This window comes from Muntiacus reevesi, chromosome 12 (assembly GCF_963930625.1).
Source record: "Muntiacus reevesi chromosome 12, mMunRee1.1, whole genome shotgun sequence".
NCBI classification, from domain to species: Eukaryota; Metazoa; Chordata; class Mammalia; order Artiodactyla; family Cervidae; genus Muntiacus; species Muntiacus reevesi.
The window spans coordinates 68,817,057-68,942,374 of NC_089260.1; the positions used below are offsets into that span (position 1 = coordinate 68,817,057).

Genomic DNA, 125,318 nt, shown 5'->3' on the forward strand with positions numbered 1-125,318 from the left:
AATATTAATATTATTACTGGATATTAATAATATCCAATATTATTATTGGAAGGACTGATGCTGAAACTGAAACTCCAATACTTTTGTCACCTGATGCAAAGAGTTAACTCATTAGAAAAGACCGTGATGCAGGGAAAGACTAAAGGTAGGAGGAGAAGGGGATGACAGAGGATGAGATGGTTGGAGGACATCACCTATTCAATGGACATAAGTTTGAGCAAGCTCCAGGAGATGGTGAAGGACAAGGAAGCCTAGCATGCTACAGTCAATGGGGTCTCAGAGTCAGACACAACTGAGCAACTGAACAACAATATTATTTAATCATAATGTTATTAGTTTATTTGAAGCAAATTTGAATATTTTATGTATTTATTTGACAGCGCTGGGTCTTAGTTATGGCATAACTCTTAGGGGTGGAATGTAGGATCTATCTAGTTCCCTGATCTGGGCTGAACCCTGGCTCCCTGCACTGGCAGCATGGAGTCTTAGCCACTGGACCACCAGGGAAGTCCTTGAGGCAAATTTAATAAGCACCTTTCTCTCTTGTGTGCACAATCTTCCCACAGCCCCACTCAGTTGCTCCCTTAAAAGACCATAATGGCACAGTCTATCAATGAAGATTTCTCATAGGAACTTTATATACACTGCATATACCATCAACTGCAACATTTTAAAACATTTTTCTGAGAAAGATGAACACCTATATCAGTTTAGTTCAGTCATTCAGTCGTGTCTGACTCTTTGAGACCCCATAGACTGTAGCACGCCAGGCTTCCCTGTCTATCACCAACTCCCAGAGCCTACTCAAACTCATGTTCATCACATCAGTGGTGCCATCCAACCATCTCATCCTCTGTCATCCCCTTCTCCTTCCGTCTTCAATCTTTCCCAGCATCAGGGTCTTTTCCAATGAGCTGGTTCTTTGCACCAGGTAGCCAAAGGATTGGAGTTTCAGCTTCAGCCTCAGTCCTTCCAATGAATATTTAGGACTGATTTCCTTTAGGATGGACTGGTTGGATCTCCTTGCAGTCCAAGGGACTCTCAAGAGTCTTCTCCAACACCATAGTTCAAAAGCATCAATTCTTCAGTGCTCAGCTTTCTTTAGAGCCCAACTCTCACATCTATACATGACTCTTGGAAAAACCATAGCTTTGACTAGACAAACTTTTGTTGGCAAAGTAATGCCTCTACTTTTTATATGCTGTCTAGGTTAGTCATAGCTTTTCTTCCAGGAAGCAAGTGTCTTTTAATTTCATGGCTGCAATCACTGTCTGCAGTCATTTTGGAGCCCCCAAAAATAAAGTTTCTCACTGCTTCCATTGTTTCCCCAAGTATTTGCCATGAAGTGATGGGACCAGATGCCATGATCTTAGTTTTCTGAATGTTGAGTTTTAAGTCAACTTTTTCACTTTCCTCTTTCACTTTCATCAAGAAGCTCTTTAGTTCTTCTTCACTTTCTGCATAAGGGTGGTGTCATCTGCATATCTGAGGTTATTGATATTTCTCCTGGCAATCTTGATTCCAGCTTGTACTTCATCCAGCCAGGCATTTCTCATGATGTACTCTGCATATAAGTTAAATAGCAGGGTGACAGTATACAGCCTTGACATACTTCTTTCCCGATTTGGAAGCAGTCTGTTGTTCCATGTCCAGTTCTAACTGTTGCTTCTTAACCTGCATACAGATTTCTCAAGAGGGAGGTCAGGTGGTCTAGTATTCCCATCTCTTGAAGAATTTTCCACAGTGTGTTGTGATTCACACAGTCGAAGGATTTGGTATAGTCAATAAAGCAGAGGTAGATATTTTTCTGGATCCAGCAGATGTTGGCAATTTGATCTCTGGTTCCTCTGCCTTTTCTAAATCCAGCTTGAACACTGATACAGGTGGAACTTCTGTGAAAACAATAGTCAATAACATCAGAATTGTTTATCTCTTTCTTAAGTAAGAGGAGGGTTTCCCTGGTGGCTCAGATGGTAAAGAATCTAAGTAAGAGTAAACTACACCATGACTGTAATTCATCTTCCACCCCATGAAAAAAGAATCGATACAAGATCTTGGCTTCCCTTAAAGTTGTTGAAATAGATGGAAAACGTGACTCCTCCCCCAGAGGGCTTAACAATTTTTTCCATAAAACAAACTCTAACTCCACAGAATCTCCCCTTTACATCTCCTATTGGGGCTCTGATCTGTTCTTCAGCTGGCTCTGTACTGCCTGTAGTTAAGAGCTTGGGTTTGGTATACACAGACCTGAGTTCAAATTCCAGGGCCATTTAAGTGCCTGTATGAATTTTGAGACCTATTTAATCTCTCCAAGCTTCAGTTTCTTCTATTAAAATCAATGTGGGATATTCATGCTTATCTACTCAGGGGTTTTGTGAGCATTTTGTCTGAAAATACATGTAGGGTACATAGTACAATACTGGGTACATACTAAGATCATGAACCTGTGATCATACCTCCTGTGATTAATTTTATGGTTTTTTCAGTGGTCATGTACAGATGTGAGAGTTGGACAATAAAGAAGGCTGAGCGCCCAAGAACTGATGCTTTTGAACCGTAGTGCTGGAGAAGACTCTGGAGAGTCCCTTGGAGTGCAAGGAGATCAAATCAGTCAATCCTAAAAGAAATCAACCCTGAATATTCACTGGAAGGACTGATGCTAAAGCTGAAGCTTCAATACTTTGGCCACCTGATAAGAGCCGACCCATGAAAAAAGACCCTGATGCTGGGAAAGACTGAAGGCAGGAGGAGAAGGGGGTGAGAGAGGATGAGATGGTTGGATGGCATCACTGACTCAGTGGACATGAGTTTGAGTAAACTCCAGGAGGTAATGAAGGACAGGGAAGCCAGGTGCGCTACAGTCCACAGGGTAGCAAAGAGTTGGACATGACTTAGTGACTTCACAACAGCGAAGGATGTTAGCTATATGCTAACTCAATTCACTTCGGCTCAGATCAGTCGCTCAGTCGTGTCTGACTCTTTGAGATTCCATGAACCCCAGCACGCCAGACCTCCCTGTCCATCACCAACTCCCGGAGTTTACTCAGACTCATGTCCACTGAGTCGGTGATGCCATCCAACCATCTCATCCTCTGCCGTCCCCTTCTCCTCCCGCCTTCAATCTTTCCCAGCATCAGGATCTTTGTAAATGAGTCAGCTCTTCGCATCAGGTGGCCAAAGGATTGGAGTTTCAGTTTCAGCATCAGTCCCTCCAATGAATATTCAGGACTGATTTCCTTTAGGATGGACTGGTTGGATCTCCTTGCAGTCTAAGGGATGCTCAAGAGTCTTCTCCAACACCACAGTTCAAAAGCATCAATTCTTTGGCGCTCAGCTTGCTTTCTTTTATATGCTAACTAATGCTAGCTAAATGCTAGCTAGTAATAGGGGTTATGGGGCAGATAACTAACTGACCTCAAATTTGCTGGCTTAAAATAAGGAGTTATTTAGCTCATGTCTCTGTGTGTTGACAATTTGGGGTGGTCTCAGCTAGGCGGTTCTTATGCTGGTCTTGGCAAGACTCACTTCTGACTCTTTGTGGAGTTGGAGGGTCAGTTGGGGCAGGCTGACTTACAGTGGGCTCATCTGGAATTGATGGGATCACTGTGGCCTCTCTCCTCCAGTGGAGCCCAGGCTCCATCACATTTTCTAAGTCTCTGCTTGTACAGTGTTTGTCTCGGTCACATTGGCCAAAGCAAGCTGCAAAGCCAGTCCAGAGTCAGGACTGGGGAAACAGAGTCCCAAAGCCAACTGCAAGAGTGTGCACAGAGTCAGAGGAAGGAAGAAACTTAGGACTTTTCTCCAAGACACCACAAAGAGCCTCTTCTAATACTTTTATTTATCTGCGTTTGCTTCTTGTCTTTATGTCCTTCATGTTTATTATCCTTCCCACTTCTTCCTCTGTCTTCCTCTTTCTCGCTCTCTTCTTCAAATGTTTATTAAGCATCTAGTGTGTTTCATGTAGAGAGAATTCACCAATATATACTGTCTAATTCGAGTTGTCTTATAAGGGATCTCATTGCCTACAGTGCCTCTATGTTTAAAAGAAGCTTTTTTCCTCTGTCTCCTTTAGCAGTCCCACTCTAACCCCCTGTGTTAAACGCTAAAGCTAGCTAGCATTTTAGTAAATAACAATGAGAGATAATGCTTTTCTCTAATTGTTTAAAATGATAGTGTTTCTAAGGAAGGGTTACCAGCTGTTTTGTCTGTTCTAATCAAGAACTCAACCTTATTATCTCAGGATTTTGCTCCCTATCCATTTGCAATTCTCTTTATAAAGCACAGATGACGGTGACATTTGGCTCGTGGAGTGTGTGCCTCACACACCGTCCTAGTTGGCGCAGAGAGGGGTTGGGAATGACCTTCTGGATTAGAGGCTCATCCTTCATTTGTTCTCATGTGTTTCCAACCTCTTTGGCAACAACGGAAGTGAGAAAATTACTCTGGCATTCAGGGTGCTGTGTTCTTAAAGGCATGAGCTTAAATGGCAACAGAAATAGCCTGATGACATGTGTGGCATGCATGGGTAGAGCCTCACTGTACTTCAAGTCTTTGCTTTCTTTTTTTCTTTTTGATGTGGACCATTTTAAAGCCTTTATTGAATTTGTTATAATACTGCTTCTATTTTGTTTTGGTCTTTGACCTAGAGGCATGTGGGGTCTTAGCTCCCTGACCAGAGACAGCCTGCACTCCCTGCATTGGAAGGTAAAGTCTTAACCACTGGACCATCAGGGAAGTCCCTCACCTCTTTCCTAAGAGAATGGATCTCCACCTTGGTTGCACACAAAAACATCTGGGGAGCTTTCAAATTAGGCCCGCACCCAGGCTACGCTGCAGACAAAACTACATCAGAATCTGGGAAGTGGGATCTGGGCGTGGCTAGTTTTTAAAAGCTCCCCTGGTGATTCCAAAGTTGGGTCAAGGTTGAGAACTACTGCCTTGAGGGGACTCATAAAATGTTACAACACAGAAATCTCTCTTGATTTTGAAATTGAGGAAAATTACGTCCAAAGAGGTAAAAAATCCTCAAAAGGCCAGGTAAGAGAGAAGGCAGGATTCAAACCCAGGTTTTCCAAGTCCAAAGTCTGTGTTTTGATGCCTCATAAGAACGGCAAAACCTTGAGTCACTATTAGGCAACGGTAGAAATAGAATGGAATGAAACAAAACAAGAAGGGTATATTCCTGATATAAATATTTAGTGATAAAGAAAACTAAGCAATGAGAGCATCAAATTGCATCATTATGACCTTTTGGGAACAAACTTTTGGGAGAAATAAATAACTTAACATCTATTTCCTACAAACTGTAAATATGCTGGCAAATACCTTTGAATACACAAATGCATGCTAATTAAAAGTGAATCATCTCAGTGCCTGATTTAGAAATTGGAACAAATACTGGACTAAACCTAAAGCGGAGCTATTTTGAGCAATTCGGGCTATAAGCAAATATTCTGATAGGATGTCGACAATGGTATTTTTAATACCATTTGGACGGATATTATTCTTTCTGGAAGAGCGATCTACGCAGAGGCTCATCTTTGTGTTGGCCCCACACAGTGTGTAAGAATCAGAGCTGGGAGGTGTGGGGACACAGAGGTCGATATTTCCCAGTTCTTACCAGTCCAAATTCGGCTTTAAGAGAGAAGCACTGGCACAGAGGGGATACAAAGGGTATTCATGAGAGGTTCAGGACAGGCAAACACCCTTAGCTCAAGTACTAAAGAAGGTGGTGGCAGAATCAGTCCTCTAGAAATTGAGGATGAGGGGAGGGGTGATACACAGGCAGAAGCCGACCCAGAAGATTTGATAGGGAAAGAAGGTTTGTTCAGTAACACTGTTACTGGAAGCCCACCTGTACTAACTTGGAAAACACTTTGGCAAACACTTAGGCATAACACTTAGGTTATGTGATCAGATATCTGTGATATCATTATTCCTGACTTTCAGCTGTCCCTTCCTTAGGATCTTTGGCTGCTGACTTTATTTCTGGCACTGATACAAAACCAAAAGACCAAGAGGGAGTTTTTTAAAAAACCAAAAAAACCAAACTCATTATGGGTCAAATGATTCAGGGCCTCTGGGATTTGTATCTTTTTTTGCACAATGTAAGCAGAGATGTCTGTCATTCAGCAGCATATCCTCCTTTGCCTTCTGGGGCACTGTGCCCTCTGGATCTCCTCCATCTCTGTCATTCTGGCTCCACTTTCCCTCGGCAGGCTTTCTCTGACTCCTGCCTTCGGCTTCTGTCCCTGGGCCAAAGATTTCCAAATTTCTCTCAGATCCCTCTGCCTGCCTTCCACCTGGTATATCAGCTGCCTTCAGATCTATTCGCTCGGATGTTTCTCTTGGACATCATCTCAAGCTTAATACGTAAGAGAGAAACTCACATCCTCTCTTCACACCCCCTCCCTAAAGCAGCTTTCCTTCCCAAGTTGTCTCCTGCTCTTCCAGCCCCATCCGTTTCCTTACTCCAACCTTTGAGTTACATAACTAACAGATGCCTCCCTTTTGCTCTCAAGTCAGCAGCCAGCAAATGCCAGGGAGTCTGCTTCTGCAGTAAGATTCAGCCCTTTCCTTTTCCACAGTCACCAATACTTCCTTCTGTATAAAAATCGAGGTCTCCCCTCCATGGTTCCCCTGTCATGCTGTCTGGTCCATGGAAAGCTGTTCCTGATCATGTAATGCTATTGTCCTTATAAAGAACCTAGATTCTTAAAGGACAAGTTCCACATTTGCATGTAAAGTTGTTCATTAACTAGTTCTATTGTACTTGCTTTATTTTTATATCTGTTGAATAAATACACATTTTATTTACATAGTTATTAAATTAATATGCTTTAGATGCTTTTGAACTGGGGTGTTGAAGAAGACTCTTGAAAGTCCCTTGGACTGCAAGGAGATAATCCAGTCAATCCTAAAGGAAATCAATCATGAATATTCATTGGAAGATTGACAGTGAAGCTGAAGCTCCAACACTTTGGCCACCTGATGCGACAAGTGAACTTACTGGAAAGGACCCTGATGTTGCGAGAGATTGAAGGTGGGAGGAGAAGGGGATGACAGAGGACGAGATGGTTGGATGGCATCACCGACTCAATGGACATGGGTTTGAGCAAGCTCCAGGAGATGGTGATGGACAGGGAAGCCTGGGTGCTGCAGTCCATGGGGCTGCAAAGAGTTGGACAGGACTGAGCGACTGAACAGCAACAAGACCCCGCTACTGCGTGCCAGGCTGGAATACAGACATAGAAACAAGTATGGTTTTTGCCATTTTCTGAAATGTGTACAGTCCAGAGGTGGAATATAAGCATGTATAAAAGTTTAATTAGGATTCAGTGAATAAACTGCTACAGTAAAGGTGTCCTGAAAGTCTGGGCAAGGTATCCGGGAGCAGGAAAGATGTTACAGATGATAAAAATATGCAGCAAGACATTGAAAGAAAACCAAGTACTTGGTAATCTGGCCTTTACTGTTAGCAAGAAACAGTCTCCTACATATGGATTGTACACTCTCCTCTCATCCACTTCCCTGACTCACTTAAAATTGCCCTCTACCCTCCCCCAGTCTCTTTAAGAGCTGTCCAAGTCTTTGCTAATTCAATGTTTTTTTGCTAATTCTGCTTTTTCACAAGTCCACCTCAAGACAACTTCCCTCAATCCCTGCCCGCTCTTAGCTTCACCTTCTTTCTCCTTTCCGTACTGCACAACATCATTTCTTAACCAGAATGTTGGCACTACCCTCAAAGACAAAGAATTTCAAAGTTAAACATGTACTTGAATCACTCTCATGTGTGATTCATCGGGTTTAGGTAGGAAGGCAGGAATTCGATTTTTAACAGATTCCCAGGTGATTCAGGCAGAAGAAACAATCCTGAGTCACTTTGAGAAACACCGTTTCAGACCCCTGTGGGCCTCCTATTTCTTTCTCCACATAGGCTGTCCACAGCCTATGAGGACTAGCAAAGCCAAAGTGGGTTGCTGAAGGCTCTGGGCTCCAAGTACCAGCTTAGGCCGTTGACTATTAGATACATCAATTACCAGTGACATTCAGGGAGTCAGGAAAAATGACTCAGTCGAGTGGACAGAATCTCTGTCTCTGGAGAAAAGTAACTCCGGAGGCAAGAAATCTCTGTGAAAGTCATCCGAGGAGCAAGAGGAAATTCTATTTTCTGTCCTCTCAAAACAGACGCAGCCATCGCCCCAGAGGACCTCCGGGCGTCTCAAATAAATCATGCTTCCAGAGAATAAAGGACGCACTGCAAGTTCAAGGGCTTAGAAGAGAAAAGCCCTAAGGATACTAGATGCATTCATTCAAGGCCATCCTGCTTAGCCTCACAGCCTCATAAACAGGTGCAACTGTTAAGAAAAAAAAATGATGCTAATGCACCTCGAGTAAGGGTTCGTGAAAACGAATGTGACACAAACCACTCCTTTTAAACAATAAAACGAAGTCCGAGGATGCCCAACGCGCTGCACAGTCCCGCCGCGCATCCCCAAGTCCCCCCAAGCCGCCCCTCCCATCTCCGAGTGCCACCGCCCTACGGGGGGGCGGGGCCGGGACGGCGGCGACGTGCTGACGTGAGGGCGTGGGGACGCCCCGGCGTCGTCCGGCGCGGGGAAGCGCCGGCTGGGCCCGCTGCTGCCAGTTCAGTCTGCGTGGTAGCGGAGGTCCGCGTCGGCTTCTCGGCCTTTCGCCGTTCCCCTCGTCCCGGCCTCCGTGGCCCGGGCGGCTGGCCCGTCGTGATGCGGTCGGCGCGCCCGGCGCGGCCCCGCTGAGGCTCGGCGAAGCGGCGAGCGCGGCTCGGGGTCACCATGCCTACCCGTGAGTGGCCGCCCGAGGGCCGGGCCGCGCCGGGTCGGGCGGGGAGCGTTGGGCGCGCACTCCGAGTGTCGCTGGGCCGGGGAGTGCCCGCTACCGGCCGAGTTCGTTTCGTTTGGGCTTAGGGTTCCCCTGGAATGGGCGGGAGGAGGCGGCGGCGGCGCGGGAGGCCGTTGCACGGAGCAGGAGACCGAGGTCCGAGCGCGGAGGGCGCCCGGCTCGGAAGCGGCAGAGCTGCCAGAGCCAGCCTCACGGGACTTAAGCGCCCAGCTGTTCCTCCGGCAAAGCGCAGGGACTTCCTGCAAAGGCGGAGAAGAGCTCAGCCCCCATCGCCGTGGCCTCCTCACTTCCTCGAGGACGAGCGTCGCCGGTGGGGACGCCCCGACCTGGTCCGGAGCGCTTCCCCGCGACCCCCCAGCCCCGGCAAGCCTGGGCTTTTTATTCTGAGACACGTCCCGGTGGTTGAAGTAGGCGCGCTCCTTGGGGAACTTTGTCAGGCTCGGGTGCCCCGTGGTGTTGGACCATCGGGCTTAAGATCCACTGGGCAGCAGGTTGGAAAAGGAGGGTTTAAGGTCCCCTTCCCTAGACACGTTCAATAAGACTCCCGGAGCTGGGGCTCCGGAATCTCTGTGTCCTGCGTGTTAAACGGAGGGACACTGGAGTTTGAAAATCGCTGGACAGTTGGAGGCATTTTGGGCAAACAGGGTGTATATACTACAACACTGCCAAAAACCAATTTTTCAACGACCCCAGAGACTCACCAAGTAGTGATTCTTTAAGCCCAGCGGCCTGGCTTAGGTATGTGCCGACTAGGGTAGTTCCAGGTTTAGGACGCAGAGGAAAAGCATTGATGATGATTGATTTGGGAATTTTTTTCAGGTAGGGCTCTTGTGAGCACGGTGTTTCATAGTGTGGAATCCTGAAACACTTGCCAGCATGTTTCCAGTTAGCTCGTATTTCTTAGAATTCATAACGTTTCCTAATTGTCCTTATTTTTGTAGATACATGGAACACTGGATTTCCAGGTCAGCCTCAAATGCTTATTTTGTCCAGTGGTGGGTAAAGAGGTGTTATCTCCTGATACTAGAAAGGTTTATATTATTGCTGTTGCAGATGTTTAAACAGTCTTGATGTAAAGATGACTAACAACTTCTCCTGTATGTGTGGGTAAGGTGGGTCTTGCTCTCTTTAACATAGATTTCCTAACCTTGAACTTCTTGGGTTTTGTATCCAGTATGTATGTCAGCAGGCATCCCTGGTGGCTCAGTGATAAAGAATTTGCCTGCCAATGCAGGAGAGGTGGGTGCCATCCCTGGATGGGGAAGATCCCCTGAAAGAGGAAATGGCAACCCACTCTGGTATTCTTGCTAGGATAATCCTGTGGACAGAGGAGCCTGGTGGGCTGCTGTCCATGGAGTCGCACAGAGTTGGACACGACTGAAGCGACTTAGCATGCATGCATGCATTGGGAAAGGAAATGGCAATCCGCTCCAGTATTCTTGCTAGGATAATCCTGTGGACAGAGGAGCCTGGCAGGCTGCAGTCTATGGGGGGTTGAAAAGAGTTGGACACGGCTGAGCATGCACGTTCCTATGTCAGCAGTTTATATTTTAATTTTATTCGTCTAGACTGGAGGAATATCCTCATCACTGTTATTGTCAATTTATTGTTCCTTAAATTCATGTTCATGTTATTCAGTGAATTAGCACTATGCTAATATACACTCCAATATTCTTGCCTGGAAAATCCCGTGGACAGAGGAGCCTGGTGAGCTGTAGTCCATGGGGTGGAAAGAGTGGGACATGACTTAACAACTCAACCACCACTATGAATCTACTTTCTTAGAAAGTGGGGAGGGGACACCTTTCTTGAAAGTTAGGGGTTCAAGTGGAATTTTTTGGTAAAGTGACAATTACTTTTTTTTATTATGTTTTGGGGTTATTTTAGCCTCATAGAATGGACATAGGAAATGTTTGTTTGTTTCCTTAGTCGTGTGCTTTACAGTGCAGAATGACACAAGGATGAGCCACGGTGTGCTTTGCATAGTTAAGAATACAATATTCATGACCTGATTGGAAGGAAGTGAACTACTTGAGTTGCCTGTCATTGTTAATATTTATTATGGTACGGTTTCTGTGATTGCTTCAAAGTATGATACTGATTGGTGGTACCCAAGTGAAGTCATTTGTGTTTGTAATTGCTTTTTTCTCTCTCTCTGTGACCAGAACCACCAAAATCGCTGGGGTAGTGCAGTGGACATTAGTACCTCTCAGAAATTCTGCATGTAGAATAAGTAATTTCTGCAAAATCATTTTTTTGTTTAGGGATTTTTTTTTAGGGAGGAACACCTACCCACCCCAATAAACGAAAGTTTTTCTTTTTGGTGTCAGGCAAGTTAAGAGGCTCATCTATATGCTCAGCTAGTTAATTCTTAAGGGTTTAGTGGGCTTCGCTGATGGCTGAGAGGTTAAAGCGTCTGCCTCCAATGCGGGAGACCTGGGTTCGATCTCTGGGTCGGGAAGATCCCGTGGAGAAGGAAATGGCAACCCGCTCCAGTATTCTTGCCTGGAGAATCCCATGAACGGAGGAGCCTGGTAGGCTACAGTCCATGGGGTCGCAAAGAGTCGGACATGACTGAGCGACTTCACTCACTCTCACTCACTCAGTGAAATGGTAATGCTTTTCTCTAAAATGAAAAGTGTTGGAGATGATCACTAGGGTCTTTTCAGACTCTATAATTCTGTCATAGAATTTTTCTATTCCTGCTATTTTGTTGCTTACTTGGCATGTTGATTCTCTCAGTCATTGAAACCAGAATTGGTGAGTAGAATCTAGTGGAGCGTGGCACACCCATGAAGGCAGTGACAGCCTGTCTCATGAATGTAGCAGTCACGTCATTGAAGTTACTTAGATTCAAAAAGGTCTTTTTCAGAAAGCAGCTACCTGGAAGGATGTCTGACAGGAAGTGACTGCAGCACAGGAACAATTCTGTGGTCTTGTCACTCTGTAGTCAGGCAGTAGTTTGCAGCAGTCACTAAGCACAGATTTCAGGACTATCTCACTAAGCGATCTTTTCAAACCTACAACCCTGTAATTTGTCATGTCATTTTTCTAAAGGCCTTTATTTCATCCTCCTCTGATCCAAGGACCATTAAGAAACATTTTGATTGTGAGGATTCTCCAAATTCTGAATCAGAGTTTGAGTAGAAGACATGTTAAAGTTTCTTAATTCCAGTCGTTTTATTTATTTTATTTTGTGTATTAGGAGACTGAGACTCAGTGAGTTTCAGTAACTTGCCTAGAGTCAGAGGTAGAGTAAAACCAGGACTTGAACACAGATCTGGGGGTTGGGTTGAGGTTAGGGTTCCTATACATAATCACAATGAGCATAGATACTGTTTATTTTTCTGTAGCTAAGCTGATAATAGTTTATCTTTTCAAAAAATGTTCCCTAGAGTTACACTAAGGCAAAAATGGTCTTGGCCAAAATTTGCATCAGATATGTGAACTTACAAAAATATTTAACAGTTTTGTCTTTGCTTCTGTCTTGTCGCTGGAATCTGAGGGAAGAATACTGGGGATCCTAGTGGTATGCTAGGTAGATTCTTGGCTATTTAAGTATAAACATAAAGTTTTTAGTAAACTACTTATATGAAAGGGACCCCTCAGCTGACAGATAACTTGTCTTGAAACAGTTCAATAAAATGTCCAATTGAATGTACTCTTTTTTTATGTATGAAAGCCTATTGTATATTGGCTAAGGGAAACTGCAGTCTTAATCATTCTTTGCTGTTAACTGTACTTTAAGTGATTATTTGTGGTTAATGCGTTCTTTTCACATTTAGATTGGCTTTGATATTTGGCTGCATATGTTAGGCTGTGGTAATGTGATCCATCCATGTTTGGTTTTTTCCTATTGATGAGGTTAATTATATTTGAGTTTTCAATCCATTCTTATGAAATAGCTACAGAAAATAGATGAATTGTGACGTGAGGGATGAATGCCGTTTGAAGTGTTTTTGTTTAGAAACATAAGCAGACTTGACCTGCCCCTGGAGTGTGAGCATTCTGTCTGTTCCTTCTCTCTCCCTCCCTGCCCCTCACCCCCTCCTCTCTCTCCCACCCAGCACCTGTATATCCTGCCGGAGTTACAGCTGAAGCGTTCGTTCTCTCTCTCACAGCGACCTCTGGCCTGACACTGTGCGGCTTACTACCAGAAGTCATCTGTCCCCACTCCTGGGGACGTGGGGCTGCGTTGAAAATGACATAGGTGGTGGGAGATGAGACTGGACAGGGAGGAAGGAGCCAGAATTTGCAAGATTTAATATGCTGTGCATCTAACGTGACTAAAATTGTCTTCCAGCTGTCACACTCACAGGTGGTGGCTGTTTTGTAGGCATGTTAGCAGTTTCCAACTTACTGGCTACTTTTCAAAAACTTACAATTTGCTCTTAGTAATAGAAGTTATTTATGGAGTGTTGATTGTATACCAGACAATATACTTTGTGCTTTACAGGAATGATCTTATTTAACTGTCTCCCACATTGAGGAGGGCCCTATGTGACCAGTTACAGAAACTAAGAGATTGGTTTGGGGAAGTCAAGTAACAGCCTGATGGCAGTAAGTATGGAGCTGGGCTTGGAGCGAGCCGGATGCCTGTGACTTTGCGGCGCTCTGCTCCAGCGCAGCAGGAGTGGAACCTGCCGTCAGAGCCTGTCAGTTTCTTTTAACATGGTCTCCTCTGCTTAGCACTCTGCCTGATCACGTCACAGGTACCTGGTCAGGATTGACTAAAAGAAGGAATTTGAACTGGAGTCAGAGAAATACTTCTTTAGATAAGATAACTTGAAATAACTTTTTTCCCCATAAAAACTGTTCTGAAAGGTTTTATAGCTTATGATTAGATTCTTAGCAGACCTGTGTGAAATATTTGCCAGGTCTGAGACAAAGAGTACCAGTGGAGGCCTGGTTTCTCAGTTTCTGCTCTGTTGACGCCTTGGGCTGGATCATATTTTGTGGGGCAGTCTCGGTCTGTCCTTGCACTGTGGTTTGTGTAGCAGTGTCTCTGGCCTCTCCCCACTAGAAGCTAGTTGTAGTCCTGCTGTCCTGAAGTGTGACAGCAAGAAATGTCCTCACACACTGCCACGTGTCCCCAGTGTACGGGGCTCTGTCCCCGGTTTGAGAACCTCCGGTCTGAATACTGAGCGTCACTGATGACGCCGTGCGCACAGCCTGGTCTGCTTTCCCACCCAGGGCCCTGCAGTCTGCTCCCCAGAGATGACCTCAGGCTGCAGGCCCAGGCGGCCTACAGGCCCAATCCAGGCAGCTGTGCCCTCTTGGGTTAGAGCAGGCTCTTTCCTGACCCTGAAGTGAGACTGGTGTGCCACACTTTCTGTGTGAGCAGATTCCCTCTGCCCCACCCCACCCTGCCCCATCCCTCACGGCTCATCTCAGGAGTTTGGTCCAGTTCTGAGCCCCTCCCAAAGCTAACCCACCAGAGTAGGGGGCAGGTGGGAGGAGGAAGCCCAGCTTCCTGGGGAGACTTGATCTGCCTAGACTCCCACTTGGGGTGATTTGGAAGGGACAACTTGACAGAAAAACAGCTGCTGCCATCTCTCGGATTTTTTAGGATGATTTTCAGTATAGTCTCTGTCCCCTCTGCTGCCCACATGTGCTTCTCTGAAAGAAAAGAATGCTCTGTCTTTTGGGAAGCAGAGGTCCTTGATCCCTGAGTCAAATGAAGGCACTAATTCTTAGGAGAAAGCACCTTTTACCTATTGTATAGCCCAACTTTGGTATGGAATGATCTGAATACTGGGTGGGTGTTGACAACGACATAAGTTCATGCTGTCTTTATGGGGGATGGAGAGATATAGGATAGAAGTATTATAAAAATCTGGCTAAAGATTTGAAGAAGGATTCAAAGTTAATATCAATTATAAGAGATCAGTATTTGCAGTATTTACACAAATCAGAGAGCAAAATATCACCAGCCCTCCATGGTTAAGGCACACACCTATGCTTGTCAGTGTCTGAGTAGAAATGATTGATCAAGGCTTGGGGAAAGACAATTCATTTTCACTAATAAAGAAATGCTGATTAAAAACTGAAATCATTTGGAGTTTATCGCATTACCAAAGATAAAAGTTTAATCACTCCTTTAGCAATAATAGGCAAAGGTGGTGGTGAGGTACAATAGAAAAGGCAGAACTTTAAATTTGTACAACTCTTGAAAAGTAATTTGTCAGTATTTTATCAAGTGCTCTGATAATGCATTTACTCATTGACCCAGTAATTTCACTGTTGGGAATCTATCCTTAAGAAATGATGAAAAACATAAACTGCACCAGGATTTCTGCACCGAGATGTCTTATGACAGTAATATTGGTAAAATAGTAAAAACCCAGAAACTTTAATATTCAATAATAGGGAAGTGGTACAAATTGAATATAGAACATCCTTGCAAAAAAATTACCATACAGCCATTAAAAATGATGCTTGTAGAAGCACTGGGTTTATAAATTGTTTTTATTTTGTGTAATTTATGTTTTGAGGTTTTCCACAGTCGGCATATAATCCACAACCAGAAAAAAGAATGCTTAAGATTTTTATAACTTTAGCATAATTTTTTCAAATTTTTCATAATTTTTTACAAAACCTAAATGAAACAAAATATTGCCATGAACTGGTTCTTCCTTTAGCCCATAAAAAAGAATTTGGGTAACTGATGAGATAGTGTCCATTGCGTGTGTATTTACAATTTATGGCTTAGAAAATAGCATGTTTACTGTCTGATTGCTCTTGCTGTCAGGTGATAGCAAATGCTTGTCATGCTGTTTTATTCTGAAAGGAAGAAAAATTAATTTCTGATCTATTAGGTGGTGTTTTCAGTTGTGAAAACCTGAAAGGTTGAGATGAACCACTTTGTATGACTTCAGTTTATCAGCAATTTGTAGGGTTTGTTTTTTTTTTTCCCCTCTGAATGATTGTGTGTTGTAGAATGAACACAGTCCTGGGGAAGTATCATCACAGAATGAATGTTGGCAATCCCTCCTATGATTAATATGTCAGACCTGTCAAAATTATTTCATCATTTCTATCTGCCAGGTTCGCTCCACTCTTGAAATGAGCCTGTTCTCACATATTCTTGAAATTCAGCAGGAGCTACTATCAGTACTAATACTCCTCTTTCTGTGTAGGCTGTCATATTCTCCCTTTTGCATATTATTAGACAGCATGATTCTAATTTCTATTAAAGAAGGAATCACTAATCAGGTTTTTTTCATTGTATCTCTGCATGAAGAGTTTGCTCTGTTCTAAAAATAAGCATTAAGTCTTTGCTCTGTAGTCTTCAGGAGGACTTTCATTCTCCCCAATGCTATTATTTTGGGTTTTTTTCTTAGTTGGTGAGTTATTCAGCTGTATCTTTTTGTTTTCATTACCTGAGCTCCAGGGTATTTTTGCTGCACTAGTTTGCTGGCTAATTCTAAGTGTTCTTCACACTCCTGCTATTTAATTGGCTTTTTGAACAGCTGTCTTGGCTATTCCGCTACAAAGTTTTCTGTGCTATGGTTGCACTGAACTTTAAATGGATCTCACTCCTGCCAGGCAGAGAAAATGAAATGTAAGCTGTTCGAGTTTGCCATAGTCAGTTCCTGGGGCTTTACAAACTTTGCAACAGGTGCCGGCGTGGAAGCCAGAAGGAGTGGTCTGTTTATGACATCTGACATACATTGATTTATGAACTTAGTTATAATAAGTATTTTTATTAACTCTTTGATCCCTTAAATGGGACAGGATAATTCCTCAGGGAGATTTAGACGCAGTTGAATTTATGTCATTGTGCTTTAGAGGTAGAAATGCCTTATGACCATGTGATTGGAATCAGAATCAGAATTGCTACTTGGATTGTCAGCCTTTATTGCACCTGATTCCAGAAGGGCATCTGCAGTGGGGGGTGCTCCAGGCACATGTGTAATAACTGAACTTTGGGGTCTGATTCCCTGTGGGTTTTTCCCATTGTCTTAGCTGGCTGCATTGCGTGAGCTTCAGGGGCCCACTTTTCAGTTCCAGCCCGGAACAGAAACAGACTTAAATGATCTGTTCCCTGCTACCTTTTCCCTTGGTTCCATCCTGCTGCTTTGTGTGGTCTTCCAAGGATGGGCGTGCCTTTGGCAAACTGCCACAGGTTTGTCTTAGAGCACCATCTCTTTGAAATGGAAGAGCTTGGGTCCAGGAGTCTGGGGGAAGAAACATGGACGTCTGCCCCAGGTGGGTTCTGTCTGTATTCCCTTTACTACAGCGCCATCCCCGGCACAGGATTCCCGTGTTAGCTCCTGAGCGTTACGTGTTGCTCTTGATCCGTATTGGAGGCTGGCGCAGGGGAAGTTTGAGCTACCATAAGAGCTCGTCTCCCTAGTGTCTTCCATGGAAGCATAAGAGGGCCTGTTGTGTGGAGCGGGTGTGGAGGGGACTCAGCAGGTGGCCTTGCTACCTGACCCCGCCTCAGCTGAACCAGCTCCATTTTTGTCTTGTTGGTGAAATTCTGCATTCTGTTTCAGGAGGTAAATAATACTGCTTACTTTTTTAAAAGTTTGGAATTTATGGTCTTAGGTATTAGAATATGTCCTCTGACAAGAGCGTGAGATATTTTAGAATCAAAAGCTTAGGAACCTAGAAGCAAAGACAGAGGCATTTAGTGATGATGTCTGACCCGCTTTTGCTCTCATGCACTCCAGGAGTGGAGCTGTCTCATCTCTCCTTGTAGTCACTTCAGTCATAGGCACTGTCAGTATACTCTTAGAGTCACAAATGTTCTCTTTCAACCTTTCTTATTTTCCTGTTGGATTTCTCTTAGGGGTTGATTCATTCAGCAGATTATTGTAGTGCCTACTTGTGCGAGGCTTGGGGAATATAGAGGTGAATAAAGCAGTCCTTAGCTGTAAAAAGTTGATCCAGTTTATAGAACCTTGTGTAAATGGCTCTGACACAAAGAAGGAAATGGCAAGCCCCCTGAGAACAGTGCTGTGGAGTTCAGAGAGCCCGCAAGAAGGTGAGTGGCAGATGGCGTCCTCGTCCTGAGTCGTTTCAGAGGAGTGTGGGTTTGGGGAAGACATTTGGGTTGAGTCACACAGTTGGAAACAACCAGCAGCCAGTTGGAGTAAGTCATTGGTGCTGGGGATGTGACAGCTTTGAGGCCGTCTGTATAATTGGTAATTTTGTCTTTTAAGTAACACCTGCTTATCAACACCTGATGTGTGTCAGTTACTGTGGGCACCAAGGACATAGCAGCACCTCTCTCTAGACACCAGGGCATCTTCCTGGACATCATCTCTGTCCTCGTGAAGCTCAATCTGGTGAGAAGACAAGTGCTGAGCAGACGGAGAGCTTTACAGGCACTGAATCCTGGTTTTCTTTGACACTGTTCTTGTAGTTTTTGGTATAGCCGGTGGTTCATGGTACACCTTCAGTATATATTCATAGAGTGACTCAAATTACTGAAAGAGAAGCAGAGGTTACTATGGGAACATGAGTGAGGCAGCAGGGAGAGCAGTTAGAGGTTATTGAAGTACAGCGGATGGAGTGGCGGGGTTTGAACTTCGGTCATAGGCTTACCCGGCAGTGCAGTGGTGAAGAAGCCGCCTGCCAATGCAGGAGACGCAGGAGACACGGGTTCTATCCCTGGGTCAGGAAGGTCCCCTGGAGGAGGAAATGGCCACCCACTCCAGTATTCTTGCCTGGAGAATCCCAGGGACAGAGGAGCCTGGCGGGCTATAGTCTGTGGTGTTGCAAAGAGTAGGACGCACCTGAGCACACACACAGTAGGATGAATTGCAGTATAAAATTTGAATATTGTTGAGAAAGTACAATTCATAGGATTAGTTGGGTGAGGGGTGGAGGGAGGAGTCAGGATTGATGCCCAGATTTCAGGCTTGGTCATTTGGGTGAAGTGCTCCGGTGTGATACGGGGACTTTTTGGAGGACGAGCAGTTTGGGAGGATCGAGATGGAAGGTGAGTCCTTTTTAGGGTATGATAGGTGTGGTGCCGTACAGGACTTTCAGGGTACATTTGTAGAAATAACTGTGGATGAAATTACTAAAGGATAGGTTGTAAAGAGTAAAAACAAAATGCCATTGAACAAATACTTGCATGCAAGAACTGGGTAAAACTCAGGACAGTCCATCTGGTTGTAGAAGCATTGGAAACATTTCAGTGTAGCAAGAAAAAGAAGCTAGACCGCCTCTTACTGTTTGATCTGTTGCTTTGACAATGATAATTTATGGAATGTTAGGGAAAAAATCTTACTTTAAAGCTTTGGGCCTTAAAGATGATCCTACGTCTTAACCGTGGTATGTACTACCTATTCTGTACTTATGCCATTCACTTGTCTTGTCACTGCTTCCTAGCTAGGGGAAGAAATTGTCAAATTATACTAGGCTGAGAGTATGTAAACTGTTCTGTAATTCCTAGGCAGACAAGCTAAATTGTGCAATTTAAGAGTAGAAATTAGGGAAGCCCCACATGTGTAACCTAAAAATTTCACCTCGATCTCTAATATCAGTAGCTTCTCATCCCATTCTGTTTTTTTCGAATCTCACTGTCATGTGAATTTATGCAAGAGCTGAATTTGCTTGCGGCAGATACAATGCTCGTCTAAACTTGCTGAGGAACTGCTTTATTTCAGAGAAGAAAAAGAAGTGAGGGGGCATTTGGAGACTGGAGCAGAGCGCCTCAGACAGCTCTTGAGTGTAGATCACCACCTTCTCCTCCACACAAATGGCGCTCTTCTTTGTTCGCTTCCCTACCCATTGCTCTCTGCACATTTACTCAGTGTCCTGGAGTCAACAGGCTCTGTTCTCTTTTCAGCAACAAAGAAATACTGCAGCTCTTTTTGTTGCCTACCCTGATAGGGAATACAGCAACTTACTGGTTAAGGGCTGAACAATTGTAAAAGCTTTGTATCCAGGGGTTTCAAGAACAGGAGGGAAGGGCGATTGTAATTAAATGTGCTTTGGCTGCTGCGCTTTTGCTAGAACAATAGTTGATTCCACCAGTTCTTTATGTTTTTCCTTCTAAAATTACATTGGATTCAACTTTGATAAAGAATCTGAGTATTTCCATCAAAGTGGGATGATTTTCTGTTGTTCTCTTTTAATTTTCAGGGGCTTCCCCGGTGGCTCAGCTGGTAAAGAATCTGCCTGCAATGTGGGAGACCTGGGTTTGATTCCTGGGTTGGGAAGATCCCCTGGAGAAGGGAAAGGCTACCCACTCCAGTATTCTGGCCTGGAGGATTCCATGGACTTAGTGGCTTTCACTTTTAGTTTTCAAGAGTGAATAGTTTCTGTTTGTAGTTGCAGTAATAAAATGAATACTCCAAGTGTGTACAGATTTCCAGATTTTCCCTTTGTGTCTAATGCCACAGAAAGTTGCTGTATTTTTTGTTCTTCCATGCACTCATTGTTACAAGTCTTACCTTTGAACATGAGGAAAACATGATAATAGATTGAAATCTTGGGTAGCATCAAATTTTGGTTTATGAGTCATTAAAAAATTATTAGAAAAGATTAGATGACCTTCTTAGAGTTTTGATTAACATAAAACATGTAACCGTTGCATGTATAATAAAGTATAAGAATACCTAAGTTAAAGAAGCTTAGGCTTTTGATGTTGTGTTACCAAAGTCTCGCCTGGAGTAGATGCAAAATGTTTAGAGTCTCTGTGGTTTCTTTGGCAGTTTTGAGGAGACTCTGCCAAGCGCTAAACCTTGAAGGTTTAACTTAATAGCTTAGTTTTTTGAAAATTAACTTTGTGCTTTGCTCAGCCCTGTCAGCAAATCCTGTTACGTTTTGCTGTCTTCAGACTTCAGATAGCGTGTTTGTTCTGTTCAGGTATATAACTAGAGTGCTCGCAGTTTTTTCCTTTACTGTTTACTCAAAAAAACTGATCATCTCAATTGGAATGAAAATCTTCAGCATATGGCATAGACACTGTGGGTGTTGTGAACTCTGTAAGAAGAACCAAGGCTGTTGGTATATTGAATGTATTTGTTCTAAAAATAATTTTGGAAGCTACAAACAGCACCTTGCCCTCCCGCTGCACGCAGCCAGATTTAACACTTCTGTTACTTTCTGACTAATGAGGAAGTAAAAATATGTTAATATTTAAGCAGTTGAGGAATTTTAATGCTGTTTTGGATTTTGCCTGAAATAACTCATATCCTACTTTTGAAATATTCAGAGGATTTTTAATTAAAAATAACTCAAATGAATGTGGTTCACTGAGAAAGATCCTAGTCATTGCCTATGGTGGATTCTTTGTATTTGTAATGGTGACAAGTGAATATCTTTCTGATTTAGGATTTGAGGGCTTATTTTCCTGGACTACAGTGCCTTAACTCAGTTAGGCGGAAATCGGGTTTGGTGGTTTGTGTATGTGTGTTTAGGAGCTTAGCTAAAAATCTGCAGAAAGCCCTACCTTTATCTTTCTTTTTTTTTTTTAATATCCAGGTTTTTGTTGTGGACAGTAGTATAGCAAATACTTATTAAGGTCACAGTAAGTATACTGATGGAAATAATTGACTTTTTAAAAAAGCTTTATTAAGTTATATAATTTGCATACCATTAAATTTACCTATATTAAGTATATGGTAAGACTTGATTTTTATGTGAAACAAAAGTGGTACAGATTACCCAAGCAGTGATTATAAATGTCAACTCCTGGATGCCCAACCTTTCTTTTCTCCCAGGTTTTGATTCAGTAGGACTCATAATTTGATAAATTGCACTGTGTTAGGAGACATGCTAAAATTAAAGATACTGAGTGGCAAGATTCTGAAATTCTAGTTCTTTTTAACCTCTTTATTATAGGTCAGAAATTAAAGCTTACACATATATTTTAAGTTTAAAAATCTGAACTCATCCAGTATCAGATTACCATAATCCCAAAATGAGTGCTTTAATCTGTTGAGGGGAGAATTAACTGGACTTTTACCTCTGTATACCCACATTGGAATAAGGCAAAGGAGTCCCACCTTATTTTTATAAAATAAAAATGGGCTGTAGCTTCAAAACTGGGACTTAGTTTACATATTAGATTTGCTGCTGGAATTTTGTGAAAGTTTATATGTATATGTTTTTGTTATTTTCTTTGGTAATTTTGGGAGTATTTTGTTGTCACAGTAAGTAAGAAAACTTGAAGACAATGATTGGCTGTGATTTTGTAAAGTGATGAGGTTCTGTCTCCCTTTTTCCAGTGGCTGAGCTCCATATAGCTCTTGTTCACTCTCTGGTATGCTGGGAACTCACCAGTAACTTCTCGTGGGGGCAATCTAATAGCCTAATAAAAGTTTCTCATGCTTCCTTTCATGATGTTCTTGTACCCTTAGGGACATTTTAGAGCTCAGAGTAACCTATAATAGAAAAAGAAGATAATTTCTGGAAGTGGGAAAAGTGAAAGTGAAAGTCGCTCAGTTATGTCTGACTCTTTGCAACCCCATGGACTAAACAGTTCATGGAATTCTCCAAGCCGTAATACTGGAGTGGGTAGCCGTTCCCTTCTCCAGGGGATCTTCCTGACCCAGGGATCAAACCCAGGTCTCCCACATTGCAGGCACATTCTGTCCCAGCTGAGCCACCAGGGAAGCCCATATGTGGGAATATGACATTTTGTAATACGACAGGTTCTCAGGCAGGATGTCTCTTCTCCATTCTCTACTACCTGACTTGATTTTTATACCCCTGGAGAGCTGTGGTAACAATAGTGTCATCTTTGGGTAGCTGCATAATATTTTGACTGTGTTTCTCTAGTCAATATTAAACAGTGCATATTATTTAAAAAATTAAAGAGAAAGCCATCTCAGGAAGACAGTACAGTTTAGAAACTGTTAACAGCACAGACTCTTTGAGGGGGTCCACCACTTCTAGTTGTGTGACCTCAGATAGATTGCTTTTATCTTTGTGATTTCCTATTTATAACCTATAAATGTTGATGTCTACCTCATACGGTTATAGGCATTAAGGAAGATAAAATTTGGAATGTAGTAGATGAATATTTGTTGAATGTGTTCTGAAGGAATCAGACTGACAGATAGGGAGTAAATAAAAACAGCATATTCCTGAGTTAGCTTGGGTTGAGTCTTCAGGTTTTCTACTGCGTTTTGCACTGTATCCCTGCAGCCAGAATTTGTGCCCTAGGGAACATGCATTTTGTGTTTGATGTTCTATTAGTTGACCAGGACTGCTGTAATAAAATACCACAAACCGAGTGACTTTGAACAGAGAATTTATTAGCGTACAGTTCTGGAGGTCAGCAGTCTGAAATCAAGGTTGGTTCCTTCTGAGGGCTGTGAGGGAAGGTGTGTTCCAGGTCTCTTTACCTGGCTTGTGTTAATAGATGGCCAATTTCACATACATGTGGAACTCCCCCTGCATGCACGTCTGTGTAAAATTTCCCCTTTTATGAGGATACCAGGTATGTTGGATTAGGGCCCCCACTAATGACTTCATCCTAACTGAATTACCTCTTCTTCTAAATAAGGCCCCATTCTGAGGCCCTGAGAGAACTTCAGCATATGAGTTTTGCAGGGGATACAGTGCAATTTGTAATAGCTATATAATACTTGAAGGTGAAGTGATTTCTTTTACTTATAGTATTTTCATGTTTTAAAGCATGCTTATTTATTAAACTTTGATGTAAACTGATGGCATAGTCACTTTTTATTCTACTGATGCCAAATATTCATTTACTTAAAGAGAAGTATATTCTAGTGCAAGAAGAAAATTGGTAGAAATGAATAAAAATTCTTTTCATGCTTCGGTTATTTGGTATGCTACCAAGTCTCTTGGAGAAGGAAGATGGCAACCCACTCCTATATTCTTGTGTCAGAAATCCCGTGGACAGAGGAACCTGGCAGGCTACAGTCCACAGGGTCGCAAGAGTTGAACACAGCTGAGTGCCTAAACCACCACTGCCACTGAATTCTCTGGAGCCTGGCTTCAAGTCATTTTAGCATTTGAGCTGATTTCAGGAATGGTACATACCTAATATTTAAGCAAATACAGAGTTTACCGATCTACACATTCTGTGAAATTTTATTTGTTTTAGTTTCTCTAAGCTGAGTAACAAGATACCATAACCTGAATGCCTTAAGGCAGCAAAGTATTGTCACAGTTCCCGGCAGCTAGAAGTCTGAAATCAAGGTGTGGGCCGGGCCACGCTCCCCACAAGGTTCTAGGGAAGGAGCCTTGCTTGCCTCTTCTGGCACTAGTAGTGCTGGCGAGCCTTAGAGTGCCTTGGTTTGTAGCAGCAGAACTTGTCTTTCTTATCTTCATGTGGCCTTCTTCCTTGTGTCTCCCATATCTTTCTCTTTTGAGGGACCAGTCTCTGGATTAAGGGTCCACCCTAATCCATCCTAAGGAGGATGAGCTCCTTTTAATTTGATGCCATGTGCAAAAACTGTTTCCAAGTAAGGCCACCATCACAGGTACTGAGGCTAGGACTTCAGCACATCTTTTTTGGGGACACAATTCAACCTGCAGCGTTTGTCCATTGCTTTCAAAAATTAGCTTCATTTAATTTCTCTAATCTTCCAAGTATTCCTGACTAGCAAATGGACAACTTTGTTATCTTAAATTAATATACTTGAGCCTCATTATTCTGAACGCTCCCACTGTCTTGTCAGGCCAGTGCCTTGGTTTTCCAGGCACAGAATTCTGCTCCACTTTCAACTCTGTCCTGTTTCTGTAGTTTGTTGCAAAGATGCCTTTCTTTCTTTCTTTTTAAGGTGCCTTTTGTCTCATACTTTCTTGACCGTCTCAGCGTTATGAGTTAGGTTTGAAATTGTTGAACCTACTATTTTAGAATTTACAGTGGATTTCAAGTCCAGGAGCCTTTTGTAGTTGGAACATCTATTATCTTACTACTAAATGCATCTGATCTGTACTACTTTTTGTGAAGATAGGATATTCTATGTAGATAGAATGGTATAAGCAAATGCATGGAAATGAAGTTTGGGCCTTGATTTTAAGAACTGTGAAGAGTCATAGTTTTTATTTGCGAAACAAGGCTGGAAAAGTAGAGATTGTATCCAGGTTTGCCTCCAAGACCAGCCTGTCAATGAAGTATAAGTAAATTGGGGAGATGTTTATTTTGGTAAAGTAACTGACTTCACTTTTTAAATCTTTAAATAAATGTGTGTGTGTAGCTAAAATAAACTATTAGATTTATCGTATATATTTTGTAAAATAAGTGATTTGGGTTTTTGTAGGTATGCTCTGAATGAACTATCTTATAATTGGTGTAATGTGGAAAAGTTTATTTCCATTATATTCTCAATATGTTTCTGACATACAATGAAATGTCTTGTAGTCATATTCTTGCTGTGTTAATTTTGATTTATATGAGCTGCACAGCCTTTCAAAGGCATCTGGAAATGTCAGGTTTTTTTTTTTTAAACTTTCACAAATTGGAAATGTCACATTCAGACAGCTTCTGAGGAGAAGTAAAAGGCTTTTACTGTGAGTCAAGGTTCGAACTTTAAACATTGATCTGGTTTTGGTTCATGGTGTTTTGTTTACCACAACTTCAGTAGACTTTCTTGTTACCTGCATGGCACATTAATTTAGAAGAGAAGTATCAAAGCATATGTGTCCTTGTTAAATAATAGTTTACATTGCTGGTCTTTTCTATACCTTCCATAATACCTTGTATAGTACTTTCCACATAATTAATATTCATAAATATTTGTTTTGCAGTTGAGTTGGAATGTCATGTGCTTTTAGAATTAGAAGGAATCTTTGGTTACTTAGCGAGGTCGCTCAGTCGTGTCCAACTCTTTGCACCCCATGGACTGTAGCCCGCCAGGCTCCTCCATCCATGGGATTTTCCAGGCAACAATGCTGGAGTGGGTTGCCATTTCCTTCTCCAGGGGATCTTCCTGACCCAGGGATCGAACCCGGATCTCCCACATTGCAGGCAGACTCTTTACCATCTGAGCCACCTAATCTAACCTCTAGTTTGAATCTGGACAGCAGCTGACAGATAATCCTATCTGAAAGCGCTCAGGGAGTTCTAAAATATTTTGACTACTTCTGTCCAACTTCTGTCCTCTGAGGGCATCACAGACCAGTCCTTTTTTACATGATGTCCTTTAAATATTTGGGTAATGCCTGATATTTTGACATTTACTACCAGATACATTCTGTGCTAAACATTTTTTTAAACTAAAAGAATGAAGATTGTTAAGCATTATGAGTTGCATTTAGTAGCCTTGAAACATACCATACTACAATCTGTCTACAGTTAAGTCAAATCCAACAGCACTTCTTTTTTTTGCAGAATCCATGAAATAGAACAAAATTCCTTTTGGTTAACAGTAAGATACTTGGCTTTTGTAGACTGATGATGTACTATACTCCACTTCTGACCACTGATATGTGATGAAGAGCATCCAGAGAATTATATAGAAATGATTTGCTTTCAAAGGATATTAAATATGAAAGCAGCAAATAAAAATGATACAAATTTATACAAATACAGTGTGACAACTAGAATGTTTGAATTGTATCTTTCTCTGGAAAATATACATCTTGTATTTCTGGCACTTAACATATAGTAGAGGCTTTATAAATCTCTTTTGATTGGTTGACTAGACATGAAACAGTTACAGTGTTTTTTGAATGTCTGTCTTGGAAGACTTCCTTTGATGTGAAACTTCTGTTAAATTGTATCTATTACTAGAATAAAACCAGTGCTCAATTGCTGATTGTTTTAGAAGAAATCTTGTTTTTATCCTATTTTCAACACCACATGCCAAACGAAGTTTGGGTTTTCTTCAGGAATAGTTTTTTTTCTTCCAATCTTCAGTAGAATTTTCATTTTGCAATTATTTCACTCTAATCAATTATTTTTATCCTTCATTATTTACTCAACATTGTAGAACATAGTGTAGTTATGTATTTCAGATAGAAGACTTGTATCTTACTAAAAACCAATTAAGATAGTAATGAGATGTATTACTAGGTCCTTTTAAGGGATATTTCATATTATCCATCATTTTATTTTTAATAAGAACCTTTAATCTTTGTAAACTATGTGATTAGTCTCTGTTTTTTCCCACATCAAATGTAGAGTCTGTAGAACAGTGTTTTTCATTCTGGATATTCTGAAACTGCCACTCCTTTGATTTATTTTTGGTTAAAATATTTAACACATTTTGAAATTTTAATTTATATTACTGTAAAATATGAAAATTTTCACTTTCATGTGTTTTTTTAAAAATACTCTTAATTTCTTTTTCTGCTCTTCCCTTATTCTTAGAGTATTTCTTTTCTTCCTGGTTTTTGGAGTTCTTATTTCTTTTATCTATATAAATTGGTACTTTTATAGAAGGCATACAATTTGGAAAACTCTCCTTTGTTTTCTCTATCACTATTCTTTTTATAGTTTTCTTCCTATCTCTTTAAATGTCTTCTCTTTGACTTCCTTCTCTGCTACTCATTCCTTAAATGCTTGCTTTCCCCAGAATTCTCTTAATTCCATCCTATGTTTCTTTGTTGATTTCAGCGAGTTAAACTAGTTGCTTTTCCATCATTTAAATGCTTTTGGCTCTTAAATTTTTCTCTCTGGTCTAAATCATTTGCCTGCTACAAGATGTCTCACTTTTAGGTTTGTAACCTCAAATTTAACATGTGCAGAATAAAATTTATTCTCTTTCTGATACCCTTCTCCCACCCCCAAATTTATCTTCCTCTGTTCCTTATTGGACAACCACCATCCAGTCACTTGTTCAGACTATCCTGTCTGTTACTTTTGACTCCTCTCTCTCTGTACCATCTATTTTGAGTTGGTTTACACGTCAGCTTCCTACAAGTTTGTCTGGCCATTTCTCTCATGCTGCAGAACTTTATGTTTTGTTTGGAAATTAAAACCACACTCTTGTTCTTGTCATGTGACTCTCCCCACCTGGAATGATCCTCCGTTTTTTGCTGAATTTTTGCTGCTTCCTTAAGACTTAGTTTAGTCATTACTTCTTGCAGGAAGGTTAGGGTTGCACTGCTGTTCTCCGATAGCAGTCTCTTCTGTCATGGCTGTTACCCCATCGAGTTACAGTTCTATTTGTATATGATTATCTTGTCCTGTCAGACTGTGAGCTACTGAAAGCCAGGGAGAGAGAATTTATCTTTGACCATTGCATAATTCTCTCTTCCCCAAAGCATGTTAGTTGTGCAGAGTAATTGCCAACATAATTAGTCAAGAACATGGTGTGGATTCAAGAGGAAAGTTACTTCTCACATGCTTTTTTTTTTTTAATTACACATGGAGAAAATGTGATTCCTTTTGTAACTCTTAACAGTACTACTGGCATTATCACAGAGGACATTTAGTCAGTATTCTGTCTGTTGGCAAAAGGAAAATCGCCTACTATGTCAGTTTCAGTTCTGCCTCATCGAGTCTCTTACCTCGGGAGACCAGGACACTGGAGTGCTGTGTGCTCCCGCCCGGGACCACCCGGGTGCGCTGAAGGAAGGTCTGTGGCTCGCCGAGTCCAGTCACGCAGTCTGGTGCTAGGAGCAGACGTGAACCCGGCTTGTGTCCTGATGGTGGTGGAGACAGAGGTGTCGGGACTTTGCTTTCCTGCCTGCAGCTCTAGTTTCTGTGTCACCCAGTGGATCCTTTCTTATTCGCTTTGCCAGCTAAGCCAACGTCAGATGAAATGAGTAGAGCATTATATTGCCTTATTTTAATTTTTGTGGAGTTTTCTTCCCCCTGTATGATGATTCCAAAAGGTTTTCAAATGCAGTCTTAACAGAATTACATTTTCTTAAAACCGTTATCTATTGTATATTTTATTTTTCAGGTTAACTCTGCTGAGTAATATTTTTTTTCAGTTAAGTATGGTAGAATACAGTAAAATCTAGGTATAAATCTATAAATTGACTATTTGTAAATAAACAGTACCTTTTTTTTTCCTTTAAAATTGTGATAGTGGGTAAAAATATGTTAAGTATAGACTGAGCGATCATGAGTTGACTCAGAAGAAAAGCTGTTGTTTTTTTTTTCTACAGACAGTATTTCAGAATAGTTTTGTGATAACAGACTTTTGTCTACGTTATGCCTTTTGCAGAGGCAAGAATTGCAATGCAGTGGAAAGACCATCTTTTAAAAAAGAATTGGAGCTTTAATTCCAGTTAATGCCTTTGTTGTCCTCTTTTCCATGAAGTTTATGTGCCTGGGAATAAAAAACAAGTAGTGAAATCGAGAATGAGAAGAAAGATGGTATAGAATTACTTACGGAAAGAGTCATGTAATAAAATACTCCGCTAATGGATTAGAAGCCTTTTAAAAGGAACACTTTCCTGAAGATAAGACTGTTTTGTCCCCATTTTTCTTTGACTCCTGTCCAATTATTCAGCAGACCTTTTCGATGCTTCCTTTGGGCCATCTCCTAGGTTCCTTCCTTTCTGAGCTCTGGGTCATTGGAACACGCATTTGGGGTTTTCCATGTGCCGTCCCCCATAGGGAAACTTGCACTGTTCCATCTGCCTGTGATTGTCCTCAGTGTCTCCAATTGCCTTATAGTTCTACTCGTTCTTCAGGGGGAGCCCTCAGCTCAGCTCCATGTCCTTCGTAAAACCTTTCACGTGAGCTGGGAGTGCTTTCTCTCTTCTCTCAACTTCTGTGGCCCTGTAGCCGTGTGGTCCATTTGACATTAGATTGCTCTTGTCCTCCAGTATTGTCCAAATCTTGTTGTCAATTTCAATGTTTCTTTATTTTCTAATTGGAGGAAAATCGCTTTATAATATTGTGCTGGTCTCTGCCGTACAGCGACGTGAATCAGTCATAATTATATACGGGACCCCTCCCTCTTGAGCCTCTCTAAATTTCAATTTTTAAACCTTTGTCTCTTCAAGTAGTTAGTTACCTTTTGGACTCTATAGTTCTTACCACAATACCTTGTACCCAAGTTGAAGTGCAGGAGTAACACCCATATTACAGGCTTTATAAATAGTGTATGCGTGTGTGAATGGTAAATGTAAATTTACATGCTAAGTGTTAGTTACTTGGGAGGGATGTGTGAGTATGACTGTAATATTACTAAGTCTTTTAATGGTATGAAGTAAGTGTCTTGTTCTGACATTAACTGAATGAGTAGTTTTTAATTTCAACCTTGAAGAGAATATATGTGATGCAGAGTCTTGCGTTTTGGATACTACAGAGCTAGAGGTCTTGAAGTAATGAATTTTTAAAATCTTCTAATAGAAAAACATGCTCTCTCTTTTCAACTTGATTACTGATAGCTTCTGCCAGGTCTAAAAAGAAAACATGAATTGTTTAAAGTGATTCAGTTGACATTGTCAGCTATTCATTGGAGAAATTATATGATTCTGGTGTTTATTTACTATTTTGCGATGGACAGTTTTCTTACATTTTGATTTGTGTAGTACATATCAACAGATACTAAATTTGTTTTATCAGTGAATCTTGGGTCCACATTCGTTAAGTGAAGGAGCGTTTTTTGTGAATGTCTGTTATATTCCAGACATGCAACAATGGACAAAATATATGGACTTTATATTGATGTGACTCATTCTGGTGGGAAAGACAAATGTGTATATAACTAAGTACAATAATTTGTTTTAGGTGCAGTGATAGAAATACCATAAGGACCAGAATCCAGTAATCATAGCTATTCCCATTTAAAAATTTAGTAAGACCTAAGTATACCAGCAAATTCCTAATGTATTACACATAAGAATTATAAGAATTATAAACCAAGGTAATATAACTGCTGTGTCGAAGGTATAGATACTGTGATTTTTTTCCTTTAATAAAGCGCAAGACAAACCTAATACAGTTGGTTTCCACCAGAAGATCTAAGCGTTCTTCAACTTTAGTGACAGTGATAGTATCTTACTATTTTTGTTTTAGAAGATAGCTTTATCCCAGGTATCCAGTGCTATGGTGATGTTTAATAATAAACACTAATTGTTTAATTATTAGTAATTTAGTAATGGAGACATTAATAATTCCAGTTAGATTTAAATTATCATTGGGTAATATGGTTAGTTGAAAGTATAGCTTATTTTAAAAGGAGTCTTAGTTATCCAAACCCCCAGACTTACAGAGCTGCATTAGGAAAGCGAATGTCATTACAAAACAGCAGTATTCAGTGCTGGACAACCACGTGGAATGTTGGCCCATGAAGCAGAATTCTCCCAGCACCCCAGAGTGCTCATGCACCTGGTCCATGCTTCTGTCAGCTCAGCTGTGAGGCTTTCTGTGCAGTTGCTGAAGGCCTGTTGGCTCAGAATGGGTTAGAAATTATTCGTAACACCTCACCATCAGAGGAGGAGGATTCTAGAGGCCAGTATATCTCACACCTGTCTGCGGGGAGAACTAGGAGACTGGTGAATTCACGTGTCTTGGGTGTCTCTAAAGAAGAAATGGTTAATTTAGGAGTATGCAAATTTTACTAAAACAAATGTGTGGGTTTAGTGTTTTTAAAGTGACATCTACATTCCAGGCATTTTTGTTGTTGTTGTTGTTAGTACTCCTAACCCTGAGAGATTGGTAGAAGGATTTTTCTGTTTCCTGACTAAGGCTCAGAGAGCATTATTGAACAGCTTGCCCCATGGGCCTGCCTGCACACCACTATAATACACAGCTTGGCACCCTTCTTGGTCATAATTTTTCCTTCCAGCTATGCCCCAATTCAATTTTTCCATAGTTCAGTTACCCACTTGAGATTTCCTATTTCTCCTACTGTATCGTAAGTCGAGTTCTGAAGTCCGTATGCTACAGGAGGAGAATAGTGAATTACCTTCTCCTTTGTGTGTTAGGATTAAATTTAAAGGAAGTGATTGCTCAGACTTGCCAGTTGCTTGAGCCTCTCTATGCTACGCTTAGCCCCCTTTTTCCTTTGGAAAAGAGAAAGTTGGGACCAGTTGAGAAGTGAGGAGTTTGTTGGAAGGGATCGGAAGCTAGGATGAGGAAGAATTAAAGGAAAAAACTAGAAAATAGGTTTATTTTCTTATTCGAACTGTATAAAAATCTATCTTTAGTAAACTAGCAGTGCAGTGTTTTAATCATATCTGTTTAAGCTGTTTGGCCTTGCTAGCAGAATTCGATACGGATATTATCAGGTTCTTGATAGCTTTATGTTTGATGTCAACAAGCAGATACGTTACAGTATACTAGTACCCTCCGCTAATTAATTACAAGTAAAGTGAACTAGGCACTTCCTGAACAGGAGGTAAAAGGATCTAAGAGCTGGAAGAGCGACTAGAAACTCGCCTCTTACAACATGAAGGACTATGTTCAGGTACCTGCAGCTGAACGCGAAAAGCCTTATGAACTGACGTCGACGGGGGAGTCCCCCACACTTCTGTGCCTGAGTAGGTCCAGTGCTTTCATTTTGCTTGTTCTTGTGGTGTTGGTAAGCACAGTATTCTCTTATTTAAAATAGCCGATGGAGTTCTCTCTTTTGTGGTTACAGTTACCACTCACTTTCACCTTCAGCGTTATTATCTTCTAGAAACCCGAGTATATTGAAACTTTTAAACCTCGTTTCAGCTGTCTCTCTTGATTGGTCGGTTTCCACGTGCAGTAAGAGGTCGGGAAGTTGTTTTGTTTGGACTTCCTGGAGAAACGCGCGGTGGCCGTGTATTCCCTCCATGGCAGGGCACTCCTCGTCTCAGACTCGTTCCTGCGGTCGTGTCCATTGGGCGAGGTTTGTGGAGAGCTCAGATGTTTAGACGGGTTCAGAAAGCATCCAGGCCTTGCGTTCTGCTGTTGTTGTTTAGCCGCTCAGTCGTGTCTGACTCTTTGTGACCCCAGGGGCTGCAGGTTAGCGTGGCAGTCACCCTTTAAAGTCATCACGTCTGTTGGAGTCTCTGCTCCTCTGTGTGGACCAGCTGTGCCATACGGGATGTGGGGCAAACGAGCCTCCCGCAGCTCCTTGGCCAAACAGAGCCGCTCCTGGCCCTCTCGGAGTTGCTGTGGGAGCGCGTGGATAATGCGGCCAAGTGCCTGGTGTAGTGCTGCGCACAGCATGTCAGAAAAAAGCAGTCATCCCCTTGGACTCGGGTCTTGTTAGTGAAAGCTTGTTGTGAACCACGTAGAGAATTTGTTGGATGTTTAGATGATTAATTCTCAGCAAAGGTTTTCACACTGTCGAGAATACTGTCTCAAGGGCCCTCACGCATCTCAGTTACTCTGATTATAGTTCTTATCTTATTTGTTTTTGTTTAGTCACTCAGTCTTGTCCGACTCTTTTGCAACCCCGTGGGCTATAATTTGCCAAGTTCCTCTGTCCGTCACTTACATATAGCATTAGTAATAATAACTACCAATCTATTGGATGCTTACCAAATGTTACACCCTTAATAAGAACTTTACGTATAATTTTATTTCATTTTCCCAATAAATATGAAGAAGGTGTTACTACACTGATGAGGAAACAGGTAAGATAAGAGAAAATAATGTGCCTGCCTCACTGGACAGTAAAAGATCACCTCAGATCTGTCTGACTCCAGAGCCTCTGCCCTTAACCCCCTATTGGGCATTTTGTTGTTTTTCTCATCTGTCTCTTCCAGTAGACCCTGTGCTTCTTCAAAGTGAGAATTGGGTATGTGTATTCCAAAGTCTACATTTTTTGGAAGCTTTTTTAAAACTAAAAGCAGTGTATAATATCAGAAAGTGTCAATGTAAATGAGACTTAATACCTTAATAAGAATTCTTAGCCTTTTGAACATTACATAATTTATCCTTCTAACAGGAAGGATATCCTTCTAACCCTAACAGGAAACTTGAAGCTTGGGGAGTTTTTCAGTTGCATTGCTAGTCTCTTTGCCGTAATAGCAATTTGAATTTTCTATATTTGGCCTTGCATTAGTGTAGCAAAGTATTCCTCCTAATCTTCTTATCAGGTTATAAGCTTCTTTCATCATTGCAATATCCAGCTCAGTGCCCTGTGTAAGTTAATCACTTGATACATATTTGATTTTAATTTATTTCTGTGTATTAATATTCATCTGAAGTATTTTTATATTAGGTATAATTGACACAGGAATGTGACTTTCGCTTACTTTGCTTTTACCCTTGCTCTTCTTTCTAATAATCAGGCCTGTGTTTTGCTTTTGGACTTTAAAAATAGTTCAGGTATTTTGGAGTTAGTCTGAAAAAAAAATCCCCTAATGGACTCTGGAATTTTTTTCTCCTTTTAAAGTAGAAAACATCCTGAACAGTAGGCAGCATTTTATATTACATGTGGTGCCTAAATATATGCTGTTGAATTATTCACTATTTTTATGATAGTTTATAAACTCAAGGGCAGAGATCTTGACTCTTATACTTTCCTGTGTCTGTGGCATCTGATGTGGTGTTCGGAAAGTAGTATGTGCAAATAAACATCTGCGTGTTGATTGATTTGACCACTGATATCAGTGGGTCCGTGGAAAGAGCATGAGGTTTCAGAGTCAGGCGTTGGATTCTCACCTAGCTATTGCTGCTGAGTAAATTACTTGGTTGGTTCTTCTACAGTTTCTTGTAAAGTGGTAGTGATAACAATATCTCACTGATTTGCTGGAAATTTTAAATAATGTATATCCATTACTTTATAATCACCAAAATTGCTGTACATGTCTTAATTCTGTCTTGTTTTTATCAGCATAATGACTCCATTCTACTGCAAATCTGGACTCAGTCTTACATGTTTTGGCATGTTGGGCACTCACTTGACATGATACTGCTGCCTGCATGAATTATGTATGCTTCATGAGCAAAGTGAGACCCGGAGTCTGTTGAATAACATTCCTCGATGAGATGGTAGATGTCTGCTTAGATCTGAGCTCCGTTGGCCTCTAGCTGGTGTTCTCTCATGCCATCATTTGGTTTCTAAACACATATGCATGAACGCTTAGCCACAGACACACATACCCCAGTTTCATAAATCGTGGGAATGCTTGTATAGTGGCTTATTTTCAACCAACATTCCCACTAAGTTATTAGTTTGTAGGACAAGAAAACGGATCCCTCCTCCTCCTCACAGAGTTCTTTCCAGTGAGATGATGTGCTTTCCCTCAAGGGCATGCGACCCCTGAAGTGAAAGAATTGGAGTGAACCTAGGTCTTCTCATCCAAATGGATGACTTTTTCCTAGATGCCGGTAACAGAAAATGTACAGAGCAGTCTTTGAGCAGTTTTTGAAATTCCTGGACTTAACCTTGAGGTTGATTGTCTCTGTATTGTGGCTTCTTTATATAATTGATCATGTAGATAGAGGTGTTAACTGTTTTCACCAGCTACACTTCCTAGTGTAGCGAACTACCATTTTGAGACCATTGTAGCTGGAACTGAGTGGATTGGGCCAGACAGAAGTGGGGTTTGGGGGGGAGGTAAGTAGGGGATGATGCAGAGATTAGTAGAAGATGAGGTCAGAAAGGGAATGAGGTGGTACCAATTACATATATACTTTATAGGGTAAATTTGGTAGTCATGCGTGCATGTACACACACACACACACCCGCCCACACACACCTCCCCATGCTACAGAACAGTTTGGTTCGAAACTCTGGAATAATTCATTAGCATGTTCATTTTGGCCTGGTGTCTTTGGGGAGGGGAGGAGAAATTTGACTTTTTCATTTGTTACTTAATAACTGAATTTGCATACCCATTTCTGTTTCTGGCTGTTTGAACTTTTCCCCTTTATTTTCAATAACCCGTAAATACTCAGAACTTGAACTTTTAGATCAGTTTACAATATGATTAATTGCCGTACTTTGTGATTTTGTTCTTTTTTGAACAGGAGTGTGTTGCTGCTGTTCTGCTCTGCGTCCTCGATACAAACGCCTGGTGGACAACATATTCCCTGAAGATCCAAAAGTAATTTGATCTACATCTACTGATCCTTCTCTTTGCTGACCCATCCTTCCCCCCTGCTGATCTCCCTAAGGTTTCCCTAATTTCATTTCTCTACTTTTACTCCCAAATCTCATCATGTACACTACTATTTTTATACTTCTCTTTTTCTTAACCTTTAAATGATCCATGCTTGCTTGCCTGGTTTTCAGATTCTTTTCTTAGATTAGGCATGTATTCAGAATGATGGACAGGTGATGTTCTTAAGTGTGTACAGTTCCTAGATTTATGAACTAGTCTCAGATTATTTACAAAATGCCAAGAACACAGCTGTGAATACAGACACGGTCTTCTGCTCCCACCAAGCTCATAGACAAGTAAATTGGCAACTGCAATATTAGTGAAAGAATGCTGTGATAGAGAAGTGAAGTACAGCGTACTGCTGGAGTAGGTGGAAATGATTCCCGATTTGGACTTGGAAGAAGGAATACCTGAAGGAATGAAATCCAGGCTAAGAGCCAGAGAATAAATAGGGTTGGCCACACAGTTTTCAGAAGATAATTGAGAAGTAAAGGGAGAATATTCCAGGCAGCGTTTGTTCTCTTTTTATTTAAGTGCTTTTTAATTTTTTATAAAAATTACTTTTTTATGGAAGACTGCTGGCTTCAAAGCAGCTGTGTTTGATTGATTTTGTTTAACACTGTCTTTCTAAGACTCCTTTAATCTAGGGTTAAATAGATAGGAACAAAAAAATGTTACATGGGTTTGAGTTCCAGAGGTTGCTTTATTTTAAAAGGTAGCCAACTGTAGAAACTTTCTGGTTATCTTAACATTAATTTATGAGCTATATCTTGTTTTTAATTAAATCTGATTTAAGGAACTGTATAAAGGCTAATCTATTTAACTGAGGCTAATCAGTTAAATATATTGGCTACCAGATATCCTGGATAATTTATAATATATAAGTAACTCTGAGATACGGTACCTGGCTTAAGCTTTCCATCCATTGATATCAAGTGAAAGCATACTAAATATTAAATTACAGTGCATAAATCAGAAAGTAAAATGTTAGGTAAAACAGGGGTAAAGTTTCTGCCTTTAAATCAGGAAGGTATCACTCACTCTGAGTTGGCAATCTTTGCGAAGATTCACAGAAGAAATGAACTTGGAAGGATATATACCATCTGGAGAAGCAGAGATTAGTTTCTTTGTACCTAAGAGAAAAGACATGATAAAGTAAGAGGTAACATTTGGGACAAGGGCCTTCAAGTGGAGGTTCTTGTAACCTAATCGTAGTATAATGAGTGGTAATAGTGCACAATTCCTGAATTCCTGATTGGAAATTTCAAAAGTATCATTTAATAGACTGTATATTCAGATCATTTCTTTAAGGAATCTGAAACACGCAGCTAATGAAGATAAGGTGGAGGCAAGATTATGGAGGAATGTGTAACAGATAAGAAATCTTACTTATCTTACTGGCAGTGAGGGAGCTTTGAACACTTTTGATATGGGAGTGGTGGCAGGTCAATTGGAGAATGGTTACAGAAAGAATCTTTATTTGTGCCAAACATTTAGAAAAAAATCTACTTGAAGAGAAATCTGTAAAATAAGATGTAAGAAAAAGAAAAGATTTACATGAACCTTGCATACATATGGCAACCATAAACCCAGCTGACAACATTTCTTATCTTTAATTTGTTAAACAAAAATACCTCCTATGTCCAAAATGCACCCAAGCCGTAGGTGCCCAGAGTGCAGGTGTCTGCTTGCCATAGTCCCTGCCTTCAAAGGGTGCTGTAATGAGGAGAGCAAATAACTGAACCTTTTCTGATAAGTACTACAGTATACTGTATAATTCAACTGTGTTTTTGTTTTTTTTATTTTACTATATAAAGGAAGGTGTTAGAATAATCCGTTGCTTGTGAAGGTGTATGCTTTCCTAAATGGGGCAGTGCTTTAACTCCCTGAAAGCTCTATGTATCCAGAATGGTGATTAGCACTCAAGAGACTCTCAGGCAGGCTCAGGGTAAATATGGATTAATTTCCAATCCATAAAGGGGGGATGAGGAGCAAGCAGCACTTAGAAATACAGACACTAAGCATAGAAATACAGGCATAAGTAGAACCTATTTCTCTCGATGTTGTTTTTATTTTTAGGATGGTCTTGTTAAAGCCGACATGGAGAAATTGACATTTTATGCTGTATCTGCTCCAGAGAAACTGGATCGAATTGGTTCTTACCTGGCAGAAAGGTTGACCAGGGATGTTGTCAGACATCGTACTGGGTAAGGAAACTAATGTAGTATCTCTGGAAAATTCTTCCTAGGCTAAATCATCCTATAAATTATTTTGCCATCTAGGCAGGCAAAGATAATGGATGGAGAATAAAGTGTTGTAATGTATGAGGATGTGTATTATACCAAATAGATGCTGCGAATTTTATCACTTTCCTCGTTTAAGAATAAACTCATGTTAGTTAACAGAGTTGTTTGTTTAAGCATCCACTGATTTTTAAACTTCCCTAATGAGAATAGTAGAAATTGATTCCCTTAAAGGTTTGTCAGTGCAGTACTGTAATTTAAAAATCAGTTTCAAAATTGAAAACTTATCAAAAATTGTGTTAGCAAACTAATTTTTAGCACAGCTCCTGTTTTGCCTGTCAGAGGAATAATAAAAGAGTTACGTTTAGGCTTAGATATTATAATAGGTTCAGAATATGTAAATTCTGAACAAGCGTGCTGATGTGAACTGTGCTAGCTATACATCGACCTGTAAATAAAGGACTACCATCTTAATCCATTCTCTGTGCTTGAACAGTAATTACTCTGCAATTTGGTATATAAATACTTTTCCATATTATCATTTTGTGATCCTAGTTTCTTAGTGTATTCCATTTTCCACATGATATGCTGGCTTTCTCTACTTTTACACTGTTACCATTTAGAGCATTTGCTACAATTGTGAGTCTTGATACAAATAGTTCTTATGGTCATTCATTCAAGCAAAGTTATCTAAATTCTGAATTTTAACTTTTAGTACAAACTTTAAAATCTGACGAATTGGAAGGTAAAATTTATATCTTTCCTTATAATATTGCTGATACTGTTTTATATACTCATATTTACAAATACAAATAGATTGTGTTAGAAATTTAAGCTCATTTCTTATAATAACTGTTTTGGGTCAGATGCAGAGAAATATGGTTAAAAAGCTGGAAAATGGAGAATATTTGTGTTTATAAAAACATTCACAGGAAGTTAGCGTGGAAGCAGCTTTGGGAGAGGTTTTGCTGAGGAGAAGGGTGGAGGAGTACAGTCTGGTCTCTGTGTCCTCCCACCTGAAGGTCATTTTAGGACCCCAACATCCTTAGTGTTGTGAGAAGATTAGGCTTTCACTCAGATGCTGCTAAATTAGCCTTTCTGTGTTCTATGCATTTAAAGAAATTTACTCTAATTATTCCTGTGAGTGCGCTAAGGAGAATCTGGAGAGCTAGAGATGCTTTGATATTATTTTTCTCTTACGTTTAGGTATGTTTTAATTGCTATGGAGGCATTGGACCAACTTCTTATGGCCTGCCATTCTCAAAGCATCAAGCCATTTGTAGAAAGCTTTCTTCATATGGTAGCAAAACTGCTGGAATCAGGGGAACCAAAGCTTCAAGTTCTCGGAACAAATTCTGTAAGTAAACAATTCTAATTTTAAGAGTAATTAGCGTAACTTGGATTAAGTCTTCTTCGAGTGTCCTTATCTGGTAAAGGCAGATGCTCTGGTCAGGGTATTTAGGCAACCAGTAGAGTTGTAGATTAGAACATTTTGTCTCAAAAGTTTTATTGTTGTTCTGTGTGAAATCCGGGACGTTAACGAATCGTAAGAAGTGGTAGAAACTCAGTTGGCCATAAGTGGAAGGCATCCGTGTCCCCTCACAACCCCCTCCTGCCCCTGCCACTGGCCGTCTAACACCGCTTCTAAACTGTTTCTGCCAACGACATTCATTTTCTTTTATCGGGAACTGTAGTTGATGAAACGTGTGTAGTTGGGGAAGGCATATCTAATGAAGAAAATAAAATACAATGACAACCTTTCTCCTCATCTTTAGTTTCATTGTATTGCCTTCAGCCTCAGTCTCTCAGTTCCAGCTTCGTCTCTGAGGAAGCTTTCAGGCAGTCAACCAGTCTGCACGTTCCCATCCAGATTCTTATCAACAAAAGTCATCTGTTATCTGCTGTTGCTTGCAGACAAGCTGTTTGGTGGTTAGGAACCGTGGTTGCTGACTGACAACACGGCCTCTAGGGCTTGACCGCCTTGCTCTGAATCAGGCCCACAGCACTTCCTGGCTGTGTGTCTTGGGCAGGTTACTTAGCCGCTGCTTGCCTCAGTTTCTCACCTGTGAAGCGAGGATGACACTAGTGCCAGTCTTACAGGGTTGTGTGCCGTGAGTTAATGTAAAGTTCTTACAGCAGTGTATGGCCCTGTTATTATTGTTGGTAGTAATATAGTATTTTCCTTTTTTTAACCAAGATTATGTAAGTAAAATCCTCATTTGAAAACCCTTAATGTGATTTTGTCCGTTAGTTTCAGAGGGAAAATACTGGATATTTCCAAATACAGTTAGGTGGTGTGACATGCTTCATTTCAATCAGTGTAGGCTTCTCCTACTTCCTTTGCAGTTAGGTGAGGAAAGCCTAGGAGAATTTTTTTTTTTTTTGGTTTATTGAAGTTTAATTGGTTTACAACATTGTGTTAATTTCTGCTGCACAGCAGACTGACTCAGTTATATATACATGTATACTTTTTTCATTTTCTCCTCCATTACAGTTGGTCACAGGATACTGAATGTAGTTCCCCGTACTGCCGTACAGTAGGACCTGCTCATTCATCCATCCTGTATATTTAGGGGAAATGTGTTAATGGCTGTGGGGCAAAGGAGTTTTAGTGTAAATTTCCAGAAGTTTCTTTACTGGAAGTCAGCCATGCCATTAGAATTCCTTTAATGACTTATTTGAGAAAAAGACAAACATCTCCAGGTACCTACTTTTGATTTGAGTGAATTGTATTCAGTGAAATGCTATACTATCTTGACCAACATTATTTATGTAGTATTTCCTGGAAGTCTGATTTCAACTTCTTTGGGGTGCTAAGTCATCAGACGTGACTGATTCAGCACTTTGTGTTTATCAGCCGTCTTTGTGCACTTTTTTGGTTGTGCTGGGTTTCTCTTGCTGCGTGGGGCTTCTCTGCTTGCTGAAGTGGGGACTTCTCTAGCTGCTCTGTGGGCTTCTCCTTGCTGTGGCTTCTCACCGTGGGGCACAGACGCTGGAGTGCGCAGGCTCAGTAGTTGGGTGCACGGACTTAGTTGCCCTGCTGCAAGTGGAATCTTCCCAGACCCGGGATGGAACCCAGGTGTGGTATTTGTGGCCTTTTTCTAGATCATCTGAGTCATATGAAATTATTTAAAACAGATAACTTGGCTCTGACTGAATTAATTTAAAATACTTTTAGTATCATACTTCTATTTTTTCAAGTTTATGCATACTTTAGTTTTGTTCCCAGGACATCTTTAGGTTATTTTAGAAGCAATAAGCCACCAAATAAATGAGAAAGCAAATAAGAAAAAAAGGATGCATATTAAGGGATCGAATGGTTGGGTTTGTGACTCATGTAGGATATTTAAATTTCCTAAACATATGCATCTCTCTCTCTCTCTCTCTTTTTTAATCTTTTAAAAAGAGTAGAATAAATCTTACTGTCTGAGTCTTTTTCTTCTCTACTGTGTTGGTGATGTTTTCTTCATCTTAGAGCCCTTTTTCTTGTCCCATTTTGTTTGTATAAATATTCATTCATGTGTTATACAACAGCTGTCAAGATTTCCTACCTATGATTTAAGAAATAGAACTCCCTGAAGGTTTGGGCCTGATTGCGATTATCACGAAAACATTGCCAGCATCCGGGAAATGCAGAAGAGCATCAGAGCAAGCACTCACTCACTCCAAAGAAACTATGTCAGAAAATTATAGTTAGCACTTACAATGCTATATTCTTGATTTTGTGAAGTTTGTTGTTAAAAAATTCCTTTTGTATATATGTGACATTTATGATATTTCATATTTCGTTTGCTTTTTTATTTGGATATTTCTTGTCAATGTAACAAATAATGAATGAAAATAAGTGTATTTTTTCTACACTTTGAAAAAGGTGATAATACATTTTATTGTTATTCTTTTTAGTTTGTCAAGTTTGCAAATATTGAAGAAGACACACCATCGTATCATAGACGTTACGATTTTTTTGTATCTCGCTTCAGTGCCATGTGTCACTCCTATCATAGTGATCCAGAAACACGAACAGAGTATGTATTGTTTTATAATTTATAGTCATGGAGTAATTTATTCAGTATTGTGTTTGTATCTTACATAATGATTACCAAAGAAGATGGGAAATGTATGCTTTATTCCTAAAATGCAGCTTTTCATTGCTGTTAGAAGAACTGACTGAAGGAGCAAAATTGAGAGTGGTTTCCTAACTGGATCAGAATAAAATGCAGTCTCCACTGTAGCCCAGAATGCCCCTTTAATGCTCCCCTCATCGATGTTAGATCCTGTCATCCTGTCATTTCTTCCCCCTTCCACGCTGATCCAGCGCGTAGGTCTCCTCGCTTGTGTGAGCACCTCAGGGGCACTTCTCCCCAGGGCCTTTGGACTGAGTGGCCTCCTGGCTTAGAACCTGCCTTATGGCATCTTCCCTCACTTTGTTCAGATTTCTGCTCAGGTGTCATTTTACCATGAGAATCCACCCTTGGCCACCTTTTATTTATTAAATGTCATCGCCTGCATTCCACCCCCAGTCAAGCTTTATTTTCTTCTCATATCTCATTCCCTGGTGGCTCAGATGGTAAAGAATCTGCCTGCAGTGCAGAAGACCTGGGTTCAATCCCTGGGCCAGGAAAATCCTCTGGAAAAGGAAATGGCTACCCACTCCAGTATTCTTTCCTGGATAATTCCATGGTCAGAGGAGCCTGGCAGACTATAGTCCATGGGGTCACAAAGCTGAGCGACTAGCACTTTCTCTTTCACTTTTCATGGAATATGTTCATGGCTTTGTTTTATTATTAGAAATCCCTTTTTTTTTTTAGCAATACACTGTCAAATAAAATTAGAGGTCATGGCCAGTAGGAAATGCAACTGATACTTTAAGATTTTCTTAAAATACTTGACTTGGCACATACTAACTTTGTAGTAAAGTTAGGTTTATCCCTTTGTGATTGCAGAAGAATCTCTCAAGACTTTTTTTTTTTTCTGCACAAAGGTTTCTTTTTATTCATAACATAGGTAAAGTTATTTAAGTCAATAAATTTTTAAGGATTTTCACACGTCTTGATTCTTTCCACTGCCAGTCCCCATAGTTCCTCCAAAGTTGTCATCTTCAAGGCAGCCCTTACAAAAAGTTCTGCTCAATCCACAGCTGTGATGCCACAGCTGTATTAGTTGGGCCTCTTTGATCTTCAGTGGAGTGCATTTCAAAGTTTGCCACCTGTAATCTTTAAGATCCAATTTCCTCAAGCAGTTCACTATAGGATCCTGTTTAAGGTCAGGAGATGGGATGTCTAGTTCTCTAAAAGCTTATCAAGTTCAAATCATATTAACTCCTAGGTTATCACACCCTAAAACTTGACAGAGATCATTGGGATATGCCAGTACCTTTGGAAAATCCAGACACTGTATTCCAAAGATAAAAGCCTTAAAAACGGAGCCCATCTTTGTTTGTTTTGTGTCAACATTAAAACTGAGTACTAGGATCAATACAGCTGGTAATTTAAAAGCTTATTTAACTTTATAGCCCTGGAAGCAATCTTTATGCTCATCAATACACACCCATTTTATGGATCATGTTCCTTCTTATCTGTATCAAAAATCATACTGAACAATGAGTTGTGGGTTGCAAAAGAGGACTTAACTTTTGCACTTGTCTGTAAGTCTTTGTCCACAAATTAAACAAAAACAAACACAAGTGCTATCAAGACTTTGTTTTAAGAGAACTGCATGAAACAGGTCCAGCTTTGTACGAGAGGCAGAATTTGTCTTGTCTCCATGTTCACTTCCTCACCTGTTCAGTGCCATATTACTGCCACATCCCATTCTCCACCCGCTACTCCTGTAGGCATGTGTTATTTCCCCGTGGGCTTGTAAGGCAACATCACCCACTTCCCCTCATCCTCCAGTCTCTAAACCTATTTTATAGCTTTTGGACACAGTCCTGGATAAGCTGAGTAAACTTCTAATGATGAATATTTCAGGTAGTAGCTAAGTGAAAGGGAAGTCGCTCAGTTGTGTCCGACTCTTTGCGACCCCATGGACTGTAGCCTACCAGGCTCCTCTGTCCATGAAATTTTCCAGGCAAGAATACTGGAGTGGGTTGCCATTTCCTTCTCCAGGGGATCTTCCCAACCCAGGGATCGAACCTGGGTCTCCTGCATTGTAGGCAGACGCTTTTACCATCTGAGCCACCAGGGAAATCTAGTAGCTAAAAAGGAGGGTAAGTAATAGTCACATTTGGTCAGAATGAAGGTGTTTCAGGGAAGGTGGGCTACCAGCTTAGCTCTGCTTGCGAGCTTGTTCCCCAGATTTTATATGCTGTTTTCTGGTTAGTTTTCTTCTTATCCTTGAACCAATAGATTAGATTTTATTTTTAAAGAAGAATGAGGAAAGAGCTGGAGGAACTTGAGGCCTATGAATTGAGAAGGGAGGAGAGGGCAGCTTTCTCTCAAAATGTTACCTGTCTACATACAGAAATGTGTATGTGTCAGGACACACAGACGTGTAGTGTGTACTTGGCTTGGATCATCTGCACTCCATTTTGTTAGTTCACATTTGTCATCCCTCTAAAGGAATCAGCCTAGTGTTCCATCTAGGTGGACTCAGAGGGGAGAGGTTCTAGAGAGAAGCCACGAAGGGACCGTCTGAGGACACATTAAGGGTGTTTAGGATGGTAAAATCCTGTTCTCACTCAGCTGCTGAGACTTCTGGGCAAGAACTGGGAGAGAATCTGATCCTCATTAGTTTGAATTATTATCATCCTTTCAGAAAATTAATACTTTTTTAAACTTTATTGAAGTATAGTTGATTTACAGTGTTGTATTAATTTCTGCAATATATCACAGTGATTTAGTTACACATATATAATTTTTCATATTCTTTTCTGTGATGGTTTATTACAGGTTATTGAGTATAGTTCCTTGTGCTATATAAAAGGACCTTGTTTATTCATTCTGTGTATAGTGGTTTGCATCTGCTAATCCCAGACTCACAGTCCATTCTACCCCCATCCCTCTTGGCAGTCACAAATTCTGTTCTTTATACCTGTGAGTTTGTTTCTGTTTCATAGATGAGTTCATTTATGTCATATTTTAGATTCCTCTTGTGAGTGATATATGGTATTTGTCTTTCTCTTTCTGACTTAGTATGATAATCTCTAGATCCAGCCATGTTGCTGCAAATACTGTTATTTCATTCTTCTTTATGGCTGAGTAACATTCCAGTGTTGGTGTGTGTGTGTGTTTTATATATGTGTATATGTATGTAATATATATCTATATATCTCACATATTCTTTTATCTGTTCATCTGTCAGTGAACACCTAAACGGCATTTAGATTGTTTCCATGTCTTGGCTATTGTACATACTGCTGCAGTGAACATCAGAGTGCATGTATCTTTTCAAATTCTATTTTTCTCTAGATATATGCTCAGAAGTAGGGTTGTTAGATCATATGGCAACCCTGTTTTTAGTTTTTTGAGGAGCCTCCATAGAGTTTTCCATAGCTGCCACACCAGTTTAAATTCCCACCAACAATATTAGAAGGCTTCTCTTTCCTTCACACCCTCTCCAACATTTGTTATTTGTGTACTTTTTAATGATGGCCATTCTGGCTGATATGAGGTGGTATCTTGCAGTTTTGATTTGCATTTCTCTAATAATTAGTGATGATGAGCATCTTGTCATGTGCCTGTTGACCATTTGTATGTCTTCTTTGGAGGAGAGTCTATTTTGGTCTGCTCATCTTTTGATTGAGTTATTTGTTTTTTCATTATTGAGTTGTATAAGCTGTTAGTATGTTTTGGGAATTAAGCCCTTGTCAGTTACATCATTTGCAAATATTTCCTCCCAGTCTGTAGGTTGTCTTTTTGTTTTATTTATGGTTTCTTTTGCTGTGCAAAAGCTTACAAGTTTGATTAGTTCCCATTTGTTTATCTTTGTTTTTATTTCTTTTGCCTTGGGAGACCTAAGAAAACTTTGGTACGCTTTATGTGAGAGAATATAGGAGAATCTGTTTCTTTTGATTAGGTTATTTTTATCAAAAACTGACACATAGACTAACCCTATATTTTACAGTCCTTTTTAACTTTAAATGCTGATTACAAAAAGATGATATTAAAAGTCAGTTTCTTTTGGAACTGCCATATCTGTCCATCTTATATTTTTGAGATTTTAATTTCTTAGACTTATTGTGTATTATTTTTGTTTTATTGACTTGAGATAATAGTATTTATTTAACATCCATTCCCTTAACTAAGCTAGCAAACTTATTTAAATAACTTTTTTCATGACTGAATATTTTTTTTTCTTTTTTTATAGAATCCGAATTGCTGGAATCAGAGGTATTCAAGGTGTGGTTCGTAAAACAGTAAATGATGAACTTCGGGCTACCATTTGGGAGCCTCAGCATATGGATAAAATTGTTCCATCCCTGCTGTTCAACATGCAAAAGATAGAAGAGGTTGACAGGTATTGAATAAAGATGGTAGGGTGGGGCTGTGTTATTTTGTATGGGTGTATGTGTGCTTGCTTGTTGGATAAGAATGTTTTATCTTTAGTATTGTGTATATAGTAGTCTCCTAAACTTGAGTGAGTTTAAATATATGTCCTTTCTGAAAAAATTATCATCTTCAGTAGGCTGAGTAGACCACAGATTCTTACACACTTAAGGCTTTATTTCTTTTAGAATAAATTATTACTTGCTGCTTATTATTAGACAATCTCGATTGCTATTTGAATTAGTCCTATTTAAACTGCAAGTGTAAGAAATAGAGATTATAAACCAAACTTCTATTATTTAGAGATCCAAGGTGCTTTTTCATAGGGAATTACTGCTACTAATAATAATAGCAGCTACTATTCACTCTGTATGCTTTTTCAACATAAATACTAGACTATCTAAGATATTTTGGCATGGAATATTGTTTTGGGGCATATGCTGACCCCTCCACTCCCTGCACACCAATATCCTGTTGGACTTAGAATTCTGTACTTCATTCTCCTTTTTCAAATGCCTCGAGCATGCTTTCCTGGCAGATTTCTGTTGCCTTACACAGAAGTACTATACAACCAAATTTTAGAAGCAGTGTTTTCCAGTTCGGCTTATTTCCTGATCTCCCTTTTCTTGTAGTTTAAAAAGGGAAGGTCTGAATCATATTTAAAAGATGTTTAACTCTCTAGTTCTAAAAGTTTAACTTTATTTTGTAGTTTTGATGATTATGTGTGCAATGCCAAAATAAACATGGTCTAGAAGTGAAAAGACGAAATTGGTAACTCTATAAGCACTTAATATGTTTATCGAAATTTATGGCAATTACAGAAAGTATTTACACTAGATTTCTTAGGTGTAACTGTCTGCAGCTTTAGAAACCTAAAGTGTGAAACTTGATATATTTTAACACCTTCTTTATTTTTCCTAGTCTTGGCATTGTAGCTGAGGTTAGTTTTTCTGAAGGTACCTAGCTGGTTGAGAACTGATTCCCCATGATTGTGGCTGTTGAAGTACAGGGTTAAATTTAATTGGTTGACAGATTTTAAGAAGTTGTATTTTCTCATGGTTTTATCCCAGTGCCACAGATATGCTTTTTTTGGTTATTATTGTACATGAAATAAAGTGTTAAAATATGAACAAGTAGTGTCCACTGAGGAGATTTACAGGTGTTGTAATTAGCTTTTATTTATACTGGGTCATAGTTTTCTGCTTGATTTTACTTTTGTTCTCTTACAGTTAATCTGGATGATCTTTGGGCACTTTTTTCTTACTGAGACTGTGCTCTAAATATACAGAAGTTATAGGAATTTTACAAAATAGCAACTGTTGAATATTTTATCTTTGGAAAATATATTCTGTTAGAAACAAATTAATACAGTTGATTTAGTTCTCCAGTCTTGAGAGATTATATGATCAGCTTCAGGGTGTTGAATTCATGAAGTAAAATTAAGCTCTAAAGTTATTTTGAGATAAAAAGAAAATGTCATGCTAGAAATTCCGAGAAGTCAGATCTCTTCTGTTTGTTAGAACTGGTGTCAGAAGTCTTGCATTTGTTTGGTTGTCTTCATTTCTCTTTCTTTTCCAGTCGCATAGGCCCTCCTCCTTCTCCTTCAGCAGCAGACAAAGAAGAGAATCCCGCTGTGCTGGCTGAAAACTGCTTCAGAGAACTGCTGGGCCGGGCGAGCTTTGGGAATATGAATAACGCTGTGAGGCCAGTTTTTGCGTAAGTCGGTGTGCTGTATGCATTCTGTTTGAGTTTGTTTGAAGTCCTCTTACCTGTATGAGAGGTATTCATGGAGCCAGTGGAGCGGGTGTGGGAAGAGTACGGGCTTGAGTCAGACAGTGTCCCTTTGAGCGCTGGTTCAACCACCTCACCGCTTTGCCCCCTTAAGTAGGAAATGCAGTCATGTTCTTGGTATCATGTGCGTTGTTCCACTAGAATTTCTGCTTACACCTTGGAATGCATATATCCATTAAAATATCAAAGCAGAATGTCCAAGTATGATGTATCTTGTTTTATTAACTTCTGGTCAGTTCCTCACATTTGGCTTCTCTTTCTTTGCTTTCTTTTTTGTGTGACTGGGCTGCCTTAGATTACATTCTCTTTTCTGAGTAAATTTTATTGTATACCAAGTGACTAATCACAGGAATATTAAATATCTTGTTGGTACTTATATGCTGCCCTCCAAGCAAAATACATTTGTAAGCTTTGAGTTTCTCCACATAGACGTGGAGGCTCTTGTCAAGCCTCTAACTCAGTTGTCAGATATAGACCTATATAATATTCTGTGTAATTTCTGGATATTTTTGCTAGTCTTTCTTTTTAATCATTTGCCTTGTTCTTTCCCCTTCCTGATTCCATCTTTATAGCATGTGTAAAGTAGCCTAAATGTAATATCCAGAAGTCTTTTTTTTCAGGGAAAATATTTTGGTGCAAAGTTGATCTTTAGTTACAAGAATCTATAAACCACAAATTAAAAATCAGAGAGTTTTTATATTTTCAAAGACATTCCCCCTTACTGCTACCACCACCAAAAAATGATGTTTATTATTTAAAGATTTTCTGGGCTTATGAAGATGCTGCTAAAAGCTAATCAAATTATGTCAGATATAACTAAGGGCAGATTTATTTTTTAATGTCTAGACCTGCTGATTTAATATCAGAATTCTAGTTTTTATCTTGTGCTTGTGCTTAGTCATTCAGTTGTGTCCAACTCTTTGCAACCCCATGGACTGTAGCCCACCAGGCTCCTCTGTCCATGGGGATTCTCCAGGCAAGACTTCTGGAGTGGGTTGCCATGCCCTTCTCCAAGTTTTTATCTTAATCCTGTTATTAACTAAGAGGTAGTCTGTAACGCCTTAAAAATCTAGAGAGCTGGTATAGAAGAAAGAAGTCACCATGTTAACTATAAGAGATTGCTTGAGTAACTTGAAAGTGGGGCTCTGTTTTTCTCTATGTATAACTTAATGGACTTACATCCTGATCATGTGTTAGTTAATTAATCTAATTAAATGTTACATTGTTAATTACATATTGCTAGATAATTAGTTATTTAAATGTTAAATGCCCTCTGCAAATAAGATACCAGGCATTTAGGGGGAATATAGTCATGAATAAAAGTCCTTAAAAACTTGTCCTAGTCCCTTAAAAATTTGAGAGATCATTGACATTCATAGTGGCTTTTTTACCTTGTGTGTTCTGTGAATTTGAATTTTGAGCTCATATTCATTGTCACTTTCTTTGGATATGAGGCTTGGATTAATGATGTGCAGTCCATAAAAGGCTTTATTTTGCTTCTGCTGAAGACATGGGTGCAGTGTTATCCAGGAACCACTTTGAACTACAACCTTAGGTTCCGTTTTTTTCAACCACACAGATACTTATGAATTCTGTCAAACTATTCTCTGGGTGCTGGGAAGGACTTTCCAGAGAGACTTTGATTTTTTGTGGTTCCTCTCAGAGTCAAGGCCAACACAGACAAACTTCTACATGAAACATTTCTACACATTCACTGAAGGTGTCTTGGATTGATTTAATGGTCTTGGATTGATGCATATGTTTCTGATCTGATAGCCATCTTTCTCAGGTGGACCCTCAGCTTTGTCTCCAGTTTTCTGCGTAGCCTATTAAACCACTAGCTGTCAACTACTGGAAATCTGAAGATATACCTAAGATAGCTAGCTGCTGGCTTCAGTGTATACTTCTTCAGATTCCACCTTCTTGTGGAGTCTAGACTGAGGGACTTTTCTTTCTTGCCAGCTCATGTAGGTATTAAAAATCACACATATATAGTAGCTTTTATTGTTGTTTTATGAAAAGATCTGCCATTGAAGGGAAATAAATATAGTTCTTGAAATGGAAACCTTGTTTCTCTTTTAGATAATATACTTTTGATTGTTTAAGCTTTGCATATCATTGAGAGTTCTAGAGGAGAAAGTATAATAAAAATAAGGAACTCTTAATTTTCTTACTATTAATTACAGGCATTTGGATCATCACAAGCTATGGGATCCCAATGAGTTTGCAGTTCACTGCTTTAAAATTATAATGTATTCCATTCAGGTAAGGATTGGATATATTATATAAGTATATATAAGGATTATGTAAGTATATATATAAGGATTATATATTATATAAGTAATTTTGGTTCTCCGTCAGTAAGGATGTCCTCAGAGATAGAAAACACTATAGGAGATAAGACATGTTCTTAATTTAGTTCTTTGGCTCATTTATTTTTATTTATACTTATATTCTTATTTGCCAAGATGAGAAGATATCTAATAAAATGAACTAAATGATTTTATGATGATAACCTTTATTGTGCATTTATTAAATACATTATTGTGTACTTGTGTTTTACTGATAAACTAGTATTAGAATTGATTATTATAGCAGCATGTGACTGATACATTTATAGGGTATTTGCTATGTGATAGTGCATGTATTAATGTATTAACTCCTCTGGTCTTCATAGAACCTTGATGAGGCACTGTCATTTACTGGAGAAGACAACCTTGGTTTTCTAAAAACTTGGGCAGACCCAGCTAGCTCTTAATTCAGTTGGAATTTTAGGTCTTTTTTTAAGCATCGTCTACATTTTTAATACCCTAAAAAGTCATCATTAATTTAAAGGAGATAAGGTTGTAAGAAGCAACACAGCTTTTAGTACCGGTCTTAACAGGATTTGCATCCTCAGTGGGCTGTTTCCTAGTTGCTTAGAACATAGGCAAATTATTTATCCTCTCTGAGCTTTAGTTTCCTCAGTTCTGAAAAGAAAATTTTAGTGCATGCGCTGAATGCTTCATTTTTATACTAAAATAGAAGCTGACATTTATCAAGTGCTGGCTATGCCTCTGACTGTGCTCATAACCTTACATGCTTTATTTCATTGGATCCTCCTTACTTTATGAAGTGAAAGTGAAGTGTGAAAGTATTGGTTGTTCAGTTGTGTCCGACTCTCTGCAACCCCATGGACTGTATCCTGCCAGGCCCTTCTGTCCATGGAATTTTGCAGGCAAGAATTCTGGATTGGGTTGCCATTTCCTTTTCCATGAAGTAGATGTTGTTATCCCCCTGTTGTAGATCAGAAAACTGACCTTTAGAGAGATCAGGTACCTCACTCAGGGTCACACAGGTAGAAAGTCAGGATTTGAATTCTGTTCATCCTATTATAAAACTTTTTGTCTAAATAAAATACTAATTATAGACTAGCATAATGTAGGTTTTCAATACTTGGTAGCTAGTATAAAGCTGGTTTATATGTGGAAGGATAATTTTTTTTTTTTTTTAGTTTTCCCAGTTTATTGAAATATAATTGACATATAATGTTATATAAGTTTAAGGTGTACAATGTGATTGGTACATGTATGTGTTGCAAAATGATTCTCATAGTAAGTTTTCTCAAGATTTATCACTTCACATAGCTACACATTTTTTTCTTCTGATGAGAACTTTTAAGATCTTTTAATGTTAGTTTAGTAGGTGAGAAGTTGATCTGGCAATCTGTAGACATAATCAAGGCTCTTCCCCTACTCTTCATAGCCTTGTATTTCTTCGTTTGCCCATCTCATTCAGATTCAGTTACTAGATGAAATTATTTTTTGCAAGAAGTAAATGCTTAAGTTGAAGAAACTGAAGGAATCAATAAATATTTGTTGATAAAATGTTTAAGAAGTTATTCTGGTCTGCAGCATTGCTTTAGAAGAAGCTTTAAGTGCACTATAAGTTTTATGAAGTCCATTCATTAAAAATTGCATGTTAGTACCCATCAGGATGGGAATTTCTATTTAATAAGGCTGTGCTAATACAATCAGGATAATGTTTATTATGAGAATAAAGTTTTCTAATAAATCTCCTTCTCGGAGATGGCCAGTGTAATATTTAGACATACATAATTCTAGTTTTATATGCTTTTTTAAAAAACAGATTGAATTTTATTTCACATAGTATTTTACAACTGGGCTTCCCTGGTGGCTCAGATGGTAAAGAATCCGCCTCCAGTGCGGGAGGCCTGGGTTCGATCTCTGGGTTGGGAAGATCCCCTGGAGTAGGGCATGACAACCCACTGCAGTATTCTTGCCTGAAGAATCCCCACAGACAGTCCGTGGGATTGCAAAGAGTTGGACATGACTGAGCAACTTAGCACAGCACACATTTTACAACTTGCTCTTTTTCACTCAGGATATCATGAGTATTTCCCATTATCCTTATTATTCTTAAAAAGAATGGTTTTTAATGGCTATATATTGTTCCATGACTTAAGTACCAGTCTCCTATAATTGGATGTTTTAATGTCACATGATTTATCATTCTTATGAATTCCAGGATGTATATAATTGTTCATATATTTTTACACCACTCTGTTTCTCTTAGGCTCAGTATTCTCACCATGTAATCCAGGAGATTCTCGGACACCTTGATGCTTGTAAAAAAGATTCTCCACGAGTTCGAGCAGGTATTATTCAGGTTCTATTAGAGGCTGTTGCCATTGCTGCTAAAGGTTCCATAGGTAAGTGCCAGCCAAATAAAAACAAACCATTAATCTTTTACAGAGTGTTTTTTTGAGCAGGTATAGCACTGTGTGGGACACTTTGAAAATATTTCTGACATTTATGAATGTGCTATAGTTTCTCTTGAAATTTTGGATTTACATGGCTATTGTCAGGCCATTAAACATTTTCTCCAAATCAGTCTCTCCTTCCCTTCCTCTTTTCCAGTAAAGATTTTTGAAGCCAGTTATATGCTAAACATTTGGGAGGGGTACAGATAAACAAGAAACTTACAGTTCACTGAGTTAGACACCTTTCCCTGATGCCATAATATAAGGCAGATTTTGATCAAGTATTATAAGAAAGCAAGGTCCAGAGAAGGGAAAATGGATTAATAGGAGCAGAGTATTATGTAGCCCATTTGACTGGGACATGTGGTGGTGGTGTGGAGGAAGCTAGGGAGATGGCTTCAGGTTCAAGTTGTGGCCAGATCATGGGTGTAATTCTTCAGTTGACTGACAACGCTTTGAAGATTTAGTATAATCTTCATCAGAGATAATGTTATATGATGCTGGCTTTGATGGCAGCAGTAAAAGTGGGAATGTGCAGTCAGCAGAGTTTGATTAACTGACTGACTGGGAGGGGTAACACGGAGAAGGGACAGGTCAGGCATCATGATTCTTCACTCGTGTGATTAGAAGGATGAAAGGGTCCCTCATAAAATTTCTGAACTTAGGAAAATCTAGTTATGTTTTCTTTGCTTCAGAATCAAAGTGGAACTGTGTATTACCTACTGAAATATTGTAATGCTCTCTCAGTGTCAAATGAGAGTGGACATTTTGTATATGGACTTATCATTACTCATAATTTACCTCAAAGAGACGGAAACAGGTTATTTTTGGAGAGCTACTTCATTTGACGTATTAATATGAAGTGAATCACAGATGATGCATTGATTGAGTCATCAATCAATGACTCAAGTCAATCAATCAATGACTGATGTCTCTTATGTGTGAGGAACTGTGTGTTAGGTTCTGTACATTCAGAGAAGGATTTACACAAGGCTCTCTGTCCTGGAGAAGGTTATAGTCTAGAGTAGAAGGCAGAAGTAAAAAGCACTGATTAGACTGTTTTGTGATGGATGCACTGACAGAAACACACAGTGTTCACAGAATTAAAAGCAGAGAGTAAATGTAGTTTGTCCAAATTGGGGAAATTGGCTAGCTTCATCCTAATAATTGAGGCAAAATTCTTTCTTCTTCAGCCTTAAAAGATGCAAAATAAATTTCTTATGCCACAGCGGACTGTATTATCATAATTCTGTGGATTCTGACCCAGCAGGTTGCCACAATATGCATTCTTTTGAGTAGACAAGATTAAATAGATGGGAAGTTTTTGGTAACTTTTATAAGAATATGCACATTTTGTGTGTTTGTACCAAAGATTCCAACAGCGAGTTGCTCCGAGATGCCCAGTAGATTTTTATTGGAATAACTAGGAGACTTTCTTACTTACAGATTTCTCATTTACTTTTTTAATGAATGGTTGGTTCATAAATTACGAAGTATTGCCAGCTACTTAGAAAATATCTAGAAGTCTCTGTTGAGAAACATGAGTATTGGCTTTGAGTCTGTGAGAATGTACTCCCTCACATCAGGGCTCATTTGCAGGACCCACAGTGCTGGAAGTCTTCAACACCCTGTTGAAGCATCTGCGTCTCAGTGTTGAATTTGAAGCAAATGATTTACAGGGAGGCTCTATAGGCAGTGCCAACTTAAACACAAGTTCCAAAGACAGTGATGAGAAGATTGTGCAGAATGCTATCATCCAAACAATAGGTGAGTACACTTCCCTTTTCAGATTATTATGGAAAACAGTGATTCAGAAAGCCCTCATGGAAGGTACTTGACTGTTATGCTGCATTAGTTAAGGTGAATGATAGGTTAGACTTTTTAAAAAAATTTTGTGTTTGGAAACTAAGCAAACATGAGAATACGGCAAATTGCAACCAAGAATACCGTATGTACCTTTCACCTAGATTCATCTCTTAATATCTTATGCATTTATTATATCATTTCCTTTCTCTCTCTGTCTGCCTCTCTCCCTCCCTTTCTGCATTTCTCTGGTGCGAATGCATGCATGTATATATCTGTGTATATCTACATATATGTGCATATATAAATCTATACATATAGAGAGATGCATGCATGTGTCTATCTACTTTTCTTTCCTAACCACTGCATATTAAGTGCATATATCTCATGAATCTTTACTACAGAGTATTTTTTCCAAAGAATAAAGATATTTTCTTACATACCCAGAATACAGTTATCAACATCAGTAAATTTAACTTGATATAGTACTTTAATCAAACTTGCATGTTTCAGTTTTGCCATTTGACCTGATAATGTCCTTTATAGCATGTTTTCCGTTAGGTCCAGGATCCAGTCTAGGATCGTATATTGTGTTTAGTTGTGATGTTTCTTTGGTTCCTGTAGTTTGGAACATTTCTCTTATGACCCGGACATTTTGTAAGAGCATAGGTCCCCCTTGCTGCTGCTGGCAGGTCACTTCAGTCGTGTCCTACTCTTTATGACTGTAGCCTGCCAGGCTCCTCTGTCCATGAGATTCTCCAGGCAAGATATTGGAGTGGGCTGCCATTCCCCCGTCCAGGATAGGTCCCCTTACCCCTCACTTAAAAAAAATATCCTTACATGGGTTTGTCTGATGTTTACTCATGATTAGATTCAGCTTATGCACTTCTGGCTGAATACTATTTAAGTGATAATGTTCTTCTCAGATTATCACAAACAGAGGTACACGGTGTATATCCACTTCTTGCTGGTAATGTTAGTTTTAATCACTCAAAGTGGTGTTCTGCTCTGCTGCACAGTTTCCATTTTCCCCCTCGTAAATAATAAGCAGTCTCTGAGAAGATACTTTAAGACCATGCAGATCCTCTGCTCTCCCTACATCTAGCAAACATTCAAAAGACATTAGAGACCAGGATCTGGATACAGATACTTAGGGTTTAAAATCACATGCTTCCCTGCTACTCCACTCCACACACACACGCATGTGTGCACAAAGGGTACAAGGATAAAGAGCGTGGTGTAATGCTGATTGTTCTCAATGCTGATTGTTCTCAATGCTGATTGTTCTCAATTAATGTCTTGATTTGGTCACTGTCAGCTTTCAAGTGGTCTGACCGTGGAGTATTACCCAGCGAGAAATCTGCAGCATAAAATTTACAAACCACTTTTGATACATTTATTCAGTCACAGCACCTTCTCGATACACTGTACAAATCGTTTTTTGCATGTCAGTTGCATTTTTACCTTTCTTCAAATAATAAAGCATAACATGCTGTAAATGTGGCTTTTTTTGCATCTTCAGTATTAAAATGGCTGTACAAAAATTCAGCTTTGGTAAGTGTTTTTTCATAATGCACTGCTGATATGACAGCTGTCACAATAAAGTCTAACAAAATTGTTTCAAATGACGTGAAAGACTACTGAGCACTACTAGAGCCATCTTATTGGAAAAACCAAAGGAACCTGTTGACCAACCTAATATTACGATTTTTTTATTATATGGAAAAATAAGGTTTTCAATTTGAAAAATGCATCTTAAATTTATCTTGATATTTTTATAGGATTTTTTGGAAGTAACCTACCAGATTATCAGAGGTCAGAAATCATGATGTTCATTATGGGGAAAGTACCTGTTTTTGGAACATCCACACATACTTTGGATATCAGTCAATTAGGGTATGTTTTTGTGGTTTTCCTGAGTTCTCAAACTGAAAATTTCTCAAACTGTAAAGTTGAATACTCCAGGCCAGAATACCGGAGTGTGTAGCTGTTCCCTTCTCCAGGGAATCTTCCCAACCCAGGGATCAAACCCAGGTCTCCCACATTGCAGCAAATTCTTTACCGGCTGCACCTCCAGGGAAGCCCTAATTTGATTTTACAACATGCTAACGTTTAGTTGGTAAGCCATTTAATAAGGAAATGATAGTCTTATTTAAGATATTTATTTGTTTGACCATTATTAACCATTTTTTCATTTGTTAATTCTTTTTTGAAAGAATTATTTATATAAGAATTATTTAGGCACAGCCTTGCCTTCTTATTAATATATATTACATAGATATTGTGTTTGTCAACTATATTTGCATTAGATATATTCTCCAGTTTATAGTATCTTTTAATTATTCTGGATCTTTTGTTGTGATTTCATACGATTGACTTTCCATGTTGTTACATGCATAGGTCTGTTTCCTTTGCGAACCAGTAGCTTTTTACTTTTTTTTTTGTTTGAATTTGATTTTTTTGCATATAACCCTGTAATTCATTTGAAGTTTACTTTAAAATATAAAATTAAAATATAAAATGAGCCATGACTTTAGCTAGTATGAAAGCAAAATCTGTTTGGCTAATATGAATAGAGTTTTAAAATCAAAAATAATAATTTAAATAAATAAGGTTAATTACTTTTAATAAGATAATGCCACTATTTTGTGTATTTTAGGGATTTGGGAACCAGGCGGATTCAAATAATGTTGTTGCGATCTTTGCTTATGGTAAGGAATTTAAGACAGATAAAGAACACCCTTAACCTTAAATTATTAAAGAGATTAAAAGAATAGCTTCACATTATCAGCTTCTTTTTCTTAGAATATTTATGGTAAGTTTTCTTCCTGTGGTTTATATACTGTACTTGAATGTACTGGAATTTTGCTTTTACTGTTTATTCCTCACTTTCCCATCATCGTATTTGGTTTTCATAATGATGAAAGATACAGAAGGCAGAAAGCATTACCATTTTATAGAAGAAGATGTTTCGGTCCAGCTATCGCCAGATTTCTCAGTTCTTTCCTATGTTTTTTGCTTTTTTATTTGTATCTTGTTTAAGAGCTCTTTGCCTACTCTGATGATATAAATACATTTGTTTATATCTTTTTCCAAAAGGTTTATAGTTTGGCTTTCCACATCTAGAACTTTAATCTGAAGTTTATCTATTTTTGTATGTGGTATAAAATATAGATATATTTTTAGTTTTTTTAGGTAAGTAGTAATTGTCCCACCAATTTCTACTCACGTGTAAAATCACCTTTATCCTATAATGAATGCCCAAATATAAATGGTAGATGTTCCCTATATGCTTGTAATCCTGAATATAAATAGAGATTACCCACCTGAAATTTCATTTGGTCCTAAGTTTTTTTTATTAAATAAATTCCCTGAGCAAATAACCTTGTCTCTAATCCTAATTGTACTACATACTCTACTGAATGAATGTCTGTGTGTTATGGTTAAACTGTTTAATAGCATTTATGTATAGGCTGATTAAAAGCTCCAACTTTAGATATAGGAATATACTCCGAAATGTCACATCAAATATTGAAAACAGCTTTCAAAAATGAAAATGCATTCCTATTAAACTGAACTGCTTAACTTAAAATAATTGTTTGCCAGTTTAAAATTTTCAGATCTTACCTGTGTTATTTGTTACCTAATCTCCTTATATCCATTTAGTACTGACTTCCTGCCCCATATATTCTTAACCTGTCTGAGCCTTGGTTTTCTTTTACAAAATGGGGAAGCAGTAATAATTCCTAGCCTCACAAGAACATGGTAATGATGAAGTTAGTACACATATACTGCTTAGAGTCATGCCTGGCATATGGTAAATGTGTGCTGATACTGATTTTATTAACTTTATGAGTGATGTTTTTGTAAAATCCTCATCATCTCACAGATTTTCTTTTAGTTTTTCCTTCAGAGTTATGTTTGTGCTTCTTGTTTTCCCTAAGCTTATGATTCTTAGAAAACAACTTGAGAGTTTTACCAAGGAAGGAAGGACTCATGACAAAGGTTTTTGGTTTGTTTTTCCTCCCTGTAATCAGGTAACTTCTGGATACAAAGCAAAGACAATAGTTACTGCACTGCCAGGGTCTTTTCTGGATCCCTTACTATCACCTTCACTCATGGAAGACTATGAACTGAGACAGTTAGTCTTGGAAGTAATGCATAATCTCATGGATCGCCATGACAACAGGGCAAAACTTCGAGGGATCAGGTATGTGCTGTTTGAAAATAGGCTTAATGATGAAATTTTCAGGTTTCTAGTTAATGCCTTTAAGTACAGTATTTTTTTTTTTTACCCTTTTAAAGTATTTAATTCAGTGGTTTTCAGTACATTCACAGTTACAGAACCATCACCATTACCATTATTGCAGTATTGTACTTTTTTTCATCTAGGATATTTAGGTTTTATTAATCCAGAATTTTATTTAATTTGTTTAACAATTACTAATATATTTTAAGTTAGTAAATGTTAAAGGTCTTTTAATGTACTTTCAGAGATCTCATCTACTATTGATCATTAGTTACATAAGTTTTGTTTTGGTTTTGCCTCAAGGACTACTTTGTGTAGTGTTACTTAATTAAACTTGTTTATTCAGTAGAATCATTACATATAAGCTTATTTAAATGCTTATTGAAATGAGTGGTAAACAGCTGAGATTTCTAAGTATAGCTATGATTTGTCATATAAGATATGATATAATAACTGTCATTCCTTAAAAAATGATGCATTTGTTCTCTCTAGAATAATACCAGATGTGGCTGACCTAAAAATAAAAAGAGAAAAAATTTGTAGACAAGACACAAGTTTCATGAAAAAGGTAAGATCATCTCTGAAAAACAGTGCATGACTTAAGTTATTGCCATTTGAATTCTCAGGTAGGTTTGTATTGATGTATAACCTTAAAATGAAATGAAGGGGAATCTATTAAAAGAGCATACACAGTTCTGTATCTGTAGCCAGAAAACCCCCACTTACTAACACTGAACCTCAGACCTGCACAGGCTTAACCAGTCAGGCACTGGCCCAGCGGGACGGGCCCCACTTACCTACATGGGTCCATGTGCATGTTAGATAGATTACAGAGCAGAATGCACAACCTTATAGACAGACTGGCTTCAGAAGACTGCTGTTGTGGCCTGTGACCCTGGCCACACATTACAATCACCTGGGGAGCTTTGTGCTTTTGAAAACACTGATGCTCAAGCTTTCTGACTGATGAGTTAAATAAGAGGTTATATAGGCCTGTGAAATCTGCCTTGCTACATTTTAAAGCAAGACTTTTTTCTGTATCATTTCCCTTTTCAGAATGGGCAGCAGCTATATCGGCACATATATTTGGGCTGTAAAGAGGAAGACAATGTTCAGAAAAACTATGAGCTGCTTTATACTTCTCTTGCTCTTATAACTATTGAATTGGCCAATGAAGAAGTAGTTATTGATCTCATTCGATTAGCCATTGCTTTACAGGTATGCTTTCATAACCTTTCATTGACGAAAACATTTTTTTATGAATTAGACACCATCTTTAAGGTATTATCATCTTTATTCAGGGACATGAATTTTTTAAGTGAGTTGTCTAGTTTTAAATCTAAAATACTCAAACCATGATCACATTCATTTATTCTTTTTACAAATGTTGAGTAAGTATTGACCATGTGCTAAATATTGTTCAAGGCCGTAGGATTACCACGATGAAAAAGACAGCATGGGCCCTGCACCCATCCTTTCAGTGGGGAGGATAGTCGTTAGGTAATAAGAATAACATAGATGGAGTTGTTTAATTAGAGTTTAAATATTAGGTAATAATAGAACTGTGTGCAATGAGAACTCATGCATTTATTTTTATATATCCGATATACATTTCACCAGTCCCTGAGTACCCCTGTCTTTAGGAAAGGCTTTCCTAAAGAAGACCTATTTGAATTGAGAGATTTAAGTCTCTTATAAATGGGCATTTATTCTCCTTTTAGAATTTTTTTAAAAGAAAGCTTCTTCTAAGATGACATTTTTGTTATCATTCCAACCTACCTGCAGTTTTTTTAGTATAATCATAGAAAAAACACTAATGGAACATGAGACCTTGATCTATCAGTGTTTGTTTGTTTGTTTATTTAATAAAGGACAGTGCAATTATCAATGAAGATAATTTGTCAATGTTCCATCGTTGTGGAATCATGGCGCTGGTTGCTGCATACCTCAACTTTGTAAGTCAGATGATAGCTGTTCCTGCGTTTTGCCAGCATGTTAGCAAGGTAATATATTTAGATAAGTCCTTGCATTTGAACTGTACGAAAATGGCAGATTTTCTACCATTGATAATTATTTTTGATTTTGATGATTATGTATCAAATTATTAAGATAATGCTATGTTTATATTTTCTTTGATGCCTGTTGTATTAGAATTTTTCTGTGTTACGGTTTTCTTCTAGAATACCCATGCAATTTCTTATATAATTGTTTTCCTTTTAAAACATTATGAATCTTTGTATCTCATATTTCCTTAATCATACTGTTTTTATTGTCGTTATGTTTTAAACTAGTCTCCTTGAGTTACATCTCAAAAGTTAAATAAATAATACATCTCTCAGAGATTTGTCCTATGTCATTTAACTGTATTTAGCTTTTTCAGCAGTAACTCATTAAATAGTTACTGCATGATTTAGCATACAACCCCTGACTTAGCTGCAGAGAAAGTCCACTGTAATTTTTATTCTTTAAAGAGATCTTTCAAGGAGAGCCTCATTTTTATGAAACTGGAAGCACATTTCTCAGTCCTTCCTAAAATGTAGGGGTTTTTTAGTGCATTCTAAGAAATAAAACTCATTCATTCATTCAGCAAACGTTTGAGTGACTGTTTGACATCTGCTGTTAAAGATCCAAGTTCTGTGAAAGCAGGGTTCCCCTTTAGGTGGCTCCCAGGTGAGAGGGGGAGCTAGACCTCAGAAGAGCACAGAGACCACAGACGTGGGCGGCAGAAGGCCCCGTGGAGCAGGGGCCCCGCGGGCCTGCTGTCTGTGGGGGCGGTTCCCACACAGGGTGTTTGAGAAAGTTCAGGTTCTGACTGCCTCTGCACCGGGTTTGATCAGATGTGATGTAGCATCTTTTTTCACAGCTTGTATTATTTTATCACTGTGATTTTGTTACCTGCTGAGTTCATAAACGTGAAAACAAAACCAACTCTTCATTTGGGTTCTAAACTGTAGCTTAAATTCCAAAATAAAGTGATGATATTTCTTATAAATGTTTAGTTTTTGTTTCTGAGTTTTTAGTTTTCCAATTTTTTGTGACAGCATCCTGAAGGGTAAGGCTTTTGATTTTTACTTTATTTTATTTTTGGATATTTTTCAGGTTATTGAAATTCGAACTATGGAAGCCCCTTATTTTCTACCAGAGCATATTTTCAGAGATAAGTGCATGTATGTCAATGCTTTATGTTTCAAGGAAGGGGCATTGTTGAGAAACCAGTAAATGATGATTGCAAAGGAGTGAACTAGTGTTAGAATAATTTTCTGATGTTTTATAATCCTCGTTGTTTTATGTTTCTGTCACTTAACTCATCTAACTTGTTTCTCTTGTTATAAAAGTTCTTGTGAATTATAAATGTGGACTCATACACACATGGACTCAGTCTTTGATGAAAAAAATTTTAGTTTACCTTTTTTTAAACATGAAGATGCAACTCTTAAATGTAGTGTGTTCTAATATATAGGTGAATACTCTTTGAAGAGACTGTAATATCTTGTTCAAGACTTTCAATAATAGATAACAATATTAATAAAACTATGGGAGGAAGAATGTTTTCCAAAAAACGATGGTTATACCCTGAATTTTTTTCTTTCTGTCCAAACAAAAAAATATATATATGAAAAATACTTCATTCAAACTTTTGGACTCTAAAGCAATTTAATACTGAAAGCACCAGCATAATGTAATACCAAGCAGTTTGAAAGGACAGTGAAGCTGTGTGTCTTGGACGAGAGCTTCCTTTCACTTAGTTGGCTAGTGTATTCTTGATTATTAGTCAGTGAGCTTCATTTTTATTTTCTTCTCACAGTAGATTTTTAATTAGCATAAAGCTGAATTTAGTCCTCTTCATCATTTAATGTGTGAATACTAGCAGGATAAGATAAGGCTGACCTCACCCTTGGGACGTTACTGGGGAAGAATAACAGCAGAATGCTTCCTAACTGGGTCCACACTCCATATGTTTTTAAAGAGCTCAAATTAAGTCACCTAAAATATACTGATTTTCCTGTGACTGATTACAGTTTAAGTTGCATTTATATTTAGACCTTGATCTAGAATGTTTATATGTTAATTTATTTTAAATAATACTAAATGACTTTTGTTTTGATCAACTTGACAGGCTTCCAAAATCTTTAGAGAAGCATGACAAAAATCTGTACTTTTTGACCAACAAGATTGCAGAGTCACTAGGGGGCAGTGGCTATAGCGTTGAGAGGTTGACAGTCCCATACGTACCACAGGTGACAGGTAAGTGGGGTGATGAAAACTTCATCTATGGAGTACGTATCAGCAATTGTTTTGCGGGTTCAGTTAGCAATGAGAATTAATTCTGTTTGTGTACTTAGTATATCACAGCTGTTTCAGATGCTTAAGAAAGCTTACTTCTATTTTAAAATTTTGTTCTTGAAAACCTTTAGTAAAAGACATATACATGGTTTTATCATGAGCAAATTGAATCCTCAAGTGATAACTATTATACTTCATGTATTATTATACTGAATAATATTATTCTTTAAACAGAGAAGCAAGGTAAGATCTTTGCTCTTTAAGCAGTATTGTGTTTAACTTCAGGAAATTGGTAAAAATCATTTGGTTAGTAATTTGTGACTGTTGAGCTTAATGAATTAGGTAATTTTTGTCATTTGAGAGAGTACAGACTATTTGCTATGTAAAGAAACCTACAAACTTTTCAAGTTAAGAATATGTTTTCCTCTGTGTATAATGTATCGTCTTCTGTGCTTTTCATTGCCTGAGATAATTGTTGTGTTTCAAAGCAAAACTGCATCATATCTTGCATTCACTTTTTACTTTGAAAACGAAAATCAAAGATTTTTATCTTAGGACACCTTCATTTTCTTTTGATGATTGTATAAATGTTAAATTTGTTAGAAAACTAGTTCTTCCTTCAGGGATACATCTGTTCTATAAGAGAGCTGTTTGATTTCATTTAGGTAGTTTTCCGAATTAATCGCTAGAAGTAGCATGATCTTTGGAAATAACTCTTTTTTATAATATGGATCCAAAATATGTATATTTATTATAGATAGTTGTTCATAATAGTCTGAGATGTTAATGAAAGCTTTTGCATTTTCTTTTAAATTCCATAGTGTAGAAAATTCTGTTTCTCAGGAATTCCTTGGGAAAATAAAAGTGCTAAAAATAAAACAGTAGAGTTTTGTAATTTAAAAGAATTTTTTAAATAGGTTTTTAAAATATTTCATTCTTATAATTTGGATTTAGCTCTCTTTCCTTCAGGCAAAAAACCTCATAAACCCAGGCACAAGTGCAAAGGTAAATCCAGTGTCAGTTGGCCTGCCCTTTCCCTCCCCCATCCTTTAGGAAAATAGCTTAATACAACTGCCTTCTAGAAAATGAAGACAGTGGCCTGTGTATTTTATGTAGTTGTAAATTCAGTTATTGTTTTGCTCTACCTTCCCCATAGCTGTAGTTTACTTTCCATCCCTTGTTATTTCCCTCTACCCTGTTCCTTTAACTCTAAACAGTTCTTAATGAAAATTATGGTACATTTATTTTTTTTAACATATGGTTTGTATTTCCCATTTCTTCCCACCCCTGAAAAGGATGTATTCTCTTTTTTAATGCCTGTCTATCACTGACTAGAAGAATTCTGAGCATTTCAGCATATACTTAGTTATGTAACTGCACAGAAATCCCTCAGTATGAATAAGGGTTTTCTGATTTACAAAGATTTTGGCAATTTAGAACCAGTCTGTGGCATGTGTGTCCTGCCTTAATGCAGAGAGAGTCAGAAGACATAGTAAGATTTTGTGGCATAATCAATCAATTATTAAATTTTCCTTTTGCTGTATAACCATCAGATATTCATTTTTTTTTAAATAAGGGATTTAAAATTTAAGGTATCTTCTTAAAAAGTTTAAATATTTAGGTTGTGTATCATGCATGTATATCCTTCATCGTCAAAATAGTAGCTGCCATTTATTATGTACTGAGTGTTTGCCAGTCACAGTGCTACTCTGTATTCGTGTTGTCAGCTAATCTGAGAATGTAGTTTGGTGAGGAAAGGAGCGTTAATTTTGTTTACAAATGAGGATAGTGAGACTGAAATTTAATAATTTGATTAGGTAAGGCCACTAGAATTAATTGCCCTTGCCTGTTCAGTTAGGTGCTTAATAAATTGATTTTGCCAACTGTGTGCTCAAAGATTGTTCAGTCATCCATATTGATCCAGATTTATTTTTTCTTGTATTCCACAAACCTTTACTGCGTGTCTCCTATATCAAACACTCTTCTGACATTCGGGGTAGACAGATGTTAAGATTCAGTCCCTATCCTCAAGGATTATAGTTTGGTGGAGAAGACAGACAAACAGTTGAAATATAATGGTAACTGGTTCTAAAGAAAGAAGAATGGTCTGCCTAAAGCTTACTGAACAGTTAGTGACTGGCATAAAGTAAGTGATCAATACATGTTAGCTAATTATTGCAAATCAGCCTAGAATTTGAGTTAATAGTGTATGTCTAGGTGTGTGTTACATGCTCCTCTATGAAGGGGTACAGTATTTAATGAGTTTTTACAGTGTGGCAGCCGCTGTGCAAACAAAAGCAAGAGTAAGCAAGACAGGTAGAGGTTCTTGCTTTAACTAAGCATACAGTTTTTCCTAATGGGATTCCTCATCTGGACCAAGAAACACAGAAGATGATTTTGAATGACATTTTTCTCAGTTCTCCCAAGATGGCACATCAGCAGTTTTATTTTAGATGCATAGGAAAGAAGTTAATTCATTATACAGTTTGTCTAACAAGACAATTAACTAGATGACTGCAGTACGCCTTAAAGACTATCATCAGAGGTTTGGGGTCCTCAGGCAGCACCTGGGAGAGTCTTCTGTCCAGGTTTTGTGAAACCAGGGGTGTTTTCCCCTAAGCTGAGCCTAAGGCAAGTGTTAGGCTAATGAGCTGTTTCATGCCAAAGTAACAGCATGTGTGGAAGAATGGAGGCGAGCAAGAAGATGATTTTTCAAGGAATTACTATAAAGTTAGTCTACTTTGGAGTGACTTGGAAGAGTAGGATGGGGAATTGTAAAACTGGATTAAATAGTTCGAACTGTTCTGAAAGCAATGGGGAGTCATTAAATGATTTTAAACTGGGAATGGCTTGATAAGAATTCTTAGAACCTAAAAAAAACAGTGTCACTGTAAATAAACATGCATTAGCTCTAGATGGAATTTTGTGTTTTTCTATAAAACCAAAAAAGTCTATCTGTATAAGTAGTATCAGTGTTAAAATGAAGTTTTGTATAGATAAGTTACCTCTGAAATTTCATTTTGCCGGTTAGCTTTTTAAATTGAATCGGAGCAACAGTGTGGCCCTAATTACATTTCATGATTTATTAATATACAGTTAAGTAAGTTCTTCTGCCTTTTTTTATACAACCATAGGCAATTATATTGAGTAATTTAATGTAGTTCTGTGTTATACTTGTGTTCAGAGTATTGTGTATACTTGTGTTTCTTTATTCTTTAGCCGTCTAAATGCAGTTCCATACATTATACACCGACACTCCAGGTGGCAGCAGAATATCACTGAAGGAAGTTAGGCCTCACTATCTCCAAGTATTGCTCTAAAACCCAGGTTGCAATTAAAAACAGAAAGAAGAAACAGTGATTACCATAGCAAACAGCAGATTATAGGAAGTGGAGAGGGAGGTGGGGTGGGAAAACGGAGGGGGCGTAGAAAGTAGCGTCTGAGACTGCCCAGGGCAGCCTGAGGAAGGGAAGCAAGGGTCCGCCCTGGGGTGCACACACGAGGCGCTGAGAGTCTGACAGGCAGTCCTCGGGCCGGCAGGACAGGGCCATCCCAGCGGCTGCCGTGATGTTGCGTCTCAGCCGACCTTGAAGGGCAGGTCAGGAGCAGACGTGAACGGCCCATGAAAACAGGGGCATTATCGTCTGTAAGCTGTGTTGTGAAGAGCTTACTCATGTGTAGATGTGCACGGTACTTAGTTGTGACTGGGCCTTTTCTGTCACCTTTAAGCAGGTTACTCTATTAATGAAAAGAAAGAACTTTCTGAGAATAGTGTTAAGAGTTTCCCATTGAGTGTCAGGTTCTTCCTTTGAAAAATTCCTTGTCTGTCTTAAATCTCTGCCTCTATATGTCCCTCCCGTTCTGACTCATTTCTGCCACTCAGTGATCCCTCTCCTGCCTCTGTACTTCTCCTTTCCTTTTTATTTTTATCTTAAGCTTCAATTTGTCTCTTTTCTGCAACCAACCAGGTTTCATATATTAACCTAGAAATTCTTGTATGGGTTTTTTTGAGAAGCAGGCTGTTATTTATTCCTCATTTTGAGTTCTGGGAAAGCCTTGAAAGTTGAAAAGCAAGTCGGCAGCGATGACCATTACTGTTTTGTAGCAGTTCCATTGATGTTGATTTTTATGTTTGGTGATTTATATTAGCATATGATCATGAGGAAAAATTAGAAAAAGTACAGTGTCTTGGTTACCTCAGTAATAGTCATATGCAGGAGATAAGATATTTTCAACCTGAAAACTGTAGTGAAACAATATGTAGTAACTTGTCACAGATGTATGTATTCATTCTGTACCTCCAGCCTTTATACAGCGGAACCTGAGTAACTGCTAAATGATAGATGCAAAACACAGTCTGCCACTAACTTCTTGTACAGTTGCAGAGATAAGGCACTGATTTACATGTTGGTAGTTCAAGGCCCAGTTAGTGACTTACCGGTGATAATGATTGAATAGTGATAAGGAAAGATCAGTCATAACCGATAGGAAATTTCTGTAGCTAGAAGAAAGACAAGTAAGTGAAAACAATTAAGTAATATTTAAGATTTAAAGGATGCGATGCAGTGTGTAAGTAGAGCTTGAAAGATAAGAGTCTTTATGGTGGAGGGGACATAAGAAAGGGCAGGTAACAGGTGTTTCCCGTAGGAGTTCCTGTTTGTAGAAAAGCATGTGAGGCAGATGCTCAGAGACTGGTGAATAGGTTCATTTGCCTTAATACATTAGGGAACAGCCGATGTTCCTGTTTGTAGGATCTGACTGGAGAATGCAGATTGCCTTTTTACTTCCTCAGTCAGTGGGTAGAATTGCTTGGAGGAGTGATGTGGTTAGTGTTCAAGAAACTTATAATAAGATGGTGGCATACAGGGAAAATTCTCGAAAGGTCTATTATCAGGATGGGGTGGGTCAGTGGTCCTCAACTGTGAGTGATTTTTCCCACTCTAGGAACCATTTGTCAACCCTAGAGACATTCTTAGTTATTGCCAGTGGAGCAGGCCTATTGGTATCTAGCAGGCAGAAATTAGGGATGCTGCTAATATTCTGCAATACACAGAATAGCTCCCACGGCAAGAATTATCTGGCCCAAAATGCCGGTAGTGCCAAGGTTAAGAACCCTGGCTAAGTTGGGCTGTGAGAATAAACAGACACAGATTCTTAGTGATTTAAAACTGTAAAGACTTATTCGTTGCTCCAGCTAGCCATGTATAACTTCATATCCTCCATGTTTCGGAGTCCAAGCTGATGGAATAGCCGTAGTCTAGAACGTTGCTCACTCTTTGTTGGCCAGAACTAGTTACAGAGTCCCTCCTAACCACTGAGAGGCCAGGAATTGCAATCCTTCTGTGTCCCAGAAAGAGAGCAAATTGCCATATTTGATTAACAGCATTAATTTATTGCCATGGAAGGCTACCTTGGAGTAGAGGAGTAGTCAGTAAGAAAGAAACCAATGGTTTTCTTAGGCCATGCCACACAGCTTTTGGGATCTTAGTTCCCCAACCAGGGAGCAAGCCCACGCCCAGAGCACAGAGTCTTAACCCCTGGACCACCAGGAAAGTCCCAAGAAACCAATTTCTTTATGTTTGCCCTCTTTTAGAATTCATTCTTCACCCCTTCAGAAGAATAAAATCACAGTACAGTTGATCCTTGAACAACACTGGTTTGAACTGCATAGTTCCACTTAAATGCAGATACTTCTCAATAAATATGTACCACGGTATTATGTGGTCTCCAGTTGGTTGAATCTGCAGATGCAGAACCATGGATCTGGAGGGCCAATTAAAGTTTTAATGCAGATTTTTGACTGCAGAGGAGTCAGTGCCCCGAACTCCCAGGTTGTTCACGAGGTGAAGTTGCTCAGTCGTGTCCGACTCTTTGCGACCCCATTGACTGACTGTAGCCTACCAGGCTCCTCCGTCCATGGCATTTTCTAGGCAGGAATACTGGAGTAGGTTGCCATTTCCTTCGGTCAACTGCATATACAAAATGAAATTAGAAAGATAGAGTGTTGCCAGATTATGATGTGACTGACTGTGCTGTTAGGCTAATTCTAGACCTGCGCTCCCTGTTATTGGGAACCTTACAGGTGTGTCTGAAGACTGATCTCCTTAGCTCTTCAGGTAGCTGGGTCTGATCTTGGGCAGTCAGCTTACAGTGCAGGCAGCCTCTTCCATTGAGCTCCGTGTGCCTTACATGTACTATAATTTTGTGTATGCTTCGATGTGCAAAATCTTGGGAAGCTCAGCATTAGTCAGTAGGCTGGATTTGTTTTAAAATTATAAGTTAGTCTGAAAAGGATTCTTTTTTTTTCAGACTACTGGCGGTGTAAGAGGGAGTGCTGTTTTAGACCACTTCAGAAGCCATCCTCAGATCTACATAAGACAAGATAAAAAATTCTGAAGGATGGCTCTCTTGAAAAATAAATGTGACAGTGTAGAGATAAGGAAGGTTTTCTTAGAGACGTTAAAATTGAGTTTAGAACATTTTTTTTTAATTAATATTTTAATTGAAGCATAATTGCTTTACAGAATTTTGTTGTTTTCTGTCAAACCTCAACATGATAGAACATGTTAAATAGAATTGATTAATACAAAATTGGAAAATTTCGACTGGAAATGGAACTGGGGGTATGGAAGGCCAACTTTGAAGTTCTGTACTGATTTTTGGTTCTTCAGGTGTCAGCGCCCCTACCTCCATGTCATTCAGGGGTCAACTGCATGAAACTGAGTCCATCAATTTTATTTTTTAAATCTGTTAAAGTCTGAGAGCACACTGCTTTATATATTTAGTAAAAGCAAAAAAAGACAAACTCTCTTAATTTTCTGAAATTTTTTGAAATCTGAAATAACTGGAATTTATACATGATACACCATTTCTAACTAGCAAATAATGGGGGAATTTTTTTTTTTTAATTGTAGATGAAGATCGACTTTCTAGAAGGAAGAGTATTGTGGACACCGTATCCATTCAGGTGGATATTTTACCCAACAGCATTCCTTCTGATGATGTGGTAAGTTGCTGAAAGTTTATGACCAAGTACTGTCTTGAGATAGACATCAGTCAATTTGAAAGAGCTTTTTGCCCCTCTGCACTTTTAGGAGCAAATACAACTCTGAATTATTCCTAAATAAGCAAAATTGTTAGTAGATGTTAATTTGATTTAGCCTTGAACTTGTAATTTACAATTTATTTTGCTGAATTCATTTCAGATACTTACAAAGATACATTAATTTAATATTAAGTGTTATGGTATCACTGCATTTCACATTGTAGTAAAAGAAACCATAGAACTAAGCTTTTTTAATAAGAACTTATATAAGGCCTTTTATTAAATAAATAGGCCCTCTAATCCTATTTATTTTAAAAGATTTATGAAACATAAGTTGTGAGAATAAATGGGATTATACACTCTCAAGTGAAGCCAAATACCCACTACTTTTAGAAAGTTTAAAAATTTCACCTATGAGAGAATTTTTTTAATCATTTTGGAAAGTAAATATAACATTTAATGTAGGTTAAACTGTATCAGTGACCTGTGTACTCTCGAAGGAGTTATTTGAAATATCATAGATTTAATGTTCTCCTCCTGTTTCAATAGAGCACAAGAGTGTACCCTCCTGAGTTATAGGAAGAAAGAGCAGCCAGTATTCTCTAGGACTTATCCACACAAATCAGCAGAGAATTTTTTGATAGTCAAGTAAAAGTGCCGATGTGCCAGCTTGTCAAGTCAGCCTCCTCCTTGTGGTTTATCCATTGTTTGCTTCCTAGGTATTTCACATTTCTCTTGGTACAGTATAAATGATTAAAAGAATATCCATATAAGAAAAGGGGAAGGAAATTGAATTTATGCTTTCTCAGCCTCCTCTCTCCCTCCTGCTTCCAATCCCTGACAGTTAATTTGTCTACAGGAATTAAAACTATTTAGTGGCCAGGGTACAGCCAATTAATTTATATCTTTCAAGCTTTTTAGCTCCCTCTTATGTAGAATTAATCAGTTTTATAAAGAAATTAACTTCAGAATATTGGAGTAGTTTGAATAAGCTGTTGGTATTCATTTTGGAACTTGGGGCCTCAAGGTTGGTTTAAAGTTTTCTTACCAATTTAAGACTCAAGAAAAATCATCTTCCCTAAATTTCACCTCTTCAAAGCCATTTTAATTTTTACATGTTATTAGCAAGGAAGATGCCTTGCTAACTCTATCTATAATGATTATGAATTTGCTGAGAATACCTTTTGAGGGAAGAAATTCATCCAAAGTCTTAATTTATATGTGTCAAGAGTGCATTCTGTTTTATTGAATGGAATTTTTCCCTTTGCCCTTTGTTAACCATCTTTATTTCTCCTAAAAATACATGTATAGCACTTCAAACTGTTGCAGAGAGTCAGTTTATTTTAACAACATGAATTGAAAAGACATTTGCATGAAGACTTAGTATAGGAGGAAGATTCTTGAGCATGAATTTTACATTAAAAGTTCATTAATACTTTTGTTAAATTACTAAAGATCCTTTTGTTTTATCTTTGCTCTAAGTATAAATCCTAAGTCAAACACACCTCACCCTGAGTATTTGAAAAATTAAGTACAGTTTTTAGTTGAGCACATTGGAGTTTCAAACTCATTTACCATTGTGGTACCTAATTTTGTGTGTTAGGAATGGTGGTTCAGATACCAGAAGACAGAATAACGGTACTTTCTAGACTAAAACCAAGTAATTTCATTGTGTGGACAGGAGAGATTTTCATCAGTTAGGTAGTCTCCAGTTAATGGTGTAACAAAATATCAAACTGAGAATACGTATATTTGCTAACAGTGAATCAAATTAAAAACTGCTCATTTGAAAAATCATTCATCAAAATTATGTGAAATTATATATACATAATCCCATATAGTCCTCAGATTATATTTGATACCTGCTTTTAGAGCTTGTAACTTTTTTGTTGTTGTTGTTTAGATGGAGATCATAGTAAAACTGTTGTTTTTCCCTAGTTATAGCTCAGCTTATTATTGATCTATTAAAATACCTGGTCCATTGGGGTATGTCAGTTCTAACATTTGCAATTCAACGTTTAGCCCACTGTGACTCCTTAGTGAACTTCTAAAAATTGCCCTATATATGTATAAAGATACCTAAATTAAAGAATTAAAGAAGATAAGTGGCTAAAATAGAATAGAGGCATATCTGCTTCCTGAAATTAAACGATCGGCTTGACTAATAGAATAAGGCACCACAGGCATGACTCTGATCTCATGCTTGCTGAGCCCCATCAGCATGACTGATACACATAATGAATATAAGTAAAACCTGAAACCATGACTCAGTTCTTCTCTCAAAAAGATAATAGTCAGTGCTTGATTATTTGGGGGAACTGATGGGAAGTTAGACATGTTAAATTTGGAGTACGGATTAAATTTTTTATACAATATTAAGTCACTGGTTGGCTGAGAAGGATTGTCACTTTTTCGAGGACAAATAGCAGATCTTTTATACATACATGCCTCCTCCTGCCTTTCCCCCAAGTACAACTGAAGGAACCCATGTGTGTGCTAACAGAACAAGAAGGCACTCATCAGTGAAAGTGACGTGACAGCTAGTCTGGTTGGGAAAGGTGTAGCAGATTTTACACAGGCTCAAGGGCATTGTACAGTCTAAGCAAGAGTTACAGGTCATACGTGAGACCAAAGTCATAACGAGTAAAGGAATGTTGGAACTCCTCCAAGAGCCTACCTTTGCACCATTTCCCAATAACTGCAGCACAACCAGTGTTTTCTATAGACTTGGAACAGACTGTGGTTTGCTTGAGCACCAAATGAAGTAGGTGGCTTGTATTTAGCAGCTACTTTGTGTGAAAAATATGAATCATTAAACATTAGTATAAAGAAATTCCTCTTTTGTAAAAAAAAAAAAGAAAATTCACAAAAGGCAAAAGTGGGAGACAGAATTGAAGCCAAGTTATGGAACATTTCATCCCCAGGCCGAGGGCTTCATGTGTACTCTGATAGGAAATGGCAACACGTTGAGAGTTGGGCAGTGTCGTTGTCAGAGCTGGGCTTTCGTAAAAAGAACCTCAAACGTGTGACTGAGCTACATTGGAAAGAGGAGACTGGAGGTAGAGAGGCCAGATAGGAGGCACCTGTGGTAGTTTGCACTGAGGGTGAAGCGGGTCTGGGGTAGCCAGGCTGGAGACGAGGGAGAGGTCAGGGGAGCAGGAGGTGCCTCTCTTAGAGGCATGATGGAGAGGACCAGCAGGGGACTTCAAGGGACTCGGAGGAAGGAGGTAAAAACAGGACAGAGACTGAGTGACCTGAGAGGTTTCCATGCTGAGGAATGCATCATCATTCTCTAAAGTAAGGAAAACAAATAGAGAAGAATTATTAGATCAAGTCCTTCAGCTTTTCACTTACCCATAATTGAACAGCTAACAGGTAAACGTTCTATGTAACAAGGATCCTGGCCTTCTGGCTTCGCCTATGTTCTTTCTTCTGTGCTCTAATTATTTCTCAAAAGTTGAAAAGTCTTAACCAGTTGTAAGAACAACTTTGAAGTGCTAGATTGCTTCTAGATACAAATAATTAACCAGCCAAAGCCTAATCTTGTATATATGCTCCAAATATCTAGAACAAAGCAACTGAAGACTTCCAAGTTTAATCTGACTTCAACTAGAAATATGAACCTTCAGTAGAAAAACTGAGGTAGTGAAACTTGCTGCTTGAATTCCAACCAAAGCCTTTGTATTACAGAAAAGCTAAGGTACAAAGCATGAAGTCTTTTGCTTTCATTAGTCTCTCTGCCTTAGACTTAGCAAAAGGAAGCTCATGAGCTAAAATTAGGGATGACCAGAGTCCAAGGCAAGTACTCATATATCATCTCTTATCTTTTATTGAGATACTATAGTAACTGGATATATTATTCCTCCTGAAAATGTGTTAGTGCCACAAAAAGTATTCCTGACTTTTTATATAGCACAAGCATGGCTCAAAACAGGAGAGATTTGAAAACTTCAAGTTAAAGGGTGTTTTCTGGAGAATCAGACTTGATGGTTGACCTTAAAAGATCCAGAATATGATTATTTTAAGATATTGGTTAACTGTACTCATTGAACACTTCCCAAAGTAGTGATTCTTGCTTTTAAACCATTCAGAGTTTCTGATTATTTCATTTTTGATTTGTAAACATATATGTGGTACCAAAATTATAGAGAGTATAGAATACTTAGTTCTCATTTATTACACAGCTGAAGCTGCATTTATACATAACCTCTGCCTTGAATATTAGTTGGGTTGCCTTAAAGGGTGCTAGTTCTGCCAGCCCAGCATCAGCCTGTAACCTTGTTTGGGGAACCACTGTGGTGTGTGTGTGTGTTAGTCGCTCAGTCGTGTCCATCTCTTTGCGACCCCATGGACTGTAGCCTGCCAGGCTCCTTTGTCCCTGGGATTCTCCAGGCAAGAATACTGGAGTGGGTTGCCATTTCCTTCTCCAAAAAGGCTGATGAAAGTGTGTAAAATCAAGATGATAACCATACTTAGCAGCACAGTCGCAATAAAGCATTGCCACTGTGGTAGGCTATTGTTAAAACCAAGGAAAACGTGATGATTATTTGATACTGTGGAGTATAATCATGAATCCATCCAACACAAAGAAGAGAAAATATTTGTAAAAGGTCTTAGATAACTTGTAAGTAGGTAAGGATGTCATTTATATTGACCTTTCTTAACCCTTTATTTTACTTAAAATCGCTTTTCTCTAGGTTAGTAACACTGAAGAAATCACCTTTGAAGCACTGAAGAAAGCAATTGGTAAGATTTTTGCTTGTTCAGTTCAGTTGCTCAGTCGTGTCCGACTCTTTGCAACCCCATGAATCTTAGCACGCCAGGCCTCCCTGTCCATCACCAACTCCAGAGTCCACTCAAACTCAAGTTCATCGAGTCGGTGATGCCATCCAGCCATATCATCCTCTGTCGTCCCCTTCTCCTCCTGCCCCCAATCCCTACCAGCATCAGGGTCTTTTCCATTGAGTCAACTCTTCGTATAGGTGCCCAAAGTATTAGAGTTTCAGCTTCAGCATCAGTCCTGGGTGTGACCTTCCAATGAACACCCAGGACTGAACTCCTTTAGGATGGACTGGTTGGATCTCCTTGCAGTTCAAGGGACTCTCAAGAATCTTCTCCAACACCACAGTTCAAAAGCATCAATTTTTCGGCGCTCAGCTTTCTTCACAGCTCAACTCTCACATCCATACATGACCACTGGAAAAACCATAGCCTTGACTAGACGGACCTTTGTTGGCAAAGTAATGTCTCTGTTTTTTAATATGCTATCTAGGTTGGTTGTAACTTTCCTTCCAAGGAGTAAGCATCTTTTAATTTCATGGCTGCAGTCACCATCTGCAGTGATTTTGGAGCCCAAAAAAATAAAGGCTGACACTGCTTCCACTGTTTCCCCATCCATTTGACATGAAGTGATGGGACCAGATGCCATGATCTTAGCATTCTGAATATTGAGCTTTAAATAAGCCAACATTTTCACTCTCCTCTTTCACTTTCATCAAGAGGCTCTTTAGTCCTTCTTCGCTTTCTGCCATAAGGGTGGTGTCATCTGCATATCTGAGGTTATTGATATTTCTCCCGGCAATCTTGATTCCAGCTTGTGCTTCCTCCAGCCCAGCATTTCTCATGATGTACTCTGCATAGAAGTTAAACAAGCAGGGTGACAATATACAGCCTTGACGTACTTCTTTTCCTTTTTGGAACCAGTCTGTTGTTCCATTTCCAGTTCTGACTGTTGCTTCCTGACCTGCATATAGGCATATTTTCCTTGTTAACTTTCCTGGTATTTTACTAGCTTATCTTTATCTCAGTACTTGTTTAGATGCCAGAATTACCAGAGGCAACATGGCAAATGTATATACTGTTGATTTCTCTATAAATATAGTATCAGTTTATTAGCTTACATTCTTTAGGTTTTTGTGATTGTCCTGTCTTGTCCTGGATAATTATTTTCCTTTGTACAGACTGACTTTTCTAAAACTATGAAAGTACATCACTGTCTATTTGAATGTCACCCTTATTTGGTGGCCAGCATTCAGGCTGCATGAATTTGTGAGAAGCAGTCAGTGTATTTCCTTTTATAAGAAATGGGCAGATGAAAATTCTGAAAATTATGTAGAGTCATTTTTAGGAGGCATATAGCAGTGTAGTTAGAGGTGTGTTTCTAATGGGGTAGGAGAAAGGACCTGGCAGAAATTGTCAGTAGGCATTATCACATTAATTCTTGCTATTTCATCAGTGAGAACACTGAGGCAGAGAAATTAACAACTCTCCTGAGATTGCATAGCTAGTAAATACCAGAGCCAGATCTCATACCCATGTTTGGCTGACTCTGATCTTTACACTTATCTTTGCATAAAAGAATACTCTTGATTTTTCTCCTTTTGCCTTTCTGGAAATAAATTTTACCTCATACACGTTGCCTCTTCTAAAATTTTTTTGAATGATTCCTTCAATTAAGTATTAATATCAATTCCTGGTGGCTCATGATGCTCTGATCTGAATTTATTTCCTATTGGTAAAGCAATAGAGTGTGGAAATTGACTTTCACTATAGAGAGTGGAAATTGGCTCTGATTTTAAGAAATATTAGAATAAGAACATCATTATCAAGGGACATGAAACACTCTGGTACCCATCATACATGAAATAAAATCTGACCTTTTTCAGCTTAATCTTTTAGAGGATTTTTTTCTTATTGTATAACAGATTTGTCAAAATAAAATTGAATTTACTAAGCAATTTTGAACACCTATTATGTACAAGATACTTTGAGACATTTAAACGTTGATAAGGCATGTTGAGGAATTTACAGTTTGGCAGTGTTGTCAGAGTATCTTTGGTCCCTTGGAGCCCTAGGGGAGACTCTTTCAAGAGATCCTCAAGTCTAAAAGTATTTTCTGCATAACAGTAGGACATAGGTTGCTTCTCTACTACATGTACTAACATGAATGAAGGCAGTGGCCTCAGACTGGTCTGGTGGTCATCGCATTCTTTGATGCCACACACTCCCAGTTATTTAGAGGATCTGCAGAAATCAGTGGAGCAGTATTCCAGATGACCATTGCATGATGTTACAGAATCATGCATGAGTAGAACTCTATTCAAAGTGTAAAACAGATCAATAGATGTTAATATAACCAATTGTAAAAAGTTCATTAATAAAGCTTCAGATTCCATATTGCAACTAACTTTTAAGAAACTACCACTTGTTATATTTTATTGTAGAAGAAATAGCTACAATTCTGTAAAAAGGCTATTGAATTACTCTTTCCCAACATGTCAGTACATGCTTGTGTGAGTTTAGTTTTTTCTTTATATACTTCAACCAAAATAACATATTGCAATGCATTGAATGTTTGCAGATAGAATACAGCTGACTTCTATTAAGTCAGACATTAAAGGGATTTGCAAAAATATAAAACAGTGCCATTCTCTTCACTAAATTTTCACTTTAGAAAATATGGTTATTTTTTCATTAAACGTTTATGTTAATGTGTAGTGGTTTGAATTTTTGATGAATTTAATGAATATTTTTAAAGTCTCATTTTTATATTGTAATACAGAAATTATCAAGTAATGTAACACATAAAGGAGTCTCGAAAGCGGAAAGTTTGAGAACTGCTGGACAGATTTGCCGCCTGCAGGCCAAATTTGGGTGGAAGCATTATTTTCAGAAATTGAATTTGAATAAAGACCAGAGATACATGCTCAGCTTGCCCAAGTCTGTATTTCTTACTACTTTTACTGACTTAATTTAAAACATTTATGTCTCCTGCCTGACCTCTGGCACATTTAAGCTTGTGGCCCTGGACCAGTGAACGCCTGAGATATGATCTTAATTCTGTATTACATTCACTCAGAAGAAGTACATAAGTTCTACAACTTTGTTAGCCTGACACAATTTCAGAGGGGGGAAAAAAAAACAATTTCCTTTCTACATACTACTTCCCATTTTTTAAACTAGCTAATTGTTACCTAGTTTGTGTACCTGAAGAGCATCTTTGTTTTAAGAACCTTGAACAGTGTGTTTTGCCTTATGAAGTTGTTGACCCACTGGCTTGTTAAAGTAGACCATCAATAACTAAACCATTAATTAGCCTTCTTTCAAATTGTTAAGCAAATAGACACAGTTATTATATCAGTAGTATCAAAAAGACAGACCGCTTATTATTTTATTATCTTTGACCAGACCACACATCATTTTAAGATAAAAACAGTCCCTTTTCAAATTGTGGAAGATAAATGGAAAAGACTAAACCAATATGGTTCCACTTGACCATATCTATATTTCAGTCATGCCATTCATTATCAGATTTAGCAGACTTTTTATTTGGTACCTCATATGTGCAAGGGCATGATTATAAATAAAATAATCATCCTTCAGGAAGGGCCTTGAAGTTGCTTGACTTATAGGAAGTTGTGCTTCTGCTTTTTTTGGTAAGAGAGACAAAGATAGTCTATGAATAAAAGGGTTTTGTGCCGTGTAATTTTGAAGTCTTTTGTGTGTGCTTTCTGGCCTCAACTAAGACATTTCAGGGGTGTTACACATTTTGCTTTTTTCCCTAAATAAGTAGTCCTGTAAATTATCCTTATTTTTTATGTATAGATCATTTGCTCTTAGGGTCATTGGCAATGTTCTGTGAAATTCTGTATTCCTTTTAATGGTGTTTTTTTTTTTTTTAAACATTTATATAGATACCAGTGGAATGGAAGAACAGGAAAAGGAAAAGAGGCGTCTAGTGATAGAGAAATTCCAGAAAGCACCTTTTGAAGAAATAGCAGCACAGTGTGAATCCAAAGTAAGTGAACACATAGTGAAGGCGATGGGGACGGAGTTTGATTTTTGTTGAAGCTTTTCATGGTAATTGATGGGTAGATTCTAAGCTTTAGGCAAGTCAGTAGAATCCACAAGGTAGTGAATTGGCTAAGGACCAAAAACTGAAGATGTAGCTATGAAGCCTTAAGTAGTTTCTTTGTGTGATACAAGCTGATTGAAATGACAGATCCCAAATTAAATGTTAATGATTTTTGTTGCTTTGAAACTTTTTTTGCAGTGGTTTTCAATGATTTTGCTGTAGGTATTTTGTTCTGTATGTATATCAATTTATTTTTACCAGTGAGACTAGGAAAGGAATGAAAAAAAACTTTACATTAAATTCCAGCGTCTGAGAGAAAGCCAAGACAGTAAGCATTCTGCACCATCAGCTTAACAGTTGCAGTCGTGCTGCGTCTTTGGGTTCTTACATATGGACACTGCGAGAGTAATGGATCCATGGTTAACATTTGCTTTCTCTCCTTCGTAGGCAAATCTGCTTCATGATAGACTTGCTCAAATATTGGAACTCACCATACGGTAAGGGTTTTGGTACTACAAGATGAATAAAACAACAAACAGAATCTATTAGACCCCTATAAATTTCTAGCTTTTAAGTAATTCTGCTTTTCATTTATAGTAAACCCAAGATCATATAGATATCTTTGCCGTAATAGTTTTTCTGTTTACTGGATAGTCTGATACAATTTCTTAACGTTTTTCTAGCTTTCCTTTTTAGATCACTTAATTCCTTTTAAAATGGTTCTATAAAGACAGGGCTTCCCTGTTGGTTCAGTTGGTAAAGACTCCACCTGCAATGCGGGAGACCTCAGTTCAGTCCCTGGGTTGGAAAGATCCCCTGGAGAAGGAAATGGCAACCCACTCCAGTATTCTTGCCTGGAAAATCACATGGACAGAGGGCCTGGCAGGCTACAGTCCATGGGTTGCAAAGAGTCGGACACAACTTAGCCACTAAACCACCTTATGGACATTTGAGTAATTGGAAGACTTATTCTAGTGATATGTTTAACAAGGTAGTTTCTCAGATTTAATCATTTTGACCTATAAAAACTACTGTTTTGTGTGGTTCAACCTCATCGTTCTTCTAGGGCCATAACAATTCCACCTCTGCAGATGGCTCACTTGAATGATCAAATGTCAGTTGAATTTTCCTAGGTTGTGTCTGTTTGAGTCCTGTTACTAATTATAGTTGGTCCTCCATATCCATGGGTTCTACATATTCAAATTCAACCAACAGTGGGGGGGGGGAGGGTGGAATCCCAGAAAATTCCAAAAAGCAAAGCTTGAATTTACTAATTGCTGACAACCACTTATGTAACATTTGCATGGTATTAGATATTATAAATAATCTAGATATGACGTAAACTATAAGGGAAGATGTGTTGTATAGGTCCCATGCCAATACTGCTCCATTTTATATAAGGAACTTGAGCACCAAGGTTTTGCTCTCTGTGGGTCGTCCTGAAACCAAAGCCCTGTGTACACCATTGAGCAATTGTGTTTTATGCTCTGCAAACGTAAGGTATCTAACACTGGTTATTCTGTGTCTGTTGTTAAGTAGTGAAGCCCACGAGAGAGGGAGGGAAAAACTCCAGGTTCTGTCTGAGGAGTGAGTTTGCGCCTGTTCTTACGTTGACTCCGTGTAGAGACTGCTCTGTGTACAGTGGCACAGTGAATGAGCCATGCATAGAAGCTACGCTTCTGAGATTTTTTCCCTACATGTTTTATATTTTCAGCTTGATTAAATTAGTTTTGCATCAAACCTTGTAGCCTATAAATAGAATAAACGGGTAGATGCTCAATTGACTTGCTTTTTTCCCCCAGCCTTTTTACTGCCTTCCTATACAAGGCACCTTTTCATGAGTATAACATCTCATTCCAGGCATTTACCGCCACGCCACCCCCTGCTAAACTGAGAATCACTCCTGTAGAAAAGTTCAGAACAGAGACTCAGACTGAACTGTGCAGTGTGCTCCATACCTTAGCCTCGGTGAAAATCGCTAGATGTGGGCACTTACACACAGCCTACAAGTTTCGTGCTTTTCTGTCTGTAGGAAGGTGTGAGGGTCTGGGCTCATTGAAACTGTTCCTGGAATGTGCACCTTGGCCGTGGGGCCAGTGTCTAAAGAGCAGAAGGCTTTGCATTTCTCCCCATCCTGAATCCCCCTCGGGGCGCACAACTGTGGGAAACGGCAGTGGCTGATGACTTGACCTTGTAGAATGGGAATGGCAGGCAGCATTCCCTGTCTGCAACGCCTTTGTTGCCTCTTAGTTGTCATAGTAAATATCTACCTGCTTTGTATCTGTTGTTTTTGCTAATCCTCACCACAGTCCTGAAAAGTTAGGTAGATGCTGTGTTTTTTTATTTTCCAGGTAAAGACACTGAGGCTTAGAGAAGTAAAGTAACTTGCTGAAGTTTATCCAGCTAGTGAGTGGAAATAATCGAAATTCAAATCTATAACTCATGTTCTTGACAAGAAATATTGCTAGAGACCTCTATGTTACATTTAATCCCACTATCATAACTCTGGATTTAGTATTTTAGAATAAGTATTATGACTAACTCTCTTTCATTGGTACTGCAACTACTACTAATAATTTGCATTTATTAAGCCTTATTGCTACTAGTTATTTATTGAAAACTTGTGGTATTCTAGGCACTCTGCTGAGTGCATTCTTTTATTTAGTTTTTACAGCACTTTTAAAAATATGTAATGATTATTTTTACTTTACACATGTAGAAGCAGATTCAGGTAGATGTTCGGTAATTATCCAAGGTCACCTAGTTAGGAAGTAGCAGTCCTGCGTCGTTTACATGATGCAGAGAAATGAAGCAGGCTTCTTAGTGTATCTTCAGGGTTTCCGTTTCTATCTGATACGTCTCCTCCTGTTTACTTGCCTCACTCTAACTTCCGGATAGGCTGCCCTGGTGGCTCAGTGGTAAAGAACCCACCTGCTGATGCAGGAGACATGCAATCGACCCCTGGGTCGGGACGACCCCCTGGAGAAGGAAATGACGGCCCACTCCAGTGTTGTTGCCTGGGAAATCCCAGAGGAGCCTGGCAGGCTACAGTCCATGGGCTCACAAAGAGTCAGACACAACTTAGCGCTAAACAACACCAACCAGCTACCAGATAGAAAAGTGAGTTTGTGTTCGTGAGAAAAGAAACAGAATAAGCAATATTATACCTCAGTTTCCCGTGTTCCTTCATTCATTTTGACCTTAGTACAGTAAGGAAAAGAAATGACAAGAAATGCAAAGGAGCAGAAAAATACAGTAAGAATAAGCAGCCCTACAGATCAGTTATTGGAATGAGTAGATAATGATCTTAAAAGAACACACACATATCAAAGAATTTAAAGGAAAAAAATAATGTATATTTTAGGAGAGAACTGGAAACTCTGAAAAAGAACCAAATCGTAGTTCAAGAACTGGGTGATACAGTATCTGGAAGAAGAAAAAAATGTCATTGGATGAACTTAATAGCATATTGGACATTATATAGAAGAGTGTGCATATATTGCCCATAGGAGTATAAAATGGTACAAGCACTTTGCAAAACTTATGAAGAAGTTTCAGTGTCTTATGAAGTTAAACATATACCTGCTTTTGATCCTGTAATCCCAATTCTCAATATTTACCCAGAGAAATTAAAAGGTTAGAATGTTTTAGCAGCTTTTTTCTTAATTACGAGATATCTGTGAACAGGAGAATGGAGAGATAGTAGACAAATAGTGGTGCTCTTGACACAGTGAAATATTATTCAGCAGTAAAAAGGAACACATTGGGGGGGTAAACTTAAAAAATACATCAAGCAAAACAAATCAGACATAAAAGAGTATATCTTGTATTGACCCTTTCTGTGGCTATGTGGACCACTTGTATGCAATTCAAGAATGAGGGACACCAATCTTCAGTGACAGAGATCAGAACACAGTCAGTGTTGGAGATGTGTGAGCATGTGGAGTAAAGAGAAATAGATTGGAGACACCAGGGAGCGTTTTTGAATGATGAAAAGTGTCATCTTTATCTGTGTAGAGATAAGAGTTAAGTAACCAATCGAGGAAAAGCATTTGTATCATATGACAAAAGATCAGTTTCCCAAATTGATAGGAGAAAAATGAATAGAAATACAGGCAGTAGACTCAAATAGACAATTCATTTTCAAAGAAACACAAAATGAATACTAAGTATGTCCCATTAGTAGTAACCCAAAATGTGAAAATAAAAATAGAATGAATTCCCTTTTGCCTACCAGAGTGCCAAAGATGAGAACAAGAAAGAACGATTATACCCAGTATTTATAGTGGTGTAAGAGGATGGTGCAGCCAGATGTTGAAAGTATGAATTGTGGGGATTCTGACAGTGTGTACCCATCTCAAAATTGTGAATCTACTTGATCCAGAAACTCTATATGTGTAAGACTATAAACCAAGAAGACAGGATAAAATTATGTATATGTAAGAATAGACCTGTCAGCCTTATTTATAATAATGAAAAATGGAAATGAATGTACTATCTGCCCATGGAAATAAATTAATCATAATATATCTATATATTGAAATACCATGCTGTGGTCATCAAAAAAGGTTAATATATATGTATTAATACTAAAAGATTTTTTACTACTGAAACAAAGCAAGCTTACATGAATGGATATGATGTAATCCCATTGTTAAAATTATATATATTCAGAGGAGAAGGTCTAGTTCAGACTTAGAAACAGCTTAGTTCCACTGTGATCTTTGCGCCGTGCCCGCTTGCAGCTGGCCCGCACCTCCGTCACACTGGTCCCGGTGATGACAGAGCCTTACCCTGCTGTTGGCAGGTGGTGATGGGGATGTGTGTGGAGTGAACAGCTTTTCCACAGACCTGTTGATAGAGCCTCGTTCTTCTCTTACAGTCCTCCTCCCAGTCCATCGGGAACGCTGACCATTACTTCTGGACACGCCCAATACCAGTCTGTCCCAGTCTACGAGATGAAGTTTCCAGATCTGTGTGTGTACTGAGTGGCTCATGAAAGACCTCAGCAAAAAGCCTAAAAACTCAGGCCAAGCTGATGTTTCAGGGTTTACTTTACTGAAAATTATGATGGAATTTATCTTTAACCAAATGCTTGGCATACCAGGTTAGAAATTTTGTAGCTATTATGATTTAGAGTACTTCTGAAGATGGGTTTATGCCATGTTAATTTTTTATTTTTAGTACCTGTTGGCTTTTAAAATTGAACATATATTGGTCTCACATTAATTCATTGTTAAATAGTATATTTAAAGCCTTTCACAAACATATAATTAAAAAGTTAAGCCTTCCAGAGTTGAAGATGTATGAAGTGTCTAGTGTATTTCTTAAACATCTAGGCAACTGCTTAAAATTAGAACTGCTTTTGTTTTTGTCTGCAAAAGCGAAAACATACAAATATATTAATCTTGGGGCTGTAAAACTGTCCTGTGGCTTTTTGTCCCCATGTTTTGGATGTTGTGATCGGCATCCTTCTGTTCGTTCACTTCAATAGTATGTGACTGTCATTCCTCAACTTGTCTATGGTAATGACATTTACTGAGTCATAGTCCTAGAATATGACCCCAAAATCTCCATACATCTAAGTGTCTGGTTCTTGTAATACTGTGTTTTCTGCCAAAAGTTTGACCATTCTACTTGAGAGTCTTAGAACTTAACCTTGGAGTACCAAATTGTGCAATATTTTTTACATCATAAGATGTACTTAGTTTACAGACTATACTTTGAAATTATAGTAGTATTTTTGCTGTGGCTCCATTAATTAAATGAGCTATATATTTAGTATAGGAAAAAAAGACATTTAAAACAGCTACTAGTTCACCTGTGAAGAGTGTGTACATTTTAATTTCTCCTGAGAACACATTAATTTACATTTTTATATGGTGCATTGTTTTAAATCCTTATAGTCAAAAAAATGCCCCAAATGGAGTTTTAGCTTGTAAGATTTGAACTGTAGCTTGTATGCATCTCTGTTTAGGATTCATGATATTACATTTGAAAAGAGTGCCTATGGGTTTAGCCATTAAGTGTGCTGAAAGGTCGTCAGTTTAAGCCAGTGTTGATTTAATAAGCTACCAGGATTACATGTGCTGACAAACACAGTGTTTTCTTAAAATTATGTACATTTTAGTGAATTCCATCACACAGCAAAAATGAACAACTTTCTTTGCAGCTCTTGTACAATTATGTTAGGACATTTTTATAAAATAGTCTGTTTATAATTCTACCTTTTCAGGTTTTTGATTCCTTTTTACATCAAACAATGTACATATCACAGATTACGACCCCCAAAACAATTGAATTTTAGCTTTAGCTTTTGTTTAAAAAATCGCAGTGAAGAATGACTTTGTGTTTACGATTATTTGGGCACTTTCAGTAGAAACAAGATAGAACAAGTATACTCGAAATTTTTTTGAATATTTAAACCAAAGTACAGCATCTTGAAACATCTTGCAAAAGATTCTAGTCTTTGAAACCTGTCAAGCCTCCTTGGTTGTTTTTTCAATGTAGAGAAATAAGACATTGTTTTCCAAATAATAGTGTGGTCACCACTGGGCTTAAATGACCCTATTGCAGCTATCACTATAACTTTAGCTCCTGACCAGGTAAAAACATTTCAGCATTTAATAGGCCAATTTTTATGTTTTTCTTTATTTTTCCTTTTTTTTTCTGTATTTTTAAAGAAAGATATTAACTTGATTGTGAAAAATCTAAGCAGGGGGACATGCAAAAACAATCATCATCCACTTGGATGTCATTTTATAGATTAACACTGTGTGCTTTTGTATGAAAAATATATATAATTTAATAGTATAAGAAAAGAAGATATATATTCATTTGCACTCATGCAAAACAAACTTTGCTGGACAAAATTTCATGTTTCTCTGTGATTTAAAAATGCATGTATAGCATGTGAAGGAAAATCATTTCAGTTAATGTTTATCACATTTTTCTTGTGGTCTGTTTGTAAACAGTTGATTTCGGTTTTTGGGGGGGATTTTCTTGTTGTAGTTGTTTTTAAATCACAGTAGACTTCTGTATATGCTAGATTACTGAACTGCTCTCATTAACGATTCGTAAGAAATGTGGGTTCTTGTCCTTGGCTTGCCGTCCCTTCCAGGAGATTGCAGGAGATCATGCAAGTCATAGGTATGCGTGCTATTTTAGTATAGCCAGTTTGGGTACTGAACGTTTAGGATGTATTGAAGTTCACTGTATTGCTATATTTTTGTAGATATTTAAAACTCAATAAAAACAGTTCATCGTTCTCTCTCTGCTGTATACTGTTGCTTATATCATTCATTTTTTTCCTTGACATTGAATAGTTAACATTTAAATGTTCCTTCTAGACTTGTATTGTCTGCTTATTTAGAGTCATTGGAATTAAACTGAATACACAAACACGTGCACACACACACTTTTCCTTAATAGTTCCGAATTCATTTTCTTTAAGAATCTTAATTCTGTACTTTACCAGCAGTTAACTTCCTCACAGCATTTTTTTCTTCTGCCTGTCTGAAAAGGGGACTAATTTGTTTTATTTGTGCCAATGTATGTACTAAATGTAATTGAGTACATTTGTAATTGAGTACAAATGTAAATTAATTGAGTTTTTTGTAATGTAAAAATTCACTGTGCAATTCATACGTAAGCAATAAAACAATCTAATAACTTCTGTATAATAGCCATTCTTATAATAGCTATCCCATTTATTAAACTTATCCACTGTTTGGATTCTATTAAGAATGAAGTGCTTTAGTAAAAATCAAGTTGCCAGATGGAGTCCTCACATACTGGGAAGAATCAGCTCCGTAGCTGCAGTCGTGAACAGACGTGGCTGAGATGAAGCTCTCAGCGTGTGCCCGGAGAGCACCGTTGCAGCGTCTGCATCAGTCTTCGTGTCTGTATTTCCAGCCCCACCCTCTGCTGTATAAACCCCACAAGCCTTTCTCTCAAAAAGCATAGCTCCTCTCTATCACCCTCCGCCATCTGGCCTGCTTTCCTGCCCCCCGGGGAGCCGTGCACCAGGGTCTTCCTGAGGGGTGCGGTGCAGCGGCAGGGAGCCCAGGCTCTGGGTTCAGATCCCACGCTGCCACTTCCTAGCCGAGTAGCCTTCGGGAAGTGGCTCAGCTTTGAGCTTTGAAGTTTGTAAAATGCAGCTCTTAGAGTTCTGCCCCTCAGAGGTTATCTTTTGAGGGGTAAGTGAATCACTTAGAAGAAGTTCGTCATGTCACGCCTACACGGCACAGAGTAGTCATTGAGTCTGTTTATTATGAATGATCCTTGGATTCGCTGTGCAGACGGTCTTATTCACTATTCAGGGATAAATTAATCTGGAATAAAAAGGAACTATTTGTAGGAATCAAGCCCCAGAAAAGGCAATAGGGTAACTGAACCCAGAGCAGAGGAGAGATGGAGGGATTGACCTTTGATATGGATGAGGAACCCTGTTTTTCATCGTAACAAGAAGGAAGACAAAGACCACCAATAATTCTGTAGCTTTGGTGGCAGGAAGATCAGGGCCTTCCCACTGGAAAACTTCCAATTTTCTCAACGGAGTATTAGGTGAGGCCCTTGTTAAGACAACTGGCCATACGCCTTGCATTCCTGCATATCTTGTGAACCAGGACACTAACCACCTTTATTCTGGATTACCTCTCTTGAGGTTGTATACAGCATACAGACTTATAACACAGAGATGGCAGGCACCCATCCGGTGATCTCCCTGGAAGGCAGGAGAGGCTTGGCACCGCGACCTTTTGATTTCCTAAGGTTTTCTACCCTGTTGATTCCAGGATAGTCCACACCATGAGAGGCTGACGAGCATGAACTAACTCCAAGGACTTTGCTTTCCCACCTGAGGAGCAGGCAGGAACCGTGTACCATGTCACCGCAGGCCACACGATTTACAGGAATTGAGAACCAAGGATGCAATGTGAACTTAGAGTCTGAGTCCTTATCAAATACTGAGGGGGATTCTGGAGGCATTGCCTATTGCCTGGTACACGGTAAGATCTCAGTAACTGGCATGGGTGGGTGAATAGATGATATAGTTTCAATTTTTTGTAATTCCTGTTATATTCATCTGTGTCCAAAAGGGCATTTATATCCCCCAAACTTCCAGTCACTGGGATCATCCCCTATTTTTTTAAAATCAATATTGCCAGACCCAAGACAGGGTTGTCAGTGTTTCTTCATGGTGGCGGCTGTGGCAACTCAACATACCAGAAGGGCTGTCATGTCAGCCCTTGGCATACATCTTTGGTGGGCTACTGGTGACCCATGTCATCTCATAAGATTGATTAAATATACTCCTTTATATATACATATATATATATTTTTTTTTAATAGAAGGAAAAGTAGCTTTCGGTGATTAGGGAGTGGAGATACTCTCACCCTCCATTGCTCTGTCATTTCTTGCAATTTATTCATTTGTCAGTATCCACAACATTGCTTCAAAGCAAAAAACAGGGAACTCCCCTGGCAGTCCAGTGGTTAAGAATATGCACTCGCATTGCAGGGGCTGCAGGTTCAGTCCCCGGTCGGGAAACTAACCCTCCATGACACACGGCACAGCCACGAGGATTAAAACAAAGAAACGTTGGTTGGAATATTTATTGCGCGTCCACAGTGCACTCCCGGAAGCTTCGAACCACCCCTTGTCTGCCTTCTCCAAAGGCACCCTGGCATGTGAACTGACAAACAGGTCACGATGCGTGTGTGCGGGGTCTCCCCGCACTGTGAGCCTCCGCTGAGGACCGGGAGGATGAGACCAGCCCAGAGGGGCTACGGGGGCAGGAGGGGCTCACACGGGGTGTGCTGCTCACGTCCTCTGGGCGTCTATCTGGGGCCGTACGGCGGCCTGGGCCCCACGAGACCCAGCGGCTTCCCCAGGAACCTTCTGGTTCTTCTCAGGCCCCCCGTGAGGGGCGGGGCCTCCTCGCTGTCCTCCTCGGAGCTGGAGCCCGGGGCGGAAGCCGCGGGCCCGTCGCCCTCGCAGGCCGGCCGGTCGCCCGGGCACTCGCGTCTGCCTGCCGACTGGAGGCTGTGGTTGTAGAAGGCAGAGGCCATGCACCCGGCCGCTGACTGGTCACAGGCGCAGAGCAGCTTCGCACACAGGTTCCGCCCCACACCTGAGGGGCAAGGACAGAGGAGCAGCCTGAGACGCCGCGGGATGCTCGCCCCTTCCGGCCGGCCCTCCTCCCTCGTCTCGAACCTCTTGGTCCTGCAGGCCCTGCTTCCTCTGCTGGGAATACTCGTATCTTTCTCCTGGCTGACTCATACTTGTCCATCACGAAACAACTCGGCAACCCCTCTGCTCCTCGCCCGGCTTAAAGGGGGTGTCTTTCCTGTGGGCGCCCATCGAATCCCACCCTACGCTTTTTTCTATCACAGCAGAAATATATAAATATATTTATGTATATATTTTACAATTTGTATTTTTATTTGCTCAGTCTAGTGACCCTACTTTATTTCTTGACTGTTTCAGTTGCCTGCGGTAGGGGTGGCGCGCTGAGCATCTGCGTGATCCAAAAGAATGAATGTGTTTGATGTTGCTCAGACATAGACAAGGATTCTACAAATGTTATCCTTGTCTGTGGTTTTCAAAGACGTATTAGTTAGTCGCTTGGTCGTGTTCGACTCTTTGCGATCCCAGGAACTGTAGCCCACCCAGGCTCCTCTGTCCATGGGATTCTCCAGGCAAGAATACTGGAGTGGGTTGCCATTCACTTCTCCAGGAGACCTTCCCAACCCAGGTTTGGAACCCAGATCTCCTGCACTTAGGTGGATTCTTTACCGTCCCAGCCACCAGGGACGACTGAAGACTTCCTGGGGCTGTTGGGTCTGTATTGGGTCTGTTTAATTTTCTTTTTTGTCTGATACTACCATGAAGTACTCATCAACCAGATCAACCAGGCTTTTTCCATCACACTGACCCTCCAAATCTCCGACACTGGCGTTCCCATCAGCCCAGACACGCCCGTGGCATCTCCACAGCAGGGAGCAGAAGAGGGAGAAACAGGCGAGCAGAGCGGACAGAGGCGCCGGCCGGTTCCCCAGATCCGCTCCACGGCCCTGCCCCTGCCCCTCGCGGAGGACCGCCGCGAGCGGCCCCAAGGTGTTCGGCTCTTAAGCCAGGCCCTCGCGTCCGCTCCAGGAGACCGCGCTCACAGCTTACGGAGAGCTGGAACCGGTTCTCTGACGCCCCCAAGGAGTTCAAGTGACCCCACAGCGCTCCCGGGTTCACTGAGGCCAGAGGGATGAAGGCACCTTAAGCTGAGCAGGTGGGACCCGGAGGCATGACGGCATCACCGAGAACAGCGGTCATCTCATCCCGTCCCTCACGGCTCTAACCCCACCCCTCACCGCCCACAGGACAAAGCGTGCAGCTTTCAGCCTTCAGCCTTGGGTGTCTGACCTGCTACCTGCCTCCTCAGCCTCACGCTGCACCACCACAGTCCCACCACCTCCACTTCCTGCTCCCGAAATGCGGGACCACGTGTCATTCCCAGACTCAGGAGTTCCCGAATGCCACTTGTCCCTCCTCCCCCTCCCCTTTCTCTTATAAAAACACACACCCAGTGTTATCAGGGAACCTATTAACCTCCCTGCCCCTCCTTACTCCTCCCATCCCGGCTGCCGCGCTCCGCGGGTTCAAAGCCCTTTCCCTGCGCTCCTGGGCACTTGTACTACCGACTAGTGAAACCAGGAAGACTACGGAGTCGCTTGCTTGTCTCTCTTCCCGCCTGTGAGTGATTCAAGGCAGGGACCCTGTCTGTTCACGGTGTTTCTCGTTCCTGGTGGCGGTTTTTCGGAGAAGCACATAGTTAGGTGAGTGAATGGATGACTCGACTGATTGAGTGACACGTAAAGCCCAGAGCTCCCGGGAGGTAAGAGGCACACGTGGTCCTCTAAGGCTGGGTGCCCAGGGAGGAAGGGGCACTCAGCCCGAGGCTTCCCCAGGTAAATAGTGAGGGTGACACACAGCCCCACGCGGCTCTCGAGAAATGCTACGGGGACCGCTTCCTTTTAAGCTGCAAAGCCTAAGGGAGCTACACCCACTGATGTAGCGGTCAGATGTAGACGAAGTCAGTCCTACAGCAAGCCCCGCACAGAGAGGCTCCCAGGGTCGGGCTATTTCCCAATGGCTCCCCGCCCCCAGACCCTGAATGGCCCCAGAGGCGCCTCCAGCTTCCACCACAGGGAGGGGTGGAGATGCAGGCCCACCCCTCCCTGAGGCCGGAGTCACTTCCCCTTCTCTGTGGGGTCCTTCAGGAGACTCCACTGGGAAGGGTTCTGTTTGTAGGAAAAGGGACCCACTTGCACAGTGAAGACTCAGTTCTGGGCCCGAGGAATTACAGTTTCACAGTCCCAACCCCAGTTCTATCACCTCTTCCAGTCTGTGTGATCCCGGACCTCAGTTGCCTCATCTGTAAAATGGGCAGGCCTGCGGGGCTACCTCAGAGGACTGGAGTGAGGATGAACTCCAGAACTCAGAAGGGCACGTGCGAAGCACTGAGTGAGTGTGGGTTGTGGCGTTAGTCCCCACCTGCTCTCACGGGCTCTGTGACCTTGGTCAGCTGACTTGGCCTCTTGAACTTGAGTCCCCTCCTCAGTGGAATAAGGGTGCTAATATGTGCCTCAGAGTACACAATAAACCACATTAGAGGTGAGCAAGTGCCTGTGAAAGCATCTGTCAGATGAGCTGTGGTCCTCATGCCGACGTGCTGGCCCTCAGCACTTACACTTGGGGGTGCCGTCCACGCACAGCACCGGCGGCTGAGGAGGCCTCTCGAGCAGACAGCCCAGCTTTCTCACCTGCTCCAGGCAGCAGTGATGGGACAGACAGCACCTAACGCAAGAAAAATCGTTTCCTGTCAGAGCCCCAGCTGCCCCGCAACTCCCTCCAAGCGTCGTTCTCCCACACTCCCCATAGCAGTGAGAGTAGTCAGTGCCTCCTTTCCAGTGCACACAGAGCGGACTGATATACACACCCAGGGCCACCGTGTACGGTTGCTCGGGTTGTGGACTGCACCAGGATGCCACATCTAAGGCAGTGTCCATCGCACTGGAAGCATCTTGTAATTGTAAAAAAAGTTTTTGGTATTTTTATCATGACTCTGTTGACCAAAAAGATGGGTGACTTGCATATTTACTACAGGAATCTTCTAACAAATAGAAAGAGTCTTGAGGAAAGGGTACCACTTTTAGTATATACAAGAGTATCACATGGGCTAGCAGTGACACACTCCCTCCAACCTTTTACACAACAGAACAATTCATCCTACATCCATAGGGTACCCTCTATGTCCCCAGCCTTAAAAGAGAAGAGAGTAACTATCTTGATCGTAAAGACCTGCATCTAAGGAAGTGACCAGCAAAGAGCAAGATCTCAGGAAATAGATGGGGATGAATCATGGTCTTGCTTTTTAGACTCACCCATCTGGCCCTATAAAGCCTCACAATCCCCTTCAGTGTCCCCCCAGCCCAAGGAAACTTGTGATATAATTGTCAACCCTCCCTTGGCAACTCCACCATCAGAGGGTGTGGACAGTGGACACCATTTCACTGGAGCTCCAACTAGCCGTGAAATGGGTGAGTCTTCAGGTGCAGTCAATATTTAAGCTTGACCAGTTCTACTCTCAGAATCTTTCTCTAACTCATCTCCAGGTTGAGTCCCCCATTGTTTCCTCTGTGTCCTAACCCCATGAGTTACAGTGGGTGGTGTTTTGTTGATTTGTCCATATCTCTCACTCTGCAAGCTCCAGAGGCAATTTGTTATGATCTGCTTTGCTTAAGTTTAGTCCTTTTTATGTCTCTACCACCTAGCACAGTGCCAGACACAGAGCAAAAGCACAACAAACACAGGCTGAATGCCTATATTAATGAATGAATAAATTAACGAATGCATGAGGTCAGTGGAAGTTCTTCCAAGAGCAGTAGGTACAAAATTTGACAACTAAACTTAGAAGTTGTCAAGAAGCTCCTTTCAATGTGTCATCTTGCAGAGCAAATCAACTGAAGACCCCAATTCTACACATTGCTGTTGTTGCTGTTTAGTCCCTAAGTGGTGTCTGATTCTGTGACCCCATGGACTGTAGCCCACCAGGCTCTTCTGTTCATGGAATTTTCCAGGCAAGAATACTGGAGTGGGTTGCCATCTCCTCCTCCAGGGTATCTTCCTGACCCAGGAATCGAACCCACATCTCCTGCATTGATAGGTGGATTCTTTACCACTGAGCCACCTATGAAATCCAATTTTACACGTTACTCATTGTTTAAATAGGCATGTTTGGGGTTTTCTGAGGTGTCTTTGCAGATCAACCCTTTTAGAGCAGCTGGGCAGTACTCGTGTTGGAACTCTAGACTCCCATATCAAAAGATTTGAATCTGGCTTTGGCTTTGTCCCGTCATGGCTGAATGAACTCAGCAAGCCAGTCTTGGAGCCTCTGCTGCTCGGCAGGACAGAGGGGCTGTCATGGCAACTAGCCCCGCTGAGTGCGGTAATGCAACGCTGTGAGCCTGAAGCGATAACCGACGTACCTGTCCAGGGCATCCCTCGGCTCGCCTTGTCCTTCCTGCCCACAGTAACAGCCATAGGATTCAAAGTCCTCGGGGCACCGGGATGTCAGACAGAAGAGCATCTCTCCAAGCTGTGGCCTCACCCGCGTGTGGTCCCCGCTTCCCGGATGCAGGAAGGTGAGCCTGTCACAGGCTGAGAAACAGGACTCTCATTTCTGTCTCTCTCTGCCCTCCTTCTCCCCTCCCTGCCTTCTCGCCCTGCAACTTGGGCTTAGCCAAGCAAAAGTCCACCTTGCAAACCCCATCGTCACGAGTTCAGAGGAGGAAGGACCACAAAGCCCAGAGGCCTGCAGCGCCTTGCCAGGGTCCTGCCCAGGAATGAGCCCAGTCCTCCTGTGTGTGTCCCCCCGCTGTGGCTCCTTGCAGGTGCGGGGCCTTTGCTAAGGCGCCCGAGGAAGCAGAGCCAAGGAGGAGGACCATCAAAACCCAGGTTCATTCCTTCCAGCAAACCACGGTGCGGTCGATGCCGAGCTCTTTCTTTCTGAGTCAATAAGAGCGACAAGAGCCCTCCGTCAGCGGTTCCTTCCCGGGTTCAGCCTCCAGCGCTGATGACTTAAGGCGCTCATGCAGCGGGAGAGATGGCGCCCTCTAGTGGCACCAAGTGGGATGGTCGCAGTGCCTTACGGTGACCTAAGGGGCTTGATGAACCATCGCGAGGATCTTAAGACTGGGAGAAAACAGACCCCTCTCTGTCTGCTCCTGCTCACCTTTTCCAGATGTCTCCTCGGGACTGCTTTTGGTGGATGATACCGCCATCCCCAAAGATTTAATGCCAGCGGGGACGACGGTTACACCTTTCGCTGTGGCAACAATTTCTGCAGACCCTGAAAACACACACCGTTATGGCCCATATTCAAAAAGTGGTTCGAGGGAAGTTAAGGACTTTGAGAAGGTCATGTACACATATTTAAAATGAATAACCAACAAAAGCCTATTATATAGCACCTGGAACTCTGCTCAATGTTATGTGGCAGCCTGTCTGGGAGGGGGGTTGGGGGGAGAATGAATACGTGTATATGTACGGCTAAGTCCCTTCCCTGTTCGCCTGAAACTATATAACATTGTTAACTGGCTATGGTTCAAGAAGAGACTTGCAGATGGACATGTGCTCAAGGCCAAGTTCAGACAAAGCATCAGGAGAGTGTCCTCAGACTGGGTCTGCAGACAGCCAGGGCAGAGTCTCAGGGATCCTTGGCTGCTGCATGAGAATTTCCAGATTTTCCATGATGACGTTAAAACTGGCGGGGCCCAAGCTAGAACCTGTGGATAACATCTTGGGGGCGAGAAATAGCACAACTTCACATGCCTATGTTGGTGTCATGTTTACTATCAAGCGCCTGCTAAGTAAAGGCCCACCAAGGTGCTCACAAGTGAAGAGAAAAAAGAATGATGGAGACATTAAGCTGGTTCTCAGTACAAAATCTCACAGGCAAGCCAGACTCTTCCCCGAACGCTTCAAAACTGCGTTAGCCTCTCTTTGCGCTCAGAATAAAGTGCAAAGGCCCTTCCACTGCGGGCAAGGCTGCCAGCGATGTGGTCCTGCCCTCCTGGACCTCCCTTCACTTTTGTATATCAGTCCCACCTGCCCCCTTGGCTGCAGGCAGGAGGGTCTCCAGCCCCAGGCCAGATCTCCAGCCCAGTCTGGTCCAGACCAGGGAGCATCAGGAGGCTCTGCCCCACTCGTCCACTGGCCCAGGCTCAGTTCCCAGAGCTCAGGGTAAGGCCCGGACCTCTACCTTGCAGTCCTTCCCCAGACACGCCATGTTGGTTTTCTTCATACATCTGGGCTCCTGTCTCTGCTTGCTCAACACTCTGGTCCTGATGGGTTAGAAGCAGCCCTTCAGGAACCTTGTTGTAACCTCAGCCTCCTAAGGTTAGCATCCTGTTCAGTTCTCCAGCCCCGCAAGTGGAAACCCATTAAATGCTGCCTTTCTACCACACTCCAGAGAGCTGGAAACAGACAAAGACACTCCTTGACTATCAGTCAGGCCCCTCTGCGCCCACCCTCGACCTTAGCCCGTGAGCACTGCAAGCTCTCCGCACTCCCCACACTGAGAGACATAAGCAAATTCTAGTGTTAGTCACTCAGTCGTGTCTGACTCTTTGTGACCCCATGGACTGTAGCCCACCAGGCTCCTCTGTCCATGGGATTCTTCAGGAAAAGAATACTAGAGTGGATAGCCATTCCCTTCTCCGGGGAATCTTCCCGACCCAGGGATCGAACCCCAGTCTCCTGCATTGCAGGCAGATTCTTTACCGTCTGAGCCACCAGGGAAGCCCAAACAAACCCTAGCCTGGTTTCTAACACTCAAGGAAAGTCTTGTCCCTGGGATAGCCCAGCTCTGGTCTTCCTTAAGGTCCTGTCCGAGAAAGCTCAAGGCAGTCAAGAGCATTCACTGCTTTGCATCCACACCCACCTTGCCGAATAGGTCTCAGAAAACAGCCCCTACCCTCTCTTTGGGATTTTCCACTTTTCTGGCTCTGCAGGAGCTCCTAAGAGTTTCCCCTCCCGCCTCCCTCATCTGCCTTTAAAATGCCCATCACCTCCGCACAAATCGGAGTTGAGCTCAGATTTTCCTGAAGTCCATGCCTGGACAAGTGGTCCCAGGGTGAGAGAGGCCAGCCCAGCTCAGGTATTAAAAAAAACACCACTTTTAATTTTAATCACAGGGAACAATGGAAAATAATGAGCTACCATTTTTTTTCTATTAAAAACTAGAGGTTTCTCATTCTCTTTGTTTTTAAATAGTATCCACTGTTGGCCACTGGGATGTGCCTGTGAGTGAAAATTCAGTTTTTCTCCAGGGCAATATGGCGACATATTGAGAGCCCTGAAATGATTACACCATTTTACAGCAATTCAACTTCTAGGCATTTATCCTGACAAATTAATCAGAAATGTATAGGCATAGAGAGAGTGCATATCTATTATTTATAATAACACATGCTAGAAATAATTGGTTAAACAAGTTATAGGATTCCATACAAGGAACTGTTGTACAGCTTATAAAGACCATGTTATAGAAAAATATTTCATGTCAGGCCAATATCATCTCATTGTATGAAGTGATACAACTCAGACTGTGAAATCATGGCTGCCAAGAGATCTCAAATTCATTTTATTTATGTTACAGATGTGCTTACCATGGGTTGGGTAGAGCCTGGAAGAAATCATCTTCAAATATTAAAAGTAGCTATTTTTATAATGTGGAATGAAATAGACAACTAAGTATAGTTTTCTGTATTTTTTTTTTCTAAATGCATCTTTTTAGCAGGTAGATTTCTGTATTTTCCTATTAATGGACCTTTTGATTTCATTTTGTCTATTTTTTTTGTAAAGGGGGGCAGTTTTCGTAGAGGAGGGGATTTAAAAGTAAATTGGCTTCAATTTCTCTCATTTTGGGGAGCACACTTGATAAATGCACAGGGGACATCATACGCAAAGGTGGGAGGAGCTGAGCATGCCTACCTGGAGAAGGTGTGGTCCTAGAGTCTTCCATGCCTTCCTGGTCTCCACCTGGTTCTGTCCCCAAAGGAGAGACAGGGAGTGAGCATTAACTCCAGTCTGTTCCATCTTAGTCTCCAGAGGCAGCTCCCGTCCCCTGGGCACAGGAGGCAATGTGCTCCTGCTCTGCCCCTGGTCACCTCCCAAGGGACAAATAAATAGATAGGTAAATATTTAAAAAAAATAGAGCCATGGTTGTTGATCACCACGAACAAAGTAAATAGGTTAATTCTCTTGATGACATCTTGGCCCATCTATTTTTAGATAAGAGTTTGTTCTCTGTGAAATCACAACTGTATAACAGAAAGAAGATGAATCTTACATTCTGACATCTGGGGTTAGAAACCAGTCTAGAAGTCACGGCTATAATGACTTAGAGATTTTAATGTCTTGGTTAAATGTCTTGGTTTCCTATATAATCTGCAGAACAGGCATAATAACATTCACTCCAGACCCTGTCAAATAGTGGTCACCAGTGTGTGTGAGTATGTGTGTGTGTGTGTGTGCGTGCGCGCGCGTGCTTGGCTGTGTCTGACTCTTTGCGACCCTATGGACTATTGCCCACCAGCCTCCCCTCTGTCCATGGGATTTTCCGGGCAAGAATACTGGAGTGGATTGCCAGTTCCTACTCCAGGGGATCTTCCCGACCCAGGGATAGAACCCATGTCTCCTGCACTGGCAGAGGGGTTCTTTACCACTGAGCCACCTGGGAAGTTGGTCAACAGAACTCAGCACAAATACCGAGGTGGCATTTTCTACTGGGAGCCCTCCTCTGAAGTCCCCTCTGCTTACTTGTCCTGGAGAGCGTGATCAGTTGGTCAGCTCTGGTCTCAGATGCCACTGTGAAAAGAAATCATCAAATCTCAATTACTAACCCAGCTCAGCACCTTAACCGGGCAGAGAAGAGAAGACCCATGGCAATCTGATCAGGGACTCTGTCTGGGTGTTGTGGCTCCATTATTTCTCAACTCAGTGGACAAGAGGTCAGTTAAGGGCCAGTCTTGTGTTTAGACAGAGAGACCAGCAAATGACATTCTGGGAGAAATAGCCATTATTTTCCCTGGTTGGAATGGCTTTGTCGGAAGTCATCTTAAGAAGAGATGTAGGTCTAAAAGCAAGGATGGGGGAAGTGGCAGCTTCAAATCTCAACCCTCCCACCAACTCTGGGTTTTGACAGCTTCTCTCTCCATCTCAATATACCATATGAATATGAAGATTATAGTAATTATTTCATAGAATTGTATGAGCATTAAATAAGATTACATAGTTTCAGATGCCCAGTATCCTGCTTCTGGTTTGACATTGTGTGCACTTTTTTTGTAGCCACATTAAAATCTTTGTAACAAGATGCTGGCCCAGAAGCCTCCCATGCTCTGTCTCATTTAATTCTTCTGTCTCCCCAAAGAATAGGAACAGTCATCCTTTTCCAGGGATTGGTAAACTATGACTCGGCCCTCAGCTTATTTTTGTCAATAAAGTTTTATTGGCACCACAACCACACCCATCTAGTTACAGACTGTCTATGGCTGCTTTCCTGCAGCAATGGTAGAGTTGAGTAGTTGTGAGAAAGATCTTCTTGCCCCCATGTCTAAAATATTTACTATCTGGCTCTTAACCGGAAAAAAACAAAAAAACAAAACTGATTCCAGTGCAAAGTGAAACTTAGAGAGGTTAAACCATGCTTCCCAAGTCACATAGCTGAAAAATAGGAAAGTCAGGAATCAATCTCAAATCTGCCTGACAACAAAACATAATTTCACCCCATAATGGTGAAATAGTTACAAACCTTCACAAACTGTCCCATCGGCACGCCTGTGATTGATTTTTGAGCCCACATTCAGGTTTCCTCCTCAGAGGGCATTTGTGGGCACTGCTGAGGTCATGGGTGTGAGGGCGTTGAGTGTGTGTTGGGGCGCAAAGATGTGAGTTCATCCACTCTCTTCCTCAACTTAGACTCCAGACTATTTGACGAAACTTATTACTTTGAGTCTTTCCCAGGGTCATGCCACAAGGGAAATAAGGATTCTGGTTAAAGACATTGGAAAATATATGAATTGAGGGTTATTCTGTGATTGTCTGGTGGGGCCAGGAAACCCATAGCTTATGCTCAATTTTTTTATTTATTCTTTTTTTGGTCTGCTTTTGGTCATGCTGTGCAGTAATGCAAGACCTTAGTTCCTCAGCCAAGGATCGAACCTATGCACTGGGACCTTGGAGTCTTAAACACTGGGCAGCTGAGGAAGTCCCATTATCCTCAATTTAGAAGGGATGTGGCCACTGCCAGTCATGCTGGGCTTGGTGACTGCTTGGGGTCAGGGCATATGGTGGAGTTTTGGTTTGGTGTTGGGGCCCTTTCCCCTTTTCTCAGGACCAGGACTCCAAGGCACAGGCTACCTGGGAGCTGTTGGGGATGACATGACCTTGGACATGGAGGATGGCCACGGGATGAGCCCATGAGCCTCTGCTTCTAACCTTGCAGAAGCAGCAACAGCAAAAGAGAACAAGACACAAACCTGTAGGCAGCGGGTGTGCAGTGGGGTCTCCCCGCGGTGAGGAGTTGCCAGATTTAGCAATAAAAAGCCAGGAAGCCCAGTTATATTTGGGTTTCCCATGAACAATAAATATCTTTTTAGTAGAAGTAGGGCTCATGCAAATTCTGGGACACATTTATATGAACACAGCATTTGTTATTCATCTGAAGTTCAAGGTCAGGTGGTCGAGGGTGTGGGTCCTGGTAATTCTCCTGAGAGGGGACTAGGAGTTGTGGGAGAAAGCTGAGCAAGTAGAAAAGAGAGCTGTAGGTCCAAAGGAAGTAGGAGGGACTCTGGAATGTTCTGGAGGCGGTTCCACTGCAAGCCCAGGCGGGGGGAGTTTTAGGTAGCCAATGTCAGTAAGTAGGCAGATGGCACCATCAAAACATGGGTATTTGGGTTCCCCATCTGTCCCCTGTGCTCACCTTCTCCCGAGATGGCCATCAGGCTGGAGTCCGTGGGCTCCACAGGAACCACTGCAGAAAGAGAGACCCCGGGAGCAATGGGTGATGAAAGCAGGTATCAAGGGTCCCCAAGGCCAGGCTGTGCAAGGGAGGAGCGAGGGGGCTGGCAAAGAGGTTCCCAGAGGAGCTGCTCGTCCCGCCTCTCGCACCCCACCCCAGGACACGGGGGTGCCCAGCAGGGCCCCCGCTCGGGAGGCGCTCCAGTCAGTGCTGGTTCTCGTGGGGAAAGTGACACCATCAGACACGGCTGTTGCAACCAAAGGGCTGTAGACCCCGAAGGCTTGTGGCTGTGGGCGGTGGTTCCCACCTGAGAAGACCACTGTTCACACGGGAGGGCAGACAGAGAAGAGTGCTGGACTCAGAAGATCAGTAGAGGTACCACATGCACATACAACCCCCCCCCACACACACACGTCCACACAGGCACACCTACACATGCTCATGCACAAATCCACACACATATAGGCACGGGCACACCCACATCCACGGCACACACAGTCACACCAACTTCCTCTTTAGCAAACATGCCAGGACTAGTTCTGCAAAGAGACTGCAGCCCCAGGAAAAGAAGGATGCTCGGCCAAGGCGCACCTTGAACTTCCCATCCTCAGGTACCCACAAGGTTGGTACTGAGATCAGGGGAATTTGGCGGACAAGGAATGACGTGCATAAATTTAACTCTAACTTTTTTTTCATAAGATGCGTGTGTTAGAGTTAGAACCATCCCTTGCTTCGTTCAGTAGACAGTTATGAAGAGTCCACCCTGTCCTGAAAAGGGACATAAAGAAAACAGCCTCCTCTTCAGGGAGTCCCCACCTGGGCCAGGTGGCTCCTTGGGCCGCAGGCTCTGGGGGGCAGAGGAGGGAGGCAGCCAGTCTGTCCCCAGGAGGCCTCAGCCGCCAGGAGGTCACCCAGCTGGAAGGGCCTTGCCCTATCTGAGCACTGAACCGTGTCCTGCTCACAGCTATAGACAGAGACGAAGAACCTGGGGTCTTCATCCTAACTGGATTAAATTCACACCTGTCTACCTAGCAAGGGCCATTTGATGTTGGATATGGACTGAATTTATCAGAAGTAACGATGTCTCTTGGAGAAGGAAATGGCAACCCACTCCAGTACTCTTGCCTGGAAAATCCCATGGACAGAGAAGCCTGGTGGGCTACAGTCCATGGAGTTGCAAAGAGTTGGAACCGACTGAACAACTTCATTTCACATTTCAGTGGCGCCTCTGGTTGGAGGAGGTGGACATGCCTTCAGAGTCACAGGTCACTCCAGCTCCCCAACCTAACCCTGATCCATCCACTCCCATCTGTAACCAAGGCCCTGTGGTCCAAGCAAGAGTGGCTTCCCGAAGAGGCCTTACCTCTGGGCAGGACTGTCAGCAGCTCCTCCTTGCTGGCTGTCTCTGAAAAGAAAGCACATTAGAGGAGTGGGTTTGGGGATGTCAGAAGGCGCTGGTCTGGGGCATCTGAAGAAACACAGCGATGATGGTCTCTGACCAGCTCCCACCCCAGATCACCATCCCCAGCGATGACGCCGGGGCTGGGTCTTCCTACCTGGGGGCTGAACCAGACAGAAGGACGTGTCCAGAAGGTTCAGGGAAGAGTTGATGCTGGACTGAGCCAAGCACTCTATGGCAGCCTTATCGCAGGTACACAGCAGGTGCTCACAGGTCTCCCTGGACTCTATACACAGAGCAAGGACAGAGCAGATCGGAAGAACTCACTAGGAATCCCAAGGGGTAATGCAAATGCACAGACTGACTCCTGACTTGCCCCCAAAGCCCTGCTTCTCTTCATCTCATTCATACCAGCTCCATCCCTTCCGCTGTGTGGTCCAGCCTGGGAGCCAAAGGCACTCTTCTCCCACACTCACACCCCATCCACCAGGCCACCCTACTGGCTCTGCTTTCAACCTATATGAAACTGATCATGCAGCCCTGGGCTTCCTGGCGGCTCAGTGGTAAAGAATCCTCCTGTCAGTGCAGGAGATGCAGGTTTGATTCCTGGGTGGGAAAGATCCACTGGAGAAGGGAATGGCAACCCACTCCACTATTCTTGCCTGAGGAATCCCATGGACAGAGGAGCCTGGTGGTTACAGTCCATGGGTTGCAAGAGTCAGATGCAACTGAGAAGCTGTTGTTTAGCTTTGCACCCCACCTTCTCTCCATCCCCCACCATCCTGCCTGGCTTACATCAGAGGCCTCGCTAGACCCCCCGCCTCCTCCCCTGTTGCCCAGCCTCTTCTCATCACTGAGGGGCCAGAACAGTCCTTTAAGACTCAGGTCAAACCACGCCTTTTTGTGTGTGTGTTCAGAGTCCTCCATCAACGTCTTCACTCAAACTAAAAACCACTACCTCCTGTTCCTTCTCAGACCTCACCTCCTTTCACTCCTCCTCATCACCCCACTTCTGACCTACTGTCCCCCTTATTTCTGAAACACACCAGGCACCTGGAGCCCCACGTCCACCACGGGCCACTTCTTCTAACTGCTCTTCTCCTGAGAAGCCACCTGTGGCTTCCTCCTCCTCTCGGTCTTCCCAAGGAGGTTTCAGTTGACTTTCTTATTTAAATGGGATCCCCCTCCCCAGGCCTCTCTATGCGACTCCTCTGAGGTATTTTCCTTCCCAGATCTTAGCACTACCTAACATACCATACGATTTCTTTCTGACAGTTTCAGTGTCCGACAGCCCAGAGGAGATTCCAGAAGGTCAGGTACCGTCAGCATGCAGGTGATCACCATGCACTGGTGCAGGTGCTCAGCGTAGTGCTGAGAGAGCGAACAAATGAGCCACGTTTCCCTGGCCCACTGCGCTCCTCACCAATGATTTACACCCTTCCCGATGCTCCAAACGCCTGCCAGTTGACATTGCCTGGATTGAGGGGCTAGTCAAACCTGGGTTCAAACTCTGGCTTTGCCACTTGGCAGCTATGTGATTTTGGGAGCGTTATTATTTAATTTCTCTGAGCCTTTCTCTCCTTGTCTGAACACTGGGGATGACGACTCCTGTCTAACAGAGTTGTTAGGATGACCAGAGTTGCTGTGTATACTAGCCACAACATGTAACAGGCGCTCAAAAAGCCTGGCTCTAATACAGTACCCCATCTTGCCATGGTCCTCTTCCCTCTCTGCTTTGGCCTATTTTACTTCTTCTGCCAGGATTGTTCAGAGATAAGAAGTAAAACTCCTGGAGTCACACAGCAGGTAAGGTGGAGAGCTGAGACTTGAACATACAAGTATCTGATTCTTATAAACAAGCACCCCAGCCTTATTCATCCAACATGGCATCTGCCTCCACTTCCACCATCACTGTGTTCTCAACAGGGGCCAGTCTCCATATTGGTTGACATTTAACGCTGCTTAAAAATTTCAAATGTAACACCATTCTACATTTAAGCATTACTTAATTTTTATAACAAATCTCTGAAGCAGGTTCTGTCCTCCCCATTTTGAGGATCTGAGTTGTTAAGTAGGTCAGGGTACTCCCTCCCCGAAATCACACAATGCGTAAGTAGCAAACTATTTGCCCTTCCCAAGCTTCCAGGGTTGGTACAAGCATAGAATTTTAAATCAAATAATCTGCTGAGCAACTGTTGTTTCAATTCAGAAAGCACGCAATGTGCCTCTACTCCAGGCAAGGTGCAGCTGCCCTAGATCTGGCGGGGCTGTAAGTACGCACAGCGATGCCGGCAGTGGCGACAATGGTGCTGGTGGGCCCTGGGAGCCCGGGCCTGGAGTCTCTGAACTGTCGTTTCTCAGCCCAGTCTCCTGGGACACCTGGAGATGCTCACCACACGAGATACTCTTGCTGACGCAGTTGACATCTGTGCTAAGTTTGGCAGGGTCTTGCAGACAGTCCATCTCAGCGGCCTCCTCGTAGCACCTGCGATGCTGGAAGCAGCAGCTGCGGCAGGAAGGGTCGGAAGGAGAGTGTGGGTCAGAACGCGGGCAGGCAGCAGGCCATCATTCAGTGTCTCCGGGTGGTTCCTGGCAGTGACCTGTTCCAGTCCTTAGTGCGTGCACACACATATCATGTTTGCATTTGAATTGTGTTACCTATGCAGCAGGTGCCATTATTGCTATCAGCATTTACATATGTGAAAACTTAGACACACGGAGCTCTGTAACTTGCCAAGGTCAAGGCTGATCACAGAGAGAGGCTGACACCAAACTACTAAGTCAGGTGGCTCTTGCAGTACAGGCGGGAGGACATTGGAGTGCACTGTAAAGAAGGAAAAACACACAGGCAGCTGATGGCCTCGGGCAAGCTGCCGTTTCTGACACTACCTAACTCATAAAGATCTGGTAAGGTCAATAGAATGTCAATACAGACCCTACCATGCGGTAAACACTCAATAAACTATAGCAATTATTTTTGGGATCTGGCAAGCAAGTTCAAGGTGGAAATAATCTGTCTCCCAGAAGTCTGGAAATTCCCACCTCCATCAGTTGCACTGTGTAAAGTCATTGAAATTGGGTGTGACGCACCATTCTGCCAGTTTCGGCCATCAACACTTTGATCATTCACACAGTGATGAATTGCTGCTTTATTTTTTTGACTTCTAGGTCTGCTCAGTATTTTAATAACTAAAAGAAGTGGCAGGAGAGGACCTGAAAGGAAAACACATTCCCAGAAATGGCCCTGGCACCATGCCCCGAATGGAATCAGTTTCTCCCTTTCTGAATGTCAGTGAGCTGACTTATGGTCCCAGGGATGAAAGGTTACCCTCTGGTCCAGAAACAACTTTACACCAAACGGGAATCCTTCCTTATCTTCTGGGAGTCTGAGTGTATGAAGGCACACACTCCATCACACTGGGTTTGGGCACAAATGTAGTACCAGTGGGGCTTCCCAGGTGGCACCCGTGGTAAAGAACCCACCTGCTAGTGGAGGAGACATAAGAGACCTGGGTTCGATCCCTGGGTTGGGAAGATCCCTTAGAGGAGGGCATGGCAACCCAAGTCAGTATTTTTGCCTGGAGAATCCCATGGACAGAGAAGCCTGGCAGGCGGTCCAAAGGGTCACAAAGAGTCGGACACGACTGAAGTGACTTAGCATGCATGCCTAATGCCAGTGAGGTGTGGACATGGTCCCAGAGTAAAGGTGAGACATGGGTTCTATTTCCTACTTCCACACTGCTGCAGTTACCATGGCTCCAATTACTGCTGTAACGTAACTACTACTAGTAGTACTTCTACTTCTCTTACTACTTTAACTACTGTTACTACTACTATTACTACTGCTATTACTGACCCAAACCCTAAACCCTAATTGCAGTTTTATTAGTACTGCAGCTATTGCTACTTCTGTTATTTCTACAGTCACTACAGCAACTGTTCTACTACTAATGTTACTGCTACGACTAACAACCCCATCGCAGGTTTACCAGTACTGCTCCTGTTGCTGTCACTGCTATTACTATTAATACTACTGTAGCTACTATGCCTACCGTCACTACTAATACTGTTAACTATTACCACTACTATCATCACTACTGACACAGCACTACTAATATTGTTACTGTTGTTATCAATCACTAATACCCTTGAAAACAATAAGTCAGGCAGAATTCCATCACGTTAACTTGTATTTGGTCGTGTAATCCTCAATAATAACTCTGTGAGGTCGGTGTTTTTATTACCTCCATTTAATAGATAAACAAACTGGAACACAAAGAAGTAGAATAATTTGCCCAAGGTCAGGTCCCTAAGGAACAGAGAATGGGAATTACTGGGTTATAGGTGATCTGCTTAAAACTCTAACATGCATGCAGCCTCAGTCATTCAGTCGTGTCCGACTCTTTGTGACCCCACAGACTGTAGCCCACACGGCTCCTCTGCCCTTGGGGTTTTCAAGCAAGAATACTGGAGTGAGTTACCATTTCCTGCTTCAGGGCATCTTCCCAACCCAGGGATCAAACCCAAGCCTCCTGAGTCTCCTGCACTGCCGGCAGATTCTTCACCGCTGAGCCATCAGGGAAGTCCCCAAACTCTAACAGATACCACCACATTGTTCTAACTGACTCTCCTGCTACTGGTAGCTATTTGCCGTATCCTTGCTAACACTGAATGCTTCTAAGATTTTAAATTGTATTGCACATGCCCATATACACCTGCACACAGAAGCACAGACCAGGGAGCCTTCTGCACCTGTGTTCTGCCCAAGGCTCAGCCGGGCCTCCACGAGCTCACCTTTGGTCTTGCTCACCTGTCGGACTGGTCCACAGGCAGCCCTTCCATCTCAAACCTGCAGGCACAGCCGTAGTCTTCGAAGTCCCGGGGGCAGAGCCCAGCCACGCACCTCATACCATTCACGAACTGGAGCAGTGCGGGGAAGTTGGTGAAGACGGCCTGCAGCCAGGTGAAGTGGGAGCCCAGGCAGTCTGGGGGAGGAGAGCCGGGTGCACCGGGAGCCAGAGTTGAGGAGGGAGCCCCCTTCTCAGGGGATAGTACCTCCTCACCTACTAAGCACCCTCTGCATACTCAGGACTTCTAGATAATTGAAGGGAGGCGGGTTTACAAGCTGCGGTCCCTGTTGGTTGCCCCCCACAGCCATTCATCCTTCTGCCTTACCAACAAAACTGAAAAGTACTCAAGGAAGGTGAGCCTCCTTCCAAAGTCCGTAGGGATGTTTGATAATTATTCTCAGCTCATCATGGTAATCTCATGATTCTATGATAAGGTTAGTCTAGGGCTGACCATAAAAACCATGCATGACCCAAGAAACTCCAGGGGTAATCTTTAAGAAGCATTGGAGAAATATTCCTTTCCTAATAAACCACAAAGACATAGAAGAGGGCCTTTCTGACCTACAATTTTCTTCTTCCTTGAATGTGGTGAGGCTATGCTGGGCTGGAACTGCAGCAACCACTTTGCAACCATGAGGCCCCAAATCTAAAGCTGAAAAACTATGTCCAAGGGAGCAGTGGGGCAAGGTAAAACGAGCCTGCTGGGTCTCAGATGCCTGTGTTGAGCTACTGCATCACAGGAGCTCAGTCCTTGGGCCTTCAGATGGCTCATGTGAGATCATTAAATGTCTTTACTATTTAAGTCTCTATTAGTTTCCTGAATGCATCCCAAATGATCCAGTCCTGGCAATAAAGAACTATAAATCAGCCCGAGAGAAAAAAGGAGTATAGACACTAATAATCTGGGGTTACCTGTTATGTGCCAAAAACAGTTAGATGCTTTAAATAGCGCAATAGTTAAAATTGATAGAGAGTAAAGCTATGAAAAGCTTTCATGGTCAATGATCCCATAAATGTCTTGTTCATTCTGATAGACAGATCCTATTCTGTCACGTCCCTCTCACAGGTAAAAAAAACCAAAGGTCAGAGACATGCCTGAGGTATCCACAAGCGATGATGACTTGCCCTAAACAAAATGCTCTTGCAAATGTAACTGGCAAGCAAACAGCATCCAGCTTTATGACTCTACATCTCGTGCTCACCCTCTCTGCCTGGAGGATCATTAAATACTTAATGAGATGATCCTATAGCACCAATTTAAGTGCACAGGGTGATCAAAAAGAGCTTCAGTTCAGTTCAGTCACTCAGTCGTGTCTGACTCTTTGCGACCCCATGAATCGCAGCACGCCAGGCCTCCCTGTCCATCACCAACTCCCGGAGCCTACTCAAACTCATGTCCATTGAGTCAGTGATGTCATCCAACCATCTCATCCTCTGTCACCCCCTTCTCCTCTTGCCTTCAATCTTTCCCAGCATCAGGGTCTTTTCTAATGAGTCAGTTTTTCGAACCAGGTGGCCAAAGTATTGGAGTTTCAGCTCCAGCATCAGTCCTTCCACTGAATATTCAGGGCTGATTTCCTTTAGGATGGACTGGTTAGATCTCCTTGCAGTCCAAGGAACTCTCAAGAGTCTTCTCCAACACCACAGTTCAAAAGCATCAATTCTTTGGTCCTCAGCTTTCTTTTGGGGAGATCCAAAGTTGTGAGGATCACATCCACCTTGACTGTTCACTGCTCTGCTAGTTTCTTCCTACCTCATTCAAACTTCCCTACCCATGTTTTGTTTACACACAATCTAATCAGAAACATGATAAAAGGTTCTATGTTGATGGGAAAAGTCCATCTAGGGTTTACGTGTGTGTGTTTATGGAAACATACATATTCATTCAAGACCTGCACTTAGTCATTTATACATTGTAAGTGCACTTTTAAGCCTAGCATAGCCTAATAGGCAATGCAGAGCCACCTTGCTTGTGTCCATCATATTATAATCTTGTTTTGGGTACTTTTAGCTATCAAGGCTAGGAATCATCACAGCATCCACAGCATCATTCAATTGGTAGTCACGTAATAGATATATAACTGATCCATGGAATGTTTCTCAAACTTTATGTATATTTACTAGTTAAGAAAGAAACATAAAACTACTTCAGTGTAAGAGGACCAAGCTGTGGACTCAGAGAAGACCTTGTCCCTTCTGGCTGTGTGGCTTTGGGCGATTCCCTTAACTCCTTTGCCTGGAAAAGAGGGATGCGATTCCCCTCCTGACCAGGCTGTGCTCAGTAAGAATGAAGAAAGGACGGTGAAACCACCTGGTCCCTCAGTGACTCACCCTACAATAAAAGGCGCCACTATTCTCATCAGGGTCTGATCACATTGTTCAGAGCTTGCAGGGGAGGCCATGGAAGCTCAGAGGGCAGACCCCTGAGTCCTTTTAATTTCCTTAGATCCCCCCCCACCATGCCCTAACAGCCAGGGGATAAAAGCAAGTTCAGATGTTCAGATTTAACTCACCAAAAATTTCAGCCACACCTTCCACATTTTTAAACATCCCATTGAAGAAAGTCATACCTAAGTGGGAGGAAGAGATAATACATTAGAGCTGGGTTCTCCCCTTTCTTTCCCTGTCCACCCCCTTCAGGAAGACTGAGTAAAACTTCTTTAAGGATAGATTTGACCTTCGGCTAACTTTCTAGTAACACAGGATACCATGGAAGCCTGATAAGATAAAAATTGAACTGTGTTGTTGTTCAATTGCTCAGTCGTGTCTGACTCTTTGGCTTCCCTCTCCTTCACCATCTCCTGGAGTTTCTCAAATTCATGTCCATTGACTCAGTGATGCCATCCAACCACCTCATCCTCTGTTGTCCCCTTCTCCTGCCTCCAATCTTTCCCAGCGTCTGGGTCTTTTCCAGTGATGGAAAAGACTTCCAATTCCAAGTCGGCCCTTTATAATGCTCAGTGGTGAAAAAGACCCCTGGATGGTGAGGTCTGTCTGGACTGGTAGAAACTATGGCTGAACTATAAACACTCGGCAGGAAGTCATCATTTTGGGTCTCTATCAATGTGACAATTTTTGGAATTGGGTAGCATCCCTTCTGGGCATTTTATAAATTATACTTATGAGCTGGTTACTAGGTATATTGATGTCTATGGAGAATGCAACTTCAAGGTTAAAGCAGGTCTGGGGCTGCTCCAGGTGAGCCCCTTGGATCTGCACTGTTACTTAGGAGCTCCTGGACTGCTGTGTAGATTGATGCCAGGGCTTCTCCTGTTAAAGAAGAGTGGCTGGCATGGCCTGCTAGCACACTGTGCTTCCTGGCCTTGACCCTTCCAAAAACCAAGGGTGGCTTGTGAGTCTAAACGTCTACCTGAAGAAGATGTCCTCCTGGGCATTGAACATCCCAAGGGGGTTGTGCCATTTGGAGAGAGGCCACGAACATGTGTCTGGACGGGACTGGTCACTTAGCTTGCATGGGCTCATGCACATATAATGTGGTTGACTACACTTACCTCTCTGAAAGGTCAGAAACAAACCCTTAGCTCAGGGTAAACCTCACCAGCTAATTCACTATGTACTCTACTTTTCAGCAATGCCTGTATAAAAACCCACCTGAGAACTCTTTACAATCCAGCACCAGGAAAATGTTCCCTTCTCCAAGGAACAATTACAGATTCCCTTTTCTGATAACCTGAGCCCTGCAATGCATCACCTTTATCTTTTTGTCCTGTCTTTCAATACAATTACTGTGTAACCCTGATTGATTAGCTCATTTACTTCCTTCTCCTGGTTTCCCCTTCCAGCTGACCCGTCTCTTTCAATAAGAGTTTTTAGTGCTTTGTCTCAAAGGAGAACCCGATGGTGACTCAGACGCCAGAATAAACTGTGAGGGAGACGCTTTGGAGTCTTACTCAAATCACTGTACCATCAAATGCCATAGCACTAAGCTACTCTAGGGTATATTCAGAAGGGATCAGTCTCTCTGCCAACATCCTAGACGGCTTGCTGCCCAGCTAGGTCTCCTAAGAAAAGAGCAAAAGATCCTTACTGATGTTTTCTGAGAGTCCCAGAGGAAGCTTATTTGGAAGGTGTGGGGTGTCAAGAGGGTGGCCCCCTATAAACGAGGAGAAGAACAAGGTTAGTACAAACACAGGCACTGCCCACATGCTGGGTAGGGCTGGGAGGTGGCAGCCAGGATAGCAATGAGGATGCAGGTTAGTTGAATTCAACACATATTTTTCTAGTAGCTGGAGTGACCAGGGTGGCCCAGTGTTTTATATTGGTTGGTCTTAAAGGAGTAGTCTTCTGGTTTGGGATGGAGAGATTTTGAGACTTATCTTGAAGCTGTTGCTGCATATGAAGCATACAATTTTAACTTATATGGCATCTTTGTTTGGAGTTCCTTGAGATGAAGGATTGGTGGAAATAAAAACAGATACAGAAAAGACCCCAAACCCCATGTAGTTTGTAATTGAGGACAGGGGTTTCCCCCAGACTATCAGCATCAATCTGGGATGCAAGCTCATAAAAAATTATGGTCCTTGTGCCCTCACTCAGGTCTGATCCAGCAGTCTTACTCCAAAGTCAGGATCAGAAATAGATATTTTAAACAAGCTTCCCAGCTGGTTTGAACGTTGCTGGTCTAGAAGCTGCACTTTGATAAATTTTGCTTGGGGAGAAGATGACGATAGGGTGGAAGACATCTGTTGTTCAGTCACTAAGTTGTGTCCGATTCCTTGTGACCTCATGGACTGCAGCACACCAGGCTCCTCTGTCCTTCACTATCTCCCGAGTTTGCTCAGATTTATGTCTATTGAGTTGATGATGCTATCCATCCATCTCATCCTCTGTCGTCCCCTTCTCCTGCCTTCAATCTTTCCCAGCATCAAGGTCTTTTCTAATGAGTCCACTCTTCGCATCAGGTGGCCAAAGTACTGGAGCTTCAGCATCAGCATCAGTCTTTCCAATGAATATTCAGGGTTGATTTCCTTTAGAATCGACAGGTTTGATCTACTTGCTGTCCAAGGGAGTCTCAAGAGTCTTCTCTAGCACCACAATTCAAAAGCACCAATTCTTCAGTGCTCAACCTTCTTTATGGTCCAACTCTCACATCTGAATGTGATTACTAGAAAAACCATAGCTTTAACTACATGGACCTTTGTTGGCAAAGTGATATCTCTGCTTTTTAATACGCTGTCTAGGTTCTTCATAGCAAGGAGCATACTTAGATGACTTTAGGGTTTGAATGTACTCTTGAGAGTCCCTTGGACTGCAAAGAGATCAAACCAGTCAATCTAGTCTGAAGGGGCAACAGAGCGACTGCGGGTCAAAGAGGCCATCACACTCCAAGGGAATCAGCAAAGCAAAGATCGGCGGCTGTGAACCGCGGGGGAGATGCACTGTTGGGCGGAGAGGCCCTCGCTCACTGGCCCCCTTGCCCTTCACTTGGTGCCCACCTCAACGCCCAGCCCCCACGTCCATACTCAAGATATGGATTAACCCTCAAGCTTATCAATAATGTTTGATTTCTATCACTCACTAGGCAAGGAGATAAAAATACTCATAAGTAAATCAAAGGGAATTTGACAAGATGGCCCAGTGTTCATGTGTGTGTGTTTGCTCAGTCCTGTCCCAGCCTTTGAGACCCCGTGGACTGTAGCCCAACAGGCTCCTCGGCCCATAGGATTTCCCAGACCAGAATACCGGAATGAGTTGCCATTTCCTTCTCCAGGGGATATTTCCCATCCAGGGATCAAACATGAGTTCTTTCGCCTCTCTTGCATTGGCAGGGGCATTCTTTACCACCAGCGCCACCTGGGAAGCCCCAGTGTTCATAGTAAATATATACGAAGCCAGAAGTACCGTCAAATACCATTACTCACCGCCATGTGGGGCCATCAGCATTCCTAGGAGGAGAAGCACAATCATGGCGACAGATCAAAGGGAAGGAACTTGGCACCAACTGGAGCAGCGTCCTGGGAAAGAAGTCAGCGGGGTGTGGTGAGCTGAGTATGCTTTCAGAAAGCAGGACACGAGACCTCACAGAGGCCGTTTGTCCTAAAATGCAGCGTAGGAAAAGGAGAGAGGCCCGAAAGTGATTCTGTCCAAGCCTTGCAAGCGGCTTAACTAACAGTAATGAAACAGGCTGGGGCCTGGGACTCTTTCCTGCAATGCTGCGATGCTCACACCTGGACACACCTCTCCTCAAACAACAAAATATTAATACAAAGAAACCGTAAGAAACTAAAGATAACTGTGTGCATGCTCAGTTGGGGCAGATGCTGGACCCAAAAGACACAAAGAGACCAAAAACCCCAACTGCCACTTTTGAAGAGCCTGGAGTAAAAAGAGTGTGTCCGTAGCAAAAACAGGGTACTGGGCATGCCCACTACACACACACACACACACACACACGCACACCTAAAGGGGTGGGCAAACCACCTAAGCCACCCCTTTGGCCTGACCCCTGGATATATGTCTACCCTCACCCCATGTAAGGAACAAACTCATTCACCCCTGCGGGAGCCAGCAAACAAGGGAAACTGTTGTTTGTTTTTGCTCTCCCCTGCTACTGCAGAGCCCCCAACAATGCCTTGCCTGAACTTCTTGTTTAGCCTCTGTTCAATTTCTATTGACTGGGGAAGGCGAAGAGCCCTGGTCTGCAGCCGTATGACAGTAAAGGGATCACATTCCCTCTCTGAAGCTCAGTTTACCCATCTGTAAAATGGAAATGTCGCCGTGCACTTGCTGAGGACATAGTTCTGCTCTCATTTATTTATTCGCTAAATTGGCGGTCATTTACTGTGTGTCAGGCACGTAGCAAGGAAGCAGGAAAGGAAAGTCAAGAAAGCGCACCTTACCTGTGAGGGGTTCATGGACTTTGGGGGAAAGGCAGCAATTGAACAAGCACTATAGTTTGACTTTTGTAAACTGAGGTTTGGGGAACCCATGTGTTATGGTCCAGCAGCATTCTGAGCAGTATTCTTTTTTTTTTAATTTTTTAATCCATTTTTAGGTTGAAGTATAGGTAGTTTACAATATTATTTTAGTTTTGGGTGTACAGCAAAATGACTCAGTGATTTATAATATATACATATTTTTTTAGATTCTCTTCCATTATAGGCTATTATAAGATACTGACTATGGTTCCCTGTGCTAAACAGTAGGTTGTTGTTTATCTATTTTATATATAGCAGTGTGTGTCTGTTAATCCCAAACTCCTAATATATCTCCTCCCACTAATCTCCTTTGGTAAACACAAGTTTGTTCTCTATGTCTCTGGGTCTGTTTCGGTTTTGTAAACAAGTTCGTTTATGTAACCTTTTAAGATTCCACATATAAGTGATATCATGGGATATTTTTCAGCAGGCTGACTCTGAAGCTTTGTACCAACATCACAGGATAAATTTGGCCACGGTGCCACTGCCCTTTAGCAAATGGTGCTTTTCCTGCAGCGGCTCCATCTTTCTTCCCTTTGGCTTCTGAGGCATTTGAATACTTCATGGCAAAAAGTATGGTTGGGCTCAGGAAACTGCCACATTTGAACCTGCCACATTTCAGCTGTAGCTGCCTGTGATCTGAGCAGCAAATGTTGTACTTCAGTAGTCACTCACTGCCTATTGACTCAAGTGGGTCAACTGTTATTTAATAGGGAAGGGACAATTTAAAGGCCAGGGGGATTTAGGATGGTTTTAGCTCCCCGGGAATCTAACTCCCAAAGGATTGTCACTTATACATATTCTGCTCTAGAACATGTTTTTTATTTATTTACTTTAATTGATGGCTAATTACTTTACAGTATTGTGGTGGTTTTTGCCATACATTGGTATGAATCAGCCACAGGTGAACGTGTGTCCCCCATCCCAAGCCCCCCTCCCACCTCCCTCCCCATCCCATCCCTCTGGGTTGTCCCAGTGCTCTGCCTTTGAGTGCCCTCTCTCATGCATCGAACTTGGGCTGCTCATCTATTTCCCATATGGTAATACACATGTTTCAGTGCTAATCTCTCAAATCATCCCACCATTGCCTCCTCCCACAGAGTCCAAGCGTCTGTAGAACATGTTTTTAGGACGAAGTTTGAATGATAATACAGAGTGATCGTGCCACCCCAGTGGCACACACAGGGCTGCTAAATACGGTTGTGCGTATTATGCACTGTGCCAAGGTGTGTGTGTGCTGATGGGATAAGGAGGGGTTGAAATGCAGCCAGCGCTCAACTCCCAAGCTTGCCTTCTGCAGAGCTGCATCAACTCGGAGGAAGGGGCACTTTCTGCAATTTATTCTCCCAGAGGCAAAGGCTGCCCCGTGTCCTGGTGGCCAAGCATAGGTACCTAGCGCCACGGTGGGCCACCCTACGTGTGGGCAGGCCTTGGTATTGGGAAAGGTGTCCCAAAGGAAAAGACATTTGTAGCCTAGAGGGTCTCTACTCTGTGAACTTGCTCCAGGACTCCCAGCACGGCCTCTGCTGGCTGTGAGATAAATGTTTGCTGAATAAATGTAGAAGGAGAGGGTGAGAGTTCTTTGAGATTCACACTGAACTGAAGCATTCTCTAATATTCTGCTTCTTATCTGTCAGACACAATTCTCTGCTTATAATCTTTTCTGATCAGTTAAGTTCTTATGGCAGGTTAACTTTCAAGGTTGGACAGATCCTCTGATTGCATTGGCTCTTCCGCTAGAAAGTGATATGCCCTGGGAACTCTGGGGGTGGCAGCTAAAAGCATTTCTGGGACTCATAAAGTCACACTCACAGGACCAAGGCTGATGGTGTTGGTGTCACACTATCAGGCACTTACTGAGTCAGATTTTTGATTGTTACCATAACCCAGAGAGAGGATGCCAAAGATTTGAGCTCAGAAGAGGCGGTGGAATCATCTAGTCCAAACTTCCTTTTTATAGATGAGATCAGTGTGACTTACAGACTGGCCGTTTATGGTAAGAATGCCCCACTTCCCAGATCCAGGGCTCATTATATTAACAATACAACTCAGGGGGTGTTCTGAGGATTGAGTGAGTGAGTTAATCCATGACCATGCGTGACACTTACAAGTGCCTGATGGAGAGAAATAGCCCCAAATCATCAGTAATTACAATGATGGCGTCCAGCACCGGTAAAGGCTCAAGTAATAGCTATCACAATGAAGGTTCTGATTCCCTGTTGGAGTAGAAACCCCTGTTGGAGTAGAAACCCCTGTTTGGTGAAATGCAGGAGGGGGTCCGCTTAGCACCGTGGATGTTGTTTTTCTTCTCTTGTGACGCTCATTTCAGGGAGACAGTCTCCTGACTAGTCCTGACACTTAGAGAACAGGCGGAGGGTGATCTTTATTGGCACTGCAGCTATGTTTATTGGATTTTCAAGCATATATTTTATTAGACTGCAAATGAGCAGAAATGACCTTATTACAGATATAACCATGACTCAGCTCTAAGATTTTTTAAAGTAGGCTATGGTTAGGGCAACGGGGAGTTGGTATTTAATGGGACAGAGTTTCTGTTGGGAAAGATGAAAATTCTGGAGATGACGGAGATAATATTAGCACAACAATGTGAATGCATTTAAAAATGGTTAAAATGGTAAATTCTATATTATGCATATTTTACTACAATTAAAAACAAAGTTATAAACCCCAGCACCTCATTCCTTTAAAACGCTACCTTTCATCGACCAGGTCATTCTTTAAGTTGGGTCTCCATCAACACAGAGCTGCAGAGGGCAAGCTTGGGAGTTGAGCGCTGGCTGCATTCCAGCCTCTACTTGCCCCATGGGCACACACAACACCTTTGCACAGTGCACAACGCATGCAGCAGTATTTGGCCGCCCTGTGTGCCACTGGGGTAGCATGACCACTCTGTATTATCAGTCAAACTCAGTCCTAAAAACATGACATGCAGAATGCGTATAAGTCAACCATCCATCTCTCATTCCTTTGGAAGTCAGATTTCCAGAGAGCTAAAACATCCCAATGCTAGAACTTTCTAGGTGGGGAACCAAGGCTCAGAGAGGCCTGGGAACTTGCCAGGGCCGCCTTTGCCAAAAGGCACCCCTGCAGGGGCAGCAGGGCCCCACCAGAGGCAAGAATCAAACTGAGGTCAGCCAGTTTGACTTAAGTCTTTGGTCTAGGTATTTTCCCCTAAACTGCGATCCTGGTCATTAAATCCCAAATAAGCAGTCTCGTCATTCTGTTCACTATATAACTGTTGAACTTCTTGACAATACTAGCTTGGGAGGCACCCAGAGTGGCAGCTACTAGCCAATGAATATTCAGGCCTGATTTCCTTTAGGATGGACTGGTTGGATCTCCTTGCAGCCTAAGGGACTCTCAAGAGTCTTCTCCAACACCATCAGTGAGAGTCCAACAAATCTGTGTGGGCCAATGTCCCTCCCTAGGGCAGCTGATATGGAAATATAATAGGCATTAATCCCAGGCCAGCCTTACTGAGCACCCAGTTCGTGGCCAGGTATGTCCCTACTTGACAAGGGTAACTTCATTCAGTCCTAACCATGCCCTGAGGAAGGTGAACGAGCATCTTAACTGCCCAGGAGGACGAGCACCAGGCAGCTTCAGGGTCCGGCTCAGGGCACTCATGTAGGGAGAGGCAGAGCTGGAGCCCCGACCAGGCAGCCCCACCCCGGGTCTGTCCCACTAGAAAGGCTCTGCTCTTAGATCATCCCAGAGTGGGTGGCGTTAGCCTGCAGGGGACCTTTTGGTGAGTCGGGCCTCCAGTGCAGACCAACAGTCCCACAAGACAGTACTGCCCAGGGGTCACCGACAGCCCAAGAGGCTTTCTTGGGCAAATTAAGAAAAGGCAGTTCTCCTCCAGGTAAACTCAGTCCACCCCCAAGGGCACCTGCCTCTGCCAGCCAAAGGAGGCTGGATTCCAGCCAGAGGATGCTGGATCTCTGCAGAGGCCCTGAGCCATCCCACCCGCAGATCCTAACGTGCGTGTCCCCGCTGCCCCCACATTTCAAGGCCCCTCCCCTGTGCTCAGGGCTGAGCGCGTGCTTTCACCTCTGGGCACACCACGGCCAGTTAGGGGCCGTCAGCTACAGTGTCACACCACACTCTGGAAGGTCTGATGCTCAAGCTAAAACTCCAATATTTGGCCACCTGATGCGAAGAGCTGACTCATTTGAAAAGATCCTGATGCTGGGAAAGATTGAAGGCGGGAGGAGACGGGGATGACAGAGGATAAGATGGTTGGATGGCATCACTGAGTCAGTGGACATGAGTCTGAGTAAACTCCAGGAGTTGATGATGGACAGGAAGGCCTGGCGTGCTGCAGTCCACGGGGTCGCAAAGAGTTGGACCCAACTGAGCAACTGAACTCTAACTGAACTGTAACTGTAACACCAATGTGTTATGCTGAATTTTCCCCCCAGGTGAATTCACCAGATGTTGTTCTCTGGCATTGCATCTCTTTGTACAAGAGTTCAGGGTGCCTTGGAGTTGCTACCTACATCTTGGAGTAGCATCCAGGTCTCAGGTCTCAGACAGCCCTTGAGAGCATCTCCCTCCTCCCTCTCTTCCTTCATCCTCACCCTCCTCCCTCCCTACATCCTTCCCTCTCTTCTTCCATCCCTAACCCTCTTCCCCCATCCCTCCCTACCTCCCTCGCCCCCCTCCACTACACCATCAGGAGAAGGGGCTGCCTACCGTGAAGGTCCCACTGGAAAGCCGTTGAATGAATGATGGCTGGCTTTGAACAGGATGGGGACTGAGTCCTTTATACGCCAGGGAAAGACCCTTCGTCATGTGACCCTCCTCCCTCTCCTCGCATCAAGAGGACAGCCTTTCATGAACCTGGCAGGTGGGCTGCCTCTGTGGGGGAGGAGGAATTATAATGCTCTGGCTTGGAGCAGGTGAAGGCTCCATATTAAGGGGCCCACAGGAGACCCAGGCTCTAATTAGAGAACAATGGCTCCCCTGTTCCATGACCCCCAGCTCACCTCAAAGGCTTGGAGGCCCAGAGATTATGTCTTGGGGTCATCAGGAGAGCTCCGATGAAACTCACAGGGGCCCTTCTTCAGGAGAAGGGCCTGCTTTGTCTGCTCTAGTTAATTTCCCAGTGAGAGGTTCTCTGCGGTGATTCTTCTTATATGTTTCTGGCCTCGGGCCTGGGAATTTGATACTTTTAGGGGTTTTCTGCGCAAGCGGTGGGGTAGGGCAAGATGAGGCTTCATAATCAGACATCCTAGGTTCCCTGCCCTCTCTGCTTACTCATTCGGAGTGGGGCATGGAGCTTGTTACTGCTCAGCCTTGGCTCTGTATCCATGGGGAGTAATCCTACCAGGACCCTGAGGATGAGGTGAGCCAGGTACAGTGAGTGGATGGTAGCAGAGCCCATTACATCCGAGTTCCCCCTCTTTGCTTCATAGCCCTGTTGGGAATTGTTTCCTTTCCAGATTTAACAAGGAGCAATAACATTTACTGAGCACCCATTACATACCACAAGTATTTTTCAGAGGATTTTGTCTTTTTCATCCCAATGGCCGTGGGATGCAGCAGTAGATTCAGTTTACAGGTGAGATGAACAGTGAATGTTGAGGTTCGACGCATTAGTCTGAGTTCAAGTGTGATGAGACCATTCCTGGCGTCCAGGTGAGACTGGCTGTGAACCCTGTGAGTTGTTCTCTCCATCACTGCTTTCTGGAGAACCAGGGCCTTTCCAACAGTCAAATCTGGGAAGAACTGAGCCTTTACAAAACTCACTGAAGGGCTCCTTCACATAACCAGTTGTCCTTGTGCCTTGAAGCTTTTCCTTGTAGACTGTTAATTATTGCCCAGTGCCTCACGTGCACAGAGGAGCGAAGCTACATGGTGGCCATCCTTTCTTACTAGCACAGAAGACACGCCTTCTTGAATAAGACAATGGGAGTTGATGGATCAATGTGGGGAAAATTCATCTTTTCAGCATCTCCAGAGCAGAACCGCTGCTTAGGGCCAAGGCATAATGACAGTCAGCATAGATGTGTTGTTCTGGACATTTCTTAGAATTTGAGAAGCTCATTTTCTTCCCATAGCCAATAACAGGGTATCTCAATCTTAGCACTATGGATATTTTGGATCAAATGATTTTCTGTTGTGTGGGTGTTCTGTGCATCATACGGTGTCTTGCTTGCATCCCTGAGCCTCTACCTATGAGATACCAGTAGCAGTCTCCCTCCCCAAGTTGTGACAAACAAAAATGTCTCTAGACATTGCCAAACAAATCTCCCTGGGGGTCCAAATCACCCCTGATTACGGTTCACTGACCTACAATTTCCCTGGATCCTTGGCCTTTCCCTTCTCTGTTGGTGGAAAAGAGTGAGAAGCAGTTTTCACAAGAACTCAGGCATAAGAGCGAAAAGAATATTGTATGGGAGAAAGAAAGGCAATGCCAAAGGTTGTTCAAACTACTGCACAACTGCACTCACCTCACAAGCTAGCAAAGTAATGGTCAAAATTCTCCAAGACAGACTTCAACAGTATGTGAACTGTGGACTTCCAGATGTTCAAACTGGATTTAGAAAAAGGAGAGGAAGCAGAGATCAAATTGCCAACATCCTTTGGATCATTGAAAAAGCAAGAGAGTTCCAAAAAAACATCTATTTTGCTTTATCAACTACGCTAAAGCCTTTGTGTGGATCACAACAAACTGTGGAAAGTTCTTCAAGAGATGGGAATACTAGACCATCTGACCTGCCTGCCTCTTGAGAAATCTGTATGCAGGTCAGGAAGCAACAGTAGAACTGGACATGGAACAACAGACTGGTTCCAAATTGGGAAAAAGAGTACATCAAGGCTGTATATTGCCACCCTGCTTATGTAACTTATATGCAGAAGACATCATGTGAAATGTTGGGCTGGATGAAGCACAAGCTGGAATTAAGATTGATGGGAGAAGTATCAATAACCTCAGATATGCAGATGACACCACCCTTATGGCAGAAAGTGAAGAAGAACTAAAGAGCCTCTTGATGAAAGTGAAAGAGGAGAGTGAAGAAGTTGGCTTAAGACTCAACATTCAGAAAACTAAGATCATGGCATCTGGTCCTATCACTTCATGGCAAATAGATGGGGAAACAGTGGCTGACTTTCTTTTTCTGAGTTCCAAAATCACTGCAGATGGTGATTGCAGCCATGAAATTAAAAGATGCTTGCTCCTTGGAAGAAAAGCTATGACCAACCTAGAGAGTATATTAAAAAGCAGAGACATTACTTTGCCAACAAAAGTCCATCTTCTCAAAGCTATGGTTTTTCCAGTAGTCAGGTATGGATGTGAGATTTGGGCTATAAAGAAAGCTGAGTGCCGAAGAACTGATGGTTTTGAACTGTGGTGTTGGAGAAGACTCTTGAGACTCCCTTGGACTGCAAGGAGATCCAACCGGTCCATCCTAAAGGAAATCAGTTCTGAATATTCATTGGAAGGACTGATGTTGAAGTTGAAACTCCAATACTTTGGCCATCTGAAGTGAAGAACTGACTCATTTGAAAAGACCCGGATGCTGGGAAAGATTCAAGGCGGGAGGAAAAGAGGAAGACAGAGGATGAGATGGTTGGATGGCATCACCAACTCAATGGACATGAGTTTGAGCAAGCTCCGGGAGTTGGTGAAGGGCAGGGAAACCTGATGTGTTGCAGTTCATGGGATTGCAAAGAGTCGAACACGACTAAGCAACTGAACTGAAGTGAATGGGAGCTTAAAGATTAATATAGAACCCAATTTCCTCACTCACATGAGCCCCCAGTAGAGGGCACCTGTTCAGAAATTGGTTGACTAAGCCATGTGCACACACACTCCTATCCTCCTCTCCTTGTTATTTTTGTTGTTTAGTAGCTCAGTCCTGTCTGGCTCTGCAACATCATGGACTGTAGCCTGCCAGGCTCCTCTGTCCATGGGATTCTCCAGGCAAGAATACTGGGAGTGGGTTACCTTTTCCTTCCCCAGGGCATCTTCCCAACCCAGGGACCAAGTCCCGTGTCTCTTGCATTGGCAGACGGGTTCTTTACCACTGAACCTCCAGGGAAACTCATCCGCCTTCCTCCCCCTTTCTTTTTTTCTGTTGCTAGTCTTTCAGGCATGAGTGGAATACATGGAAATGTACTTGTGCTTTGCCTTTTCACAACTTCTCTTGGACATATTTTCTTTTCAGGAATGAAGGAAAATTCTTCCATTTTTGAGCCATTTTTAAAATGTGAATTCTACATAATTGCATGCAACTTTATAAATATTTTTAAAAGATATCCTTTTGTAAATTTTTAATATTCTGCTAATTTGATTTTGAATTTTATATGTCGGGTATTCTGTTTTGGGATTTTTTAATATTTTGTTATACTTCTTTAAAAAAGGAAAAATTGTACATTTTAAGGATGTTTTTATGAGTAAATTTAATGTACTAAAAAAAAAGAATCCTGGTTAGCAATATTCCTTGTGTAGCTTCACCATCTCCTTCAGTAACTGTTCCATCCCTTTATCTCATCAGTAAACCACTGGTTTCCCTGAGAGCTCAGTTGGTAAAGAACCCACCTGCCATGCAGGAATCCCTGGTTAGATTCCTGGGTTGGGAAGATCCGCTGGAGAAGGGGTAGGCTACCCACGCCAGTATTCTTGGGCTCCTCTTGTGGCTCAGCTGGTAAAGAATCCACCAGCAACGCGGGAGACCTAGGTTCCATCCTTGAGTTGGGAAGATCCCCTGGAGAAGGGAAAGGCTACCCACTCCAGTATTCTGGCCTGGAGAATTCCATAGACTGTATAGTCCATGGGGTCGCAAAGAGTCAGACACGACTGAGTGACTTTCACTTTCAAACCTCTGGGAGCTGCACATGCACAACTCAGTCAGTATGGAAGTCTCCCCCCAACTCCCCCATTGCCCTAAGCACCCCCCACATCTGGGCTTATTCAGCCGGGGAGAGGTCAAACCTCCCCTTAACCTCCAGGAGACCGTGGACTCTAGGTTCTGGTCAGAGTCCCTTGGGCCCCCTTTACCTCCTGCTGCGGCTGCTGTTGTGAGAAGGTGTGACCCTGGCTAACTAGTCCTCTGAGCTTTGTCCCTCTGCATGGGCCTCAAAGGTGCCCCACACTTGGACTTTTAAGAGTTGAGGTCAAGTGTGGTCACTAACCCTCAAGGTTGGGGTAATGGGTTCCACACGGATTTTCCCCACAAGCAGGTGTGGAGAAGAAGTCATTTATTGCTCCATCCTCTTATTTTTTCTTTCGGTTCTTACATCATACTTATTGACTCATGTACTGTTTCACTGCAAAGTCTCTTTAGGGAAGAGGGGCGCACGCTGGTGAAGGGGGTGGGTGGGCAGAGGACCCACCCATGTCCCCTCAGAAGGCATCCTCCCAGCTCCTGGAAGAAGGTCCGGGAAACAGAGCAGAACAGTCCTCCACAATGCCCCTCCCCCTGAGGAACCTATCCCGCAGTTCTGTTTGTGGGCACGATACAGCCAGGGGTGTGAGGGGAGAAGGAACCGAGCCACTCGGATTCCCAGACATCCTCACCCTCCTCTCCTGGGGGTTGTGCGGGAGGCAGAGGCAGGGTGGTGTCTGACATCCTGGTCCCTCCTGGCTCCTCCTGGCCCTCTGGTCCAGGTCCTTTCCCTGATGGTAAATAACTCTGTAGGGAACCTCAGGGATCCTTTCTTGTCAAAGGTCCCTAATTAAAATCAACTTGATCCATCAGAGAGGAGCAGATCAGATTCACCCACAGAATGAGTGGTGCTGTGTTTTGTTGATTTTTTAATTCCTATCCAGGCACATGTACCTTTGTTTTAGCACATTTACTGCATCTTCATCAGCTTTGCAAACAAGGGGCCCTTTTAGGCTCCAGAAGTCCTGACCACAGCCATTTCTGAGTCTGACATCTGAATGACTTTGAGGATTCCTCAAGTGTCCTGAGGGTTAAAAATAAAACTTTCTGTGTCTGTCCAGACAGGAAAGCATCTGTCTGCTTTTATCCCAAAAAACCTACTGTTCACTGGTCGTGCAAGGGTACTCGAGGGTCTTCAGATGGGGGAGAACTGTTTCCACTTGGATGCTACATGAAAAGTGACTTCTCACTGAAGGGCGGGCATAGATCATAAAGAAGGGAGAACTGATGGTCAGCAGCATCCAGGGTGAATGGGTGAGGGAAGCTGTCTCCACAGTGAGGAGTGGAGGGTTCCAGGCAAGGCCACTGGAGAGAGTTTAGTAATGTTCTGCAGAAACACTTGACATTTACTGGGATAATGGACATGGAAATTGTATACGGGGACCTGATCCGAAGACAGAAGTGATTCATTGTGTGAGTATGCAGTAGAGGGTTGATGCAGGAGGGCATTCAAACCAAGAATCTTCCAAAGAAAAGTCTGGTCCTTGAATAGACAACCTCTAAACCTTTGAAGTATACCACCTGATAAGAGTATCTTTGTATATTTGTTTCATTTCTTTTTAGATTCTGCATATAAAGGATGTCATACAATATTTCTCCTTCTCTGTCTGAATTACTTCACTCCATATGAATCTCTGGTCCATCCATGTTGCTGCAAATGACATTATCTCTTTCTTTTTAATGGCTGAGTAATATTCCAAATGGACTCACAGACTAAGAGAACAAATTCATGGTTACCAGGTGGGAAGATGGGGGGAATGGATAGTCAGGGAGTTTGGAATCAACACATACACACTGCTATATTTAAAATGGATGACCAACAAGGACCTATTGTGTAGCACAGGGAATTCTGCTCTATGTTATGTGGCAACCTGGATAGGAGGGAAGTTTGGGAGAGAGTGGACACATGTAAATGTATGACTGAGTCCCTTTGCTGTCCACCTGAAACTATCTCAACATTGTCGATCATCTATATCCCAAATACAAAATTAAAAAGATTTTTAAAAGAGTATCTTTTTATACCTGGGACTTTGGATCATGCCAGGTAGTCTGCGCTAACAAGGTGATTTATAGCGGGGGCGTTGGGTCACACAGTGTTAGCCTGACCCCTGGAGGAGTTGGTGCCTGAGAACCTAAGCTCAGCCATATGGGCTCCTCATGTCCCCACATGACTGTTACCCCAGTAAAAACCCTGGACTCCATGGCTGGGGTGAGTTTCCTGGTTGACAAGATTCCATGCACATTGCCATATGTCGTTGGTGGAAGAATCCAGTGCTGTGTGACTCCACTTGGAGAGGAGAGCTGGAAGCTTGTGCCTGGACTCTGCCCTCTGTACATTTTCCCTTTGCTGACCTTAATCTCTTTTTGCTGTCATCAGTGGGAGAGGTGACTATAATAGCTTTTCTGACTTCTGTGAGTCCCATTAGTGTGTCATCAAGTCTGAGAGTGGCCTTGGGGATGCACAGAAGAGAAATCAAGACAAGACATCCACAAAACAACTCTTTCCAGCTCCTCCTGAGAGAAGGTTCTCGTCACCTCCTATTTGGGGGTTTGGTGGATTATCTGGATTCATAGCACAGTGTCTGATTAAATTGTTTGGATGAACAGCACAGAGAAATCATATGTGACTCTCTCCAGAGGATGGGTTCAGTCTTCCTCATCTATGCTTGTGTCGTCTTCCTGAAGGCCCAAGTTTAAGTCACTCTGGGTACCGAGAGCCTCAGTGCCTGGGCTGGTTTGTTCATGCTGGCGTCACACCCTGCATGCCATCTTTTCAGTCTCAGTCATCGTGGGAGCTCCTTGAGCACTGCTACTAGGGCAGGCAAGGAAGCTGGCATCACTTCCCTGACTACGAGA

The 125,318-nt window shown here is 41.5% G+C and overlaps 2 protein-coding genes and 2 non-coding genes across 5 annotated transcripts; 1 reads left to right on the forward strand and 3 right to left on the reverse strand.

Annotated features, from left to right (window-relative positions):
- Positions 1–8,606: 8,606 nt before the first annotated feature.
- Positions 8,607–86,959, forward strand: EFR3A (EFR3 homolog A). 2 transcript variants are annotated; one of them, XM_065902545.1, is made up of 23 exons: positions 8,607–8,823; positions 35,627–35,703; positions 37,840–37,967; positions 39,210–39,360; positions 41,907–42,028; positions 46,311–46,460; positions 48,068–48,205; positions 50,467–50,545; positions 52,856–52,991; positions 54,642–54,809; positions 56,627–56,741; positions 57,505–57,556; positions 58,883–59,055; positions 59,587–59,662; positions 60,151–60,312; positions 60,966–61,097; positions 62,194–62,261; positions 63,212–63,339; positions 70,293–70,384; positions 75,121–75,169; positions 79,117–79,220; positions 79,725–79,774; positions 84,160–86,959. In XM_065902545.1, exons 1-23 carry the CDS (start codon positions 8,814–8,816, stop codon positions 84,263–84,265), a joined length of 2,466 nt encoding a protein of 821 aa, XP_065758617.1. In that variant the 5' UTR covers positions 8,607–8,813; the 3' UTR covers positions 84,266–86,959. The 2 variants fall into 2 exon arrangements, with proteins under 2 accessions (XP_065758617.1, XP_065758618.1); XM_065902546.1 differs by lacking the exon at positions 8,607–8,823 and having other exon boundaries at positions 35,648–35,773.
- Positions 43,564–43,691, reverse strand: LOC136145313 (small nucleolar RNA SNORA40). Its single transcript, XR_010658756.1, has one exon. It is a non-coding gene; the product is annotated as a small nucleolar RNA SNORA40 (small nucleolar RNA).
- On the reverse strand, positions 44,117–44,189 carry TRNAC-ACA (transfer RNA cysteine (anticodon ACA)). Its single transcript has one exon. It is a non-coding gene; the product is annotated as a tRNA-Cys (tRNA).
- A 2,158-nt stretch (positions 86,960–89,117) lies between the features above and the next one.
- Positions 89,118–112,537, reverse strand: OC90 (otoconin 90). The gene is made up of 14 exons (XM_065902603.1): positions 112,492–112,537; positions 110,658–110,723; positions 109,123–109,179; positions 106,570–106,744; positions 104,153–104,265; positions 101,917–102,045; positions 101,724–101,765; positions 100,322–100,372; positions 98,158–98,205; positions 97,330–97,383; positions 94,568–94,684; positions 93,822–93,993; positions 92,024–92,130; positions 89,118–89,410 (listed from the first exon to the last, which is right to left on the reverse strand). The coding sequence occupies exons 1-14, from the start codon at positions 112,535–112,537 to the stop codon at positions 89,118–89,120; spliced, it is 1,470 nt and encodes a 489-aa protein (XP_065758675.1).
- Between the last annotated feature and the right edge of the window lie 12,781 nt (positions 112,538–125,318).

Bases quoted from the DNA above. Each gene is read 5' to 3' on its own strand.
- EFR3A (XM_065902545.1), top strand. The intron at 60,313-60,965 runs GTATGCTTTCAT...TATTTAATAAAG, and splicing joins GATTAGCCATTGCTTTACAG to GACAGTGCAATTATCAATGA. The intron at 61,098-62,193 runs GTAATATATTTA...GATATTTTTCAG, and splicing joins TTTGCCAGCATGTTAGCAAG to GTTATTGAAATTCGAACTAT.
- OC90 (XM_065902603.1), bottom strand. From the start codon at position 112,537: ATGATTGTGCTTCTCCTCCTAGGAATGCTGATGGCCCCACATGGCG. The intron at 102,046-104,152 runs GTGAGCATCTCC...CTCTGTGTATAG, and splicing joins CAGCAAGAGTATCTCGTGTG to AGTCCAGGGAGACCTGTGAG. The intron at 100,373-101,723 runs GTAAGGCCTCTT...CTCTTTCTGCAG, and splicing joins GCTGACAGTCCTGCCCAGAG to TGGTTCCTGTGGAGCCCACG.